We start from the raw sequence: 110868 nt of genomic DNA, 5'->3' as shown, positions 1-110868 counted from the left end.
GTCTTTTGATGTACAGACATCAAAGAGTGATTCGTTATTGCACGCTTTCTAACTTTGATGACAGTTATGTTTTATCTCTGTTTTACAATGATAGTTTCATTTATATCTCAATAAAGCCTACATTATGAAATAAATGAGCTTTTGACACAGAGGAGCGGAGGGAATAACGAGGACTAAGAGTGTGACATAACGAGAACAACACAAACAGAATGACTACTTAGCTGAACAATCATCAATTTACTTTAATACACTTTCATAGAGTTAGGATATAACTTATTCTGTTGGCATTGTGAATCTGTAAGATTGTGAGCAATTTGACAACATAGTAAGACATAACAACAAGAGTCCGCAATGAGAGGAAACAATCACACTCAAAAATGCAACACTGCATCATCAATGTGTGCCTGTGATGCAACTAGTTCATCATCCTTTATATGATCATGACTAATTTATTATTTGTATTTATGACGGACATCTAGATATGCACAATGGAAACAGAAGGGCGGCAGAAGCCGCCATGCAGGAGAAAACCCCCGAAGCCCAGAGACCTTATAAGCGACAACTTAAATGTCACGTACATGAAGTGGTCTCGAACACTGAGATTCCTGACCTCGAGCTCTCTGACTGCGCCCACTGCACTACTTTGTACCGGGAATCACTCCACACTCTCTTCTGCTTTTGAGTAGGAAGCTGATCAGGCTTATTATCTATGATCTTAGCCCATGCGTATAATTAGAGCTGACAATGGTTTTGTACGAAATTGCCAGCCTCTAATTCCAGTGACCACCGGTCAAACGCACCTGCCTCCGCATCACGCTCTCTACTACTTGAATTCACACGAGGCGGAGGAAACAAATGTCAGTTGTCTTCATGTCGTCCTACCCACGCCTAAGGCGAAAGTCTAAGCGAATAAATAACCAACATCACAAAGCTTCGCGACTGTTCCCCTTCTTAGGACCCGGCTCCTAACTGCCTCATTGTCTCATTTAGATTGACTGGTTTAGATTTGCTTTTTAGACACAATTTGGCAAATCAATGTTGACTGGAGACCCCCGCCAACCGTCTAAATAATTCCTACCAGCATCACAATTCATGCTTTACCAGTTTTATTTTAAATTATAGCTCTAACTTTATCATACATCTTATCAATATGTGTGATTTAGGTTATTATTGGACATCAAAAGAGTTCAGTATAATTTAGCAAGCGCTAATTTCTGACATTCTTGGTATAAAAAATTCAAGATAAGTAATATTATTGATTTTTTATCGATTATGCTATCAGTATTTGCTATGTCTATCCTTTTACTGAATTTATTTTTTAAAATGATATGTACTTTCTATAAGTGACCGACGTTTCGGAGTGCGAAACGCGGACGCGTCCGATGATGAGTCGTCCCCACCACCACCCCCACCTCCTCCCTCCACCACTCCACCCTCACCGCTCACCCCTACACGACAAACCCCAAGGCCAGGAACGCTCCACTGTACAACACCCCAAGTCCGCCATCACACGCGACCCCGAGGGGCTCTGTGCCTAAAAGGACTCCCCCTCCAACCTTGGACCCCAACAGCAAGAATCAAAACTATAGCTATAGCCAGGAGAGCCCACCAGTACGCCCCCAAGAAGCGCTGTAACGAATCGAAACCTCCGGGCGTTTCTAAACGTATGGGTATATATGGATGCGCATGCGCACGAAGCGAAACTTCACTACCGCCTGTAGTTTACTTGAAATAAAAGTAAAGGATGAAAGCATTACAAAACATTACGAAATAAAATGGTCATTGCAAAAGCAAAATTATACAACTCACTATATGCTTTTGAGGCTGGTTTTGATAAAATAAACCCAAGAAATTATATTACTAATCCATCTGATGTTTATTTATCAAAAACCAATCAAAGCATATTAGGAGTTGTAATTTTTGCTTTTGCAATGCATTTTATTTGTATGTCGCGTAATGTTCATCCTTTACTTTTATTTCAAGCTAAAACTACCAGGTGGTAGTGAAGTTTCGCTTCGTGCGCATGCGCAGACTATACCATACGTTTAGATACGCCCGGAGTTTCGATTCGTTACAGCGCCACCCAACCGCAGCTCCCCGGGGTTCTGTGCCTAAAGGACTTACACATCGATAACGTACGACAGACACACCGAACCAGCAAACGCAGCAAGGAACGAGCCATCGCCCGAGACGACGACGCCACAATGATCGACGATGACGACACTATGTGGCAATAACATGTTTTACCTGTTTCAAAAGTGCCCCTCTTTCAACGCTACAACAGCGGAGGAGATTTCAGAAAGACTTTCGCACCTGTGTGTTTCCTGGGTTTTACCCCCTGTGATAACTGTCGCCACCGCACCTATGTGGACAATAACTCTACTTGTCTAAAGACGTCAACAACGGCCCTGCTTTTCAAATGACTGGCGCGACAACCCCCAACCACGCAGTGAGTACCTCCCCACACAACACAACACAAAAACGCCAGCACTAGAACACCATGCACTTCGCCACACTGTATCCACCATCATCACACTCCACCTCGTAACACAAACGGCGACATTGCGCATATCAACCCTCAACTGCAGAGGACTCCGACACGACCACAAAATCAACGCACTTCACCAACACATACGGAACCACAACATAGACATCCTCTTACTCAGGAAACACACATAGATTCCCTGCAGATAGGAACGAGATCGCCCAGAACTCGACGCAAATAATATGGTCGCTCACCACCCCAAGAGGTAAGGGGGCAGCCCTGTACATAAACAACAAACTAAATGCGGAAATACACACTTTCAGACCGATTTCCTCGGTAGTATATAACAGCCACAGTAACGATCAACGCATGCACGATGCAAATCACCAACATTTACGCCCCAACGACCTGCGCGAGCGTAAAAATTTCTTCAAGATTTATACCCACTTTTAGCAACATCTCACCCGCAAATCCTCGCTGGAGATTTTCAACTGCATCGCTAACTCCGCATTAGACAAAATAGGGGGCAACCCAGAGACAGGCAAGGGTCGGCCACGCCGAACTATCGGCAGCGGTAAGGGACCATAGACTTGTAGACGCATACAGACTCCTGCAACCCCAACACGACGAGCGTTACATGGCATAGCTCCCAGGTAGGCTGTAGACTTGGACAAAATCTTCATCTCTCACAGCCTAGCCCAACACGCACTCACGGCCGAACACATAGTGTGCCCTTTCTCTGACCACGACTATGTACAAATAGAACTCTCACACACGACACAACAACCAACGTAGGCAAGAGCTTCTGGAAATTCAATACATCACTCTTGCAAGACACAGACTATACCAGTAAAAATCAACACCCTCCTACACTTCGCCTCACTAACCAAGCTACAAGGCCCCTCCCTCCTAGACTGGTGGACCGACTAAAAGAAAGAATCAAAGACATAACAATCCAACACAGCAAACGCAAAAGCAAAAAGCCAGAAAACAAGGAAATTGAGCCCTCAGTGCACAATACCGAATACTAGAACAACACAAAAACTTAGCTGGAATGAACACCATCAAAAACAGACTGCAACAACTACAAGGGGAGAAAACAACAGGCGCCCAAATCCGGGCTAGAACACCGCTAGGATCCGCACCGGAACACCAAGTAACTTTTCTGCCAAAAAGAACTCCAACGAGGTAAACGCAAAAACTATAGCCAACATCATAGGTCAAGATGGGCAGCTTCGAACAAACCCGAGCGATATACTCAACTCTTTCAGGCCTTCTACTCACAACTATACACAGCAGAGACCACAGACCGAAACCCAAAAACACCTTCTACAAGACCTCCCACAACTAGACGGCGAGGCGACAGAGAACTTAGGCACACAATAACTTTATCAGAAAATAGAAAATGCCCTCAAGGGCATGAAACCAAATAAAAACGCCAGGCTCTGACGGCCTACCAAAAGAATTCTACTCAGCCTTCCTCAAACACCTTGGACCCATACTAATCAAAGTATACACCGCAACATACGAGGCTGGTCACCTGACAAAAAACGCAAAAAGAATCTTACATCACTCTAAATCTGTAAAGACCCCAACAACCCCAACACGATGACAAACTACAGACCATATCACTCCTCAACACAGACTACAAAATACTCACCAAAACACTCTGCAATCGCATCAAACCACACCTACACCAAGTCATCCACAGCAACCAACATGCGGAATCCCGGTAGGTCTATAACAAACAACTGCCACCTAATAAGAGACATAATAGAATACTGCAACAATAGAGGCTACTCAAATCTCATCTTATCAGTAGACCAGGAGAAAGCTTTCGACAGAGTCTCACACCAATACCTCCTGCAAACCCTCCAAGCCTTTGGCTTCAACACACACTTCTTACATTGGATATCCACGATATACACAGACATACACAGCAGTGTCATCGTAAACCAACACGTCTCCGACTCTTTCAGAATAACCAGGTCTGTCAGACAAGGCTGCAGCCTTTCTCCCTTGCTGTACATTCTATGCCTTGAACCTGTCCTCATCAAAATAAGGCAAGACAAACACATTAAAGGGATCTCCATACCGGGCAAACCGGGGAGTGCAAAGTGTCTGCATACGCAGACGACAGCAACTTCTTTCTCAATAACCACCAGTCATCAGGAGGGTGATAACACACTTCCACCAGTACAGTAAGGCTTCAGGCGCCAAACTAAAACATAACAAAAAACAAATGGCATGCTCATAGGAAAATGGAGGAGAGACATCGACAAGCCCCAGACATTACATGGACGGACAAACTGACAATATACGGGGTGCCTTTCGGTGACGTCACACAAGACGACATTTGGCACCCAGTCCTGACAAAGATAAACTGCAACACTGAATCTCTCCAGACTTCCGCCGCATCTCACTATATGAAAAAGCCAACATCATAAACACCACAGTCTTGTCAAAACTGTGGTACCTATCCTCAGTATTACCAATACCACCACACTACTCACACAAATAGAAAGGCCATCTTCCGTTTTCTATGGAACGATGGTCACGAACCAATTAAACGGAAGACCTCTACCTGCACCCCAAAGAAGGGAGGATAGGCCTGCTGAACATACCCTCCAAGACGGAAAGCCACATCCTGGCCCAGGTGACAGGACTGTTCGGCAATGACGAACAGGACTGGACACACTACGGCACCTAATGGTTTGGGGCTAGACCTGAGGAGGAGGTTCAGCAACTACCCCTTCCAACAAGCATCCACACAGCACCAAAGACATACCCCCTTTCTACCAGGCTTGCCGCACAGCTCTCAACAACCTTCTCGCGGCAGACCCCTACTTCAGTTTGAACTCAGACACGAAAACGAAAACTCTATATCAAGCACTTCTAACCAAACGCACTATACCCCCAAGAGTACTCCAAGCCTTCCCACGAATAAACTTCGCAAACACATTCAAACACCTCAGCAACAAACACGTAGACCCATGCACCTTAGACACGTCTTTCAAAATTGCACACGACATCCTCCCAGTCGCAGACACCCTACACCGCAGAGGCATAACAAAACAAAAGATGTGCGCCTTCTGCCACAACAAAAGCGAAACAACAGAACACATCCTCTCTTCCACTGCACGCACCTACAGCAAGCACACAAGCAACTAGCCACACTGTTGAACAAACTCGCAAACACAGCACCCACACTAGCCTGCATACGCTTCAACACCCTCCCACCCGCCTTATCGACAGCATCCCAAACAGCAGCAACCATCGTTCTCACAGAGTACAAACAAGCAATATGGACACTAAGAAACAAAGCACGCCTCCACAGACTCATTGTACCACCACCCCAGATAGCAGACGCCTTCACCTCGAGGGTCAACGCCAGATTGAAGAAGGACAAAGACACTTTGCCAGAAGAGCACTACCTCGACCTGTGGGGTAAGCTAATGTGAAAGCAACAGAGCGAGAGGGGGAAATCCTCCTCGCCGCACCCCCGACGCAACTTGAAAGAAGATTATGTGAAAGCATCAAATGAACAATGACTTTTCGTAACCCAGATTTCAAATATGTGAAAAGAACTCTTGTTTTTGACACTTGTATATTCTTGTTAATACTTTGTTTACCCTTGTTTTTTTAATGTTTGAATAAACAAACATGGAAAAAAAAATTCCCGAGTTTCATCTGCTGGCATCGTCGTAAAGATCATTACCATGGAGTAATGGTCATATTAAACTCCTAATGTCAATGAGTAGGTTAGAAAGTGCGTTGCGTATGGGTTTGCTTGCCATCCCCTCTAAATAATTCACGACGGACAGCAGAATTTTCGCAGAGTATATACGTTGTCTCGCGGTATGATGTCTACTTGGGTTAAACCACTTTGCACAAATATAAAAGTTCCACGACTCACCAATCACAATCAACGTTGACTGCGAATGATTCAGAGCGAGATTAAAAGAGCTTCTAACATCTGACATCTTTTTCCCGACTAATTTAGAGGGGACTAAGAATTCATCCCATGTCGCTGATTCCCAAGGACCATTGAAAATACAGGAATTAATTTATGGGATTCATATGGCAGGTATCCATCGATTATATTTATTGTTGTGTGAAACTGTGATCACTTATTCATTAGAGTTTGATATAAATCCTTCCTGTCTGCTTGCATCTACTTTCTCATCGATTTGTAATATTTTAATAACATAATGTGAACAGAGTAATATTTTCTCAACAAGGAATAACACTTGAATTACTTTGCACTTCCAATTTATGTCGTACGACATACAAAAAAAAAAATGATCGTCCGGATAATCGTTGTTAATCACATGTGCGTCCAAAAGTTTCTAGATTTCAGCCTGTACACGACTTTTTCTTGTTTCAGCTGTGGTCGCTGTGCATATTGGACAGGCATCACCCATGCATGTGTGTTTATCCTCTTGTTTGTATACGCTCATGTCTGCTAGTGCGCTCGCGCAAGTGTATAACAGCAAGTTTGTCGGTATGCGCGCTCGTAAGATGAATGTCAGTGTCAACTTTTACTACAAAACTCTGTAACTATCTCTGTAGCTGTTGCCAGTCAGAGAAGGCTGTGGCAGAGGCAGTGGGAAAAGAATGCTAGCGGTAGCGATGGTTGCTATAGTAATGCTAGAACACAAATGGTCTCCTCTGTACACCCCTACCAAACAGACACAACAGCCACCCTCGACTTTTGGAAAGATGGTTTTGGGTGAATATTTTTTACTGGAGCATTTCACTGAGAAACTCTTGCTGCAGTGTGACATCATTTCTTCTGGAACATTTCACTTAAAAAAAAATCTCTGCCGTTTTTGTGGTCCGATCTTAAGGCTTTCCAAGATCTCGATCACAGCATGCATGCCTTTTCAAGACGATAGATAGATGAGCAGCGAAAATAAAAGTACACATACAAGTACACATGATGGGATATGTGGGGAGAAGGGCTTAAATATAGGCCGATCAGGTGGTTTGAGTTCTAATTTAGCGCAGTGCCGTTCAGTGACCATTAAAGAGATTTTCTGGGACCCCAGGGGATTTATCAGATGAAAGGTCAGGCCTCGAAGGCTTTGTGTTTATCAAAGTATCGATATGGCATTCACTCAGCGCGACTTGCGTACAAAGTTGTATCTTGCCATAGCACAATGTTTGGAAGAAACAAGCGTCAAGTCAAAGTTAGAGAACAAGCCAATGTCTGACTTCATGGCGTCTCCTCTGTGATTGACTCTTGTTTTACTAAAGAGCCGAGAGACTCAGGTTTGGAACCGGGAGCCGAGTGTGACAACTGCAATGACTCGCGTTGTGATTGTTGTGTGGCCACTGTTCAAAGCGGAAAGAAACTGCGATGGTTGTTGAGAGGCAAGCATGTTCGCTGAACAGAACAAAGTTGAGAAAAAGTAAACTGATTCCGTGCTTCATTTATACCTTGACATCTCTAAAGCATAGGAAGCACCAAACAAAGAACACAAAACACAGCAGCAAGAACAGGATCTGGATTAAGGGACTAAATCCTGCTGCCCTTTTTCTCCCTTTTCTTGCCACTTTATTTTAACTGCAATAGTTCAGTTTTGTCACAAACACAGTGCTGTAGATTCTCGCTTTTTTTTTAAACCTGTCAGCAGTTCTAACCTTCATTTTTGTTGGACGTGGACTAGGTAAAGCCGTTGAAAGGTAAAGAAATGCACTACGCCTGTGACAGGTGATGGGCTTGACCATTCTGGCTGCTGGCACAAGCATCCCATAACCTCATCACCAGCGTCATCGTTGCCAAGAAAGGCTTTGGTGATATGACAGTGTCCAGCTCTGTTGGGAGCAACCTCTTCGACATCACCGTTGGGTACACTGTGGAGAATCTTTTTGCCTCTAACTGTTTCTTCTCTATCTCTGTCTTTCTGGTTGTGGGTTTCTTAATAAGAATCCTTTGTAGGTCTATTCAGTTCTGCTCACATTGTCACCATTTGTTAATGTATACTAGACCACACAGCGACTATAAGGGCTTGTGATTGATACCCCGAGGATCGGATGTCCTGCGTTCAGGCAGGCTGTTCTTTCTCTGCATGTACCATTTATTTTTACAGGGCCACTACTCATAGTGGGATGTGATCTGACGCAAAATGTGTACGGCCAAAAAAAATATGTTTTTTTTTTTCTGTTTAAATAAGAATAAGAAACATGTCTTATACGGTGGATTATTTATGTGTATAACTTAAGATGCTGGGTCGGATTATACCACCAGTTCCACCCTCAGAACTCCTTGATGCAATCGCAGCCGTGTTTACTTGCTTGGCAGGCTTCCAGTTCCATGGCTGCTGTTTGTGGCAGTGTTCCGAGGCGACCATACCATGTGAACAGCAAAGGCCTGCTCTGCTCCATCATCCTCCTTTTCCTCATGCTGGTAGCCGTCATCATCGTCATCGCTGTGTGCCGCTGGCGCATGAGCAAGGTCATGGGCGTTCTCATGCTCGTCCTCTACGTCATCTTCGTCGTCATCAGCGTCTTGCTGGAGTTTGAGACCATCAGGTGCCCGGCCTGAGCCCGTCTGTGTGTCCAGATACCACCGACCCACCTCTTTTGAACATTACTACCAACACATCCAGCTCTAGTCATTGACAGAAAAGACATGACTGAGATCTTATACAGTAGAATGTCCTCACACACTTTACAATACGTCTATCTTTAGTTAAGCGTGATACAGACCTCGGACATGAGGCTACTAACGCGACAAATTTGAGATATGGGAGCATCATGGAAGACCTTAATCAAAACTTGCAGACGTTTCTAGAAAATGTACCTGTAGCTTTTAGAGGCCTTCATGGTAAGTATATTTATATGAAAGGTGCCATGGTTGGAAAAAGATATCAGACTGGCGTTTAGATGGAGAAAAAGATATGGTGAAATCAGTTATCGCGAAGAGTCACTTTGACGGCTATTGTGTGTCTGACGTTTTGCTGGAGGAAGACAGACTCCAGATTAAGCTGAAACAATATTTCTTCATTTCTGAAAGTGCTTGGCGGTACTGCCACAGAACAGGTACAAACTCTTCCTGTGGTTCTCTAAACAAACGTAATTTATTGCTTGGAAAATGCTGTTAGGGAGAGATAAACACCCTGTCTGCATTGTTTTCCCTGTTTTCCATTTCCCCAGGAAATGACATGATGAGAGAGATCATAGGTCATTTCTTGATGTGTTGACAGACATACCACTGTCAGTAAAAGCAAGAAAAAATATCCTGTCACATTACACACCTTCTGACAACAACAAAGAAATCTTACAACACTTAGTACCTTGGAGAAAGAGAAAATATACTATTTTTATGTACTGAAGCGAAAAGAGTGTGTATGTCTTGTCCCTGTAAATTACTGCGCAAGTCAGTGCAAGCGCCCAAGATTTTATGTACAATGCTGTTCTCAGATCATTTAAGCTTAACATCTGCTATATATTTTTTATTTTGCTAAAATGTTTTCGCCAAGAAATTGCATATTCAGTATGCTCATTAATTAGGCTGTATTCCAAGTCAGGATTTCATAATAGCGACTTTTGAATCCTTTTGACTGAGACTGTAGTACCTTAAGAGGTTTTCGGTGTAAAAGTCTATGTTGTCGTTAATTGTAATTTCTTTTGATTGTGTGTTGTGGTTTGCAGCTGGACTGTATGTAATATTCTGAAGTGTGAATTGTTCGGATGTATTGGCTGGCTTCCTCTTCACCATGCCTCGATCACTCGATCGCTTCGATAGCGCATTGAGCTACAGTGAATAAACAAACATACACACACTCATACTCACACTTTTTTTTTAAGGAAAACGTGTTGATTGACATTTTAATCTTTTACTTATACTTTAAAAAAACAAACAAACAAACAAACAATTTTGTGTTCATAAAAAGGGACGGGGCAATGGGTTGGTGGAAAGGGAGACAATCGAAGGCTTGAAACAGTTTTCACAAGGGCAATGTCGATGCGTACATGTGAGCTGGTCTATCTAATACAAACCACGCGAGTTGACGCCACATTAAATCATCAGACTTGAAGATGATCGTCGAAATGCTGTTAATGCACGCTGACAGGAGAAGAGATGAGCACAAAAACTTACGTAGAAGGGGTTTTGGATGGGCGGAGTTTTTAATAAAAGGGAGATAATTATTCAACTTGTGGCAGTGGACACTATTCGATTAATATGTCAGGAACGCTGCTTTTTTTTAAAAATCACTCTTTCTCACTCTACACACGCACGCGTCCCCTTGCGTGTTCTTTCAACCATATAACACAAAGATTTGTCGAGGGCAACAAAAACTTCAACGCAATCGATATTAACGAAATCTATACAAAGTCCGTTTCAATCTGCAAGGTTCGTGTGCTCATTAACGTTCAACACACACATACACACAGTCCGTGTACCGTCTTATGGTGTTCTCGACACTCCACTGCACGAATTTAGGGGTTCAACAAATGAACCAAAGCTGGCACCAAAAATATTCTCCCGGCACCACACATATACTCCCGGCACCACAAATATACTCCGGGGGATCAACACATGATCCCAGGCCGGCACCACAAATATACTTCGGGGGATCAACACATGATCCAAGGCTGGCACCTCAAATATACTCCCGGCACCACAAATATACTCCGGGGGATCAACACATGATCCGAGGCTGGCACCACAGATAAACTTGCAGGGATCGACACACACACACAATATCCCAAGCGAACACCACACACACTTTACGTCCGCCTTTCTTCCCTGCTCACAGCCGTCTGCTCTCTTCCAAATAATTTTCACTCTCCTTCAGACTAAAATTACGTCATAAAATGACGTCGGGTTCTGACGTGAAACCGCGACGCAACCAACACACTCTTATATGTAAGACAAGGGCAATAATCTTTAAGAAAACAAAAGACAGGGGCAACAACCTCCTGTCCCTAATAAACTGGTCCTTGACATAATATCACTAAAACAAAAGCACGAAATATCCGAGATGTAGCTTTATAATAAAAGAAATATTGTAACATTAAATAATGTTTGGTAAATAAATATGCAATTGCATAGATACATTTTTATAGAAAATATAAGCATTAAGCTAGTACACGCAAATATGCACCCTAACTTTACAGAAACATGGGTTTGGGTAAGCTGAGTCGGGAGCACGAGAGGACAGCAAACGTATTGTTTCTTTATCGTCATCATCTAAATCGCCAGTGGCATCGTCGTAAAGATCATTACCAATGAGTAATGGTCATATTAAACTCCTAATGTCAATGAGTAGGATAGAAAGTGCGTTGCATATGGGTTTGCGTGCCATCCCTTCTAAATAATTCACGACAAACAGCAGAATTTTCGCAGAGCATATACGAGTGTTACACGGTATGATGTCTACTTGGGTTAAACCACTCAGCACAAATATAAAAGTTCAACGAGGACTCACCAATCACAATCAGCGTTGACTGCGAATGATTCAAAGCGAGATCAAAAGAGCTTCTAACAGCTAACATCTTTTTCCCGACTGATTTAGAGGGGACTAAGAATTCATCCCATGTCGCTGATTCCCAAGGACCATTGAAAATATAGGAATTAATTTATGTGATTCATATGGCAGGTATCCATCGGTTATATTTATTGTTGTGTGAAACTGTGATCACTTAGTCATTAGAGTTTGATATCAATCCTTCCTGTCTGCTTGCATCTACTTTCTCATCGATTTGTAATATTTTAATAACATAATGTGAACAGAGTAGTATTTTCTCAACAAGGAATAACACTTGAATTACTTTGCACTTCCAATTTATGTAGTACGACATAAATAAAAATTATCGTCCGGATAATCGTTGTTAATCACATGTGCGTCCAAAAGTTTCTAGATTTCAGCCTGTACACGACTTTTTCTTGTTTCAGCTGTGGTCGCTGTGCATAATGGACAGGCATCACCCATGCATGTGTGTTTATCCTCTTGTTTGTATACGCTCATGTCTGCTAGTGCGCTCGCTCAAGTGTATAACAGCAAGTGTGTCGGTATGCGCGCTCGTAAGATGAATGTCAGTGTCAACTTTTACTACAAAACTCTGTAACTATCTCTGTAGCTGTTGCCAGTCAGAGAAGGCTGTGGCAGAGGCAGTGGGAAAAGAATGCTAGCGGTAGTGATGGTTGCTATAGTAATGCTAGAAAACAAATGGTCTCCTCTGTACACCCCTACCAAAGAGACACAACAGCTCCTTCGACTTTTGGAAAGATGGTTTTGGGTGAATATTTTTTGCTGGAGCATTTCACTGAGAAACTCTTGCTGCAGTGTGACATCATTTCTTCTGGAACATTTCACTTAAAAAAAACTCTGCCGTTTTTGTGGTCCGATCTTAAGGCTTTCCACGATCTCGATCACAGCATGCATGCCTTTTCAAGACGATAGATAGATGAGCAGCGAAAATAAAAGTACACATACAAATACACATGATGGGATATGTGGGGGAGAAGGGCTTAAATATAGGCCGATCAGGTGGTTTGAGTTCTAATTTAGCGCAGTGCCGTTCAGTGACCATTAAAGAGATTTTCTGGGACCCCAGGGGATTTATCAGATGAGAGGTCAGGTTGCGAAGGCTTTGTGTTTATCAAAGTATCGATATGGCATTCACTCAGAGCGACTTGCGTACAAAGTTGTATCTTGCCATAGCACAATGTTTGGAAGAAACAAGCGTCAAGTCAAAGTTAGAGAACAAGCCAATGTCTGACTTCATGGCGTCTCCTCTGTGATTGACTCTTGTTTTACTAAAGAGCCGAGAGACTCAGGTTTGGAACCGGGAGCCGAGTGTGGCAACTGCAATGACTCGCGTTGTGATTGTTGTGTGGCCACTGTTCAAAGCGGAAAGAAACTGCGATGGTTGTTGAGAGGCAAGCATGTTCGCTGAACAGAACAAAGTTGAGAAAAAGTAAACTGATTCCGTGCTTCATTTATACCTTGACATCTCTAAAGCATAGGCAGCACCAAACAAAGAACACAAAACACAGCAGCAAGAACAGGATCTGGATAAAGGGACTAAATCATGCTGTCCTTTTTCTCCCTTTTCTTGCCACTTTATTTTAACTGCAATAGTTCAGTTTTGTCACAAACACAGTGCTGTAGATTCTCGCTTTTTTTTTAACCTGTCAGCAGTTGTAACCTTCATTTTTGTTGGACTTGGACACGGTAAAGCCGTTGAAAGGTAAAGAAATGCACTACGCCTGTGACAGGTGATGGGCTTGACCATTCTGGCTGCTGGCACAAGCATCCCAGACCTCATCACCGGCGTCATCGTTACCATGAAAGGCTTTGGTGATATGGCAGTGTCCAGCTCTGTTGGGAGCAACCTCTTCGACATCACCGTTGGGTACACTGTGGAGAATCTTTTTGCCTCTAACTGTTTCTTCTCTATCTCTGTCTTTCTGGTTGTGGGTTTCTTTATAAGAATTCCTTTGTAGGTCTATTCAGTTCTGTTCACATTGTCCCCATTTGTTAATAGTATACTAGACCACACAGCGACTATAAGGGCTTGTGATTGATACCCCGAGGACCGGATGTCCTGCGTTCAGGCAGGCTGTTCTTTCTCTGCATGTACCATGTATTTTTACAGGCCGACTACTCATGGTGGGATGTGAACTGACGCAAAATGGGTACGGCAAAAAAAAAAAATATGTTTTTTTCTGTTTAAATAAGAATAAGAAACATGTCTTATACGGTGGATTATTTATGTGTATAACTTAAGATGCTGGGTCGGATTATACCACCAGTTCCACCCTCAGAACTCCTTGATGCAAACGCAGCGGTGTTTACTTGCTTGGCAGGCTTCCAGTTCCATGGCTGCTGTTTGGGGCGGTGTTCCGAGGTGAGCCATACCATGTGAACAACAAGGGCCTGCTCTGCTCCATCATCCTCCTTTTCCTCATGCTGGTAGCCGTCATCATCGTCATCGCTGTGTGCCGCTGGCGCATGAGCAAGGTCATGGGCGTTCTCATGCTCGTCCTCTACGTCATCTTCGTCGTCATGAGCGTCTTGCTGGAGTTTGAGACCATCAGGTGCCCGGCCTGAGCCCGTCTGTGTGTCCAGATACCACCGACCCACCTCTTTTGAACATTACTACCAACACATCCAGCTCTAGTCATTGACAGAAAAGACATGACTGAGATCTTATACAGTAGAATGTCCTCACACACTTTATAATACGTCTATCTTTAGTTAAGCGTGATACAGACCTCGGACATGAGGCTACTAACGTGACAAAATTTGAGATATGGGAGCATCATGGAAGACCTTAATCAAAACTTGCAGACGTTTCTAGAAAATGTACCTGTAGCTTTTAGAGGCCTACATGGTAAGTATATTTATATGAAAGGTGCCATGGTTGGAAAAAGATATCAGACTGGCGTTTAGATGGAGAGAAAGTTTTGGTGAAATCAGTTACCGCGAGAGTCACTTTGACGGCTATCGTGTGTCTGACGTTTTGCTGGAGGAAGACAGACTCCAGATTAAGCTGAAACAGTATTTCTACATTTCTGAAAGAGCTTGGCGGTACTGCCACAGAACATTTACAAACTCTTCCTGTGGTTCTCTAAACAAACGTAATTTATTGCTTGGAAAATGCTGTTAGGGAGAGATAACCACCCTGTCTGCATTGTTTTTCCTGTTTTCCATTTCCCCAGGAAATGACATGATGAGAGAGATCATAGGTCATTTCTTGATGTGTTGACAGACATACCACTGTCAGTCAAAGCAAGAAAAAATATCCTGTCACATTACACACCTGACAACAACAAAGAAATCTTACAACACTTAGTACCTTGAAGAAAGAGAAAATATACTATTTTTATGTACTGAAGCAAAAAGAGTATGTCTTGTCCCCTGTAAATTACTGCGCAAGTCAGTGCAAGCGCCCAAGATTTTATGTACAATGCTGTTCTCAGATCATTTAAGCTTAACATCTGCTATATATTTTTTATTTTGCTAAAATGTTTTCGCCAAGAAATTGCATATTCAGTATGCTCTATAATTAGGCTGTATTCCAAGACAGGATTTCATAATAGTGTACGTTTGAATCCTTTTGACTCAGACTTTAGTACCATAAGAGGTTTTTTGGTGTAAAAGGCTATGTTGTCGTTAATTGTAATTTCTTTTGATTGTGTGTTGTGGTTGGCAGCTGGACTGTATGTAATATTCTGAAGTGCGAATTGTTCGGATGTATTGGCTGGCTTCCTCTTCACCATGCTTCACTCGATCTCTTCGGTAGCGGCATTGAGCTACAGTGAATAAATAAACATACACACACTCAGATGCACTCACACTTTTTTAAGGAAAACGTGTTGATTGACATTTTAATCTTTTACTTATACTTATTTTTTTTTTTTTAAAAAAAACAACATTATTTTGTGTTCATAAAAAGGGACAGGGCAATGGGTTGGTTGAAAGGGAGACAATCGAAGGCGTGAAACAGTTTTCACAAGGGCAACGTCGATGTGTACATGTGAGCTGGTCTACAGACATCTATTACAAACCACGCGAGTTGACGCCACATTAAATCATCAGACTTGAAGATGATCGTCGAAATGCTGTTAATGCACGCTGACAGGAGAAGAGATGAGCACAAAAACTTACGTAGAAGGGGTTTTGGATGGGCGGAGTTTTTAAATAAATGGGAGATAATTATTCAACTTGTAGCAGTGGACACTATTCGATTAATATCACTAAAACAAAAGCACGAAATATCCGAGATGTAGCTTTATAATATAAGAAATATTGTAACATTAAATAGTGATTGGTATATAAATATGCAATTGCATATATAAATAATTTTATAGAAAATATAAGCATTAATCTAGTACACGCAAATATGCCCCCTAACTTTACAGAAACATGGGTTTGGGTAACCGGAGTCGTCATAGTTCTTAGGAGCTCGAAAGGAAAGCGGATGTGCTGTTTCTCCATTTTTTTTTTCTTTCCTCTGCTATTCGCATCGTCGTAAAGATCATTACCATGGAGTAATGGTCATATTAAACTCCTAATGTCAATGAGTAGGTTAGAAAGTGCGTTGCGTATGGGTTTGCATGCCATTCCCTCTTAATAATTCACGACGAACAGCAGAATTTTCGCAGAGTATGTACGAGTGTCTCGCGGTATGATGTCTACTTGGGTTAAACCACTCAGCACAAATATAAAAGTTCAACGAGGACTCACCAATCACAATCACCGTGGACTGCGAATGATTCAGAGCGAGATCAAAAGAGCTTCTAACAGCTAATATCTTTTTCCCGACTGATTTAGCGGGGACTAAGAATTCATCCCGTGTCGCTGATTCCCAAGGACCATTGAAAATATAGGAATTAATTTATGTGATTCATATGGCAGGTATCCATCGATTATATTTATTGTTGTGTGAAACTGTGATCACTTATTCATTAGAGTTTGATATCAATCCTTCCTGTCTGCTTGCATCTACTTTCTCATCGATTTGTAATATTTTAATAACATAATGTGAACAGAGTAATATTTTCTCAACAAAGAATAACACTTGAATTACTTTGCACTTCCAATTTATGTCGTATGACATAAAAAAAAAAATTATTGTCCGGATAATCGTTGTTAATCACATGTGCGTCCAAAAGTTTCTAGATTTCAGCCTGTACACGACTTTTTCTTGTTTCAGCTGTGGTCTCTGTGCATATTGGACAGGCATCACCCATGCATGTGTGTTTATCCTCTTGTTTGTATACGCTCATGTCTGCTAGTGCGCTCGCGCAAGTGTATAACAGCAAATGTGTCGGTATGCGCGCTCGTAAGATGAATGTCAGTGTCAACTTTTACTACAAAACTCTGTAACTATCTCTGTAGCTGTTGCCAGTCAGAGAAGGCTGTGGCAGAGGCAGTGGGAAAAGAATGCTATCGGTAGCGATGGTTGCTATAGCAATGCTAGAAAACAAATGGTCTCCTCTGTACACCCCTACCAAACAGACACAACAGCCACCCTCGACTTTTGGAAAGATGGTTTTGGGTGAATATTTTTTTGCTGGAGCACTTCACTGACAAACTCTTGCTGCAGTGTGACATCATTTCTTCTGGAACATTTCACTTAAAAAAAACTCTGCCGTTTTTGTGGTCTGATCTTAAGGCTTTCCAAGATCTCGATCACAGCATGCATGCCTTTTCAAGACGATAGATAGATGAGCAGCGAAAATAAAAGTACACATACAAATACACATGACACAGCAGCAAGAACAGGATCTGGCTAAAGGGACTAAATCCTGCTGCCCTCCCGTGACCTCCCCCCTCCCACCACACACATGCAAACATGTACCTCTCTCAGAGAAAGGAGATAGAAATCTTTAGTAATAAAAGGTTGTAAAAGGCCCTTTAAGAATATGAATTATTGGTGTCCTCTGGGTATCTACATTCGCACTGCAAAAGTCGTTGAGCAGACAAGATTAGAGACAAAGATTTCTATTCGCCTCTGAACGCGCCCCTGCCGTGTTCACCTCCCTTGTCGATCTCCACGCGTGCTTTTTCAACCGACGCTCAAACGATAGGTGTGGCCAGACGTGCCGGCAACAGTTCCATGGCAAGCAAATAACACCATGCGTCCTTCAGACAGGACTTTCTCCTGGACAGTCAAGCCAGCGACTGTATTTTAACCGCGGGTGAGGACCTACAACATTTCTGTTTCGATGATCAGGCAAAATTTGGATCTGGTAATCTGGCAACAACCGTGACCAACTGCCAGTCAGAGGAAAGTCTCTCCCCACCTCCACCAATATTGGGAAAGTGTGGATCGTAATTACAAAAGAGCTCAAAACGAGACAGCTATCGGGAACGATTCTCCCTGTGGTACTTCGGAGGCAAGAAGCGATCCGTGTTATTGCAAAGTGAGTGATTGAACATTCTTCCACGATTTTTTTTCTTTCTAAATGGCTTAGTTTGGGCCACACACAAGTCTGTAGCTCCTTCGCAGATTCAGAAACTTATATGAAACAAACAATTCTTTTTGCACATTAAAGAATGTAAGCGCGCACACATGCAGGTATACGTACAATGCACGTGTCTGCCATGATTTCGTCATTCACTATCACAGCGCTATCAATATTCTAGGAAACTATCAAAGGTCTGAACTTCTGTAGTTCGTAACAGGTGTGAGTTTGAAAAAGTATTCATCCTTTGTGGGCTTTAGCTGTCTTGGGATTTTTGTTTATTTTTATTTTTAAGTTTGTTTTTGTTGTTTGTTCTACTCACGTAAGGACAGCTTAGTAAAAGACTAGTGCTTATTCGTGACTGGGTTCTTGCTGTTTAACCAAAGGATCCCATTGTGATTCGGAAATGGTACGTTATGAGATTGTATTTTTCACATCTTTAATTATGCAAATAATGCAGTTCATCTTCTGCACTTAGCCACTGTTTTTGGTCGTACCCAATTTTTACATTGATCAGTCGTTGATTTTTCAACGTCTACGTCTTTCTGTCTGGCTGCCTGTCTGTTCGTCTGTGCTTTTAAAAATTATTATATGTATACATTAATTGCTTTTGATTCGCCTTTAGTCTGGCTTATGCTGTAAAAAGACCTATACAAATGTGCTATTTATTATTATTATTTCTTCCTTTCCGTCTCTATGCTGGTCTATCTGTAGAGTAGTTTTTTTGTTTTTTTTTTTTAAAAAAGAGCCTAACCGTCTGCAATGCTATAAATGCCGGACTGGTTTGCTGGAACAGGTTTCTGAACTGTCTGATTGTGATGCTAGAAATGTAGGACTGGTTTGTTAGATGTTTGATTGCTGAGCACACCCAGGAACCGCAAATATGCATCGCTGATGTTTATTTATCCATTCGTCCAACTGTTGACATTTTCGAGCTTTGATTCGCACACAAATGTATTGTTGTAAGAGAGACTGAGAGCGACGGATCTGAGCGAGCCAACGAGTACTCCAGTGCGCATGTGTGGGCGCAGGAAGTAGCTGTTCCGGTCGGTGTGGGCAGTTCCTCGCCAAAGTCCAAAAGTTTGATATTTCTTCACACGTACATACATTGGCTGTTCCTGCTTTAATATGGTGTATAGACACACCTGGTTCGATAGTCAAAAAGAATTGCATTTCACCAGTTTGTTAAGGAGATTTCACCACAAATAATGGTGTGATAAACATGGGTAGCGATAATAATATAGGTGCTTAAGTGTTTACCTTCACAAGGGAGAAATAAAACGATCATGCTGTGTAACTTCCTGTTATTTATTTAGATGTCTGCGTCAGTTCTAGGACATGTTTTGGCTATAACTCACCATTATGAGGCCAACAGGCATTCACTTACAAAGATAATTATATATTTTTATCGTGGCTAGAGTCTTGTCCCTTGCTCAGTTGCAAGTTCAGCTTTTCTGTTAGCGTATCCAGATGCTAGCAAATCTACCTGTTAGTACATGTAATACTTGTTATTAAAGCTTCAACGGTTAGTAATTCCTAACCCACCTCCTACAGTTTGTTTTTTAGCTTCGGGACTAATTTTATAATACTGTTCGTTGGGTTAAGAGACGGCTTACACAAGCTTAGGGACAGTTTCCCGTTTGTTAGTGTTATCCATAATGACAACTACTTTTTCGCCTGAAAAATCGAATTGTATTAAAGAGGTAATTTCCACTTAGCAGTTCAACCAACATTATGCATTAGCATAACTCTGTTTTGCTAGTATGTATTGATTAAGGTTTATGAAAACGTAAATTTTAAAATCCGAAATTTCAATCAGTTTTATCTCCTTTTAAGTGCGTTAGCTCTCCAAGGTCTCAAAGGGGAAAAGTCGATTGGTGGGAACCCGCTATCGACTTACACCAGCTTTTCATCGGCTGATCATCGGCTAGAGCTACGATAGGAGGTCGTGCGACCTTGGGCGAGTAGTCGTATGGGTTTTTGGTGGAGATTAACGCTGAAACTATGTCGGCACGCGTGAATTAGAATGAGGTGCCCAGGGGTGGGTGGTGGGTTGGAGTGGTTGGTGGAGCCAGTGGTGTTGTTTGTGCCCTTTGTGGCTGTCATAAGCCTTTCTTTGAGGGAATCGACCGGGTAGCCATGTTGGCAGCAGAATCACGAGGTCTATATTTGAAGGAAAATTGCCTGCTGATTGGTGTCTCCCCAGTGGGAGTCAGGCTTCACGACAAAAGAAATGTGTGGTTTAATTAGTGGAGTGCAGATGCGAGTGTTATTTAGCCTTTCAAAAAGTAGCCAGTTAGGCTAGCGTGTGAGTGTACTAGCAAAACAAATTACCAGCACAATCGCCACCCCATCATCATCATGCCTTATTTTTTACACCCCTTCCTCCGCCATCTAATTGTTTTTCTTGTTATGGAGACTTACTCGATTTAGCTTTCCTTAATATTTTTCTATTCTCTTTCTTCTCTTTTGTCTTTTTTTCCTGCTCTCGCGCTCTCCTTGTGTCTCTTTAGTTCCTATAGACTGCTGTAGTGTGCTATGGTACCCACGGCTTTTGTATGACATTCGTCAGGCCTGGCAGTAAGCCTGTTGACTTTGGCAAGAGTGGACTGGGTCTAAAGGACATGCCGGGACAATGACCTCCGTTTCTTCAGCCAAAACATTGAGAGTAAATAGCATACATATATATTGCTTTTTGATCATCGTATAATCGTCCATCAAACCTTCATTTCCTTTGTACGCTTTTCTTTGAATAGCCGTGTGGTTAGAACGCAGGTTCGATACCCGCGAAGTGAAGCAAAACTTCCCAGCTGTCGTCAATGAGCATCTGACTTCATAGAAGTTGTGGAAGGTATGGCAGCGTGGTAGAGGTGATGGACACCACGAAAAGAGTGAAGTCTCGAACACTTGTCCCTCCCCAAAGACCTGAAAGGGTCAGGGGACGACCTTTACCTTTCCACCTTCGAACTACTTCTTGCTTGGACCATCGGCCATTCTTATACATATCGACCAGCAGCATGGTTGTATTATGGTATCTTTTTTGTGATACTGAGTCCAGTCTTGCTGTAAACGGTTGTAACGATGGTCTGCTGACACTGAAATCCGAGTTGTGCAGGTTGTTTTCATTGTCTGATCGGGCTCACCGACTCACATGATATGGAACTCAACAGACCAACTCGCATAAATCTGGTTGTAACATGCTGTGTCATGCACCAACATTCACTTGTTATGCAGCCGAGAACCGCTACGACAAACAAACTGCACAATGAAATTCGTGAGAAAAGTAGTGCTAACTCTACCTTATTGACAAACTCCTCTAGCGCCTTTATCAGTGTCGGCCATTATCTTGTGCATTGAAACATTTTTGCTGTTAAACCTTCAACCATAACCGACAATAACCAATGCTTAAACATCGTTTTGTGCGTTTTTTTTTTTTTTTAAACAAATTAGTTTACATGGAAATGGGGGTGGGGTCTAAGGGAGTGGGGGTGATCTGAGACTGAAGAAGACGAGCTGGCCATGGAGTAGGGGAGTGGGGTAGTGGAAGAGAGTGCGCGAGGTGAGTGATATAAAACCCGGGGAAATGGATGTAAACACCACACCCACACTCCTCCAAACCCTCGCACCACCCCAGCACCTCACGAAATAGCGGCAGGGTACCGTTATTTTGGAACCCGCTGCAATGGCGGCCCACTCAACAATCCGGATGCAAGGACACTAGAATAAAGTCTCCGATGAAAGCCGTCTCCTTGTAGAAATGTGCCTGTAGTCTGGTATAAGGTTTCAAAACCTTGTCTGGTGACCAGAGTGTTAATGTCCAGCAAGAGGTTCCTACTGAGAGTCACGTCGTCATGGTGAAGCTAGACCATGTCAAGCCGCCACCAAGGTAGGTTAGAACTGTGGAAAGAAAAGCAAACAGAAAGATCAAAGACAGGAATTTATTAAGGCTCTCTGTATCTGTGTATATATACCGTAACAACTTCAGCTTGACAGAAGGGCTGTAAAGGGTGAAAGGTGAGGGGTGAGTGGCAGTAGAATGGCACTCAGCGGATGTTAATTAGCTTGTGTATCAGATTTACGATCGGCTGCTTAGGTAACAAATTCAATTTTACAGTCAGCAAGTGTATACACACACACACGCACGCACACGCACACGCACAGAGCGCTTAGAGACACGATAACCCCAGATGTATAAACAAACCCAACGGCTTCACCTTTCTTCGTATCAACGAGTTGTCATTAAAAAAAAGACTGTGAAGCAGCATAACAAGAGGTGGTCATACGCCAAATGTTAGACTTAATGGTCATTCCCTCTGTTCGTCTTTTATGCATTTTCAGCCGCAGGCTGGCTTTAATCACAGAAATTTTGTACACGGGCCGGTAGAATGGCGTTCGCATGACTTATTTTGAAAGGGTCATGACGCCATTAACAGGCTACATCTTGGCAGTTTGGCTGGCTGTTTGAAATACGTGGCGAGTTGGTGATCAAATGTGTTTACGGCTGTACTTTTAAGTATGCCCACCTTCTGCTGCTTAAAGTCCCCATACATTTTGGTAAGGAGTATTAGGAAGGCAATTTCATTATATAATATGTACGTACTGAAGTCGGCTTCAGCTACCAAGATGGCGTCTTGTGCTGTGTGGGCTACAGAATACTCTTTAGTCTCCGTTAGCAAACACCATACAAGCCGAAGCTCTTACATTTTCTGCCGGAGCATAAAAGGAAATATGGGGAAGACAAGCAATTATCTAGCTTTTGATGAGCTGATGGAATTATCCAATCGATGCACACTGGCTAGACTGCATCGATACCTATCGGTTATTGACTGCCGCGCAGTGACCAAAGTCGACATAAGACTTTGTGATGACTTTGTCCACTTTATGTTCAACTGTGTTCCCTTCCTGGCTGCGCAGACAGTTCAGGAATTTTACGACGGTTCTGTTCGCTGCTTAAAATGTCAGTACCCGTCAGCATGGAAGTATACTTGTAACTATAGACATCATGTAGATCAGTGGTTCTCAAAGTATTTCAGACCGCAGACCACAAGGCCCGAATTACTCTGTCTCGTGATTTTCACATTTAAACTGGAAAGAAAACATGGTAGTTCATTTTTTTTTCTTTCGAAGTACTTCTTGCTTCAGAAGACGATTGAATAACTAACACCTCGCTTACGGATTAGAATTTGAAGCTTGTTACGGAAATACTGATGCATTTATCCAAGGTTTGAATGTAATTCAAGAGGACCATGCACTGTCCGCGAAGTTTTGCGTATCGCATATCGCACACAGACATCCGCGTGCAGACAGGTCAACTTGAATAAAGTCCTTTTGAGTGCCCTGCTATCTCGCTGGCTTGTTGGCCCCTGGCGACAACAGGGCGGGTCTCCGACAACACTGGTATTCAAAGTGAACGCGAAAGTGTGTAGCTCGGTGAAGTAAGATCGCCCCCTTTCAACAGCTTGTGCTTCCTTACACTTTGACCTCAGTCGTCTGCTAAACACTTTGATGGATGTCCACGAGTGGAGTCAGCCCTTACAAAGTCTCTCGCCTCTTAGTTTGTTTTCTCCATTTTTCGAACTCTTTGACTGTGTAAAGACTGTTTCTTTTCCCCATGCGTCATCGTATCTGGTATCCCAAGAGAGCTTCTCATTCTCCATACACAAATGTATGTTCGCTCTCTGGACAAACTTAATGCATGTTCTGAAATTTTCAACCACATCTTAAGTACGTAAAGGAAAAGTCAAAGTTTGTTCAACCCACCATAGGCGTCAATGAGGTCGACACCTTCACCTCACAGTCCTGAAGCAGTGTGAGAAGGGAACAATTATGTTTGTTTGAAGCAGCCTTTGTCAGAAACCACTTTCCCCAAGGCAACACACAACACCGAAGACGAAGAACGTCTCCACACGAACATAAATGTCGCGACAGCATGGGCTAGGAAGTATTGACATAGTCCTCCAGTCACCTCACCTCCTTGCCCAACGCCATTATAGTGGAACTCGGGAACCTGTTTAGACGTTTGGCTTATTTGCCTGTAGCTGGGACCACATTCGTTGCGATAATTCTTTTGGAACGTGCTTCTAGAGCATGTTATCCAAATGTTTGAATTTTCCAGGATGTCTTTGTACTTCTTACCAGGTTGTCACTTTTAGCGAAGTCCTTACACTAACCGCTAAGTATCTACACTTGCAGCTAAGTATTTGTATTCTCAACCCAGTATTTACCATTCCCACCATGTCTTTTGCCCTCCTAGCCAAGTGTTTTCACTTTCAGAATAGTTTTGTCACTCCCAGCCTAGTGTTGACACTCATAGCATAGTCTTGCAGCTTTCACTCCGGTCTTTATTCAGCAGAGCCTGGTGTAAGCATCCAACCATTACTAACGGCCGACTCTCAGCGGTTTTGAAATTCTCATTTCTCATAAAGTCTGAGCGAGGAAAAACTACTTCATCGATAATGTCGGACGACGATTAAAAGCCAGTAACGTTTGGCACTGTAGTAACGGGCGTCTGAAATTGTTCCCTAAAATCAATGCCATCTTATTGTCACAACTATGAAACACAAGATCTCTTACCTTGCTCTTGTGAGTTAATGATGTACGAAATAAAACAAATGAGCACTATGTTTGTTCTATTTTTTATGGTGTTCCATTATCGTAAAAGGTCTGGGGAGCCTGTATCTTGAAACAAACATGTATTCTATATTGGGAATGTCGTTTTTAAATTGTCCATATTGATCAGAGCTACACATATGGAAAGACAGAGAACTAGTATTCCAAGACCATTAGTCCAAATCTCAGACTTCTTTATTTGTACTGCTGTATTCTTTCCAGTTATAAAGGTAAGCGAACAATTATGAACATTTTAAAAGTGTATGCTGGTATATTTATATTCCTGGAAATATCCTTAATTATCATGTTTTTTGTATTTGTTGTTGGCAGAGCATTCATTAACTTGAAGGTTCTTTACATAGTTTCCCATACATGATCCCTTAACCTCTAGTATTTTTTTTAAATTAAACTGCTGGAATATACCACAGTTTTCACACGACATGGCATCGATAGCGTCAAGGCTGATGACACGAACTATGCTGATGATTAAGATCACAATATTTTGTAAATAACCGTCTTTTTTCCTTTTTAAACATTAGAGAGCACATTGAAAATGTTGGCAGCATGATAGCATAGGTTGTCATGGTTGACTAACCAGCTAATGTGAAGCAGACCTACTCTAAGACCTTGATGACCGGACAATGCACTGGCAAGAACTTGATCCCTTCCATTAATCTTACTGCAGTCTGGTGGGAGCGGCAGATTATAGAACCACTGCTGTTTGTTAATTAAATCTGGTAATTAAACAGCCAAACCCATCCTTATGCAGTGTGAACTGCAATAAAATATTGAAGAGAAAAGCCACTGGCAGCAATTCGGCTGAAAATGAGATGTTTTGATACCAAGGTAACTGTGCACAGCATGGAACAATGCGCTGCTGGGAAACAAAACAGTCATTTGGAAATCAGTATGAAAAGACCTCAGAAATCATAATCAAGTACATTACCAAATAAAGAGGTTAGAAAAGGGAACTTATTAATATGTCTGTGCAGATTTCACCTTAACAAACACGCAAGAGACAGTGCTCTGCGTGAAATCGTGGGAAGATTTTTTCGACAGCCACCTATCAGAGCAGTAAAAAAAATTGTATGATACTTTCGATCATGGATTATATTTTAATATGCTATATATAAATGATAGTCTTTCTCAATATGTAATATAATAATCAAGCTGTTTTGGTAATTATGTTTTTTTTAATTTAATGTAAAATTCAATTACTATTCACAGCTTTGATAGGAAGTCAGCACTTGACGACTGCACAGTAGTCACGTGACAGTGCTTCCGCCAAGGAGGGCGGAGGAGGATGGGATGCGGTGGCTCGAAGAAGTCAACAGAAGACGAGCCCTCTCCCAAGCCTAATGGCAAAACACCACCGCCATCAAAAAGTCCGAGCAAAGAGTCAGCCAAGGACAACAAACAGCTGGAGAGTGTAGGTAACATTAAATATTTACTTATCTGTTTTCTGGCATTTCTAAGCCATTGCATCACTAGTGTATGTTGTTAAGGTGTGCACAAAAATACAAATACGGAAAGGAGAAAATGGGATCAAAGAAATGTGAAATCGCGGTTTTAGTCTTTCTCCTTTTAATATTTGATTATTAAAAGAAGGGGAAATATAATGAAAGATAATTAGATGAAGGGGGCGCTACTCTGTGGCTTGACCCCGGCTCACTTGTCGTCCTGTGCGTTTTGACTTGTTTTGGATTTCTACGGGACTTCTGCTTCCTTCAGTTCGTGCATGGATGGACATAAGTGGTACTGCAGTACGTCTGACTGTGTGAGGTATCGTATTGCTGTGTGAGAGTGTCCTGTACCAGAGAATTTTCTCGTGCCAACCGCGACCATTAAAAATGGCGATGCAACCGTTAGTTCTACACTCATATGATCTAGAGATTATATCAGACACAGACTACATGTCAGGCCAACCAGGACTGTCTGGCTGACAACATCACCTTCCTTCAGTGACTGAGTGTCGCCTCTGCCTAGTAGATCTATCCAGTCCCACACCATAGCTGATCACAGATAGATCTGCAGAGTGATATTCCAGTTCACTTTCGTCATTCACGTTTTCAACTTTTGATTTCTGCTTCTATCAGCTTGTGCACAGAGGGACGCAAATGATACTGCGTTGCGTCTGACTGTGTACGGAGCATTGTATTTTTGTGGGCACATTTGGTAGAGTTTCTGCTGCAGACCACCATGGCATTAAAAAAAAAAAAAACACGGTTAACTCTTCGATGATCATCAGTACTCTTCAAACGATATTCTTTTTTCTGTATGTGCACTTCCTGTCGTATGGCTGTCATCTGGTCCATCATTCTACGCTATAAAAAAATTTGTATTTTTACCTTTATCTATATGAATGTTGGTATGAGTACTGTCTGCCTATTTTTGTGGATTGATTACAGTCTGTCTCTTGGAAATTTTTTTTACCAAATAGTAATATGTTTGACTTTTTTAAAATTTGCGTTAATCACAGTAAATTAGCTTGGATTATTCTTTTTTGTTCCAACTGACTCAGCTACAGGTGGTTTGACAAACTTGACAAAAGACAAATCTGCGCGATTAGAAGAATATTGTGTGGTTTATACACAACTCTGTCGAGCTTGAATTAAGAATGTACAGCACTATAATACAATGTACACATATTTGGATGGATCCAGTTTCGAAAATCGCGAATACCGGATCTGTTCTACTCGTGACTTGCGACAAGAGAATAGACAAAACTATCCACGCCTTTGGACTAACAATGAGTTGTTTAGAAACATCTCTACAATCTGTGAGTAACGGATATGAAAACAGGCTGTGGGATGTTTTGTAATAGCTGCATCGTTCTTTACAGTCACATACTCTCATTGTCCTTTGTGTAACAGTGAATGTGTCTGTGAGCCTCTGCCTGTATGTGTGCAGGTGTACAGGTATGAACACTCGTTTTTAGCTTAGAACATATTGACTCACCAACTCCTTTATTTATTTATACAGAAGCCGACAGAATTCTGTAACACAACTGATAGAAACATCGAAGAAAAGGTCAGTCGGTACACAGACATAAACACAAAGTTCTTACAAAAGTGCACATTTTTTCCAAGACTCGGGTAAATAGTATGAATTGCGTTTGTACAGGTTCTTTTGGTGCACTTGACTTACTTGACATTTTCACTTTTTTCTTTTTCTTGTCATTCACTTGCAGCCTCATGGGAACTATGTTGCGAACATCGGCTCGGTCAATGGGACCATCAAGTCGGAGTCACCGGACTCAAAAATAACCGACAAAGGTTTTAAGGTGGGTAGCAGTTTCTCTTTGGCCCTCAGCCCCTTCAGAGTTGTTGACAATCTCTCTTTGCTCATATTGTTATCAGGATGCGTTTAAGCGGGTAAGACCGCCATAAAACTGCCAGAACAGGTCAGTTAACCTGTACCCAGGTGGGAACTTGGGATGAGAGATTGAATGATACGTATTAATCGAGGGGATTCGCACACCTTACATCTAACAGTATAGATCGTCAGGCAGGTGACAACTTTTCGACTTTGCTGCAGACCGACACGGGTCAAAGGAGCAGGTGTTCGGGCAGGGAAAGTAAGTTAATCTCGGGTAAGGAAAGGATTTCTAAGGCTGGACGACTGTAATTGTCTCGTACTAGCGGCGATGCGTGACTGGTTGTAGTTAAGTAGATAGGTGAGCGACGATTGTAAGAGTGACTGACTAGTCGTGTGTCACGGATAGTCTAAACCGTGATGGACCCAGAATCTTTGCTTCGTTCCCCATCCCACAGTGCGAAATCACCGCGAGGTGGAAGCACTTTTCCTTCCAAAAAACAACAACAACAACAACAACAACAACAACAACAACAACATCAGGGACCTGCTCCTTACAAACTCATGTTTTGATGCAAGGGAGAGCTGTTCCAGTCAAGGAAGATCAACGGTCAGTGCACCACCATCTTCTGAGTCTCATCGGAAAGGTTTTCCGTTGTAGCAAGGACAATTGTGTACCGTAAGCAAAGGACATCTTTATTCAGGGCAATTGTTGGCGACAACCTAGGGCAATTGTGTGCCAAACCCCCGGGGACCATTCTATTCCAGCAAAGACAAGTCAGTCCAGCTGAGTGCATGGCATTTGAATGCAGATCGTGTGGAGTGTGCACATGTATACGTGAACGAGTGTGGTGTATGATGTGTGGTAGTTCAGCATAGGGTCTTTTGACTCACTGGATATCTAGATTAGGAGTAGGAAGATAGGATTAGCGGAATTAGCTAGATAATTATCCAGGGTAGAAATTTACATACATCTCTTTCATTGTTGATGTTAGTAATTTATGTAGGGTTAGGGTTAGGGTTAGGGTAAGCTCTCGACATTTTTTAAAATCAATAATTAACTTTTTTCCACTAAATTGCATCTTGTGCGCTGGGGGCTTGAGTCATTGTGAAATTATTAATTAGCAATGCACTGAAAGCGCATTGTGCACAGGTATGTGTCAGCGTGGTTGTTGGAGTAGTCGAGAGTGTAGTCAAGGCTTTAACTGCGATTCTCCGTCCATCCCACGTACCTAAGTTTACTTAAGTTGGCGAAAGGTGGTTCCTGCTAGTTCTTTCAGTAGGGGGCTGGGGTTGAGACCATAAACATTACCATACCCTCCCCACAACCCAACCTCTGCATCGACCCCATATTTGTGCTTTCACAGCACTCGTGTTGAAGAAAGGTCGGCAATTCAGCGAAGACCATTAAAGATTCATTTGCCTTTCCCTTGACTGTTCGCCCTATGTGCACTTTTCATCTGCATCGCTAAGAGAGTATTGTAAGGATGTAAGGATGACTGTCAGGTCAAATGTATTGTTCAGCAGGTCAGGCACACTTTAGGCTTTGTCCTTCCTATAGCTGTACTGTATGGGATATGTTAAAAATGATAAGATTTAAAAACGTTTGGTGTGAATTTCTGTGCAGCTCGGGGAAAACAAGCAAATTTATATTTTTCCGCATTACGAAAATTTACCAGTTACACGGGGATGAGCAGGGGTGGGGTGGGGGGTCGGGGTGAGAAGAGAGGAAGAGACAGAGGGAGACAATTCGAGATAAAGAAAAACATTCAGATAAGCAAGGATTTCAGGGTGTGCATAAAGGTTCAAAGAAAACTCGATAGGTAAGAAAATATTCAGTAAGCTTTCGCTTCCGTTGTGGTTCCGAGTATCTTTGAGTTGTTGTTTCAAGTTAAATTTGAAGATGAGGTGCTTGCAGTGCTGCGTCTGCTGGTGCTAAGCAACGCGAAGGTACTCACAAACAACAGATCGAAAGAAGCAGGGGAAATCACTCCTCGTCTGCAAACTTTAACTTCATCAGCAGGATCTGAGATAACAGGGTCCACAACAGGTCGTGACATTGAAAGAAACACTTGACTGTGAGAATAGAAAAGAAAGGCTACATGACTAACTTCTTGAGTTTCTTTCAAACTTCAACATGCAGTGCAGGTCCTGGCTGAATCTCTCTGTGTGTGTGAGAGAAAGAGAGTTTGAAAGCCTGACAACGACAATGAAAATGACAATGATAAATCTCAATTTTTACGAGAACAGATCTTTGATGATGAACTTTGCTCATAAAGACAATGAAAAAAGGTAAACTGGGCTCTAGCATAAGCAATGAGTGAGATAAGTTTGGGCATGGCATAATGTTTAGGTTTTTTCAGAACTGACAAACCTCTGTACATAGTTGAACGTTGGCGTCATCCTGTTATCGGTGTTCACATGCTAACAAAGATTCTTAAAAGTAGAAAACAACAAATGTTTTTACCATGTAGATTGATCAGTCGATCTTGCAATTAAAAATTTCCCTTGTCATTGAACACAAGTACACTTCACTATACGAGTGCTATTTATCATCCTGTACCTACAAGGATCAATCATCAATCAATCAATCAATCAATCAATCAATCAAACTTCTCTGTGCCGTCTGGCACAAGCGACCACTGATGCTGCTCTGGGGGCTGTCTCAAGTGACATAGAGTCCTCTTGAAGTCCTCGACGGTTCTTCTCCATGTCTCTTTGGGCCTCCCCCCTTTACCTGCGGTGTCCATCGCAGGACTGTTCTGGGGATTGGGTCTGGAAGCATGCGGCACACGTGTCCTAGGCCACCGCCAGCGCCATTGTTGGATTGTTTCTGAAAAGATGCATGTCCCTGCCCTGTCTCACAGCTCTTCGTGCGAGATATTTGGGCCAGAAGATCTTTTTGAAACACTTCTATCTGTCAATGGAGGTTGTGGTCCTCCAGTACTCGTATAGGAGAACACCAAGGACGTTGTTCTTGAAGATCCTGATCTTTGTGTGGATGCTGAGGCCATGGATCTCCAGATGGGATTAACATTGCAAAAGCTTTGCTGGCTTTGCTGATCCTGGTGTTGACCTCTTGTTCATAATCGCCATCTGCTGTCATCTTGCTGCCTAGGTACACACATGCTTTCACGTCCTCTATTGGTCTCCCGCTGATTGTGATAGGGTTACTTGTTACGATGTTCCTTAGGACTTGTGATTTTAGATTGTCATTCTGGCAGTCTTAGGTTCCTGGTTTTCTGTTGGAGGTCTTGGTGATTATGGGATAATAGTCCTAAGTCGTCAGCATGACTGGCTAGAGCCCACTGTAGGCCCTGTCGGATTGCCCGAGTGACACGACGCATGAGCCAATCAATGGCCAGTGAGAACAGCATCAAGGTTGATGCCTGTCTTCCCTCCAAAGGGTTCTGTCAAGTAGTTGTGGTGGATCTCGGCATTCAAATTTTTCACAGAAAGAGTTGGTGACGCTGATACCAGTTTCTGTGGGATGCAATAGTGACGAAGGATCTTCCACAGACAGGCACAATGTAGGCTGTCAAATTCTTGCTCAAAGTTGATAAAGGCCATATACGGTGGACTGTTTCACTTTTGTGATTGTTCCAGGATCTGTCGCAGTACAAAGATATAGTCGATTCATGATCGTCCTTTGAAACCCGGTTATTCTTGTCGGATTATGGAGTCTACTGTTGTGGTAATGCGCTGGAGGATTACACAGCTGAAAATTTTGCTGGTGAGGGATAACAATGTGATGCCTTTCCAGTTATTGCAGTCACCAAGGTCTCCTTCGGTATCTTGACTATCACACCTTTCCTCCAGTCGACAGGGATTTTTTCACTGTCCCAAATCCCCTGGGGTATGCCTTTACAAGGCTCGATCAATTGCTGCCTATTTCTTTTAGTTGTATGTTGGCCATCTGTGAAAGCCTTCTGTACATGTGGTCACAAGGATCTGTGAGAGAGAGAGAGAGAGAAAATTCCATTTCCCAGTACTTCTATTGTTGTTTGTATCCGGGCGGCTGCTATAGCAGCGCGGCTTTGGGTTTCTCCCTTCATCTATTGTTGAAGTCAGAAGTCTTTTGAAGAAGCTGCCTCGGATTTTTTTAATGCCTCTTCTATGCTAAACAGGACACGCAAAGGTCCGGTATGTAAGTAGGACGATGATGATGATGATGATTGTTAATTAAACTGTTCTATACGTGTAGGAAAGGTGAGCCTTGTGTGTGTATGTGTGGTTTTGTTTGTTAGTTTGTTTGTTTGTTTGTTTGTTTGTTTGTTTGTTTGTTTGTTTGTTTGTTTGTTTGTTTGTTGAACGTTATCCATAGTTATCCTGGTTAAAGCGTGCCTTTGTTAGCAATTTTACCGCAGAACCTTTTGCTATCTTCGATCGCTTACAATGAACCTGCACATACCAGGATCGCATACAGAGTACAATATGACAATGGGTACACAGGTACGAAGTGTGATATACCTCTAGTAACACTGGTTTCAAAAAGGCTGTTCACATTTTTTCTAAGCTTTTCAGTCTTTTCGTCCTCTTGCAGAAGCCAAGATCGACGAAGACGGATTTTATTAACAAGGGTGGGGGTGGCAGTGGGTGGGAGGATAATAAGAGATAACTGACATCGATTCTTTTCTTTCTGGGATTGACTTGACTGCCATTGTCAGAACGTGTGTCTGTTCTCTATGGGCTGTCACCTCCGCTTTCCCTTGGCGCCATCTAGGACAGCTTTCATTCTCCCTTGCCCTGCCCCTCCCTTCTTTGAACTGGTTACCGGTAAACACCCGGAGCTGCGTGACTCACCAGGCAACTTTCAAAGGTGTTTATTACCGGAGTGTCGGGGACCGTGAAGACGACAGCGTCAATCAGCAGATTCCTTTCACTTTCAGCACCAGTCGTCTGATGCTGCTTCGTGCTTATTAAGTTACTACTACTAACAATAATTTGTTGAATTTGTATAGCGCTTTTCCCCCCACCATTACAGCCAGGCTAAAAGCCATACTAAAGAAAAATAGAGAAGAAAAACACACAAACATAATGAGAACGGAAAAACAGCTGTAGAGTCACTGTAGATGTGTTGTGGTGCCCTCTGAGACGGTAACGTCAGCTCCACTACTGCAATCATTCAGATGCTTCTTTTTGGAACAATCCGAGGCACTGCTCGAACCTTGAAATGTTCAGGAGAATAGAAAAATCTCATCAGGCTTTGCAATGGTCGAAGCTCTCCAGTTTCTGGAGGCAAGAATCGGAAATGTTGTACCATTGTTGACAGATATAGAAATAAAAACTCATTTAGCACAAGCCACATGTTGTCCACAAGGCGTTGCAACTTAAGGTAATCTCCATGTAGGTGTTACAGGTAAGGCATGATAGTGACTACGGCACCCACTCCCCAGTCATTAACAATGGTATCTACCAACATCAGGTTATTTCCAAAGTGGGAACGCTGTGGTTCTCCACCCCTGAAGAAATTCAAGCAGGCAGCGTCGGTTGGCAAGGTGATGCCTTGTGTTTGTTGTGATTGTGAAGGAGTAAACATGACAGACTATCTTATACCAGACGACATCATGAGGCGCAGAGATCGAAGATGTAAACTTCACAAGTAGCTGTGATGGTCCGTCAATCAAAAACTGAAAAGCAGCATGGTTTACACGGTTTACATGACTCACATGGTTTACATGGTTTGCAACATCAGAAAAGTTTAAGTGTCAGTCAAGAAGGTTTATTATCCTGTTAAGTCAAAACTCAGAAAAGAACGTTATGTTTCTCAGGGAGAGTCCAAATGTCTAGGTTTCTCCAGTGGATAGTCTGCGTATGTTACTTAAGTAGTCTGTCTCTCCGTTACAAGAGAGTTCCATCTCAGTATACACACTTTGGTGAACGTTTAAAGAACATCCATGAATATGACTATGCATTAGAAGCAATACAAACTGTGTGAAAACTGACAGATTTGTTTCTTATTTTCACTACAGTTGAAAGTGCGAGAGAAGCTAAGAGATGCAACTGAAGGTGAAAGTATAGAACAGCTGGAAACCGCCATGGTGCGATTTGAACGTAGCCACCTGGAAGACAAGGGAGACTATAGCCGTGCAAAGGAGAGACTGCAGTACTTGACACTGAGGAGAGGTTAGCTTTCTTGATGGGGTCGTAATCATGAAGTTATCTGAGGAAATCAAGGGCAAGGGTTACGTCTATGTGGTCATAAGTTATTAAGAGATGTCCAGACTCCACGGATGCTAGTTGCTTTATCCCTAGAACTGCAGTTATAAAGCAGTGCCAGGATTCTCTGGGATAAAGTAGTATAAAGCAATTTCCCCACTTTGCCCCTGGATAACAACTTACCATCGCTTCATAAACATGGCCCCTGAAGAATCCACATCTTTTAACTTTGTGTTTGATTCTAGTAGATGTATGAGAAGATAATTCTGTTCCACGCTGGATCATTTCGATACGATAAGTTCTGATTGTTGCCTTCTCGAAGGTAACAGAGTTACATATACTGTTTGCACCACTCGCATTTGACTTTTATGTAGATGATAACATCAAGTTGTTCTTTTGGTTTGATGTCTTATCTTTTTTGATTACGCCTGTGACTTCACCTCTTGTTGTTATGTTTTTAAGCTGCTTTGCTTAATGTGTGAACAGCCAGCAGAGTGAAAACACCAGGGACTAAAGTGACACCAAGAAAGTGAGTGTTGACCTTTGTTGTATGTCGGCAGACCTGCGTGACGCTGTCCTGAGAAGTCACGTGGGAGTGCTGGAGAAGACTATCGCTAACGCACGCAACTCCCAGTTCGAAGGTCGACTTCACAAGCAGATCGAAGCTGCAGAGCGGAAGCTGGCTGACCTGAAGGTATATCAGCTCCAGAGGCTGTAATTACGATGCTAGGAAATGTCTTTGCCTCCGGGGCAGCATGGGAAATTGAGGGCTATGTTGTTTTAACCCTGACGCCGTAGTTACAGGCAGTAGAAGAGAGCCTCCATTAAATGTCATGATACAGGATTGGCGGGGTCTGGACACCGCGAAGTAACTATGGAGACAAGACTAGTGCTTCATTTTCCCGTTTCCCCGGGGAGGCATCGTATACCATCCCTTCATAACAACTGTCCCCCAAACACCTCATTTGCTGTTTCCTTTGACGCGACTTAACCTTGGCATAGATCGTACATGCGACTCTACATTTTTGTTGATTTAGTTTCTTAAAATAACTTTTCTGTTAGAATGCGAGCACGCTCCAGGAAGTGACGACAAAATATAACCTTGATGGTCAGTGACCTTGACCCCTGTGGGTGACTGTCACAGGAGCTGGATAAGTACAAGCAAGAGCTGGAGCAGACCACCATTTCTGAGATTCACAGCTACCAGCGGCCTCCCTCCTGCGTGCATGACGTCATGGCAGCCACCTACATGTTGCTGGGGCACCCCGAGTCCAAACTCGCGGTAGGTAAACACACGCACACTCACACTCACAACCGCACGTGCACACGCGCACTCTCTCTCTCCTCCCCCACATGCGCGCGTAAACATACACACATGACACTCATACACATACACTCTCTATCACTGTTTCTCAACCCACATGTAGGAAAAAGACAAAGCTAGAAGAAGGGAGGGTAACAGTGGAAGGGGCGGGGTAGTGTGACTCGACTTCATTGTGTCTCTCACCAGCAGCATCCGGACTCGGTGTTTTTTGTGTCGTGCCAGGAGTGGTCTCACATCCAGTTCCTCATGTGTACCGTAGGACGGGAGAGCCTCATGCATCAGGTTCATGAGTTCGACACGCAGCGCGTGAGCGAGGAGACAGTGCGGCGCGTGCGGGACATGCTGCAGCAGCACGACATCGACACCGTCGGCCAGGCCAGCATCGGCGCCGCCGCCTTCTACGTTTGGGTCAGTGTGCAGTAGGCGTGTGCATATGTGTGTGAAGGTGTGTGTGTGTACTTAATAATATGTACATTTGTGTATGTTTGGGTTTGGATGGTGGTCCATATGGTAGACCACTTGCATCAAGACAGTTCATTGGGGTCAGGCACACGTTTAACACTGACTGTCATTTCTCTTGCAGGCTAGGAATATCTGTGACAAGATAGACCGCGACACGCAAAAGGAGTCCGAGAGACTTCGGCAGGAAGAACTGGAAGAACAGAAGAAAGCAGAAAATGAAGAGAAAAGCCCGAAAAAGAAGTGAAAAGGCGAACGTTTGTGGTTCTCTAGTGACGTGTACTTTAGTAGCACCACGGAGTGCAACACCTCACTGTGCTAGGCATTCTTTGTAGTTGCCTGCTCTTTAAAAAAAAAAAGCGAACCATGCACGCGTTATCTAACACCAAAGCTTGCCACGTACAGATATATACCACGAGTCACTTCAAGCTTTGGCTTGGAAATGAGATGGAGGATTGACAGAGAATGAAGGTGGAAGTGCAGGGAGATTTACCTCATCAAATGTAGATTTTCACAAAATAAATTGACAGGGTTGCCTTCTGTTCGAGGCACGCTCTACTTGTACTACATGGCATTGCTGAACTGTTCACAATTAAACTTTTCATTTGGAATCCCAAAAAGCATGTGCCTTTAAAGATCAGTAACTGTAGAAAAAGCTACCGTGCTCGTCCAGATTGCAGATAATAATGATGCTAAAACAAGAAAAACAATCTAAACCCGATCATTTTTTTAAAAAGATAATTAGAGGACTGTTAAAGGGAGATAGTCGTGGAGCTAAAAACTTTTCTAAATCTGCTTGCCTCCCTTGCATCGTTGTGCTCTTTACCTGGTGGAAGACAGAGCTCCTGGCATGAGGTTTAGCAGGATGCCTTATATTTAAGTCGTGACAGTTAATAAACAATGCGCTTTGTGTGACTGCACAAAATCCCTGGTTTCACTGTATTTCCATTTATGTTGTATTTATAACCTTTTGTAATGTGTTAGCGGTTGCTTTACAATTTGTGAATGATTGCTGTCATTTGGGGCATTCACCTTTCAGTGTGGTGTTTAATTTACTCTGATTTTATTGGTCTTGGTTTTCTTTCGTTATTTCATTCATTTGATCATCATACTGTTACTTTAGTCTTTTCTTTATTATCCTTATTTTTTAGTGCTAAATAATGTATTTTTCAACATATTTTCTCCTATTGATATTTCCTTAAAGATGATGTGAATTAGGGACGTTATTCTGGCATGAAAGAAACGTTCTCAAAGTTTTTAGACTTTTTTGGGGGAAGGGGGAGTTGCTTTCCGGAAGCTCCAGCACAGCATGAAAATTTATATTGTGTTTGTCATGATCTTCACCGAGTACTCTGAACACTATTATATACGGTGATCGATACGGTGAAGAAAATTTCTGTACGTTTTTCCAAGATTTATTTGTTGATTGTATATAAGTAATTTTATAATTTATTCTACATAATTAAGACTATGGTCTTAATTTCACTGCTGTTATTGCTTGAGTTTCTTTGCAAGTCAAAGGAGAAACTAGGTTAAACTTTTTCAGTGTCTGATATTTCAGACTCTACCCCATCGGATGTTTCAAATTCTAGCCCCATCCCACTTTTCTCAAAGGATTGAGTGAAGATGATGTTAAAGATGAGTCTGAAGATGGTGTTATTGAGAAGGATGCAGCTATCAAAACACACAGGGTAGATCTTCCAGTCTGATCATCCTGGTTGGCTGAAAGGCAAGTTAAAGATGTCTCGAGCTTTCTGGAACAATGCATTTCTCTCAATGATGCTTTGCGTATTTTGCAGCCAGTCGCACAGTACGATTTCATTCCGTCCAGCCACATAATGTTGGATTATGATTGTGGCTCTTGTTTTGAAAACTTGAATAAAATATCAGACATTATAACGGGAAAAGCTCATTGTTTTAAATGAAAAGGTCATAATGAATTAAAATTTAATCCAAGATGAATATTAATTCTGTCACCGCTTTATACGAGCTTACAATACCACACGAAAAGTTAAACATAAGTGAGTGTACCAGCTATACCTACTTATGGTGTGAAAGGGAAGAAGAATGCATGCTGAAGAGAGTTCATTGATAGCTGGTTGTAGAAATGTCAGAACTAGTCATTGCACGGCAACACGTGACGTTAATGTACGTGCAAGCTATTGATGATCTCATTCATGTTTTTCTTGTTGTCGCTTTTGTCCTTCTGGCGAAGTTGTTCTACTCTTTTTTTTTCTTTCTTTTCGTCTTCCCTTTATTTTCACGCTCGCTCTTCACTGTCCTCACATTACACACGCCATCCTCTCTCTTTCCTCACCACACTCACCCCTCGCACCTCACGTAGACTCTTTTCTCACTCGTCACCCACTGTCCTAGCCCCACACGCAGACGTCTCACTCTTCCTTCAGTCCTCCTATACTCACTATACTCAGTGTTGTCATCCTCTCACTGTCTTCATCCCTTTCTTTTTCTTCACTCATTTTTCGTCCTAGACAGGATGCCAAGTACGGTGCAGCCCGCACCGTTGTCCCACACGCACAACCGGGGTTGTCCGAAGTGTCTGTCTCCATGTTAATGATATGGACATACTGACGAACATGCTTTAGAAGGCTAGACACGGTCCGACAGAGGACCGGCCCCCCAGAAAGTCGATTGTTCTTGGCGTGGGCAGCTCGTTCATACGCGCCCATGTGCGTGCTCGGATGCCTTTGCGTGTCGAGCACTCGACCCTCAGTAAGGGCTATAATTTGGGTTGAGAAAAGTGCCGAGTCGCCTCCCCTTTCCCTCCCTCCTCATCGGCACAACCTTATTACGGCAGACAAGTTCGATGCCCTTACTGTCCCCCAACCAAATCCCCCAGCCCCACCCCAAGTGGTGTCATTGTGGACAGCAAGTGTCTCACGAACTCTTTGGCAGCAACATTTATCTCCCTGTAGGCCATCATTTTCCTATACCTAGCGACTGCCTCATTAATGTAGGTTGTGACGTGGTGTCGGTGTGCCGACGATGAGGTCCTTCCACACGAAAAGCTAAAATCAGTTTTGGATGAGCCGTGAAATGCATTCACTGCACGTCCGCCGAGCACTGCGAGATCTAATAAACGCTCGGTAACAATCGATTGAAAGTGAGAAGAAATGTTTTCTGGGTCCTCTACATCTCTGTGCTCTTCGTGGACGAATTGCAATTAAAAAATCCTTTAATTGATAATTAAATTGATAACCATGCATAAACGATTGTAAAAAGACTGTTATTTCGCGCCATCTTTTAAACATGAAACCTTAACTTCTTTTTCATAAATGCCATCGAGGTGTAATTAGTTATGAGACATAAATGACGGATTTATCGAGTGTTTGGTCTGTCGAGGTACAACGTTTGACATTCTACCAGCTTCACTCCTAAAGGGAAAACATCACTGGAAAGTCTCATGGCAGAGCACAAAACGAGGGAAGTAAATTAGCGATATGGGATATAAAACTTAACTGAACAATATGGTTTGCTCTCGTAAGAACAAAGTTTATTTGTAGCCATCAGCCTGATTTAGTTTCTAATTTGCATCGTGATGCTGTGGGATCTGTCCAGCTTGTAGTGATTACCTTTAGTGAGAGCTAAGGAGGACTGAAAGAAAAAAAAAAAGGGAATGGCTGTCAAATAAGGGAGAGGTGAGGTAATAAAAATAATTAAAAGATATTCTTTAAATTCCTGTATAAATGAAAGATTTTCAAAGCGAGAATGCTGTCCTCTCTCTGATCCATACCATCCCGCCAGGTTAAGACATTTTAGGCTTTTTGGTGTTGCAGGAAGACATGCAAAGTGCAAAGGACTGTTCCTTAAGAAGGGAACCAGCCCTAGCGAGAGTGCTGCTGTTGCTGTTGTTGTTTTAGCAAGCTGCTTGCCTTCCGGGAGAGCTATGTTGCTGTCACAGCAGCAACCTCCCTCGTCGCACTGTCTCCCTAATGGTCCCGCCAGCTGTGGCTGGGCGGCCGCACGCAACTTTGCAGCCGACAATCGATAGCTCGACGTCCAGCAGCTGATGCACGTGGGTCAAGTCTCGCAGGGGTCAGCCTGGATGGGGGAGGGGAGGGAATTAGCATATGCAGGTTAGCTGGTCTCCCTTAACTTGCGCTCCGCGTCTGACGAGATGCTCATTCTGGCGGTTTGAACGCCAATATGTTACTAATTCAGGCTGAGAAAGTAGGAGTTATGGGTCCACGTGTCACAATCTACTCCGTACTAGGGACACAACTTATCTCACTCGCAAACAAATAGCAGAACCTACGGTTGAACCTTCTGTATATAGAACCTCTAGGGCTGTGTGTCCACGTCTCCCTCAATCGATCTGTTGTAGCTGTTGTCGTAGTCCTACCTGGTAGGGTGACAAATCAGAGTAGAAGAGACAGTCTGTTAAGATCCTCACTGAGTTCTTAGCGACTAGACTGTGTATACGGCTGCAGGCAAAGAGAGTTTAGAAGAAACTGAGGATCATCAAACAAGATGCACATTTTCTTATCACTTTACAGGTTAACCCAAGCGCAACACTTTTTCAGACAAGAAAGTTTATTTTCTTATGATAATGATTCAAGAATTCCAAGTGAAAAGAATTTCTGAGAGATGTTTGCCTTTGAACATCCCATTTCTCAATTGAAATTTGGGAAAAGGTCCACACCCCGTTAACCATGAGTTCACAAATTTAGGCTTTTTTGATAATTAGAATTGTAATTAAATCCCTCTGTACTCTTGAAAACAATCTAAACACCGACAACAACTTTGCAACAACAGGATTATGTTTTGATAACTTGTCATAATCTTTCATTTTTGACTCTAACAAACCTTTAAATAAAGGTGACCAAAGACATCAGCAGAAAGGAACAGGAACTACGGCTTGAAGGAGTAGGGAAAGGAGAAGTCGAAAAAGTGTTGTGTGAATAACTTCAAGAACGCCACACGGAGACCTCTCGGGGCACTGAAGTTTTGACATCCACTAACATCGTGTTATTGCTCCCGCAAGAGATATCGTGCAAATAATATGCAGAGTGCTTGCTTGGCTTGTCTGTTTTTTTAGTGGCCATTAGAGATCTCCAGCTCTCTGCGCAGGATCAGATGCGCCGTCCTGACTGGTGCAACACGGAGACGACGAAACGATTCTGAGACTGTCATAGAGATACCGGCTCGCCCAGGCCCACTGGTCCACGCACGTACATCACATCAAACTCTCATTCATGCGCACACACACACACATATATATGTAAGCACACGTAAGCAAAAACGCACGCGCGAGCACACTAGCACAGCATAGCACATACCAAGCCACTTGCATAAATCGTAATTAGGAGCCAGAATAAAGTGTTTGAGCCAAATTAGTTCAAAATGTGGCTGACAGTCTTCGTCAGTAGGATCATTTACGTCTTAGAGGGAGTCAAACTGTTTTGATGTCTGGAGATACTTTAAGGCTTCAGACCAGTGTTGGGGGAGACGCAATCTAGATACAGTGTGTGCTGTTTAAACAGTACCCTTGAGTTCCACCCCCGAGTACGGAGGTTGCAATTTCCCTGCAACCTCCTCCCCCTTTCCTCCTCACCCATCCAACTTCCCCAGCATCACCTCCTCCTGGCGTTGGTAGTGATTTCGGCACCGTGTCCGCGATTGCAATCAAGTCTGCGACTGCGCAGGCGCGTCAGGAGTGCAGCACGTCGAGACCCCGTACCCCTCCAATTTGACGCAGAAAGAGTAGCTGCTTTGAAAGCAAATAATCTTTTCATTCGGTGCCAGCGCAGGCAGCGAGGGTCTTAACCTCACAGTTTGTCTCCCAGAAAAGGGAAAACACAAAAAGGCATGGCCTGGAGTGGCCGCTGATGGGTGCCACACTAAGGTCGCGGTCCAGTCTTTGTAATTAGTCAGGCTGCCCCTGTTTGCGCTAGAAAGCCGCAGAAGAGTGTTTTTCACTCGCGACGATTTCTTGCGATCCACCGCTTCGGCACTCCCGACTTTTGTCAGGCAGCATACAGTGCGATCCCGAGGGCTGGCATGGCAGACTACAGCATTGCTTGCATCTTTGGTAACGGATTTGTACGGTTTGAATAACGTTACAGTTAATACTACTTTTTCATAGTTGGATTTCTATGATTTTTGTCATAGTTAACTTTATTATATTAAACCTGTAGTGGGTGGCTTTTCATTATTTTCACATTACTACCCTATACACTGCAATATGCACCACACACTACCATATATACACTACCTTATACACTGCTCTATACACTGCCCTATACACTCCACAACAGTTCATTGATAGCACACGATGTGTTACATTATCACTCTGTCACTTTGGGATGCAGTGTCTGTAAAAGCCAACCTTGCAGAAGTTACCCCTTGTCAGTATAAAACTGTACCAACGTGAACTCTTTTCCAACCGTCTTTGAGAAAGTTTTGACATGTGACAGCAAGCCTGCACAATATTTTGGATTTAAGAGCCAAGATCTTCACAAACCTCATGTGTTACAAGCAGTCAAATGTCATTAAATATAATAAATCAGACACAAGGATCCCACTAGTAGATAATGCTATTTCTTCTGTTGCAAGTCCACCAGCTGGACAACAGTGCACGTACATAAAATCTTTGGTTGAGAAAGCAAGACATCCACAAGTTTCACATTTAACAAGTAGTTAAACGGCTTTACAGTTATTCACAAATACAAACAAAATAATAGGATTGCCCACGACGCCTTATAAACACTTATCAACACCTGTCTTTATGGCTAGAATACAGTGTGGCCTGTGCTCTTTTCAAGCTTTACAAAAACTGAAGGAGTAGAGCATTCAGATCGTTTTCTCCGCGAAAAGAAGAAAAAAATGATTGTTAACGTCCAACTCGGGGGTCTGGTAGCTATGGAAATGTTATTGTTCCCCTTGTTTGCGCTTTCCTGACAGTCGCTGATGTGGACGAGAGAAGCACTGACTCATTGACGGCCTGCTGTCGGTGAGCACTTGTCGTCTGCTTCTTTTGTTGCTGTGCATGTCCGACGTCGATGCGGTCGCTGCTGTCAGCTATACTTTCTCTGCCTTGTGTTTACCTTTAAATTATTATATCACCTGTGTTTGTGTACGGCTGCTGACACGTTTAATCGACTGCTTGGTGGGCTCGAAAGGCAAGGAGAAGACTGTATTCGAGAATCAAAGTAAGAAAATGAACCTGTCCTTCTAAAGGCTTTCTAGACCCCCCAAAATGGCCCTGTCCAAAAGTGGCTGTACTACCGACAAGAAAATTTGGGCAAGGGCTTTCTGTCCTGTCTTCTTGTGCTAACAAGCAATACTGTAGAGATAAATGTTATAAGTTGGATTCTTATGACGTCAGGGTTGTTCCATATAAGAGAAATGTCTGTTGTGATGACATGCTTTCTAATATCAAGAAATGATGGGAAACAACTCACTGGTTGGTAAACATTTCCCTCCCTCACTCAAACAGACAGACACGACGCATCAAGTGAATAAGCTTGCTGACCCCACAAACAAACAAACAAACGAACAAACAAACAAACAAACAAACAAACAAACAAACAAATACAAAACAAACAGACCAGTAATCAACCAAACTTTTAAATAAACGAGAGAGACCGAGCAAGCAAGCAAAGAAACAAACAACCAAAAATAAACTCCACCCCAATATTATTTCCCAAATTCAGTGTGTCTCTCGGAACATAAAGCCAAGACTTAGGGGAGGCCAGACCGGAAGAGCTGAAATAAAAGGCATGCGCACACGGACGGGGATAGGTGTCAGCTGACAGGATCATCCCACCCTGCCTCCCAGTCACCATCAGCAGCTCCTCTGCCTTTCTACGCCTCTCAGGTATCGACAGCAGACCGGTCCGCCATCAGGACCCAGTGATCCATAACTGGACCGTCTCTTTGTGAGCGGAGGATGTAGAGATACTCCGGAAGTCAGAGAGTGCGCAGAAGAGGGGCCGCAGCTCCTGCCCGCGTGCACTTCCGGCATCCACGCATGAAACACATTTCATACGTTTGTCGATAAAGCTGTGTGATCAATGTCTCGTCACACTGAACCAGCAGCCCTATCTCATCACATTCCTTTAATGCCGCAGTCTCAACTCACTGGCGTTGATGTTGTAATTATTGATAGTAAACGTTTGGTGAAGTCTGACACACAAAAACACTCACATAGCAATGGCACATTAATGTACATGTGTGTGTGTGTGTTTGTTTGAGTCATATAAGTAGTTGAATGCATGTGCGTCAGTAGATGAATATATGTGGGCTCTTTAATTATTCCCCCCCCCATATTTTCCTCCTGCTCCTACTTACTTCAGGTTCACGTTGACCATCACGATGAAGTGCCATCTCATCAGAGAAATAAACATGTAGTTACATAACTCTGTCTTTATACTGGTTATTTTCATCAGACAGCAAAAAATAATGTGATCTTGAAAAAAATAGAATAAAAAATGCATGCTTATCTACCGGCTGTCGGGAAACATGGTCGTTTAGAATGATTTGTGTATAATTCATTTTTGTACAATTGTTTTTTTCCCCATTTTCAATGCTTGTTTGGAAATCCATTTGGCTTTTAATTTAAAATATCCTTGCTTATTGGTGTTAGTTTTCTTCTACTTCTTCACTACAACTGTCACCACTAAAACAACAAAAAAAAAAAAAAAGGAAAGAAATTAAGAAAGGAGAAAAAAATAAGAAGGAAATAATTAAAAAATGGAAAAAGTAAGAAATAAAGATAAGGAAAATGACGGAAGGCAATACAAAGAGAAAGAAAGAACGAATGAAAAATAAAAAGAAAAAATCAAGAGAAAGAATGAACGAAGGGATCATAAAGAAAGAGAAAGAAAGATACAGAGAAGGATAAAGACGGAGAAAGAAAAAAAGAAAAAGAGGAAAACGAGATAAGAAAAAGAGAGAAGGAAAAAGAGAAAGAAGGGAAAAAAAAAGAAAGAAAAGAAGTAAACTAGGAAGAAGGAAATTGTAATTTTGTCTGTTGCTCGTGAGCTAATCCTGCCAACCCAACCACTAGACAATATTGAAAACTTGGGAAATTAAACAAAAATAAGTGATACATGAATTTCTCTTCCAGGAAAAAAGTTTTTATGTTTTGTAAATAACTGCACGAAAAACATGGCGAAGGTCAGTAGACGGAGAACTAAAGAACCAGAAACTGTCCTGGAACAGCTTGGCTAACTTGCTGCTGACAGAAGGAAATGTCTTAGATACGAACAGAACTAAATAACTGTAGTATTGAATTTGGATCCTAACCTGTGCATACCTGTAGAAAATGTATTAAACCACCATCGATGGAATATTGCCGATGTCCTAAGCAACAAAATCGTTCATTTGCTCGTTCTCTCCTTGTCTTTTTATGCCTCTCTCTATGTCTCTCTTTCTCTCTCTCTCTCTCTCTCTCACACACACACACACGAGCGCATTCATACCCCTACCCCCTCACACCCATACTCCCCATCCTCAAAGTCAGACCAAGTTCTTGGATAGTTAGTGATGTTGAAGAAGTTTCGAGGCCAAAAGCCCATGGGACAGTAGGCGTTGTTTACACTGAGGATACAACTGTATGTTTACACAGAGGATGTAACTGTGTTTACACTGAGTATGCAACTATATGTTTACACAGAGTTTAAACTGTTTTTACAATGAAGATGTAACTCAGTGTTGATTCTAAGCATGCAACTGTTGGTCTCGTCAGACAGTCAGCCATCCACCTGTACAAGTCTGTGGTCAGGCCTATTCGTCAGACAGAGATCATGCTGGAACTCTTACGATTCTGTTCCCGCAACACTTCTCCTTGGTCCATCTGACCACACGATGTCTTGACATGGTCAGATAAAGCTCTAGCTAACACCCTTTCTCTCTTTCAGACTCAGGCTTTTGCAGAATCAAACCACCAAAGATGAAGCACGAAACGGAATTAAACAAATAAATGGACCCCGCAAAGCTCTCTTTGCCACAACGACGGCCGCGCAAATTAGAATAGGAAACATGGGAAACATCTCCAGATCGTCGGTCCTTCAGAAAGCAGGACAGGAAGGTTTCACAGACAGTGGATAATACATTAACTAGAGAAGAGATGATCAGACATCCATTCAACAGATCCTTAGAACGACAGAGAATTGAGAGAGATGTCAGGAACTGGTGGTAAGTTCGTCATGTTGTCTTTCCAGCCAATCAGAGCAAAGCGGATGATGATGACGACGACGACGCGCAATGATGCATTCTTCTGAATGATATGCGATAGACATCATCATCATCATCATGAAATCGAAATCATAGACACATGATGGTAGGGAAGAGAGTGGTTGCTCTGACCGGTGCTTGTGGTGCTCTGTGTGCACCAACCGGCAGTTCCTCGTCAAAGCGTCTGCCCTCGATATGAAGACAAAGAGCGCAGTATCCATGGCAAGCAGACGTGCCCTTTGCCCTCTTCGCGACAATGATCTGGGTGTGGAGTGGATGATGTGTGTTACGGCAGGGGTGTGATCGCTTGATTGGAGGTCCTGCAAGATGGCGAGAGAGAGAGAGAAAGAGAAAGTGAGCGAGGGAGGAAGAGAATCTATGGACGTGTGAATGTGCGAAGCGGGCGCGCGTGAGAGAGAGAGAATCTATGATATTTTTATGTGTTAATGAGTTTGAGTGTGTGTCCGCAGACAAGGAAATTGCAGCGAACTACAGAGACTTGCTCCATGTTATGCTTTCAATGTTTACAAGGGACCGCATTCACTATGTTCATCATTACCATTGACTACATTACAATTCACAGTTACCAACAATAACGATAAAAATAACACTATTAATAATTGTAAAATTATGAGGATATCAATAATAAAAAAATAAAAAAGGACATCTGCTACCGAAAGAACGGCCATCGCTCAGTTTGAAAAACACCGACAGTAAAGACAAGATGAAAGTTTAGTTGATGATTGAGCATAGTCGTTGACCACTTGGCAGCCATCTATCACACTCAAGGATGGACTGAGAAATTGTTTCTCGAAGTAAGGCCAGGGGAATACAAGGGGGAGGGGATAAGCTCAGAGTGTGTGCGTGAGAGAGAGAGAGAGGAGACGAAGAGACAAGCGACAAAGGAGCTGTTAGACTTGTTTAACAGTTCAATAAAAGTGTCATAAATCGCTGAAGTAATTTTATTTAATTACTGAGTCAAGCTGATTCCCACTGTTTTCTTTCAGTAGAGTGGGAGGAACTTCTAAACATCTATGAACAGAGGGTAAAACATGATAAAGAGAAAGAAAGTTTATCGGATTTTTTTAATTCAGAAAGACTAAACGACCAAGTGTTTGCCGATGAATTTTAAGTAGCATCGTTTTGAGAAATGTCTCAATAAAAACTAAGTAAGTTGTAGAGACAAAACAGGAAGTTAAATCGTAAAGAGGGTGATGACATTTTGTTCAGTTTTGTTTTCGGTAAATGTTTCAGCTTTGGGTTATCAGTGTTTTCAAGGCTGTTTGATGTATTGTCCTAATGAGTTTTGTCCGAGACAAGCACACAAGCTGGTGCAGACGATAGAAGTGCACAACAGGCTTTGACAAAGAACCCGTGCGTGCTTATTGACCAGAGTGCTTTAAAAACGACTGTCACTATATTTTTCTTCAAGACTCCTCATGCTAAGAGGTTGATAGATGTTAAAAGGCTGATAATCCCTTTAGCATAGCCAGCAAGCATCCATGCAGAGGCGGGGACGAAGACTCTTGCATGCGAAGATCGAGATGAAGCGTTTAGCATTAAAGGTATACTCAAGGCTGTCATAAGGCGAAAACGTTTAAAAAAATATATATTTAGTTACGATTGCAGTGCACGAGAGCAATGCAAAGAAACAAATAATTCGTTTCTCACTTTATTACTACTTACTAGCACTGTTAACGGTCAGCGATGTTTATAAAAATCGAAAAAAATCCAGTAAAATAAACAATTACTTTCCTTCCGCCGAGTAACCGCGATATCTTCCCGAGATGTCAAGCAGACGAACGTTCGTGTGACGTAGGACCAAGACAGGAAGTGTCGGAGATCATGACAGTGGCAACGGTGCTGGAGAGTGTGTCACTCTTCCTCTTTCTCCCTCACACACACACATTCACACATACACACGTACACACGTACACAAACCCTTTCACACTGTACCGAGTTCACTCCAGACACGAGAAACCGCGTCCGCGCTCTGGTGGACATTTAACGGGGTTTATAGGGGAGAAGGTGTCACACACAGCTTACCGTGCATCTCATGGCCTCCTGGTGGAAATGACCGGTAGACAACCTGTTGCAGCCAAGATTTGCGGAGTAAAATGAAAGACGCGCGTCGCAGCATTGACCCATGCACCCACATGAAGCTGCCAAAATGGCAGACAAGCAACTTTCATCACATTCACGCACACATGTAATCAATGTTAGCGACGACGACCAACGACGCACGCACAGGCGCGCGCGCATGCACATGCACATCGATTCTGCAGACAGCGAATTATCGGCGCCACTCATGTAGAACGTTTGTAGCCTTTAGAACTAGTCAGGCAATGTTAAGTCCGCGCTAAGAACCACCCCTTCGCTAGCTGGGTACAAAGTATGAGCGACAGTGAAAGATTCACTTGGGAGATCCACCCGATCCGTCGTATCTACCGTCTCATCATCGAAGTGCGAACTCTCGCAAAAGTCTCGCGTGGATAATCGAATCCTCCCTCCCCCAACCACTCTTCTTTCGTACCAGTTCTTCTTCTAGTTCTCAATCGGTGTAGAGTTTAGGCCGATGGAGACTTTAACAAGGCTCTGGGCTCTGGCGACTGCTAACCTTTCGCACGAGCGGTCGTTGTACGCCGGTGTGTGCGCGCGCATGCAAGGATGCGGCAGCGCGTGCAGAAGGTAGAGGCTGAGGCGAGTGCGTGGGGAGGCTTGCTGTGTGTCCGGAGCGAGACAAAGTATGAATTAACAACAACCATCCAAAAACTCAGCAGCAAGTGGGAAGTAAGTACTAAGTTTCAGTCTTTTCAAAGCATTCAGTCGTGAGAGAATGTCTCAGCCACTATTTTGAACTAGACTGGATAGCTTTCCTTACCAGGTACACATAAAAAATTTAAGCATCATATTTTCCCCCTTTAAACAAACCCGTTAAACAAAGTCCGAGGTTTTCTTTGATTCTTAAAAGTTAGCATACGTCACGACTTTTCTTCACGTGACACGTCGAAAACGATTATAATCGTCGCTCGATCATCTTGTGGTTCTAAGGATTTGTTTTCAATGGTGGGTCTCTTGTCAGGTGTATAAACACGAGTGTCATTTGGTGATGATTGTACTTGGTACCAGCTGTATTAACAACCTTCAGATTACTTCTTTAACAGCGTTACCTCGAGGGTTAACTTTGTAATTATGTTGCCTCGTGTTAAGTCGACTCCTAACTTTGTCCTCAATTAAAGCCTCGTCACAAGTCACTGGTTCTGTGAAGACTGAATATCAGCAATGATGCTTATTTTTCTCAGAAATTTTAGAAATATCTGTCACAAACAAATTATGAGAAAAATAAACTTCATTGCTGCTTTCAAAGCTTATATGATCATCAATAAAATAATTGAAAACACTGTCAGTATCAACTAGATATCTACACTAGTATTAAACAAGAAATAAAAGCACAGTAGTGTTGAGTATCGATGAAATGTTTATATATGTGTTGCCACAATCGCTGAAAAAGTATCATCAGTTATTACTAACATAAAACATTAATAATCCATTCCAATTCTTTTAAAGATGGTTGAGATAACAGCCGTAAAGTATGTCAAAATTGTGAAAACTTACACATCAAGATTTGACAGTGGTCTAGAAGTAGAGATTCGATAAGTCATACATAACAGTTTTAGCAAGGTCGCTCCTTAAAGGTTTTGGCATGGTCGTCCGTTAAGAGTTAGGTAAAGTCACTCACTAAGGTTTGTATGTATATAATGGCCATGGTAGTCCCCACATTTTGTGGAACATGTTTTACTTAGTTCAACCACGCTCGCAATCTTGATGTGGGTTATTGGTCAATGATATGTTGTTACAGAAGCCACTTTACACTAGAGTTGAGAAGGTTTAGGCAACACCAAACACTCCTGAAGGAGAAACACTTGTTTATACTGACTTGTTGTCGAAAGGAATTTCTATTATTTAATTTTAACTAAAATAATAACAGAAAATCAAGAGCAGATATGATCTGTTACAATTTAGATATGCTTACTTTGTAATGCAGACAAAGTTCAGAAAATATTTATATGTATACTCCAGAACATGATTATACATATGAACTTTTCTACCACTTTTCACCATTAGCTATATTTACATAATAATACTCCACAGCATGATTACATCTATCCGTATAAATGTTAAACACAAGTAATGAGGGCTAGCGATAGTTCCATGATAGTGCCATGACATATTAATTCATTAAAAGATTATAACAAAAACCAGGATCATATTTATACAGTAATGTAGCTGAAGAAGTCTCCATAACGGTTTGCCAGATGTGTCTACAGCAGGACACCAGACGATGTTTACAAACAACAAACGGCACTCTAGTCCAGCACGGGTACACCAGAGCATGTCTGCACAGACACCAACCAATGTTTAGACAGAAGTACACCAGACCTTTGCACACATTCAAGGCACACTCACAAGGACGCATTCGAGACACGCTCAGCAAGGACACGGAGCGATTCACAAAGCGAACTATTTGCAATTTCTAGCCCCACCATGGCCTCCAGGACTGTCGGCGAAGCCCTCAATTCCATTTCATGACCTGCACGTGAATTGCATCACAGCCCAGAGGCATTCATGATTGTTTTTAGCATTAATAATGTTTAAATTATTTCAAAATCCAGCTTATTATTTGTTGAGCTATTGGATTTGTGATGCCCCGCAAAAAACCGTATCGACACTGAAATCGTTGAAACTTTAACATGGCCTTGACCCGTTTTGAGCCGTTAATAAACTGGGTCAAGGGAATTGGCTGTGCCACTGTGGATTCTACATAACTCACTTGTTGTCAAACTGTTTTGCTTTGTTGAGTTCTGACCATTGTGATTTGGACACAATTCTAACCTGAATTTTGGACGAGAGTCGTTGAGGAAGCTGGTAGAGTTGTCTGTCCCTGTCGATTGGTTGAACACGTTGGACGGTCGCTGAAGTCGGTCAGGTCGATTGTGAGGCTGGTCGCCTCTCGTCAACTGTAAGATCAAAGGAGAAGTGAGGGAGGAAACAGTATGATGATCACAAGCAATCTCTAACGAAGAGGGTGGGTGCCGATCGGGTGGTCAATTGTTGCACAAAGAAGAGGGACTGAGTTCACGATGAATACTCAGGTAAACGCTAGTGACGCAGGGCTGCTTGCTCCAGGTGTCTGTCTTCTGAGACAACTCTGGATGTTTCTCGTCTAGATATTTTTATGAGTTACAAAACTCTCCCTAAGGGAATGAGATAGGGATGAGGGGGGAGAAGAGAGAGAGAGAGAGAGTGAGATCGGTTCCACAGATGAGAGAGAGAGAGATTTAAGGGGAATCTCAGTTTCAGATATTTTTTTTTTAGCATTATTACTTGATTCACTCAAGCCTACTCGATTCACATAGCTTGGTGACCATTCCTATAAGTTTTTCTTTGGCAATTAGCATGCCTTGTCAAATCTGATACGATAATTGAGAAAATACAAAAAAATCCAGACCTCAAAGAATTCGATTTGGAGCGGGAGTCGTCGTCTCCCCCAACTACCAAACAAGAGTAGCGAAGGCAGGCCTTGACAGAATCAGCGACAAGATACAGGGATTTCATGACAGTTGTTTGCCTAAGACAAAGTGGAGGGCTGCAAGATCACTGGTATTACCCTCCTGTTCAGCTCCATCATGCTCACCCCCCAAACACTTCCGCAAGTCCCCCCTTATTTCACTCACCCACACTGACAAACCCCACTTCTCCTCAGGCTCCCTTCCCACAAGCCTCTGCATGTCGGGCAAAATGTCTCGGGTGGTAAATCTCACGACATATCAATGGGGTGGAACCGACAAAATGACGGGCTAATTTTTTGTGTGATATTTGCTTAAGATCAGGAAGCTAAAAAATCTGCTGTAACTTTAATGCCACAAATATGAGAAGAGCAAGGAGACAACTTTGATACTTTGATACTTGGAGACATACGAGAGGATTTCGAAGATAACTTTGATAATTGGATGCAATGGAACCGAGTGCGAAGGTATTTTCAAGGATTGACTACAGGAGAGGACTAGAGATGGACTGTCACTGCCATGTCACTGACATTAGTCTCGACAGTGAGCATCTTAGGAGGGTCGTGTTTAGTGTGTGGGTTGGTGTGGGTTGCAACCCGACTTGCACAACCTAGAAGTGAATTGCAGTAGACAGCCAAGGGTTGTTGTTGTCATGTGCAGCCATGAATACATCCATTTTCGTGAGAACAATGTATATCGATACTACAACAAATTGCTGTAGCCTGCTAGTAAGCTATGAAAGCAAAAGTTTATAGAAACGATTTTTTTCGCAGAAAATCTCATTTTTTTCCTAAGAATTTGTTATGTGCATCGTTCGATGTTTTCAAAAAGTTTCGAGAGACTGTATAAAAGTTTTAGTGCACGTGTGGAACATTTGAACTTTGTTCTTATTGTGGCTATCAATCGCCCTCAGCTTGCACCGTGCTTGCAGAAGGTTTTGTAGACCGACCACAGAAAAACAGATAAAGAAAGATTCTCGGGATCTTTAATTGCTCACTTTTAACCCTCAGTGCCAAGAACGAAATGTCTGAAATGAGGATTATGTATTCAAGGATTGTTTTGTTTGTATTTCACAGTGTCACCAACAAGATCATGAAGTCACCAACAAATTGAAATGCTTGAGGCAAAGCAAGATAATGAAACGTGTTCCCAAATTTCTAATACTTATGTTAAGGGAAGGATTGAAGGAACTGGAAGAACTGCAGAACGATTCTTGGTAAATGAGTCAAATGGATGTTCTTGAGTGGCCATGATGAAGCTTGGGGTGAGTGGTTGTGTCAATTAGCCAAACTTTTTCTGTCTGCTTTCCCATTCGACTGGCTGCTACATTCCACATACAACGCGTGGACAGAGTGAGTGAGCACGCAGACATCCGGAACATCTGATTCGCTCATGTGCATAACTGCACGCTTCCGAGTGACCCGCTCCTGACCCCGTGACGACTTCAATCTGTTCACCCTGCCATGACCAGGCGGTAGAAGGTCTTGAAAAATGATGTCTTCGTGGGCGCCTTTGGCCTGTAGCTGCGGAGGTTAGCTTTGCATGTGTACAATATACAACACAAAGATGTACATCTCAAGTTCTCACGTCTTCCGTGCGTCCCATGTCTTCAGGGTCCAGACAAGAGTGCAGATGAATATTCTGGTCCAACAGTCCAGGGTCGGGTGCGCGACAGATCAAAGGAAACAAGTGACACATGGTCCAATGAATCATCCTCCAGCCTCAGTTTGTGGGTGGGGGAGACTGAAAAGAATATTAAACTAATTTATGACAAAGTGGGATGAATAAAGTGTGTTGAGGAGGAAACTTGTCTGGTGGATAAGTCATGACGATGGACAGCGAGCGGAGGAGGAGACTAACATGATAGATGACCTCATGGCGTGGTGGTTGATAGAGTGGCAGAGAGTAACCATAGAACTATGCAAAGAAAAATTGCAAATTATCGTATGTTCATACAAGTCATAAACGCACTTTATAGTTTAGCGAGTCTGTAAGGACTACAGACAGACATAATGAAAAAGGCGGACAGACAAACAATTGGGTGGAAGTACGCACGCACTCACACACACATTCAACCCCACCTCCCCCCTACACATGACTATCAGTCTAATCCAGACATTTCTATGTCTTCTTTGAATGGAAACTGTCGTTTTAGAGAGAAGATGTGTAGACGCGGCAGCTGACCTGTTCTGGGTGATGGTCAGCAGCTCCAATACTGGACGACCAGTCCAGTCTGACGTTTGTAAGTCAGTCTTCCTCTGGCCACCGAAGAGATACTTTGAAGGACAGTCCTTGACAAGGTGTGTCGGGTCACATGGCCAAATTCTTTATCTGCTCACAGGTCTATATTGTCTGTAAAGTGTGCGTTGAAAATCGGTCGTCCACCGATGGAATAGGAAGTGTGATGGTCGTGGAGGGTTTCACGCATGATGTTCTCCAAGAAAATGTTGAACAGCGCTGGTTATAGAGGCCACCCTTCCCGTACATCTACTGGAGTGCGAAAGTAAGCACTTATTTGGTTATCCAGCAATACTCCGCTCGTTGAACGATGGTGCAGCTCTTTGAGGCCTTCTTCGATGTTGAATTTTCGCTTTGCAATCTCAGTGTGCTCACCCTCCAATGTTTTCTGACCTTCCATTTTTGCTTTCCTCTAGTCCAGCATTATACTTTTACCCTTCAGGACCATCATTTCACTCCACTCTGGAGATCTCCCTAAGGAAATCCCTTTACTTTCCAATTAATCACTTCTTAATTACCGCAAGTATATTTCATTAGTATATTTAGTGACCACAAATGGTATATATTGTGATAAGACAGTTTTGATGAATTATCGCATATTGCACAAACTTCTGTTAAAACATCTAATGGTGCACACATCAATGATGAACTTATGAATAACTAATGAATTATTGCTTGGTGCGTTGACTTTTAATATATTATTTCTTGGTGTATGGACATTTAACATACTATTTCTCGGTGCATTGACTTTTAATATATTATTTCTTGGTGCATTGACTTTTAATATATTATTTCTTGGTGCATTGACTTTTAATATATTATTTCTTGGTGCATTGACTTTTAATAAGTTCTTCAGGTACATGGACTTGTAATACATTACCAAAAAGTCCTCCGTAGTGATGGCGTGTACTGAGTTCTTACATGGTAGACGAACTTAATTAAAACAGCACACGAGTTCCTCTGATGTACAGCTCCAGGCGCAAATTACAAAGAAAAAGAAGGAAAAGAAAATCTGTTCTGGGGCTGGCCTCTATTAGAAAAGGAAACTTATTAATCTCTCATTTGCAGAAGATGGAGGAGGGGGAGTAGCTCTAACAGACCTTGTCAAATCACATTCCTTGCTGTGGCTATTTATGGCCGGGAGCTGGACGGTGTTTGAGATATTGTATCGAATCTGTGGACTAATGAACAATCTTTTCTTTCCTCCGAGGCTGCTAACATTGCGCCGGAGCGTGCAGCTTCTCAGATTTCACAAGATGAAAGAGGAGGTGTCGAACCTCAGGCGTTGAGCTCGCAGTTTAATCTGAACTCCGGAGTCCTTGATTGAAGCGCAGGCAAGAAAACATTTCGTGTTTGTAAGGGCCACCGTGTTTCCTCGCTTGATAAGGTATGACCTCCCACCCCGCTAAACATTCTTATTATTCTGCAGCGTGAGTCGCTTTCAGTGCAATTGGTGGAGTCAGAACAGAGAACCGGGTAGGATTGGGATTGCAGTGGGTAGGTCAATAGACTTTGTGACCCATTTCCAGGCAGACATGATGTTTTAATATTGATCATATTGTTCTTTATAGAGATATCGAGCACTTCATCCTTAACACAGGAACCCTGAGCAGAATAGATGCATTCTAAAGGCAGGATGTGGGACATGATAGCTAGAGCTTCACCTGCAGGCTCGCACACGTGTGAAATATACTGTTGCTGCAGGAGGAGGAGAAAACGTTTTTTCACCATCACCATCATGCCAAGACAGGTATGGCAGGGAGGAACAAAGTTTTGTGTGCGAAAGAGAGAGAAAGGAGAGTGAGGGGAGACTTAACGAGCAGGCAAGATTTAGTTCAACACATGTATTTGCATGTTTGCGGTCTGTTCTCCACTTTACACCTGGGAGTTGTTTCCAGTGACGGCGAGGTGTGCGGTGCTGTCTGTAGTTAAGAACACCAGATTCAAAGCCAACAAAAGCTTTGTCACAAATTACCGCTGATAGCTAGCTATACCCTGATTACACGCGGCTCCTGGGAATTTAGTGGATCAACACTGTTCCTCTCGAAGAGGACTTCGTGAAATGTGGTCTCTAGAATGATGGGTGATTGACAGTGAAGATTGATGCAAATGCATTATATATTTATATATTTTACAGCTGCACAGCTGCTGTAGCGAAAACGAGACTCAGACACGTGATGGACCTATTACAGTCAGACAGCTGCAAGGGTAGGGCGGGCTACACAGGAGGTGGGACTAATGTTTTTCACCTGCATCTTGTTTTTCGTTTAAAAAACCGAAGCTCTTTTGATTGGTTTTATGGAGCACACAACTCGGGGGTGTTGGTGGGGTGTGTGTGGTGAAGGGGTCACATCTATGAATCACACGTGGCGGGAGGGGGATCTACGGAGCTCCAAGGTGTGCCTACCTGTGTCTACATGATAACCTGAACTAGCGTTGCTTCCAAGCCATAACTGATAGCAGCGGTTTATACCCCAATTACAACAATTACAAGGTGCACTGAGCATGCTGCAGGTCAGAGGATGTGACCTTTGTGCATAAACAAGTCTGCGGACTTGAGGAGCAGCACGTCTACCTGGTTCCATGACGTCAGCGCCGCTCGGAAGCGAGTGTTTTTTCCATTCACTTCCGCTACCGACCTGTTCCACGCATGCGCCAACAGTCTTACGCTGTTGCCAACCTAACAAATCAACACCTCTTGTCTAGCAAATCATTCTACATTCACACTCTCCACACCCTAACCTAACCGACAGCCCAGCGCGTTCTAGCGGAACCGACAAAACACAAAGACAAATGAACCCGAGAAAAAATGGTAGAATATGAATCGTGTACAAAATAAATCCCAAATTATTTTACAACCGAACCTGAAACTTTCATACTGAAAGTCGTTGGTTTTACCAACTACTCTACAGCAGCTTCAGAAAGAATGATCACTGGTTAAGTTCTTTGAAGTTATGCACACCGTAAAAGGAACAAATATTACAAGACAGTGTCGCAAATAAGTAGGAAATATAAAATACCTTGCCCCCATGTGACATACTTTAAATAGACTCCTAGAACAGTAACAGCAGAAAAAAAGTTTCTTGGGTCGAATCTTTTCACTATTTTGATTACTTCCCTTTTTCTGGCATCAGTATTTACATTTTGCCAGGGACAAGTTTGCTTGTAGCTTCAAACACAGGATTTGACCGAATCGCTTTGAGAAGCCTCAGTAGAAGCACTTGTCGTGGCAGACTCATTCCACACTGCTTGATCGCATGACAAGGCGCACGAGATCGGCAACTGTAGAGAGACTGAGAGATGAGATTGTCTGAAGGCTGTAGTTGGGTGTAAGCACAACAATGGTGTTTGAAATTGCTGGTCAAGTCCTTATCAAGACAGGAGACACACCAAATGAAAGCTGTTTGACTAAGGCATCGCTCTTGCTGTCTGCTGCAAACTCCAATCATTCTCTCTAGAAATATCTATAGGTCTGCAATGTATCCTTCAGGGAGCATCTTTTGTGGGTTTCTGTCTGCTTTATGTTGTCATACGTTTGCATAGCTTGTGATCCGACGCTGAGAACAGTAGAAGTATTTAATAATGCTCTGTATAGGTGCAAATATGGAAGAGACTGTAGTGAGTACTAAGAACAATAATGTTCATGACTAATTAAATCCCTATTTCGTAACAGCTAATTACAGAAATTGGGTTTGGGCTTTGTATGCGGTCTTTAGAAGATTAAAAGCCAACATGTTCCAGTGATGAAAAGTCATTGTTAGGTCGGCTTAAATTCATTTTTAGAGTTGTCTTTATTCGACATTTATTGTCCTTCTTTTTATAGAACGCTCGTCTGTTTTGGTCTGTTCCTCAAGTCTTCTGATGGTAAATTAGCCAAAATGACTTCATTACATGCATTGCCATACAGCGACAGCTATATTACCACATAGAGTAAACAAATATCCGTAGTGACACCACCAGTACTACATATAACGATAATAAAACAATATATAGCGAAAAAGAAGGTCAGGTTGATGTCGGAACCATTTCCAGCAAAACGATCTTTCCTATCAAGCTGTGTTTTCGTGTTGGCAATGACACGCCGAACAACAGTATCACATGGCCGTTCTACCCGTATCCCTTCCCACCCTGCTCAAGTTCCTCTCTACAATGGGCTTTCCCTGTCAGTTTGCCTGTCTGTCTGTGGTTTTTTCTGTTGTCGTCACAACTCACAGCCGTCACAGCTGCTCAGTCAAGCGCTTCGTGGACAGGTTGCTCTCACACCCGAGGGCGAGGGGACTCACTAGACCTTGAACCACGTGACTGGTGCGAGATGGGTTATCAACCTCTGAGCACGGCCTGCTTGCTAAGGTCTGGCGCCCGCGTCTGTTTACCTTTTGGTTATCTACTGACACACACCAGTCACACCGACTCGAGTTTGTTTTACTTTCGGCTACTCGTGCACCAGCTTGTTTGCTTTTTTGTTTTCATCTCATGCAGACTAATTCCACGCTATCATGTTCCCTCCACTGCCCGGGTATGAGATAAAGCTCGAGAATAACTCTAGCACAAAGACCTCTGCCCTGCTAGTGTGCTGACTGCATGTAAAGCATAGAAAGTCCAAAAAGAGAGAGAGAAAGAAATAGAGAAAAGGCTACTTTAATGAATAAAATGTTCTTTTTCATCTACAGACACAATGTACTGAGTAACAACACTCTGCTAACTGCATGTGTGACAGTTCTGACACAGGTACCTAGTTAAACGACAGGAGCCTGTTGGAAGAGGATTTTTAAGGAAGCTACTGATCCACAGTCTGATGTCCATGAACTCGAACTAGACATAAAGATAAAACAGCGTGTTTGTGCGTGCAAAAACAAAACGGTTGTGTACATTCATTGTTATCTTACTCCGAACATTGAGAAATGTACACAAGCCATAACAAGCAAAGTACAAAAAACTACAAGCGATTATCGTCTTTTACAATGAAATTGTCCAGCCTTGAAACAATGTTTTAGTCGATCCAGGAAGTGCAGCATTGCAAGAAAGGTATCTCCGACAGTGACAAATGTCTCCAACAGAAAAATCTTTTTCTTTTTGGCATATTCACCAGACTTTTGCGGTGCACTGCCCTTTGCCTCTAACTCGCAATTTTCAATGACAGGTCTTGGCGTTGAGAGGTGGAAGTGAGGCAAGAGCAGGGGAGGTAACGAGGCTGTAGAAATTCGATGGAGGTTGAAAAACACTGGTGATGGAAATGGGAAAATATCGGAAAGTAGTCGCGGGTCTGGCCCGCTGTCAATAAACTAGCAATGTGCAGCGCCATGGATGTGCGAAATGCGATAGCTTGGCCTTAGTCAGCCAAGGAGAGTAATTAGAATGTTAGCACTGGAGAGTTAGCTCCCTTTTAAGGGGCCGCTGAGTACACAGTTTAACCGGAACGCATGCGCAGTGCCGTTTGTCTTGTGGCTTCAAATGTCCAATTGCTTAAGTCCACGAAATAAGAGTAAGCGAAACATTCCCTAACTCAGACAACATCGACAACCATACATCTTTGTCGATTTCTAGGGGAATATTGAATGTATTCGAAATAAAGCGACAAAATCCCGTGGTGCAATGGTTTAAAGTCCAAATGACGGTTAAATACCACTGCTCCTGCGCTTCATAAAATGCCACGAGCGAGCAAGAGATGTAAGGCACGGAGGGAAAGTGTAGGGGCTGAGGGGGAAGATAGGGGAGGGGCAACAGACACAAGTTAGATCTTGTGTAAGTAAATAAAAGCGTTAAATGATAAAACAAGTGTCAACGTTACAATTACTTCTCATTTTAACCGGCAGTTGGTCAGCCGACTCCAATATTCTTTTCGCTGTCATCATTTTCACACAACTCGTCTCGGCTTAACCCCTTCACACCCTAGGCAGGTCGATACCGATATAACCTATTTGGATGCGTCCATTTGGAAAAGTAAGAGTCAATCCTAAAAAGCTTGCTGGGGCCAAACACGAGGTCTCGAGGATAGTCTGGGATTACTTGGAGTCTGACGGCTCAACCCGTGTGGTACTTAACTCACAACCATGTGATCGATTGTAGCTCCAACAAGAGTAATTGTCTTCAGCCTTCTTTTTTAGGATTTCCAGAACGTTTCGGGCAGTCACGATTTGTAGCATTATTGACCTTAAAACTGCTTTCAATCCCCACTTCGACAAATAGGATTTTCTCGTGAAACCTCCCTACATAGAACGGCTTATGTCATTGGCTGGAAGGCGACGTCTCACATACAACGGCTTATGTCATTGGCTGATAAGTTATTTTTAGATGAAGAAGTGCCCGATAGTTGCATCTCTTCTCAATCCAAAGAGAAGGCTATACACGGATCAGTCAAAAATTTACTAGGATTCCTCAGCCGATATTACAACAACCCTTTACCTTTTATCATTTTCCTTTGTCGTCAACAACTTTTTTCAGAAACGATTTAGTTAGTGTCCCTGTGTCTAGTGGTCTGTGATGGATGTGAGAGAAACTGAGGATAACTTTACAGATATCTATAAAACTCAAAAGGAAGAAAGCACGATGATCGCTCAGTGAATGGGAAACGAATTTAACACTCTGGGCACCACACAAAAAGTATTCATCCTTTACTGCGACCACTGATAACTGCACCAGAGAGACACTCCAGAAATAATTCTGGTGAAGACTTTGCTAACAGTGTTGCTAACTGATATTTGTGACATACCTCTTGTATTATTTATTTCACGAGTCGTGTTCTTGGTGTTTTTTTCATACAGCTAATCTCACACACAATATGTGGATATCACAGATGTACTGATTGCTGCGGTGGATAACTTGCATGTGGATCTGGATATGTATTTTAGTACAACTCAACCATCACTTCCTTTCCACCCGCTACAATAAAAAGTGTTCAGATGAATACTCTTCTGAAAAGAAATGTCCAAGCGGCATCAGTTTCGAAATTTGTTTTGCACACTCGGTAAATGTTTGTCGGTTCGTAAATGGTTTGCAATGCTCGTACTTTACGGTACTTCTACAGCAAGATACTCGTGAAGTACAATATTCCCAGTAGACAGTACAATTTTAGGACAATACAATACAATACAATACAATACAATACAATACAATACAATACAATACAATACAATACAATACAATACAATACAATACAATACAAGAAGTTCAAATACTAAACAATAAAATGCGGTGTAGTATCTTACAATATTCATATTATTATACAAGAAATCCAATACAGCACTATATAAGATCAGACTCACACAATACAGTCAATGGCTGACATGTGTTTTCATGTTTATAAACGGTAAACATTTGCTCTGTCGTTGCGTACTCGCTGGTGTTTGAGTTCAGACCGTCCGTCGTCTGCCTCTCTGTTTCTAACCCGAAGGATACTGTAATACCCAATTTTCCCACACACTAGCTGTAGAAGTGCATGTAAGGTGATTACCCAAAGGCAATAAGAACTCCATGAATAAGAAATTTAATCGAGGCGAGAATAAGCTCATTAGCATCCTTTGTCCAGCCGATATCTTGTCGGTCGTCCTCTTGGGTTACAAGAGACGATCAGCAGACGAGTCGGGCGTTGGCGGTGACCACAGGTTTCTGATGACACTTTGATGAGCACCAGCCAGACATGTTTTCACTCTTTAAATCATCTCTGACTCTTTAGGAAGAGCATAGAAACTACAGTTTACTGTTCAAATTACCTTAACGACACTACAATAAATGGGTACTACTCCCAGCTATACATATAAAATGAGTTGTTTATGTATATTGTTAAAAAGCAGAAAAAACTATCATTCGTAAGTTAATGAATCAAAGAAATCAAAAGATTTTCAAAAGAACCACACATCTATATCAGCAATAATATTCAGGACTAGTTTTTATTGAATCATTAACAGGCTATTTACTGTAGAACAGAACGGGGTGCCAGTAAAAGCGTGTTTATAACGCGGGCCACCCCAGGGGAAGAATTCACTTTAGAAAGCAATAAACACAAGTAGAAGCACAAATTGGTAGAAACACACTATTGCTTCTTCACTTCACGCTGAAACAGCAACACAAATGTTTGTGGAGGATGCCTTGGCCCGCACCTCACTTCGCGAAAGTCGAGAAAACAGATGTGAGTCGGTGTGTCTGCAGTCTCTTGAAAGGTGATGTTTTCTCACCTTAATGTGATTAGTTGGCTGTCTCGTCCATTCGAAATTGCATCCGCGCAATTCCCAAGTTTGATCACAAGAAGAAAGCTGAAATCTTGCTTCATTCATAATGACTGCCGGTCACCTAGTGCTCCAGACGCTCTGCATTAACTTCTCCTCTTCAGCAAAAAGCTATCCTTTCTCGCATCCTTTTCTCGTCTCTCGCGAGATTCAAATTCACGACTTTCCTCTTTTGAGGGAGAACTGCCGTGCAAAAAAACGCAAAAGAAAAAAAAGATTTCGTGATTAGCACTCATGTCTGGGCGTTTTCCATACAATGATTCACAGACAGACCCACATTGCAGACGTGCTGTCTGACTTTCTTGAAGTCTCCCTACAGTATCTGTTGGTGTTCACAGCTGGACATATATGTCTACCAACGGAAAACCATGGGAAGAATTTTCGACAGGAAATAAATAGATGTTTTCACTTGCTCGGGATCGTTCATATATTTACAAAGACGGATATCTGTTGAACATAATCTCAAACCTTCCTGAAACCACCTTGTTCCTCACCTACAGTATTGTTTTCCTCAATGCAGTCATGAATGCACTTGTTGAGAATGCAACTGTAGAGTTTACTGCAGGTGTTTAGAAGAGGAATATCACGGTAATTATCCGGTTGATTGACATCACCCTTCTTCAACAAGGGCTGAATAACGGCTTCAGTCAATGCATCAGGAAATTTTTCATGATTAAATAGGTGATTAAAAAAGGAGACCCTAAAAGGGGAGATAGTTTATAAGGAATGTTTGAAAAGTTCCCCAATCAACCCGTTTGGCCCTGCTGCTTTACTATTCCTCAGGGGTTGTACTGCCCGCACTACTTCTTCCATTTATCATCATTATCATCATCCACATCAGCAACAACAGCAGCAGCAATATGTGTAGTGTTAACGTTATCTATGCTTGACTTGCTTGAAACAGCAAAGGAATTAAAAATCTTTCCAAAACATAGCCCAGTAGACCACATATTTATTCTAATGGCACAGATACAGAAGCGATTGGTCAGGCACAAAAAACTTTATGTAGTTTACATTGAGTTTTATAAAGTCTGTGACTCTGTAACGAGGACAAAACTGTGGCAAGTACTCCAGAAGACTGGCATGCATGGAAAAATGTACAGAGCCATCAAAGCTCAGAACTGCAAGTGCCCGTTCTGTCAGGATGAAGAAACTGAAATACACTTTCTATTTGTCTGTCCTATGTAAGCTGATTTAAGAAAAAGCTACATCACCCCAAAATATCATAAAAGACATTCTCTATTCAGATTCCAACTTATAATGTCCGACACTAGAATTAATATTTCTAACCCCTAGTCGCAGTTGTCTACAGATCGGAGAGATAGGTCCCTAAAATAACATATTTATGTGTTCTCTTAGTACTTGTGTTTTTGTAGTTTACATAAGTAACTTATTATATCTACTACAATTGTAAAAATGTTGATAATCCTATACAGTGTGCGTATCACTGATATTTTTATGCTCCCCTTGAACCGGGCCGATGGGCTATTCAATAAAGTTCTGTCATGTTCTGTTCAATCTCAAACCTTCTCCAGGTAAAAAGCATCGTATCCTGAAACTAACCTAAAACCTCCTTCTGGTAAAAGCCTCATCTAGTGATGATGTATTCATCGTCCATCTTCCCCACCCCGTGCGGCTAATGCTTCAGAGGTCGACAACGACAAAGGAGTAATTCTTCATCAGGCGAAGTGAGTGATGTCCCCTGTAGAGGCTGCTATACCTGCCAGCACATCTCTGCCTTCCCCGGGGTTCAGCAAGTTCTCAACATTAAAGCTTAAGTGAATGTAAAGTTCCATTGTCTCACTGACAGTGAAATGTGATTCATCGTTAAATCACAAAAAAAGAGAACGGACGGTTTTTAGCGCTTTTAGTGAGCGAGGCAAACTACGGCCTGTCACCGTTATAAATTACAAATACTTGCTTAGTTTGTAGAAGCAAATCAAAGGGCTAAGGCGTCAAATGCTGTTAATTAAAACTTGCTGAAATTAAAAGTATTTGGCTATTAGGAAAATCACACACATACATTTTGTATGTATATAACTTGAGAATAATAAAATATTACAGTGGCGCAGACTTTCGGTCTCTCCACACGCGCTGCCCACACTCTCATTGGTTTGTTTGTTTTTTTGTTTTAACTAAACTTGATTACTGTAACTCCTTACTTGCTGGCTGCCATGAATACCTTCTTCACAAACTCCAGAAAGTACAGAACTGTGCTGCACGTCTGGTGCTTAGAGCAGGACACGTGACCACGCCACCCTCTCCTACGTTTTCTACACTGGCTTCCCATCCGTACTGGCATCCAGTACAAACTGTCCGTGTTGTGTTTTAATTTCTTTGCCGACTCCTGCTATAAGTATTTCTCTAGACTTCTTCCTTCCCTTCCTCACACCCAGACAACTCCGCTCTTTGTCTGATGACCGTACCTGTGACAACAACAACATCGCTACTGTGCAGCAAAGTAGTGTAACTCTCCTCCCTTCCGCCACCTACCCACCATCGAATTCTTTAAACGGTCACTGAAAATTCATCTCCTCCACGAGCATTGCTTCTAACAACAGTCTACTTAGTGCTAGTCTATCTTCTAACCCTTTCTCCAACTTTTCTTGACTTCTTTCTGTTGACTAGTCCGCCTGCTCATCTCCCTCTACTTTCAGTCCTTACCGTTCCTTACCCTATTCCTCCTTCCATCTTCTGTGTTTGTCTTTCATTACTTGTCTGCATTTTTGTTCCTCCTTCCGTGCTTCCATGTCCCGCTGTGATGAGAGCGTGCTCTTTCATGATGATGCACTGTATACATCTATTTATACATAATGCGCAATGGTTATTATTCTTTCTTTGTAATTTAACGAAGCAGGAGGTTGGTGCAGTGAGATGTACGAGGGCTGAGATGCCTCTACTTAGGGCAAAATAAACTGGAAGTGATGGTTTAACTGCAGAACAGAGAAGGGACTCACGAAGACATATTCGATCAGACGTTTCGGCGCGTGCGTGGGGCGATCAGATGACTGATTTCTATGCGTGGCTGTGTGTTGAGAGGGAAGTGATGCTGCACCCCGAGTCATTTATAAAACTTAGACAATGGTGTGAATGTCACATCACTCCCTCTGTGAATTTAAATTTTGTATACTGATTTACTGGATTTGAAGGTTATAGAAACCCTGTCCTTTGGAACAAGTGGCTTGATTCTGTATATTTATCTGCAGCTGTACATACCATGCTAATCAACAGGTAATTTTTAAAGTACTTATTAATAGATGGAAGTATAATGAACATACCTACATACATTGGCTAACTATCCCCCTTTAAAAGGAGAATATGCTTGATGACCATATTCTACTTATGTTCAACCTCTAGGAAAATATCCATTTGTCTATAGCAGGGGTCTCAAACTCGCGGCCCGCGGGCCAACTGCGGCCCGCCGGACAAAAGTTTGCGGCCCCCACCTCAATATCAAAGTTTCATGTTAGTGCGGCCCGAGTTTGATACTGTTATATCTTCTCCTCTCTCGCTCCCACAGAGGCAGCCCAACGTGTCTTATTTGCACAGAGAAAGTTGCAGTGCACAAAGAATTACAATTTGAAACATCATTACACAACTAGACATGCTGAGGAGTATGCAAAATACCAGGGAGATGAGAGATCAGCCGGGTTGCTAATCTTAAACACATCTACTGAGGCAACAAAATTTCTTTAAGAAAGCAACCAAAGAGAATGACGCAGCAGTCGAAGCTAGCTACGTGGTTAGTGAGATGATTGCTAAAGCAGGAAAGCCATTCAAAGAAGGTGAATTTTAAAAATGTGCATATTACAGGCTGCAAGTATTGTCTGTCCAGAAAAAGAAAGGTCAGTTTAGCAACATCAGCCTTTCTGCCAACACCGTAGCAGAGCGCATTTCTGACCTGTCAAGTGACATTTTATGATCAACTGTGTGAGAAAGCAAAATGTTTCAGTGTATACTCAGTCGCTCTTGATGAGACCACAGACATCACCGACACTGCCCAACTCGCAGTCTTTGTCCGCGGTGTTGATGACACTTTTGAAGTCATAGAGGAGTTGCTCACAGTGATTCCAATGCATGGCCAGACCACAGCTCAGGAGATATTTCACCAGCTGTGTGATGCCATTGAGAATGCCGGTTTGCCTTGGAGGAGGTTTGTTGGAATAACAACTGATGGAGCGCCATCAATGACAGGGAGGACTGGTGGCACTTGTTCAAAAAAAAAACAAAACAAAACCAAAAAAACAAACAAACTGGAAGAGGAAGGTGTGGAGGAGGCCATTGCTTTGCACTGCATTATTCATCAGCAGGCCCTTTGCAGCAAATGCCTGAAGTTTGACAATGTGATGTCTTTCGTTGTGAAATGCATCAACCAAATCAGATCCAGGGGCTTAAAGCACAGAAGGTTTCGTGCTTTTTTAGAGGAAATGGAGTCAGAATATGGGGATGTGCTCTACTTCACCGAGGTACGTTGGCTCAGCAGGGGAAACATATTGAAGAGATTTTTTGAGTTGAGAGCCGAAGTGAAAGCCTTCATGGAGAAAGATGGGGTTGCTGTTCCTGTGCTAAGTGATCCAAAATGGCTCATGGACTTAGCTTTTTTGGTTCATATGGCACATGAGCTTAACTTACTGAACAAGAAGCTACAAGGTCAGGGGCAACTTGTCAGTGCTGCCTATGACAATGTGAGAGCATTCTCTACAAAACTTATGTTATGGAAAGCCCAGCTTTCTCAGACAGACCTTTGCCATTTCCCAGCATGCAAGGCACTCATGGATGCAGGCACACCGTTCAGTGGTGAAGAGTATGTGGATGTCATTTTGAAGCTACAGTAGGAATTCGATCACAGATTTGCGGATTTCAAGACGCACAGAACCACATTTCAAATTTTTGCGGACCCCTACTCCTTTTATGTACAAGATGCTCCTCCTGTGCTTCAAATGGAGCTCATTGACCTGCAGTGCAACTCTGAACTCAAAGCCAAGTTCAGGGAGGTGAGTGGAAAAGCAGACAAGCTCGGGCAATTTTTGAGAGAATTGCCCTCTAGCTTCCCTGAGCTTTCCCGAATGTTCAAGCGGACCATGTGTCTTTTTGGGAGCACATACTTGTGCGAAAAGCTCTTCTCTACCTTGAACTTCAATAAGTCCAAGTACAGATCCAGACTTACTGATGAGCATCTTCAAGCCGAACTGAGGGTCTCAGCTGCTTCCTCCCATAAGCCAAATGTGGCTCGGCTATGCGAGAGTAAGCGCTGCCAGACCTCTAGCAGCAAGATGTAGGCAGAAGAAGCCATGTTCAAAACAGTTTATGTTCAATGTTCCATTCATGTTCAGAAAGTTAAATGTTAAAGAAATGTTAATACAGACATTTGAATCTGAATAATAATAATTACATTTCTCTGGTCAGCAACTATATTTTCTTCAGTCTTCTATATCTGCTGTATTATTATTATATTTTCATGTTCAATTTATTCATTTATTACTAATTGATTTATTTTTTCTTATTAATTTGTTAATTTATTTTTATTTTTTAACACAAAAATAAGATGAAAAAATAAGACATTTGATAACATTGGAATGTTTTTGTAAGAGCTTTTCTTGTGGAAAACCTGATGCGGCCCAGCCTCATCCAGACTCTGCCTCCAGTGGCCCCCGGGTAAATTGAGTTTGAGACCCCTGGTCTATAGAGTGCTGTTGCAATGCTTTTTTGTTGTTGTAAATATGTTTGTATCTTCACAATGTCATAATGACCATGAGTCTTTGGCATTCAAGGCTTCATGTAATATCATGTCACTCTCTCTTGTTTGTTGACTAACAGTAAACTAATTTAAATAAGTTTGGCAAAGTGTAAAATTTCCTAAAAATTATGTCTAACTCTAAGATGCAGGCAAGCTTCACAACATGATACAAAATTAAATTCATTGTTTTCCACTGCTTTATATAAAGGACAAATTAAATCCTGCATGATTGCATTCTAAACTTGCCTTAATACTAGTGCTCTGTAAATCAAACTGTAAGTTCACCGTTAGAAATGTTTAGTAAATATCATAGAAAATGCACCAGGCACAATACAAGGAAACATCTGTCACTACTGTTAATATGACTTTTCCAATCCTGCCATCTCCACACAATCAGTCTTTTAGCTTCTCAGTAAAATTACACGGACTACACGCTACCCTAATCGAAAGAAACAAATAATGACCTCTTATTAAATACAGTTCAGTCAGAATGTTTGAAAGTGCAATCAAGTGTTGATGGAGACTCAAATCGCATTATGTGCAGGCCTCTCCATTGGGCCGTGACACATTCTACAGACACAGTTCACATCTTCAAAACATGGACCTTAGTAGACCGTTGTCGTAGGAGGCCCCTCTGAAATCTCCAAAATAATATTAAAAAATTTAACCCTTCACTAGACAAAACTGATTGGAGACAGCTCCCAGTGGCGAGTAATCGGAGGTTAAAGACATCTGACTGGCTCCTTAAAGGCTTCGTACGGGCTCCGACATTCTCACCGGTAACTCCTTTCCCTTGACTGTGCAGGAGACAAGTTTCTGAAAAGAGGCCGGCTTGCTGTGAAGTAGAATAATATGGTCCAAAGACTGGAATTGGAGGTTATTTCTGAGTGACTAAGGCATGCCGGGTGTTATTAATTTGGTGTTCACCAACTGCCTTCATTCGAGCAGAATTGGGTAGCGTATGAGCGGAAGAGCAAGTGTTCATGCATGTGAGTGAGAGAATGCTGGAAATGGTGAGTGATATATGAGTGCGCGTGTCTACACACATATACACACACACGTTATGTTTCGCCACTTTGTATACCTTCCTACATAGATTAAGATATACAAATGAAAAAACATATACATGATTATTACGTTTGTGCCTATATGAGTATGTGTGAAGATGCTGACTTGTAAGTGGATGTTTGCAAATACATATATATGTATTTAAATTTCGTTCCACTCGTTGGGGATCAGCTATTCGCTATATTCGCTGTATTTATCAACGAGTAGTCCCTTACAAAGACAGGGCACGTGATATAAGTGTACATTGCTGACAAGTCACCTTGTTGATTATTAATATGCTGCACTTTCAGAGCCACTGCCAAACTTCGTCGATCGTCGTTTGCCAGCCATCGACAACGACATGCACGCACTTAACTCCCCGAAGTTGCGAGGCGCCCGCACGAGCTCCAGCGAAATGTCTTTTTGTAAACTATGAAAAGCCGGTCTCAGCTGTCATTCTCCGTTTATCTCTTCTCTATCAGAGTCTTGATTGTTTGCTTTGAAACTGTTTCCACTTGGTGAGAGGGAGGTCACCGGATGGTGGCGCACGTCTTTGAGGTGTCCCTGGGGGTGGCGGGGGATCTCTGTTCATTAGCCGCGCGCGCTTTGACTAAGAGGAGGACGTGCAGTTATTCCTGGCGCTGCGCGATTTCGTTCGCGATACGTAGCCTCAAGTCTCGCAGTCTTTCCTGAGTGCATTACCTTTTCTTGGGATTTAATTTGAAAGACATGTATCTATTTCAACCTTCATTCGTCATTTTCTTATGACATTCTTCCTCCTTGTTACCTTATCTTTTTCTCTCACGCGTTTGTGTGTGTGTTCGCGCGAGAGCGCGCGTATGAGTTATACGAAAGTGTAAGGAAGAGAGTAAGAGAAAAATCAAGAGAATTTGAGACTACAAACGAATTTGTCTTATTTTTGTGTCTCTCCAAATCCCGGCATCCAGGTTTCCAGTTTTCTTATTGGTTTTCGAAGTCTTCATTTGTGAGTTTCCTGACTTAAAAAACAACAGCAAACAAACATGAATTAGTTTAATTTCTCTACACACTTCATTTCTCACTTTAGATAGGGGATAAACAGAGTTATGCGCCTTAAATCGATGCAGATACAGTATTAACAAATTATTTTTTTCTGTCATTGATTGCTTGATTAATTGATTCATTCTGCTGAATTACATTTTAAGTCTAATAATACTATTTGTCTTTTGAACTTCACATCCACTGCATCCATTCTGAAGCTAGAGAAGTCCTGCATTTAAACTAATGAAGCAAACTCAATAAAATTAAAACAAACTAGAGCAAAAGTGTAAATGATTATAGACACAGATCCACGCCTAGAGCCCGTATCGAAAGTCAAGGAGCAAGGCGATCCAGCCGACACGTTTGGCGGGAGGGGTGTGGAAGGGGAGTGGAGGCTGCGTGAGGACAAGGACACGAGGTGGCTTGGGAGGGAAGGGGTCATCTGAACTGGACCGGTGATTGCAAGTCTGTCCTGGGGTGGATGGACAGGCCGTTCCATTAATTGTCCAATCGACTGTCACACAAGCGGTCATTACTGCCTAAAGTCGATACCCAAATGATGGGAGACTTGGGTTAAAGCTCAACACTTTTAAATCAGAAACGAAATCCATCTTAAAACATCTGCTTTGGTTATTCTAGCCGCTTCTTATTTTTACTTGTCTACATTATTGGATTCAATAAAATTGAAGGACGAGCTGCACATTTGATACCATCAGAGACATCAAAGAACAAACTTTAGAAGGCTGAGTCGCTATCACTTACAACACTCCTACACGTGCAGGATACGAATTATTGCTGATCAAAAGCTTTCCAGGCCGCTGAGCCCGTGTGACTCACCTGGGAGCATAGACAGACTAGAAACAGCAACTTTCTGGATTGTATTTCATATTATTCATCGTAATTTTGTAACTTTTCTTTCTAATACTGATGTTAAATATTTACTTTTAATTTTATGAAAATAAACATCATTTTATCCACACACACACACAGACACCTGCTCGAAGCATCGGCAAGTTGTTTTCACAGTTGCCTTCCCTTCTTCCTCACGTCGACTTTCGTAGTTATCTGCCCACTCTGTCGTTTGCTGTGTCTCTGTGCAGTCTGTTAAGCGGCTACAGTTGCTGTGCCACATCATGTCTACTTACCTTCATGTATCTCGACAGGTCTACCTGGACGAAGGAGCACCATTGGGCTGCGCGTGTTGCAGGTGAATATGCTTCACGGGAAAACACTGACCTCCACCTTCCTTTTTGTCTCAACGCTGTCCTTGACCTTGCTTCTCGTCGGATTTGCTTCAGGTAAGTCGAACTCTCCCTCCTGTGCCTGAAGTCTTGTCTTAATCTGGGTATCGCTTCCAGTCTCAATGTGGGGCTCATGTTTGATGTGAGGGGCCAGCAGCAGAGGGCGCAGAGGATCAACTTGTTAAGAGAGATCAGTCGTGGGCGCAGATTTTCCCTAGAGAATGAGGCAAATGGTCTCCTCAGATTGTACCGGAAATAACAAAAAGCCAGCATGATGGTTATGAAGTTTCTAAAATTATTTTCTTACTTCTTTAAATTTGTTATCACTCCTGCAATTATTAGCATCGCCTCCATTAACTTTGCTGTCGCACTGACGTCGGAATGCACGTGCTAAGGATTACCGGTTCATGATTGTTTTCTGCTAGTATAGAACTTATGGTGATCTACTACTTTACGAGAGTAAAGGTTCTGCAGGTTCATATCCATGCGCTTCGATCAATTTTTCTCTTACTTGACCCTCCGACACCCCTCCCTTCCTCCTCCACCTCTTTCCGCCCTCGGTAGTAGCTCGTCCGTTCGGATTGTCCCTCGACCCTTTCTCAGCGCCAGCTCCTTCCCCTTACTTGCCCTTTGACCTTTCCTCACTATCAGATCAGACCAGCTGTCTCGAGCGGCCAGTTCGCCGTCCAGGCGGTAGTGATGTTGATGGTGGCGATGCTCATTACTGCTGCACCAGCTGCGGGCGCCTGCAGAGTCATCAGGGGAAGTGACTGTTACATTTTGCCATCAGAAGGTGTCCGATGAATTCAGTCAAGATCGACTTACAATCCTGATGAAAGTTTAAAGCACGGGTGTACTCGGGTGGATAGCTGTCCACCCCGTCATTCCCTGTACTTATGTAGGTCGAGTGCACGACAGGCCAAAGGTCAGTCAGTAGACAATGTACAGAGAACAGAACACTCAAATATTGAAAATCACCGCGCACGTGTATCAACATACACAACACACAAACACACACAGGTAATTTAAGCAGTCTAATAGGCCTCAGGTTGATATTTTAGAGAACTTGAGCCAGCGAACTCTTCTTGAAAGTTCTATGTACATGTATACAGAGCAGAAGCAACACCTGCACTGTATGACTACAACTTATTACTTACTTTGCTTACTTAAAACAGAAATAGAACTTTTTAGCTCTTGTGGTCTTCAGTTTGTTTACTTGTCTCTTATTCTGTTATGAATTGTAATATCTTTTACAAAATCTTTTACTTGTATCATTGTAACTTTGTTTATTTTTGAGATATGTGTGTGTGTGTGTGTCTGTTCAGTGCTTTTTAAATACAATAATAAAATCTATTCAACAATATCAAACAATTAAAATACTGTAATAAAACGTGGATTCTCCTTGGTTACTGCAGGTTTTTCAATAAACATTCCCGAGAAGTGTTCAGCTTGTGCAGGAAGAATGCTAATTGGGCCTCGGTTGAGGTCAGATTTCGGGAGGAGCTCATTAAGCACTGTCTGCGTGTTTACGCTGTCTGAATATTTGGAATCGTGTCGAAATATTTGAAGAAACCCTATTTGCTGATGGGGGAAGAAGGAAGCTTAAATGTCTTCAACTCTCAGAAATAGAAAACCAAAAGGTTGGGGAAATCCCCAATACTCTGGTACTCCATAACAGTTGTTAATTCCGTCCGATTTCTGGATGTTGCTATAGTAACCAAAGAGCAATCTTGTTCTGTGACTCTTATGAGCATACAAGTGGATCAACACGTGTTCCAGCAATGAACCACACTGTAGTTTTAATAATAATTACGAGGAATGTGAGTGAGGAGGAAGAAAAGAGAAAGTGATTGGGTGAGTGGAGGGAGGGGAAAAGGTGTGGGGGTGTTGGGGGAACATCTTGACGGATGGTGGGTAGGTTTTACAACCTCCATCGCGTCTTGACCCCAAAATATGAAATGATGATCCGGGTTATTTGTCACTCCCGGTCAGCACAACATGCAATCATCTGAACATTCGTCTTATCTAAATGGTGAGCAAGGACAGAGAGCTGTCTACAGAAAATGTGAAAACCAGGACCGCAGACCATCAAGCAGCTCGGGTTGGGTTGTGGTTGGGTTGGGGTTGAGGTTGGGGTGTTGGTGATATGGAGAGACGGGTTGTTGACGTTGCATGAGAGTGCAGGCTGTTCAGTGGAAATGTGGGAGGAGGACAGTGCGGGAGGACAAGAGGTTAAAGACGGTAGACTATTGATCTGCAGAGGTCCGAGGCATGATACCGCTTTCGTTCATTTCATTCACGCTTCCTCCCCATCACCACGCATGCGCGATTCCACACGTCGGCACTTCATCTTGACCCTTTCCGGTCATTACATTTTCTTTGACATCTCATAAGTCGACTGTTATTTGGTGTAGCAAACAAAGCTTTTAGAGAGCCATTCTCTGGTAGCCTACAAAGCTAGGGAATAAATGATTCCTTTAAGGTCACACGATTTACTCCCATGCCCATCAACTGCGAGCGTCTGTGAACGTGTCTAGAATACATCCATGTTTCAGAATACATCGATTTCTCCGAATACATTGATTCACTACAACAGAAAGATCCATCGGGGTATTCTTTTCTGGCGACAACAAAGTACCGTCGTCGGAAAGGTGTCTATTTGGCAGTTCTTTTATTGCTTTCTTTGTGCAAGTCTCACTCACTTCGAAAAAAACCAGGAAAACAGTTTAGCTCTCCAGAAAATAATTATCACTGACATGCACCTTTCGTGCGTGGCGGCAGTCATGGAGGAACAGCAGCACGTGCGAAGCGCCTCGCAGTCCATCCTGCAGCAGCGGTACGTTGTCATGGCTGCACGCAGAAGCAGTTTACACCCGGCCGTGACTGGTCCGTTTGCCTCATTCCTGAAGCTTCGAAGACTCGGGGTAGAAGTTAACCTGAAGGTGAACTGCAATAAATACTTACATAGCTTATATTCCCGCTCACTGCTAGCTTGAATGTATTGCATCTTTCCCTTAGAACAGCTATCAGCCTATCACACTAGGGCATTGAAAACGTCTTCCCTCAGTTCTCCCAATCGTTGTTGTTTTCGTAAAATACACCCAGGAAGAAAAACAGCGATGTATTTTGAACACATTATCTTTTTTTGTAATCATACACCGTTCCAACTTCATTGTCTCAAGCATCGGCATTGCTATAAACATTTACTTGTTGCATAAATTTCCGCCAACCTGTAAGTAATTATACTGTATGTGTTGAGCGGCAAATAACCGTTTGCTTTCATCTTTGTGGAACCGTTACTCTTTTATCGCATTTACTATTGTTAGCAATCAATGTTCTGATCCATTTGCTCCAAGAGACGGCACTGAACCATGTGGTTTATCTCTCCTTGCTGAATTTATCAACACACTGGCGCCAGTTAGGCTATTAACATCAGGATTTGGCACGAGTTTTTCATCGAGATGTTCATGTTTCATCAGAGTACCGCGACCCACATCTATGGGCTTGGGTAGATGTATTTATCAAAATTTTTCTTTCTATATCATAAAATTTTATATATCAAACTATTATAAACTGTTCTGTGGAACATCACTCGCATCTGCTTTCGCTCAGTCATCAGGCGTCGAAACATTTGCTTGTTCATCCGACATAAACACACAAGCAGTTGACTTTAATACAGCAAAACACTTATGATCACAGCTGCTACAGTTTGAGTCGATGGACTCCACAGTCTGAGCTGTTAAGACGGTTTATTCACGAAGCTGTCGCTGTAGTATTGGCGTCCTTTGAATCGTACACACATTCCAAACGACTGCAATACCGCCTGTAAAGGTTGAGGTGTTTGAGGCTGGTCTGCTCAGAGTAGGTACCAGCGGTTCCTCTCACTAGCTGACTCAGTTGGAGTCTTATCGTCAATAAAACTCAGAAATACTGAAAATTAATTGTTATCATATTTTATTTTATCAAATGTGGTTTCAAGAAAACATATACGAACAAAAGAAAGGTCAAAAGCTCCATACTGGACTTGCCTTGGCAGGCACATGTTCCCTCCCTACATGTAGCGACTAGTATGTCTTGTCAGGAAGAGAAAAACTGGCCCCTGTGCACGACTTAATCTCCAATCTGTATCTTCGAGAACTTTCTAACAACTCTCCTCCTCTTTCTTGTCTTGCAAGTGTTGTGAAACTGGTGACTCGCTAAATTAGCCCTAAAGTATGACCTGATTTTGACAGTTACAGCAGGTGTAGACTACTATGTCGTTTCTTTCATGGCAAGCATAGACTGTTTTTTCAACTTATTCCTACAGGAAATTGCAAAAGATATTAACGTTTCTTAGCGCCATTTGTGTACAGGAGATGTCCACTGCGAAAACAACAGTGATGTACCTTTGACAGACGAACAACGTCTGTACCGGAAGCTCCGGTCGAACTATGACCCGTCCACGCGCCCTGTGTATAATGCTTCCCATCCAGTCACCGTTAAAATTGGCATCACACTGACTCAGATCTTCGACTTGGTGAGTGGTGTACATGGTAGTAACTAAAATAGATTGTACATGAAATGGGTTCTGACCTTGTAAGTACTGTACAGTAAAAAAAAAATTCCTCTTGCTTTATGAGCAAAGTCGTGTATGGACAAAAAGTGACATAAGGGAAAGTAAGAAAAAATTATCAGTAAAAAAATATTCCATTTCACTGCGTCATCCTTGCAAGGACAGATTATGATAAGTTTTTTTTCTGTTTTCAGGACGAGAAAAACCAAGTGCTGACAACTAACGTTTGGCTAGACCATGTGAGCAGAAGAATTCGTTTTCTTTTATGTTGTATCATATATTTGCTTGGTGGTTGGTCGGATGGTAGATTGGGTGGTTTTGATGATTTTCTGTCGATGTGAGCTTCATCAGATCATTAAATGGCTAGGTGAATACTGGATGTCTGAATGAGTTGTACTAGACTGATACAGCTGATGGATGCAGGTAGCTTGTAGTATGGATGGTTGCTTTTACGCAGAGTATACAATTCCTTGCTTACATCGAAAGAAGCTTAGATACTGGAGTGAAACTCGTTCAGGATCAGTTGGATGAAACTGTACTGGCTGTATCTTGTTTAGGAATGGGTAGACGAGAAGATGCGGTGGAACCCGGAAGAGTACAACGGACTTCATGTTCTGCGCATCCCTTGTGCGCACCTGTGGAAGCCAGACATTATTCTCTACAACAGGTGAGTCAGTAACATCATTCAAATCATGTTCTTGGAGGTCATGTTGCTACTTTGCTCGCTCGATAGAAGGGTTTGACACCTCCGCTTACAGTTTTTGCAATGCAATGAAGACATAAATTCTGTTGGGCAGAAAAATAAAGGCGAGGAAAGGCCAGCCCCTAATGTTGAAAGACCGGGTTATATGAGCATGATATACAAGCTATAACATAGAACAGGTGTGGCACAAAATATAAGATAAACTACAAGAGATACATCAACAGATTTATAAAATACAAAACATGAAAACAACTTTAATGTCAGATGTAGCCAGTAAAAACAAGCACATCACAAAAACATAAACCGTGCACAGCGCATAAATAAAAGTTTTAACACATCCAGCTGCGTCTAAAATATTGTTGTGACAGTCTAGTATATTTACAACAGAAAGAAGAAAGAAAGACCCTCCAACTAAGTTTTAGACTTACAACAACAAAGACTGGATTTGCAATATTAAATATTTTTACAAAATAGAAAATTGCATGTATGACTTGCACTTTACTGATGTGTTACATTAGTATCGATTGGAAAAAACTTCTGAATGAAATCCTTTTATTGTTTTTTTATTTAAAATCCAGCAGAAAAATTTTCTGCCACTCCTCGACACTGGAAAAATCCAGTGAACGGTGTTTGATGTTGCCAAATTTTGCCGCCATTGCTCCAAAAGGCACAAAGAACACAAAAACCACAGTGCGAAATTGAAATCAGGAAAGCTCTTCAGACATTTTACGCTATCGAATTGTCACCGATAGGATTTGATGGAACTTAAAAAATACACACCAAAACAATTTATTGTCACGCTGCTGGAGTGAACATTTAGAGTAGAAATAATTTGTTCTGGTCGCTTGTTTTCTAGAGTAATTCACTACTTAGTGTTGCTCTATTTGATGTCTTTTGATTCTGCTTTTGCTGAGAAACTCATTTTCTCCTTTGGTCTGGTGTCTTGAAGTAATTTGACCAGCGGGCTAATGACCAAGGCTCGGGGTGTGTGTGTTAAGCTTCTCTGCCTCGGGCAGCAGCACGCGCTGGCAATTTCCGCACACCTAATCTTTCCTCTTGAGCTCCTTCGCACATTCACACTCCTTCACACGCACTCAGTTTTGTGCTCATCAAATCAAAGCCACTACGGCAGCTGGAATGTTAATGAGATGACATCAGACTACTCGATAAAACTATGACGACCTCTCAACACTCTCGACATTCTCAATCGTTTCCTTATAAATGACTTTTCTGTTGATGTCGAGATTAAAATAACATCTTGTATTATTTTCACACAAAACGCACAAACGAGTTTCAGTTATTTCTACAGGAAAAAATAGCTTTATTTGTTTGAAAGATGTGGCACATTCTTCAAGTACGAAATGTCGACGACTGAACTGAATTGAACACGTGGAGTTTTTTTTTTATAAATACAGAATGACATCTAAACCGCTGGAAATGTAAGGAAGTAGGAAACTAGAATTTACATACATATTTTATCTTTCCTGGAATTCTTATCGTCTAACAAAACGTAAAACTTTGCAAGAGTTTACTTTTATATATCGGTACTCCAGTAACAGTCGAAGTCAACTTCATTGTCCGCCACTTGCGAGGCTGATAATACGATTTTTGTTGTTGCATATGCTGTTTCATTTTACAGCTGCCTGAAAACAATATGGATGATTAACAAGAAAAAGTTTTGACGAGTTTTGAGCACGAAGTTAGCACCTAGAAAACTGTGATGTCCATAATTTATTAGATTATCATCTGATTCATTTTCCATCACGAGCAAGAGAGCCGCTTCTTGTGTCGTAGTAAATCCAGATTGCCATTTGTAGCGAGGGCTGGATGCGAGTTCAGCTCTTTACACGGAGTTGCTGCCAGCGCATCCAGCCGTCGCGAGGCAATGAACCTGACATTGTCCCACCAGCGGGAAAAGCGGCTTTCCGCAGGACTGCCTGTTAGCCGCGCTGTCTCACGTGTAAGCTGGAAACCTTTGAGGCATTGTTCTAGTCGCACAATGGAGTGTCACAAAAATGTCTGCTGCCTTCTGATGCGTTTCAGGAGCGTAAAATCCTGAACCAGAAAATAATTATGGCAAGGAAACAGATGATAATAGCAAAGTGTGCGGCATGTAGTCTGGTGGAGGAGCGGGGGAGCTGAGAGAGAGAAAGGCGGTGAGGTCAGCAGAATTCCCAGTCTTCTTGTTCGCCAACGTGCGCTTTAACCGACACCTTTTGCCCTATCAAGGCATTGCTTTTGTGATCTTTACCGTGTTCTCGCCAAATAACTTTCTCAAAAAATATGATTGCGTGGCAAAATAAAGCAAAATAAAACGCAAAATAAATCTGTAGATAATGCTGATTAATTTTCTAATTTCCAAAGGATGGTGACAACTAATGTTAGAGACGAGAGGGATGTAGAAGATTAAATATATTTCGAGGTGATTATTCACAAGATAAAAGAAATAAATCATAAAGCCATAAATGAAATCAAGGCCATAAGAAAGTTTACAAATCTGTAGATACTTCTGATTAATTTTCTAATTCCCAAAGGATGATGAAAACTAATGTTAGAGACGAGAGCAAGAAAAAAAAAAAGGGGGGGGAAGAAAGAGACCAAGAGAGCGATCTCGAACAAGTTAGGAAATCACTGAACAACCACAGCAAAAGATATTTTCAAGTAGTCACTAGAAGCGGGAGTTTTCAAGTATTAAAATTTCAATAATACAAGATATTTTTTTTTATCTAAAAGTTAAAATTTCAAAAATAATTTGTAGATTCAAAATTTTTTACTTCCTCAACAAAAGGAGACGTTTTCGAGTGATCGCTACAAGCATAAGTTTTAATTAATGTAGTAGGAGCTTTCAAATAATCCTCAAAAGAAGGAATTTTCAAGTAATCCTTAAAAGCCGGAAATTTTAAGAAATCATCAGAAGTTTTGAAGTTTTAAAGTAATCAACAGGATGAGGCGTTTTCAAGTGATAATTAAGAGCCGGACCTTTCAAGTGGTCATCAGACGCTGGGAGTGTCAAGTAATCGTTAGTAGTCCCAGTGTGAACCGTTAGACTGTCGGGTGACGCAAGGCGCTACATGCGCCAAGTCTTAAAAGTCTGGCACCCGGCCCTGGAGACCCACCCAGGCTCTCAATGCTCGCCGCGTGTAGCAGGATCCGGCCACATTAGGGGGGAAGCTGAGAATCACTCCAGCAGGCCAGCGTTTCATTGTCCAGCAGACTGCATTAGCTCCCCTTTCCTTATGCCCAGGCTTCTCTCCCTTTTTCACCTAACGCCCAGAGCTTTGGGAATGGCCAAGTTAATGACCAGATATTTCTGAAGGAGCCTTGGCTGTGTTCATAACAGCTAGAGCTCTTGAGGTCTGCAGTTGGCCACGCTGGTCTAGCGCGATGCTTAGTTAGTAAGTGTAAGAGAAATGTAAAATTATAAAAGTGTGACAGTCGATTTTATTGGAGTGGTGCTCGGCTCAAGATGGCAGTTTGGTTCCGTGACTGTTTACGAAGCATGGCGGTTTGAACATTAACTGTCACGCCTGCTAATCTATAAAAGGCGGTCTCTCTCTCTCTCTCTCTCTCTCTCTCTCTCTCTCTCTCTCTCTCTCTCTCTACACCCTTCTTTCCTTCAGGCAGTATTGATTTTGCCGCCAATACATCAGTTCAAATATGATTTTGCAAACGCAGATTTATCACAATTACATTTAAACTGAACTTACACGCTTGAATTATCACAGTATGTTTCAAAAAAGTGTTTCGTGGTGCATATTTAATAAAATAAAAACATTTTACTGTAACTATATATAGACTGATATAAAATCAATCTAGCGATCCATTTTATATATATAAGGGGTTGTAAGATAGATTAAATGGCTGGATTTACTATGTTAAAAAAGGTAACACTTTGTTTTAGAGAAATGGAGTATTTCGGGATTATGTGAAATTTAGAATCATATAATTATGTGCTTTTATTTCCATCTCTTATTTTTTTCTTTCTTCATTAAATTCTTTCTATCAATTGTGTTCATTTATTTAATAAGTATTTTAACAAGAGTGGGGTATAGAAAACCAACACACACACACACACACTTGTGCACGCATGAAGACAGAAAATCCCTCAATCACAGGAACTATTTTGTTGACACAATATATTAGCATTTTTTCCAGTCACGCAAAAGAGCACGTGTGCATTCAACTTGCATCGCCGTTGATGAATGCTTGTGTAAAGTGCATTAAGGAGGGCCAACAGTTGAATATGTAACCGAGCGACACCAGGCAGGAAAGGTCGAGTCTGCACCGACTGTACGTGCAAGGTTCCTTGCCTTGTCTTCATGCCTTGATGGACTTCAGACAAAAAAAATTGAGATAAATGCAGCAGCGTGCACAACAAACAGTCTGAACACTTCTCCCGCCCAATAGCTGAACCTTCCCCACCTCCAACCCCCGCCATCCTCCCAAAGATCAGCCGTGTGAGGATCCACTCACTGCCTCAGTGGAAAGAAAAGTTTATAAACATTTCCCTTTAAATCAGAATTAAGTCTCGCACTTCTGAGTATTTTGTAGCATTGAGATATTTCTTTTTTGTGATCCTTAGCGTGTTCTACAAAAACAACTTTTTGCGGGCTCACACACAAAACCTTCCTTCTCCCAGAAAAAAAATTGATTCTAGTTCCTCTCCATCTTTAACACGAAAAAGGCTAAAGGATGTCAACGGCGCGAAAGCGTACTCCAAAAGAGAGTTGATTTTAAAACCTATGGCATAAAAATATTTTTTCATAGAGATTTAACGGTTGTATTTGCCTACGAACATAAAGGATGCTGTAAACTTGCCTTTAAACACATTTATTCAACCGTTCACACGTGTAACTTTTAAGTATGAGGCTATTTTTCCATTCTGGTCTCGTAGCTCATTGCTGGCTGTAAATTGTACTAAAATTTAAAATGTATCATTATTTTATTTTACAACTCTTTTGCCCGTGAGGAAGGGTAGATGTGTGGGAGAGAAAGATGGGTCAAACACGTTTGTGAGTCAGCGAATCGTGTCACGTGACTGAGACATTTGCTGGTTTTCAGTTCTAGACAGGAAACCGCTCGACCTCGGACAGACGCGCATGTAATTCGCTATTGATCCTTCTCTGATTGATAGCTCGCCGCCGAACTCTGCTGCACGAAGGGCTTCGAGTGGGCAGTGGACACTATCAAAAAAAGGGAAGAAAAATTTCCTGAAATGTCCCGCTGGCTTTTGATCGAGCTGCGGGAGCTTCTTGAATGTTGCGAAGTAGAATTAAGCCACAGGGCGTGGTTAGCGATGTCAAGACAAACGAGTGGCAAGGAAGGAGGTGGAGTCAGGGTCTTGGTCATGACTTGTTCCAGCTGTGAGAAACTGTATACATGTCTAGCTAGAATGTGTAAGTGGTTGTATGTTCAGAGATGTCACAAGCAAAGTGGAGGCGGAATAAGCAGTACTCACGCACTAGACGAAAAATTGTCCACGTAGAGTGAGACTAAGAGGTTGATTGTTTTTGGTTTTTTTTTATTTGGGGGAAAGGGTGGATAGCCGAGAGGTTAGAGCACTAGCGTCCAAGCTAAGAGGCGCTGGTTCCATACCAGGTTCGACCCAGCTGTCAAGAATGGGTACCTGACATCACAAGAGGGTTGGGGAAGGTAAGGCAGTGATGGAAAGGGGATGGACAATCACCCTCATATACAGCTTGCCCTAAGAAAAATGAAGTAGTGAACATTTCATTGTCCAACGACCTGAAAAGGACGGCCTAAACAAGTCCAAGCTTTCATTAAATTATTATCTGCAGGAGAAGCAAAATAAAAAATAACAGAACGAATGCAGGTGTTGAGTTGTCCAGATTTTCGTGAATTCATTTAAGACATAAAACAGCATCTTCTGCTCTGCGCTTACTTCTGTTGACAAACTGTTGGGGGTGTAATGAGTTCTGAACCTAGAACTAGTAAGACTTTGAATACAAGGTTTTCAAAAACTTTTTCTCACACACACACACACATTCTCACACACACAAACCCACGCACGCATCCGCAGTCTCCCTTCCCACATCAACTAAGGACATCAACACTAAAATAAAATGCATTCTTCTTTACTTGTCTATTTACAGCAAAATGTGAAATCGCTGATTTATGGTTGCGCAAATGCTTGAAACAAACAGTGTTACACAATTTATTACACTTAATGGTGTTGTTAATGTGTCTTTGAGGACTTTGATGCAAAACTGAAAAAAATAAATAGCAGTAAACCCAACCGTAGCATTGCATAAATGCATGTTATCACAGACATTAACAACGAACTGAAACGAAAGTGAGCCACTTGGATAACTAAATGTGTTGGAACGACATTTAAGGCTCTTTTGTATAAAAAAATTATTCAGAAACTTTTTTTTCCCCAATATAGGCATCGCATAGTGGGCTGATCGTATTTCTAGCTTCAACAGAAACAAGACTATCTGACATGGCAGACATGTCTGGTAGAGAAGCCCCAGACACGGAGGAAGTCAATGCAGCTTTCATGCAAAGTCCAGCAGTGTCCAGACCTTCAGAAGTAAAATGTTCTGTCTTCCAATGTCCTGATCAAGCCGTTAGTCGTTGGTAGTCGGCGGCCGTTGCAGTCAGAAGTACGAGGGTCGTGTTTCGTGGCCAAGTACTCGGAATCCTACACGGAATTATCATTAAAGGGAGTGTTTGTGGGGGTGGGTGGGGTGTGTGGGTGGGGTTTTTCCTGGGACTGGAGCCGCTTCTCACAAAAAGGCTCAATACAGTCTGATGGAGATGGGCGTGTTTTCTGTTTTCCTGAAAACTTCGAGCCACTCCATCTGAAGTATCGACTCATTCCGACTCTATAGTCATTCTAGCCGTCTGATGGCGAATGGCATTTGCCAGAAGATAGGACCATGGGTTAAAGATTCACATCTCACTTCTGGCACACGTGCTGTGCCAGATGTTTAGTGCGCCATGAAAATATGTCTTTTAACTAGCAGATATAGATGGACACTATGTGCACTAGAGGATACTTGCAAACATGTACACTATAATATGTATAACATCATGTATTTGGGGAGACAGTAGCTAGGCTAGTAGTTAGTGCAACAATGTCCGAACCTGAATGTGGACACACCTAAGCAGTTCAATACCGTGTGTTAAACGTACTCTTTACATCTATACATATGTATTTATAATAAATGCAAACATTCATGGTCTATACTGCTGAAATCGTATGACAGAGTTCACTCATTTGAATGGACCGTCCACTTGACAAAACTGAACGGGGTCTCCCTAAAAGCACTATGTGTATGTGTGTGTGCGCGCGTGCATGTGGGAATGTATGCATATCTTTGTGTGTGCGTGTGTGTGTGCGTGTGTAGGTCTGTGTGTGTGAATATCTGCATTATATAGTATACATTTCTGTGTGTGCGTGTTTCAGCGTGGAGGACTATACAGGTGGCTACATGCAGGCTCTGGCCATGGTGTCCTCTGACGGTACAGTCTTCTGGCCGCCCATCGTCAAGTTTCATTCCACCTGCGCTATTGACATCACTTTCTTCCCATTCGACGACCAGGTCTGCAAAATGAAGCTTGGCTCCTGGGCATACGACGGCTTTCAGGTAATGTGGACACCGGTGAGAGGGTATGGAGGTGCTAGGAAATCAAAACATCTGATGAGGTCACAATAAATCGTTAATCAAATATGGGCTGGAATAGATAAAGCTTCATAGGCGGTGTGAGAGTATAATCGTTTTTTTCAACACTTCCTGCGAAGCGATCCAATCCCGTTAATGCAACACATTCAAAAGCTCGTGACGCAACAGTGTTTGTTTCCCTTTCAGGTGGATGTCGTGAATCGTTCGAGTGGGGTGGATTTATCCAATTACGTCACAAACGGAGAGTGGGAGCTGTTGCGGGTGGACGCGGTGCGAAACGTCGTGACGTACCCTTGCTGTCCGGAGCCTTTTCCGGATGTGACGTTCACGATCTATCTGCGCCGGCGCACACTGTACTACACCTACAACGTCATCATCCCGTGCGTCATGCTGTCCACACTGACGCTGCTGGTCTTCTGGATGAGTCCGGAGAGCGGCGAGAAGGTGACGTTGGGGCTGACCGTGCTGCTGGCATTCTCTGTCTTCATGCTGCTCATCGCCGAGAACATGCCCGCTACCTCCAGTTACGTGCCCCTCATTGGTAAGTGTCTTATCGTACGTCTCGTGCCCTTGATTGGTAATTGTGCCAGGTGTGCCATCGCTGTGTATTCTTGCTCATTAACTGTCATAGATCATCTGCCTCAAGTTCCCATGATGTCAAAGGTCATAACCCACTTTGCGTCAAAAGCCTTGGATTAGTCGATGCTTGAAGTAGGGCATGGATGATTCTGTTTGGTAACCATTCTACACGTGTCCTTCATTGTCAGAGTTTGCTAAGTAATATTGGTTCATTTGTTCTTTTTTCCCCCTTTTCTCCATTTTTGACAGACTAGTAAGATTTACGAAGAGAATAAATAGGAGAATAAATAGCCTGGGGATGGCTTTTCAATTTCCCACTCTCTTACCATTTCGGGGTTTCTTTGCGTATTCCTATCTGAAGATCGTGTCTTCTGCTCCAGTCTGCAACACTAAAGTGTCTCCTGCTATAACAGTCTCTTCGGCAACTGAAACTGTTTCTTCATTCGGTTCTTGTCGCGTCTTTTGCGTTGTTGCTTCTCTAGGCCAAGAAGGTCTTTTCTTCGCATCAGTTTTATTCTCCATTATCGCCACATGCCCCGACCCTGACAAGTACAGTTTCAGTGAAACAGGTTTCTCTTTCAGGCAACATACCGCATCAATCAAAGTCCCTCTCTCTATTGAGAGGCAATGTTATTTCGCAATAAACTCCGTCTCCCACTCAAACGTCAGGAATCTGCGCATCATTTCAGTTACATTCACAGACTGTCTGCTGCTTGTTACCTTCTTTCTTTCTTGCACACCCAGTTACAGCAGCCTCAGTACCCGAGCTATTGATTTCTCCCTCCATGTCGTGATAGTAATAGCAGTGGTAACGAGTGTCGAGACTTTGCATCAAAATGTGTCCAGCGGGTGTGTTGGACCCTACAGGGGTCGTAGTTATGAAGCCAGGGTAAAACGTTGCCTGAAACAACATGGGGAACAGGATGCCAAACGTTTTGTTTTCGGTTACGAATTTCAGATGTTGTTTTATCGTTAGAGCCGTAATTAAGAAATGGTGGTGAAGGTGCCCTGTGGTAAAGAAACATGAAGTGGGGTCTATGGGGTAAGGGCATGACATTGTTACTACAAAATAAGACTTTTTTTACTTTCACATTTTGCCATGGGTTTGACAATCAACCAAGTTTGACTTACATAAAACGAAACAAGAACCTAAACGCAGATATGAAGAAAAAATAATAATAAAAAAAAAATTAAAACATACGCTAAAATAACATTTATGAAACAACAGATATTCATGAAATTTGTTTAGCATATTACATGTATATAAAAGCAATGGAACGGTTTGCTGAAGTAACCCTGGAGAGAAAAAAATATGAAAAATAAATGGTGCATTGTAAATTTATCTCTAAGAAAACTTTAAAACGACAAGAGACAGAGAAAGAGAGAATGTAGCAGGTGCACAGGTCAAGAATCATTTTAAATAACCCAGACCTGGAGGCGTCAGATGTTCAGCACTTCGACATGACAATATTTGTGCTCAATTCATAAAGTGTCAAGGATGTCAACAGCCTAGTTTATGTAGGTTAGCAAAACACCTGCACCTATCCCGGAGGCCGGTGAAGCAAAACTGTCTAGACAGCTAGCAAGAACTAGCAAACATTTTATAAAGTTTTCAGTCAGCCTTCTACAAGCAGAAAGATAACAAAGTAGAGTTATGTAAGAAGCAGAAGCCACCGTGCAGTTACACAGTCGTGACATCACATGTGACTGGTACATTCATACTACTGGGGCAGGCAATTGTTAGTGAGTGGTGGGCAGGTAGGAAGATTTGGGGTTCGTGTGTATATGACCATGCTTCTTAGTCCATGCAGTCGATGTATTTTGTACCCGACACTTACTTCAAGAAATAACTTCCAAACTGTCAAAAACATTTTTTCCGCAGTCACGCGCTTCAAACGTCCACACAGACACTTTTTGAGAAGTAATTGTGTGGACAAGAAAGCAGACTCAATTTTTTTAAAGCCCACATACATACAGTTATATCTTCACATTCGGACATTTCACTAACATGTTTCTAAGTATGCGCAATTTCAAAAAAATGGGGAAAAAAGTTCCTAGTAATTTCGCCCACCCTAAAATTACTCGAAGTTGCGCGCACTGCGCCATGTTTGAATCCTATATGTTTGAATCCTATATTTCTATTTTGCTAAATTTAATGTGAGTATTGACCTATGCAACGTAATTAATCTAATTTATAGCATCGTAATATCCCAATACTTTGAATTACGATACAACATAGTGTGCATCTATAAAGCACTCTGACTATACGTATCCTTTGGCCCGCCATCTACGCGATAGTCCAGATACGGATCGTTCTTGTAAACGCGTATAATATATATAATAAATATTGGTACATACACACATATATGGTAGATATATAGTGAAAATATGTGTTTATACATGTTTAAGTGACTAGGCATTTAACATTTGAGTGAGACAGAGAAAAGAAGAAAGGACAACATTGAAGCCGTAGTAGAATCTCAAATTCTGTGTGGGATGACAGAAAAGGTTTTGTTATTTCTCGTGCAACAGTTGCCAGCCTTTTGTTGTCAGCCCACAAGCGTCGTTGGATCAAAAGCGAAAGCCACATTCGCTGTTATATGTTTTTGTAGCCACCTGTCTCTGACAGCTGTCTTCGATTCCCGATGTCGCCACGTTTTTCTTTTTGTGTTTATCTGGATTTATTGGACAACAAGTGACTTACAGCAAGCACAGCAAATCCCTGACAAGAGGCAAGCTGGTGATTGGCATCATTCGGTGCTGTTACCTAAACTGCTGAAACGTCCTCCTGACAAAGTCCGACAGAAAATCTATTTGTTTAAAGATGGAGGTTGTGAATAAAACACAGTGCTTTAACCTCTGCACCATGTGTAGAGATTCAGACTTTTTATCTCGTGCGAATGTGCATTGAGTGAGGCGTAAAACACAAGGCGCAGATGCTGACTGATTAAAAGGTAAACAAGTAAATACTGACCTAACTTTTAGTGGAAATGTTTGAGACTGACCGATTTGTTGGCTAACTGCCTTCACTTCTACAGTCCCTTAAAAAGTGAGGTCCCTTAAAAAAAATTCGACAGCTGGTCACTTGGAAAAGTACACTGCCCTCATACTAGCATGAGCCGATTAGTGTGAGCCGAGCCGACTGGCATGAGCCGAGCCGGTTAGTGTTTGGAAGCTATACTTTAACCACTGTGATTTACACTTCCTGATCGTGTGATGCCAGTCTGTTGAGTATATAAACACGATATTCATGAAAGGAGTGGTACTAACGCACGATTCATATTTTTTCAGGTATCTATCTCACCAGCGTCATGGCTCTGACTTCACTGTCCGTGATTCTGGCCGTGGTGGTGTCCAACATCAGCAACAGAGGCAAGAAAGAGAAGGTCATGCCGCGAGCCTTCAGGTCTGTCGTCATCGGCCTAGCACGCGCCATGTGCTTTCAGCTTCATTACGTTAGACCTGACGTCACATCCGGCAGATGCCTGGGGCCGGGCGGATCGTCGCGATCGCGTGCAGGAGTGCTGTACAAAGGGGTCCACAACCACCTGTCCAGCGACTCCGGCTGCGGCCTCATCGACTGCGAGACCAGCTTCGATCTGAGCGGCGGCAACATGGCCGCCTCCACCTCTTACTCGCCCGCTAGTGGCACCCCCATGCAGGTTAGCGCCGCGGCCTTGAGGGCAGAGTTCGGGAGGGCGAGGCGGGGGCTGAGCTTAGAGCGGATGCTAGCGAGCTGGACGAGGTGCTGCTACGTCTTCGCGACGTCCTCGTGCGCGAGGAGGAAAAAGACAGGGAGAAAACCTGTGCCGGGAGTGGCAGGAAGCGGCGGAAGTAGTGGATCGATTCCTCTTCTGGCTTTTTGTGTTGGCCACGCTGGTGGCCTCCTTACCTCCCTTGTGGTCTTGCCTCTCACCAAGAAATCGGTTTTGTGAGGGTGGGTTGGCTGCAAGCTGAGTTGTGGAACTTTGACCGCTGTGTCAAAGCGAAGAGTAAAATATTTCTGCATTATGCATGTTCAGGGGCTACGTGTGCATGGCATTTACGGTGGTTCTGGTATCCAAAGGTGATTTCTTCACATTAGACATAAAGGAATTATCTATTTTTCATTTTAATTGGAACTGCTTGTATGGTTGTAAGATTAGAACACGCACACCTAGTGCCACGTTCCTTGTGCTTTGTGTGTGAGAGAGAGAAAGAGAGAAAAGGAGTTAAAATGTTGAATGTCTGTTGTTTGTTTTATGTGGCGCTAGCAAAATTGAAAAAAGAGGAGTTAATGGAATAATGAAAGAAGTTTCTGAGCAAGCTTTCGTGAAAGTTTGTATTTACAACAGTATGTGCACATTTTGTGTACTCCGTTAAATGTGCAGACATGCATTAGAAGTACATCTAGCTACAGTTAGAACTTTTACAGAAGAAGAAATACTCCTCAAATTTCCAAAATGAATATTACCTTTACTTTAGTTTCCATATAAGCAATTTCTAACTAGGCTATTTTTCCGTCCTTCATATAATTTGTTATACTCAAATTCCAGTTCTTGAAAAATTGCAGTCGCCTACGGAATGCTCTTGGACCCACTTTCAGTGTTCAGTAGCAGCTAGTGAGCGAATGACATGTCACTATACATTACCCATCTCTGAACTGTACATAGTGTTGTTTGACATGCTATTATGGATCATTTCGGTGCTTCCAAAGACATAATGAAGCAGTCTGCTGGTAAAACTATCGCGAGACAAATTTTTCGGCTTACGAGCATGAAAACTGTGGTATTCATATTACAACTATTTTCATTATATTACAGAGTGTATGTAACTGCTTTATTGTCAATTTAAAATAGTCTTATAGTGTTGAACTTACAAGTTGTAGCGCGGTGTTTTCTTCATTCAAAGATTTCCAGGAATATTTTCTTTTTAATTTTATCATGTTTTAACGTTACACCCACTGTGCTTTTTTGCTTTGCAATCCCAACATCCTGAGCATCTGGCGCTCAAACTCTTAATCTTTTTATTTGGTAAAATTTTTCTTAGTTTTGACAGGAAGAAGGAAGCTCCACTAATGAACCTGCGCCGTGAACCTGACACGAGACTGAATTTTCCATGCTTCCCTTCAAACAGCACCGCTACGTTAATCCCAGGTCCCTTCTTTACTTATATTTGTTTACGCACAATAAGCGACCTTGCAATCATCCCCATCACTATCGTCGTCGTCGTCGTCGTCGTCGTCGTCGTCGTCATCATCATCATCATCATCATCATCATCATCGTCATCGTCATCGTCATCCTTTACTAAAGTCTTTTCGTTTTAAACTGTCAGTAGAAGTTTCTTCTACTGAAACACTTATTTTAAAAATTGTGGTGTTGGCTGCATGGTAGATGCCAATCTAACTTAGCACACAACGTTGTTGTTGGCTTGCAAAGTGTCAAAGACATTATTTTGTGCAACAGCGGTGCTGACTGACTGCTAAGGTAGGTTTACAGACAACGAAGTGACAATGGAGCAGATGTAGTTTATTTCTCTACACAAGCTTCAGCTGCAGTGAGGCCAAAAAAGCATAATAGCTAATTTACTAGAAGCATTTTTAGATATAACACCTCAGTGAGAATATCCTAGAAAACCTCAGTCCTAGGATACGGGCTCTTGCACATGATATGTTGGACTGTGTTTTCGTACACAAACCCAGTAGAAACACAAAGACCGTAGAACCTGAGCTGAGAATGTAACAATATAATTAATAATGTATCCGGAATGAAGAGCAGAGCTAGATACTGTGTTCATGTAGATCTATGTACATCACCAGCACACCCGTCCCACCACCACTACACACACACGTGCCCACATGCACGCGCACGGTCTCGTGCATCCCTTGTCTCTATGCCTGTCTCACTCTCACACGCAGGACAGTCGTCCACAACACAAGATGATGTGCTGCATCGACAAGACAATTCTTTTTGTTTGTCATGGTTGTTACTGACATGTGTTAAACTTTACATGCAAACTGTAATTGTTTGTACTTTCATGAACTATACAACTAACCTGTAATTGATTGTACTTGCATGAAGTATATAACTACTTTGGGACGTACAGTGTACTAATTTTAAAATGTATACGATCCTAGTTATAACACAATATGACTAAATAAAACAACTAACCAGCCCCTCAGTCTTGCGTTTTTAATTTAAAGATGGCGACAGTCTTTTGCATATTTGTTATTCTTCATCCATGGGAAATGAATGAACGGACGGACGGACGGACGAAAAAGCGGACAAATAAATGGAAGAACGAAGAAAAGAAGGAATAAAAAAGAAAAAAATGAACGAACGAACAGAATAATCACACGAAAAACAAAATGAATGCAAGATTGGAACATGTACATGTAAATCAATGTCCTAAAAAGAGAAGCAAGCCATAAACGAATCAGTTTTCGCAGACGGAAACCTGACTAAAATGTTTTCGTAAATAGAATATAGTTTAAAACGCACACACACACACACATGCAAACAAACACGTGCACTTTTTTTTTTTTTTTTTTGTAAAACACAAAATTAGCAAAACATGTGGCTCCTCTGGTGATAAACTTGGCACAGATCCTGGTTGGGCGTCAGTGTGAAGTTCAGTTTCTGTATTTTTAGGCTAACAGTTTCCCGCCCTTCCAAGTTTTGTGTAAAATGAAGCTCTAACCATCAGCTCGTCTGCCACTGCACACAGTACGTGGACCTAATTGAAAATGAACGTTCATCTTGCTGTGTTCCTGAAAGTCTGGCAAGTTTAATGGCGGGCATGCACGTAGCTGTTGGCGCCAGCAACGCACGAGCAGGTCTCACGTGAAGTCACGTAAGCTCCCAATCAAACAGAGTGCCCATAATGCATCAGTCACACTCTACTCCGCTCCTTTTATAATCCTGTCACCCTCCACCAAGTCTTCTGATTCCGAAAAGCACATTACATATTTTTAAAATACATTAAAGTAGATTTTTAGGACAAAAGTATAAAGCTACTCAGCTACCTAAGTCTGGCGACTGAATTTAATTTCCATTGTTGTTTGAGCGATGCTGTCACGGTGTGATACAGACAGTAGCATACTGGCACTACATCTGAAATGCTTTGGATGTTATTTGGGTTAGGGATGTACCCTTCCTGCAAAACTCATAGGTCCCTTCCGGGAAGAGAGCTGTGACCCTTTGGGGAAACCAGTTTGGGAACCGGCAGGTTTTGGAAGCCCTTAAGGGACTAGGATCATCGTTTCCCCGCGAAATCCCCGTAGACAACCCGACAGCTTTCCCGCGTGCCATCGTCGTTTCCCTTGAAAGCCCCGTTTGTAGCCCGCATCCACCCTTCAAACAACTCGCTTGCACACTTCACCCAATCTCACACTCCTGTACCACCCCTAAAACACAGGTTGCAACACCATGATGAAAACATGCAACAGCTTTGTCGCGTGTCATGATTTCGTCTAGGTCTGCATCTCTCTCAGCGCGTGGGGGACGCTTCTGTATTGGAGAGGTAGCTGACAGCAGACGACGGTCAACGTGTGTTTTCAGACTATTTTTGTCCGGTTTGCGGGAAGAGGTCAAGGCCTTCGCCCGTTGTCTGTAGCAGCACCTGACGTCACGGGCTTGCTACGTCACGAGGGCTGGTCGCTGCTGGTGAGAGATTTCTTACCAAGGCGCTGAGTAGAGCGGAGAGGTTTTTGAGAAGACGGCTGGAGTCTGTGCTGTGACATCCAGTGTCTACGAGAGTGTGCTTCCGTTTCTTCTCGGGTGACCGTCGGTCGTTAGCATAATGTGTAACTTATGTCCTGGCTCCACGCCTTTTTGTTCGACGAGCATTCGTCTGAGATATAATCAACCTTTCTGCACTTCTTCATTTGTGACGTCTACGTCTACGGGTTCTACACCTGCATTCAGAAAGGGAACTGTACTGTGAACAGCTCCTGAGACTGTGTACTAAGCGCTTCAAGCCCCTGTTCTGTGTTAAGAATTAAAGACTCAGGGGGAACTACGTTTAACTGACTGTACTGGGCTGCGGTGCGAGTTTTTTTTTATTATTATTATTTACTCATGTGTTACAATTTGTGCGCGTTTGCGCTTTGTTTTTATTTTCTTTGCGGGGGTGCAGTACCTGGTTGTTGTTTGTTTTGTTCGGTTTTTTTTTTTTTTTTTTTTTTGTGAGTACTCGCATTGGTTCCTTGGTTTTATTAGGTATTTGGTGTTTTGGTATATATATATATTTTTTATTAAACTTCGTATTTGTGTCGTTCTTTCCGTCTTTGTCTTGGTCTTCGCTTGTGATCGAGTGACAGAGCGTGTGTGCCTGCTGTGTGAGTGGCCTTGAGCGTGCTCCTGGGGGGGGGGTACGCGACAAGCTTTTCAAAATATGTAATGTCTTGGCTCAACTGTTAAGCGTTTGTCACAAATGCAGTTCTAATCGGGTGTTCCTGTGTTCAGATCTCGTCTGGGGAACACCGCTCTTTCTTATCAAGTAGCACCTGTTTACAGAGTCGGCTTCTTTGCCGAGATATAGCCTTAGTAGCCGACGGCGTAAAACACCAATCATTCTGCGCCAGCCTCGTTTTCAATCAGCCTCAAGCTCCGCAGCCAATAACATTTCCTATCCATCCCCATATGTTCAAAAGCCTGTCTACGGATTTTCTATTATAAGAAACCAAGCACAGCACTCAGACCGCTGCACACTTTATTATTTCAGAGAAACGGAAAAAACATCTGGTGGTCTCCGCGTCCACCGGGCTTTGATCCATGTTTATTCATCTGTAGATGGCGCTGACTTGGAGGCTAGCACCGGACAGTGAACACAGTGGGCTTCAGGAAATAGTGTTTAGGCTAGCGGTGAATATATGTTTGTTTTGCTGACTAAATAGCTCACCTTCACAGCTGGCCACAGGTTCTTGATGTCGGACATTGAAGGAAGCTTAGTGAAGTTCACAAATATTTAAATGCAACCTATAAATATTTTTATTTTTAGGAAATCTGTCAATTTCATTCTTGACAGTCAAAACCTATCTTCATCTAAGTCTTTAAAGTTTTAAAATCAATCTGTCGACTATAGTTTTTATTCTCTTTAGACGAAATCTGCCTACTTTTATTTCACTATTTGAACAAAACCTGCGCATTAACCTGATTCTTCGAAAATGTTCTGCATACCTAAATTGTATTCTTTATCTTTATTTGTCATCATCTTTGAAGTAACCGAAGCAGCTGTCGCTATTATCATAATTACTCTGTTACATTGTCAAAGACATGAGCATCTGCAGTACCGGCAGCAGCAAAATTGCCTTATTCAGTAAGGAGACTAGATATCAAAGGAAGTAATGCATTTGTCAGTCATACACACTCACGAGAATATACAGAATATGCAGAACGCAAACGATGTCTCTCTCTCTCTCTCACACACATACACATGTATTTCTCAGTCACTATCCACAAATGACAGTCACTTATCACAATGACACACACCACCACACAAATATCCCATTTTTTCATCTTCATCCCCAAACTAATAGACATACTCGAGACCACCTCCCACTCAGGATTATTAGGGAAGCTATTTTGAAGATTTGAAAGACAGTGTGTTATTTGTGAGATGAGTGAGATAGTAAAGTTTATGTAGTTCATGTGGTTGAAAAAACCTACGTAAGTAGCGAGGGATGGCGGATGTTCTTGTCAGCGAAAGTGTTTTCATCCTGGAGAGCTCGTGTCAAATAATTAACTCGTCAAGTGCAAACACCTGTTGACACCTCAAGAGAGTCTGCTGGCTATTTCAACAAGCATGCAGTTGCCTGATAGCTTGTTTGGAGTGGCGAGGGGTGGACGTGTAGGACGGGGTGTGGAAGGCAAGGAACTAACGATAAAAGCGAAGATGCAAATATGACGACATAAAGTACAGAGACTCTGGTGCCCCGGGCAACCACCACTCTCCCCGATGCCAGCACGGCAGGTCTATCTTCTGCCTAATGGCTGGAGGGATGTGGAAAAGACAGTCCTGTCCTGTCTGTACAGATGCATCAGCTAGTATCAGACAAGAGGAAACGGCGCTAAATCGCCACCGGTTGCTATTTTGGGGAAAAAACCGTTTTGGCACTGCGTCCAAAGGGGTCGTCTGAATGACGGACAGTCTGAGGGCTGCTGAATAGGTTGCTAATAAAACCGTTCAAAGAACTGCGGCAGATTCCGTTTTTCAACGATATTAGAGATGAGTAGCAGCTTTGAGGCTGAAGAGAATGGGTTCTTCTTCCGGTCTCTTGGGAGAACGAGTCGGCTTCCTCGACAAGGAACACTTAATGGGATGCGCAAAATGAAGGGGAAAATAACGAGAACTTTTGTCCATAGTGAGGCCGGGTCCTTAGCTCATCAGACGTGAGTGTTGATAGAGTCCACTTCTTGTTAAGCGTTGGCTTGACGAGGGTCTCTGTCGGTACGGGACGGCCATGGAGTCAAGAAGTCAGTTTAGCAGATGGCTTCATTACACCGTGTCTATCTTCTCCTGACCGCTTGGGCTCGGTTTTTCTCCAACGGTTTTGATTTTTTTTTTTTAGTTTTTTTGTTTTTTTTGTTTTTTTGCTACGAAGCAAACTCCCTGTAGTATTGCATTGTGTCCAGTGCCATGTGCTCGTGTTCCTCGGAATCTACCTCGCATATATTACAATCACGCGCATTTAGGCGGTGACAAAGGTGTCGTCCCCCCAAAAAAAACTGCTTACGAAACCCTAATTGTGCACGTGTACGATTTCAAATATAAGAAACATATCAGTTTTAATATTATAGAATTTTTCTTAAGTTTTGATCCTGCTTGCTAACTATGACACATGCGCATTATCGAGGCGGATTTCTGAGGCAAAGGGGATTTCTGAGCACATGACAACGACATATTGCTTTTAAAAGACCAGGCAGTTGGCAAAATTTATCCTGCAGGTTCTAACCAAAAGTCAGATTCGTAAACACGTAAACAGAATCAAAAAAAAAACAAATGTTAGTATGTATCTGCGTTTTCTCGTGAAATGTGAAACATTGGCTCTGGGAAACTGCAGACTGCATCTTTGCATGGTTGTCATTTTGATAGACAATAGCTTTTTCTTCCTCTTCTTCTCTCTCTCACACACACGCACACAGAGTTTATATGTGTGTATGCGTGCGTGCGTCAGCATGTGTGCGGCATGTGTGTGTGTGTGAATGAGAGAGAGAAAAACAAGATGTCTATAAAAGTGACAACCATGCACAGATTCAGTTAAAAAATGATTCACATGCTAACGCCGATATATTCTTATTTCTAATGTAATTTGTTTTTCATTTAATTGCAATACATGGATAGGATAGCACCAGGCCGGCCTGGCTTATCAGGACATCCTACCTGCAGTGCTGTCGTTGCATGCAGTAATAAAAGCGAGTCTGGGGTCGTTATTGCCGCTGGCGAGGCGGGCGGTAACTCTGGTATTGACCACAGCTGTGAATGAGTTCAGTCCCCTGTTATCTGCACGTCACATCTCATATTGAGACAATTGTCCGGCGGATCGAGATGAACGAAGTGCGGTATAAGTAAGTGTTTCTGTGCGCCATTTTTTAAAAACAAGAAGTTGGTGGTTCGCAGTCTGGAAAATAATATTTCTGTACACGAATTCATGTTTATGCTTCATTCACTCAATTTCATGTTGTGATTGGCGACGTACGTCCTCTTGACTTGTATTTGTCATGCGAGATCGAGACAATTGAAACTTTGTTTGTGTCATGTATGATCTGTAACAATAAAGCACGACTTTGTGCGGATTTGTCTGAATGTTTTCAGTTACCTTATTGGATTAGGGTTAAAAAAGAACTTAGGATTTGATTCCTTCTTTTTCTTTGCCCTATGACAACGGCATCTGGACGTGTCGAGGAATACAAACAAGAAGTCAACACAGATTCATTTTTCTTTCAAGAGGACACTTCTGTGTTCGTGATGGATTAATGTAATCAAATTGATAACGAATCTTCTCTGTTGTGTGGATCAAAGACATTTAGCGTTAGAAGAGCGAGAACAATTCGCCTTTATTGTGAACGGCGCAGAGCTCGGTAATTTGTTGCAGAGTAGACGCCTGCTCCTCCTTCCACTTGCCCGCAGTGGGTTGCAGTGGCTGTTAATAAGTGAGGGAGGCTCACTCTACGTGATGAAAGGTATGAGCGGTATGACGAGGGGCAGAGAAGAGAATGGAGTTCAAAGTCAGAGTTTGCCAGCTAATTGTGTGATGTTGGCGAGAGTCTGGCCAGCGCCTGCTCAAAAGCCAAACCTCAGGGTCGTGGAACTTGTGCTTTTGGAGGAATGTAGCAAATGTAAGACTGGAGTGAGGGAATTTGTTTGACATGCAGTCACGTGTGTTTACCTAGACTTGCTTTGGTGTTACAAGTAGTGATAGCTGTCGGTATACTGACATTTTTGGCGTAGAAGTCTGCGATAATTAACATTATCTTGACACTTTTTACAATCTCCATCAGATGCGTTCATATAACAGTTTGTTTGTTTTCCTTGATGCCTCCAAGTTGTTTTTAAACAGGTTTTCAAGACTAAATGTGGTTACAGATGCAGCCTTTTCTCATCACGTATGGTGAGTCAATGAAAAGATAAAGACAGATCGAAGGGCACTATGGCTTCTGAAAATGAACAGGAGATTGATTAATAGCAGTACTGAGGCTGACAAGCATCAATAAGTCAATAACTCCTGTAATGTTGGACTCTGAATCAAAGAGCATGACCCTTCCCCAGGCTGTGAGCGGCAGATGGGGAAAGGGGGAGAGGCTTAGAAAAATGATTGGGATCAGAATAGATGGCAACCTTTGTCTGCCACATCCTGCTTACACTGTAGGGGGATGTCAACAGAGGAGAGGTTGTACGCGCCAGGGTTGTGTCCACCTGGAAGACGGTTCCAGTTGTTCCATGAATATTTGTCTCCCATGTCTGCTGACACCGGGGGAGCATGTCAACAAAGAAAAGACTACAGGCGCTGATTTATGTCTACCGAATATTGTACTTTAGCTGGAGACGCACGGGGGCCACTCGCAGGAAGTCTCGAACTACTGACTACATAAAGGGTGAAGGGGACATGTGATACAACAAACCTAGTGCAGGAAAAGTATCGGACCTGTTACTCTTCTACAGACCAAGTAGCTACGAATTTTAATATGTATACTGCGACTTTTGGCCCCACAGACGCTGATTGCCTTTTAATTAATCTTTTATTCAAACGTAATACTTCGAAAGATTAACTGGTGACCATCGTGGCGCAGGCTCCTATAGTGTTGTGAGTAATAAAGAAAGGTTGCAGGTTCAATTTTCCTTCAGTTTTTGCATCTTTCTTACTGTGTGTGTGTGTAACTAATCCACGGTTTGGGGTAGGGTTATGGTCTTGGGTAGGGTTCAGGTGTAGGTTTTCGATTTGGCAGATGACTGAGCAGAGAAAATACTCGGTTAATGTCAGATGATTTGATTGTTAGCAACCGTGTCTGGATGCTTGCGCATGCGTAGAGCAGGTTAGTGCCAAAACGATATAGGGAGAAAGATAGTCACGGCCTGTAAAGGGCCATAAAGTCTACCCTGCTCCATACAGCTCTTGTTCCCGCATGCACTCCGAGCACCTGGGGCCTAAACAGCTTCTCGCTTGCACGAAGGGCAGACGCGTTTCTGTGCGCACCACCGAGGTTGTTAGGGCGACCACCCTTGAGATTTGACATTACCACCAGATTGGCCAGGAATCAAATCGTAGTCCGCCATGCCGGGGTGAAAATAACGAACAACATTGCATTTACAACCACTAGATACAATATATCAAAACAACGCTTACGAAACCTTTTTTTTATGGAACCAATTTTGTACCCGCCTCCCCGAGCAATACTCCCATAAATCTCAAATCTTTTCGAAAATGATAAAAGAAACAAGAAAACTGATGCTTCAATGTCCCCAACCCCTTAAATCATCTGGATCACGAATCGGAAATTTTATTTCAATCAGAAAAGATTTATTCCTTGGTTGCCAAACGCAAATGCGAAGCTGCATTTGAATGAGTTCATTGGAGAAAAGGACCGCGTTCACTGGAGCAATAAGGTGGCTATGCCGAACACTCACAGGTTTACAACACACGGTAGCAAGGTACTCACTGTATTTAAATAAAGAAATAATAATGGTTTTATTTTGTTGACTAATAGAAGAACACAAACACTCACTGTTCATGTTATTAGGACATTGCGAATGTATGAGTCATGGACCCATTTTCAAGATTCACGAGCACTTCTTTTACCAGGAACGAAAACAAATTTCCGTTCATAAGTTTTCAATTTCTTGTAGACGAACAAAGTTTTCACTGTTCTCTCATTCTCTCGAGCAAAACAGAGACAAGAGCAACAGGATCTTGGCGCCTGATGTTTGCCAATAACACTGCCTTCTGCTTACTTTAGCATCTAACCAGGTGCTCCGGAAAAGGCAGGTTTTATGTGCGCAGACCATGTTGATTCTTTTGGTATTTCCGGACATCCTTTTGAATTTTACGTTTCTGGGTTTCTGGGTCTTCTCCAAATTCCCGACAGAAGGGCATGTGACCTCAACCTTCATTCACCGTTTCCTTGAACATTACAGCATTTTGTCGGACTCGAACACTCTGACTTCGTTAAATAAACTTAAAAAAATAGTAAACCTACATGACGGAAAAAAATGTGACTTTAGTTCGTCAAGACTGCACGAAGAGCTTTTAGTGAAGTAGCAGGCTACCGTATAATCTTGGTAATGCAAAATTATGAAAAGAGCGGAAGGTGGATCTCCGAAACAAAATCAAATAAATGATTGTGTGCGTGCGTGCGTGTGTGTGTGTTACAGAGGTTCTTGCTAGTTCTTGACAGCTCTTGACCTCCGCTTGACAACCGTTTGACTCGCATTTTTATTCGATTTAGTCGAATTTAGTCGGACCGTGTGCACCTGCTATTAGCGTGCCTTGGTTGCTCGTCGTCGAGTTTGACAGACGTGGGGAGGACATTAGCGAGGACCAAATGCAAAGCGCTTAACACCGTCGAAGGCAAACCAAGCGGTTCTCATCGACCGCCTTAGAAATGCATCTTCTACAAGAAAATTCAGGCTTAAAGGAACTTGAAAAGCTTTTTTATTTATTTGTTATTGTGTTTGCGTGTGAGGGTGGGTGGAGGTAGAGGGGACGCTTCCTGTTTGCTCTGCTCAATTAACGGATGTTAGAAGCATGACCTGCTATTCATACTATGTTTCTATAACAGATTGCACCAGATTGGGTACCAGGAATTTATTTGCAGCACCCAACGCCACGTTCGTTTTCCAGCAGACACAAATCATAACAAACTTGATAAATGGATTCGAAAGCAGTAAATACGGTAACAATGAACACATTCATTTCAAATAAAAATAAAAAGCAAAGCTTTCTCTTGGACTCAGTTTCGTTTATCGACTGAGCAAGGTCAATAGGTGATAAATTGGCGAGATATTTTACTCCAGCTGTCTAACACAAACGATATAGCGAACGTTTTCCATTGGTTTGTTTGTTTTTTTTTATTTTTAACTTAGGGAACTTGGAACGTGTGGAGTGGGAAACACCATCATTACCTAGTTGGACCATTGCATTAGTCAGACCAGCTCTCGCTAACTCTCGGTTCTCTGCCATTTTCGTGGATATTGTCTGTGCCCACTTATTCCCTTGTCTGTGTATTCTGAAAACTTCCTGTTCTAATCCCCGCGTGATTGTTTCCACAAGTCCGGGTGTGTCTATACTCTATAGTTTGCGACTCATTGCTGTGACAGGCAGTCTTCAAATCGCCCTTTAATGGAGCGGCCATTGCACAGTTCTTTTTCACTTTTGATCAGCCACAACATTTAGTGATCAAAATATTTTGCTTGATGTTCATTCACAGTGAATACTGCTCTTGTGATCTTTTACCCTTGACCTCACGCCCACGTGTCAGGTGTCCGGAGCTATTGACTTCGGCACTTTCACCTCTGTGTGATCATTCATCCGGTCAGGCTGACTTCGCATAGAATCCGCCAGTCAGAAGATCTACGACGAAAAAAAACTACCTTTCGATTTTTTTTCACATTTAGCCATTCCTCACTGACTGGGAAAGAAACTTAGTTAAACGTCCAAGTGGTTGATCGGGGCTATGTACTATGTAGCAAGATTATGATAGTTGAAATTTATTGTTTGGTGGCAACTTTGGATCGTTTCCATGACAAAGCAAATGGTTATCTTCCCACAAACATGGCAAACATTACTGTATCAAAAAGAGATAGCAATGCGGTGCTCCCCTCATCCCATCCCCGTATGTCGACGTGACACTGCGCACATAAACAAGATAAGTGCGTGAAATATTTCCAGTCTTAACGCAGAGAGCGCGAGGGAAGATTATTTTCCACACCTGCTCTCGGCCTTAACTCAGATCTTTAATCTTAAACGAACGTTTAAAGCTGGCTAAAAAGGGAGGAAGGAGCAAAGTATAAACAAACCGGAAATAGCTGTGCATTCGAAACGACAACTCTGTCACCCAGGGAGATTAATGCAGCAACTAAACTGACCGAAACGCGGTAAATGTCGGTAAATGTCGAGTTTCTCTCACAACTCTCCCCACAGTCATCCTTCACTAATTAGCCAAGAGAGAGAAACTTCAGACGCCGAAGGTAACAAGAATTTAACCGGTCACCGAGCTTGAAAAAGAAGCAGCTTCAAAACCTCATCCGTGGTGCAGGGTTTTCTTTTTTAACCTGGTTACGAGTCACCACCTGGCGCAGGTAGACTGACATTTGCTCCATGTTTACCGACAGCAAAGATGTGGGGTGACAGGTGATGGTAATTTATGCTTTTAATACAGTTTGTTTTCTGCACTAGAAAAAGTCCTCCTTGAAATTAAACCAAAAATAGTGTTGACACTTTCAACTTAGCTAATTGTGCAGTACTTTTCATGTCATACTAAACTTGTAAAATGTGGAATAAGGAATAGATAAGAGAAAGACACTTTTTTGGGGATCCTGTAATATGCCGTTCTTTACATTCAGTTCTCCACTGACACTCGTGCAATTGTAACATAAATTTTGAAAGGGAGTCAGATCAAGTAAATAGCTCCATACAGGGAAGGAGTGATAGTTGTGAAAATTCTACCTGTATCCACACTAGTTTTTTTTAAGTAATGATTCACATAAAACAAAATTTCACTTTTGAATACCCAGCTTTTTACGGATTTGTAGTGAATGAGAAAAGAAACAAAATAAAGAAAGCAACCCTACCCAGTTGTATGAAGAGGATGGATTTAAGAGGATTTATGTTTATTTGTTGTTTAAGATTAGGAGAATGAGACATATTGACAATGCTTCCTATCTTATTACGTTTAATCTGCTAATCTGAAAATCGGTCAGTCCGCCAGTCTGTCTGTCAGCAAGGAAAACTCAAACTGCTGAGTCTGGACTGCAACTGTAGCATCTAAATAAAGTACTGGAGTAAGAGGGTTCAATGTGAGGTATCACAAGCTCTAATGTCAGTCACAAAACAACAAGCAAAGAAATAAATTCTCTAAGATGGGAAAGACTTGCAGCTGTGTGCACACTTCCTATGCTGCCTCACTTCAACCCCGCCGTCCCGCCTAGGAGACGGAGACGTCGCCAATAACATCAACGACATCTCGAGACAATGACGAGAATATTCTAGCGAATCTGGCCTCGTCCACTGGGATCTTCTTATGATGAAAGGCGGCAGGCACTGGCAGCCAGCCTGTCCACAGATGATCTGGCACTTACAGGAGTTCGTGATCTAACCGACAGTTTCCTATTTTTCTCATTTTTGTGCCATGCTGTTGGAAGGAAAGCAGGATTAAGGCAAGGATGTAGGAGATATGAAAACCGCATGCAGCTATAAATAGCTACACGTGCACGAGTGGGTGTGAGAGAAAGAAAGTGTGTGTGAACGTGCACTAGCGCCAACGCCATCTACGACACTGCTGTTTGCTAATTGCTATTGATTTATATGGAAAATACTGGTCTGCAGGGATATATGATCAATATTATCCACACATATATATATATTACATAATATGACAAAACACGAAAAGCAATTTTAAAAAATAATCTTGATTTCCTTCACATTATTATCATCATCATGAAAATTTTATTATAATGATAACAATTATGTTATGATTATTATACTTGTAGCAAAGACCGAGCGAAGGTGGTCAGTTACAGACCCATAAGCCTCACCAGTTGCGTGGGCAAGTTAATGGAGCGCCTCATCAACACCAGATTATCATGGCACTTGGAAAAGAACAACATCCTTACACCAGAACAAGCAGGCTTCAGACAACATCGCTCAACTGAAGACCAGGTCGCATACATCGCCCAGAAGATCGAAGATGGTTACCAGGACAAGAAGCACACGCTGACGGTGTGGATAGACATGGAAAAAGCCTTCGACAAGGTCTGGAAAGATGGACTGAGGTTGAAACTCCAGAAGTGTGGCGTAACCGGCTGTATGTACCAGTGGATCTCTCAATACCTGAAAAATAGGAAGGCCAGAGTCCACGTTGGTGGAACATACAGCCGAAAGAAGACGCTGAGAGAAGGAGTTCCTCAAGGGAGTACTCAGTCCTACCTGTTCCTTGTCTTCATAAACGACATCATCAAGGAACTCCCCCGAAATGTCCAAGGAGCCATCTATGCAGATGACCTGGTCCTTTGGTGCACAGAAGAACACCTGACAACTGCCACTACCGACTCCAAGAGGCGCTTAATGTCCTGCAGGACTGGACGAAAAGGTGGCTTGTCAAAGTCAACCCCAAAAAGACCACCTACACTATCTTTAGTCTGTCCACTAGGGAACAGAAGGCCACTCTGAAGTTCGATGGACAGATCTCCCACTGGAGGACAACCCTACCTACCTTGGGTAACCTTCGATAAGAGACTTACATGGAAGCCTCAGATCAAGAAGGTCGAAGCCGAGCCAAGGTGCGACTTGCAATTATGAAGAAGTTGGCTGGCACGAACTGGGGCGCGGATGACAGAATCCTCAAGAAGCTGTACACCGGAAGGGTCAGACCAGTCCTAGAGTATGGCATGACAGCATGGGGCACAGCAGCAAAATCCAATTTTGAGAAGGTCAGCAAGGTTCAGAACCAAGCAGCCAGACTCATCACTGGAGCATGAGGTCTACGCCCATACAAGAACTGGAGACAATCACAGGGTTGGAACCACTTGAGGACCGACGTGACACAAAGATGCTCGTCCAAGCCGCCAAGTTCAAGAGACTTCCAAATCACCCCATGAGAAACAGACTGGCTCAGCCGACGAAGGGAAGGTTGAAAAGGGGAAGTTTCATCCACCAGGCTAGGATCCTTGAACGAAAACACCGAGACATCTTGGAACACGACCTCAGAGAGATCCCCCTGTGCCGGACAAACCCAGCATGGAACGAAACTGCTTTCCCCTGATTCACTGCAGCATCCCTGGTGTCAGCAAGAAAGACTCCCAGACGCTGTAAAGAAGTCCTGTACTATGGAGTATATCCACAACAACTTCCCACAAGATCAGTGGACTCACGTGTTCACTGACGGGTCAGCTGAACAAGCCGTGAGGAATGGTGGCGCCGGAATTTACATACCCAGGAGGAAGAGAAGACCGTCTTTCTCTCGCAACCGGCCTCTACTCCACCAACTTCAAGGCTGAAGCAGTTGCCATTCAGACCGGTGCCACTCACGTTGAAAACAGTCCAGACACCTCCAACAACGTCGTCTTCTTTACGGACGCACTGTCTGTTCTGCAGGCCTTACAGACTGCCAGAGACAAGAAACTGAACGACCTGTCCACTGCTCTCTCCTCCTTATGCGGAGACTGCACAGTCGTCTTACAGTGGATTCCCTCCCACTGTGGGGTTTTGGCAACGAAGCCGCAGACACTCTTGCCAAGGAAGGATCCACAAAAGAGCAGCAAGACAGGTCACCACCTACAGTGAAGTCAAAACCATCATTAAGGCCAAACAGCACAACAAGTGGCTGCAGCAGCACCCACGTTTCAACCGAAACGACCCATACTACCTGCTTACAAGAGCTGAGCAGGTCATTATTTTCAGGCTGAGGACAACAACCGTCTCAATCACCATCTATACACCAAGCTCCGGATCGGCCAGACAGACCAGTGCCCGTGCCAGACAGGCAGTCAGACAACAGCACATCTACTGCAAGAATGTCCCATGCACGAAGAACTCAGGCACCGCATTTGGACTGATGAGACGCCAATATTGAGGAAGCTACACGGCAGCCTGGAGGACCTGCAGCGCACAGCATCATTTGTGCAGGAGGCAGGCGTGTCCATTTGAGTGAACGACGAAGAAGAAGAAGATACTTGTAGCACCACCTAATGGGGAGCGCCGATTTACAGTTTTAAGCACACAGAACTCATATTGTTTACTTTCTGTGAGGTCGTCTGCTAACCTCAAGGTGATTCCGTGTCAGACGGGTGTAACTATGAGAGGAAGACAAATGACACATGACACGTGGCACAACTCTCTCATTTACGAGCGATTTGAGAGTGAGCTCAGGGAGTTCAGCCGCCCACACCTGTCTCTTGACTCCATTAATCATAAACCTGTTTTTCTGCGGAGGCGTTGGCTCTTTGAGTTTTACGGCTTTATGTAAGTATAATTGATATATATATATATAAATTTCTTACACGAACTTCTGAGAAAAACATTCGCAAAAAGCATTGTCTTGAGATTATTTCAGACTTAATATCTTGCTTTCTGTGGACTCCAGGGAGGCATTAAGGATAGCTATCCAAGCTATGTCTGACAGAGGTGTGGTATGCTCATTGAGAAAACATCTTTGTAAGTTGTGAAAGGGACTCTACTGCACGTGCGCGCTACTTGTTCAGGAACTCTGTTTGCAGTCAAAGGTTTTGTCGCGGGTTGGGAGCACGCACGTGCACAGACATGCAAATGTGTGTATGAAAAATGACGTCGCCGCTCGCCAGGGAGGAGCTGTGGGCGACAAAGATGCTGGAGCTCGGCAGTTATCGCCATGACGACGGGACCCACAAAGGACAGACGTGCTCAGTGTCGGAGGGAGTCTGGGCGTTAGCAGGCCTTCAGCTTCGCATAACTTCAGTGTTGAGTGATTATCTTGGCAATCAGAGAAACATTTTTCTTTTCAGTGTGGACTATGTCGAGCGGAAATAAGAAACTATTTCGGAGGATGTCGATATGAATATTTGACAATATTTGGCAAAAAGTTGTACCTGTGTATCGATGTATCGTAGAAGTTTCACTTTATTCATACTCTTCAACTTTGTTTACACATTTGATGATGATGATGATGATGATGATGAAGTAGTACATGCACTACATGATGTAGTATGATGTACATGATGTAGTATGATGTAGTTAGTACATGTACTACATGATGTAGCATGATGTAGTACATGTACATGATGTAGTATGATGTAGTACATGTACATGATGTAGTATGATGCAGTACATGCACTACATGATGTAGTATGATGTAGTACATGTACTTCATGATGTAGTATGATGTAGTATGATGTAATACATGATGTAGTATGATTTAGTATGATGTAGTACATGTGCATGATGTAGTATGATGTCGTACATGATGTAGTATAATGTAGTACATGCACTACATGATATAGTATGATGTAGTATGATGTAGTACATATACTTCATGATGTCGTACATGATGTAGTATGATGCAGTACATGCACTACACGATGTAGTATGATGTAGTATGATGTAGTACATGTACATGATGTAGTATGATGTAGTACATGTACATGATGTAGTATGATGTCGTACATGATGTAGTATGATGTAGTACATGATGTAGTATGATGTAGTACATGTACATGATGTAGTATGATGTCGTACATGATGTAGTATGATGTAGTACATGATGTAGTATGATGTAGTACATGTACATGATGTAGTATGATGTCGTACATGATGTAGTATGATGTAGTACGATGTAGTATCATATAGTATGATGTAGTATGATGTAGTACATGTACATGATGTAGTATGATGTCGTACATGATGTAGTATGATGTAGTACATGCACTACATGATGTAGTATGATGTAGTATCATATAGTATGATGTAGTATGATGTAGAGTATGATGTAGTATGATGTAGTACATGCACTACATGATGTAGTATGCCTGTACGTTCTCAGTGTATCAGTGCGTCAGGCTAAGAAATATTTTCCAAAATATTATTCTCATTAATATTTAATCCTTAGAGCTATTATTTTAGCTCCTTCCTGACAGAATTCTCAGTCTGGCCAGAGGAGAAGTGGGTGCGTCTATTGCCCTGGTCTGAGAGATACTAATGTATTTTTAATATCTTTTGTCATCTTCAATTTTGTTGGAAGCTGGTGACTGTATTTTTTACGGAGTGTTTTAGTTTGATGCATTGTATAAGTAGGCGGGGAAAGCCTTTTTTTCTACATCTGGGTTAGTTCCTGGAGAGTTTTGATAAGTTTTGATAGTTCATCTTTTTTTCTGTTTTCTCATATCTTTTCGCCTGAGCGTTTGTTGTATGAATCTGTTGCCGACAAATAATGACAGGAAAATCTTCAAGACTATTTCAAATAGCAACTCTTTCATCTCTTTATGAATACAGGTTTGCTTCAAGCGTTCTATCTGTTCTATGTCCGCCATTTTGCGTACGACGATGTGAATGGTGAAAGCCTCTTATGTGGTGAACTGCGTGTAAATACATTTGTCATCTTCATTTTCTAGCAAGCTAATCGTATACTAATAAAAACGATTTGTAACTTATTTCTAATTTGAGTAATTTTTTTCTTTAGACGCATCATTTATTCATTGTCAGGAAGAAAGTGTCAGAGTAAAAATACAATAATTTTGTTTACTGTTATTTTTATATTTTCATATCATTTATAAGCAATTGTTGCTCTTCACCTTCGTACAAAGTCAGTTATTTCATAACATAAGTGAATCATAACATAACAAATGCACCTTTGTCAAAACTTATCATTATCGCCATGTCCTGCAACATTCTTCAATACAGCGCGAAAATGAATCAAAGACTGTGGTGTACCAAGCTACTTGGAAGACGAAAATATTTCTTCATTAAAATATTATAAAGTAATTTGAAAAATTTTAATGTCCGTAGGATATGCAGACTTGAACTTGCCAAAATCATCTAATGTTTTGGGTGTTTAACCTTTGTAAACATTTAATTACTGTTTAATTGCAGCTACCAATATCTTGCACAGCACACGTACATCGTGAAGACAAATGGCGGGTAACGGTTCTGCTACTTGTAAAATTTAAACCATGAACACTGAACAGTGCGAGAAGGATCAGACTCGGCATCAAAGGGAAAACTGAACAGAGCAACAAAGTCTTTTACATTTGGCGAAAACTTTTAAAGCATCCACAGCTGAAATATATCGACAGTCTGTTATGGTTTCCTGGCTCAGCACCGACGGATCCTGTCTGATTAAGCAGCTTCGTGTTATGACATGGAATAGGCAGGCTTCTCTACAGAAATACATATAACAAACCCTGAGGTAAAGTATAAATCAGTCAAAAAGTTGACTGCTCCTGCTAATTGGAACTCTCCAGAAAAAATCCCCTTATTCCATTCGAAATGATGGTTCTCATTTTATTTTTTGAAAAATGTTAGTTTATCGAACACGATAGACGTAGTTTGTCATGCTATGAGGAATGTTTTTTTAAAGAAGTTGTTTACTTTCCAAAGTTACTGTGTGATTAATTGATCACTTTTATTGATCTCTGTGTCGGCAGAGGCTATCCCTTGATATTATTCCCATGTAAAGGTTCAGAAGTTGCTGAATTTTGGCGAAAATGATCTGTTCAGCAATGGAATGGACATTCCAGTTCGAAGCAAGATAACTAACGATGATAATATTAATAATGACGATCATGAGATAACAATCACGCAAGATCAAAACTGATAAAGTTAAGGAGTGTATATAAATTGTAACTATCTGTAGAAATTAGCAACTATTTAAACTATCATTTTGAGGTTTACCGCAATACCTTGTTTGTAATGGAAATAAGCACACACACATTAACAAAGTGAATCGTACACGGTCCTACGTACTGTGAACACACTGAGAAAGTAAGTCAAACAGGTTACCCCACTTATAACCTACACATTCACAATAGTGCAACTTTTAACACAGTCACACAGTGAACAAATTATAGTGAACACAGTCGCATACGGTCGTAGCAACTGTAGACACACACACACTGAACCATCTGAGGGGAAAATGACACTGAAGGGAGTCAGACTTATTGAGTACAGGCAGTGTACCCGGTTACCCGGATGCAACTCGCTCACAGAGGGGCTTACTAAAGAAAATAGTGATTTACTCCCAAGAATCCAGCCAAGATTTGATCTTGTTCTTTTTTGTTCAAGACGTGATATTTGCGAGACGAAAGCCTCAGATGAAGAAAGGATTTTACGACAAATGTGGGATTGCAGCTTTGTTGACTACAAATGTCAAAAAGAACTTCTATTCCCGAGAAGAAGAAATCAATCATCGTTCGTCAGTCCGCCCAAGCACACTAAGATGGGCGAAACCAACATCACCTTCACCTCATCCGTCATGAATCTGGGATTCATTGTCATGACCCTTGGTGAAAAAGTTACAGCTGTCTGTCTGTCTGTCAGTCAGTCTGTCTATTATGAGTTACATAAGATCAGTTCCATCCATCACATTCTCTCTGACAACACTCTTGTATGTATGTTTGTTCTCTCTCTGCTTGATTACTTTAACTCCTGGCTTGCAGGCTGCCCCTCATACCTCATTCACAAACTCCAGAAAGTACAGAACTGTGCTGCACGTCTGGTGTTTAGAGCAGGAAACGAGACCACACCACCCTCTCCTTTGTTTTCTACACTGGCTTCCCATCCGTTGTGGCATCCAGTACAAACTGTCCGTGTTGTGTTTTAATTTCTTTGAGTCTTCTACCCTGAGTATTTCTCTAAACTTCTTTTTCCCTACTGACAACTTCGCTCTTCGTCTGATGACTGTATCTTACCATTCTTGTCACAAGAACAACAACTGTGGTCACAGGAGTTTTAGCTACTGTGCAGCAAAACAATGGAACTTTCTCACCTTAAATATCCGCCACCTACCCACCACTCAATCTTTCAAATGTGCATTGAAGACTCACTACTCCCTTGGGCATTACTCCCGGCAACAGTCCAAACAATGCTAGTCTTTCCATCCCTCCCCTTCTGTTTGCTTACTGCTTCCCTACGGACCTTCCTCTGCAGAATCAAGACACTGCACACTCTTTCTACCTGATTCCTCTTTGCGTTTTCTATATTTGTCTTTTATTAGCCACCAGTATTGTTGTTCATCCTTCTGTCCTTCGTATGTTGTCCATGTCTTGTACTTGTCACTCCCTACGAGCATGAGTCTGTGCAGTACAAATCACACATCATCACCCGTGGTGGTTGCATACAAAACTCTTGTCTTTTTCCCACAACGGCTGACATTTATTGAGACAAAATCTTACTAATACTAGGTTATAATGTGAACAAAGTCCCTGATTAGTTGCTTTAATTTCGAGAAAGTGATTTCCATCTCGTGGTCATTTACCATTATGCGGAGAGGGAAAGGGGTAAGTGGAATAAGTGGTATGACACCCAGGGAAAATCTTAATCCGTGAAAATCATATCCTCACTGCATGGGTGACAACCAGTCGTGTCACCATTAAGCTCCAGAACCGTCATAAGCAGCTCCCTCAATAAACCTTAGTACATTTTAAAAACAATATCGTTTAATTATTTTTTCT

At 42.3% G+C, this 110868-nt stretch overlaps 4 protein-coding genes across 8 annotated transcripts; all 4 read left to right on the top strand.

Annotated features, from left to right (window-relative positions):
- Positions 1-8204: 8204 nt before the first annotated feature.
- LOC112554182 (sodium/potassium/calcium exchanger 2-like) lies at positions 8205-9214 on the top strand. The gene is given in 4 exon segments (XM_025221818.1): positions 8205-8243; positions 8245-8339; positions 8793-8829; positions 8832-9214. Coding segments are annotated over 4 exon segments (375 nt in total). The 3' UTR covers positions 9036-9214.
- A 4507-nt stretch (positions 9215-13721) lies between these two features.
- Positions 13722-14895, top strand: LOC112554586 (sodium/potassium/calcium exchanger 2-like). The gene is made up of 2 exons (XM_025222432.1): positions 13722-13855; positions 14310-14895. Exons 1-2 carry the CDS (start codon positions 13722-13724, stop codon positions 14551-14553), a joined length of 378 nt encoding a protein of 125 aa, XP_025078217.1. The 3' UTR covers positions 14554-14895.
- Positions 14896-18035: 3140 nt separating this feature from the next.
- LOC112554554 lies at positions 18036-37207 on the top strand. 5 transcript variants are annotated; one of them, XM_025222367.1, is made up of 10 exons: positions 18604-18825; positions 25795-25871; positions 26253-26454; positions 28008-28055; positions 28216-28308; positions 34313-34466; positions 35060-35193; positions 35644-35781; positions 36046-36231; positions 36407-37207. In XM_025222367.1, exons 3-10 carry the CDS (start codon positions 26329-26331, stop codon positions 36527-36529), a joined length of 1002 nt encoding a protein of 333 aa, XP_025078152.1. In that variant the 5' UTR covers positions 18604-18825; positions 25795-25871; positions 26253-26328; the 3' UTR covers positions 36530-37207. The 5 variants fall into 5 exon arrangements, with proteins under 5 accessions (XP_025078151.1, XP_025078152.1, XP_025078150.1 ...); XM_025222365.1 differs by lacking the exon at positions 25795-25871 and adding an exon at positions 19384-19515; XM_025222366.1 differs by lacking the exons at positions 18604-18825; positions 25795-25871 and adding an exon at positions 18036-18374.
- An 11614-nt stretch (positions 37208-48821) lies between these two features.
- On the top strand, positions 48822-91223 carry LOC112554529 (neuronal acetylcholine receptor subunit alpha-10-like). Its single transcript, XM_025222327.1, has 8 exons — positions 48822-49272; positions 71477-71611; positions 75907-76070; positions 76301-76345; positions 76664-76773; positions 84242-84422; positions 84645-84999; positions 88329-91223. Exons 2-8 carry the CDS (start codon positions 71527-71529, stop codon positions 88970-88972), a joined length of 1584 nt encoding a protein of 527 aa, XP_025078112.1. The 5' UTR covers positions 48822-49272; positions 71477-71526; the 3' UTR covers positions 88973-91223.
- Positions 91224-110868: the final 19645 nt, after the last annotated feature.

The sequence above is a fragment of the Pomacea canaliculata genome, linkage group LG13, assembly GCF_003073045.1.
Source record: "Pomacea canaliculata isolate SZHN2017 linkage group LG13, ASM307304v1, whole genome shotgun sequence".
Classification (NCBI taxonomy): domain Eukaryota; kingdom Metazoa; phylum Mollusca; class Gastropoda; order Architaenioglossa; family Ampullariidae; genus Pomacea; species Pomacea canaliculata.
Note: the sequence above shows the minus strand (reverse complement) of the source record. Positions and strands in the feature narration are given on the sequence as shown.

Excerpts from the sequence above, each read along its gene's own strand:
- LOC112554586 (XM_025222432.1), top strand. The coding sequence starts at position 13,722 with ATGGGCTTGACCATTCTGGCTGCTGGCACAAGCATCCCAGACCTCATC. Across the intron at positions 13,856-14,309 it reads CTCTTCGACATCACCGTTGG|GCTTCCAGTTCCATGGCTGC; the intron begins GTACACTGTGGA and ends CTTGCTTGGCAG.
- LOC112554554 (XM_025222366.1), top strand. The coding sequence starts at position 26,329 with ATGGGATGCGGTGGCTCGAAGAAGTCAACAGAAGACGAGCCCTCTCCC. Across the intron at positions 34,467-35,059 it reads GTACTTGACACTGAGGAGAG|ACCTGCGTGACGCTGTCCTG; the intron begins GTTAGCTTTCTT and ends GTATGTCGGCAG. Across the intron at positions 35,782-36,045 it reads ACCCCGAGTCCAAACTCGCG|GAGTGGTCTCACATCCAGTT; the intron begins GTAGGTAAACAC and ends GTGTCGTGCCAG.
- LOC112554529 (XM_025222327.1), top strand. The coding sequence starts at position 71,527 with ATGCTTCACGGGAAAACACTGACCTCCACCTTCCTTTTTGTCTCAACG. Across the intron at positions 71,612-75,906 it reads TCTCGTCGGATTTGCTTCAG|GAGATGTCCACTGCGAAAAC; the intron begins GTAAGTCGAACT and ends ATTTGTGTACAG. Across the intron at positions 85,000-88,328 it reads CAGTTACGTGCCCCTCATTG|GTATCTATCTCACCAGCGTC; the intron begins GTAAGTGTCTTA and ends ATATTTTTTCAG.